Here is a 144179-nt window from a genome sequence, read left to right on the forward strand (position 1 = left end):
TTTCGATGGCAGAAGACAGCGTTGGCTCATGAACAGTTATTGTTATCTTAGATTCCTTTGTTGTGATATTTTTTATTCGACTTTGTAATTCTTCATTGATTTCTTCGATTTGATAAGACCCGATTGGTAACCCAATGACGTTCCAGTCTGGTGTGCCATCGGGTTTACTTTTATGTGCAAACACAAACGAATTATTTGCTGGTAATCCACCGAACGATTTTGATCTGATATTGGGCCAACTGTGATATACTCGTAATTGTCCTAACGCGATCTCGTTTACTGGAATCGCACTTGGAAAATTAATACTGAATTCTGGTTTAGTCGAGATTACTGTTATTGAAGAAGTTCGTTTTGGGCTTGTATTTTCGACTATCTGTTGAAGTAATTCCGACATTATTTATCTTTTGTTGCTTCAAATCGAAGTACTTTGTACTTTGGGTGTAGTCTTCATACATCTTTGCCATTTGCGCGAATTCGGAATCTGATATTGTTGTATCGTCGAGACTTGATGATATCACCGACGATAATTTCGAGGAGGCGCTCGTGGCCGCATTGTTTAACTTTTCATATTCGTGTAATTTTGTTAGCGCGCAAGAGGAATTTTTTTCGCGACAATATTAGGAACGCCTGCAATTGTCGTTGATGTTGAAACTGTAATTGTGACCGCGATTGCAGTTGTCACTGGTGTTAGCGCTGATTTAATACTCCCGTAGATGCAACTATCGCGGATACTGAATACACTATTGTGTCTAGGATAATTACACGCCGCTTGTATTTTTTTTTACTTTTATTGTGCATTCGTTAATGGTATTTTTTAACTCTGATTGCCATTCGCGTACTTCATCATATATATATTGCTGAGCATCCAGTGTTGTCATTGATGCTGACTTATTTTTTAACGCCATTTTATTATTTTACGCAGTAACCAATTGAGGCGTTTCAGCTACAAATTCCAAACACCACCAGTAAGATGTTGATAATTATTCGGTTGTCGTGGTAGCTGATCTCGCCTCTGAAATTTTTTATATTTAATTGTTTAACAGCATCAAGCAAGTCAAAATTTGACATCGGTGAAAACACTTTGTGTTTTATCAGAATCGTTTTGGGTACCATGATGGTGGAGTTCCTGGAAGTCTTAACCCGAGTCCCTTTCTTTTGTATACTTTTCCAGTCGCCTTTTTTAATGCCATTCCAGCAGCTGTTCCAACAGCTCCTAGCTCGGCGGCCTTAGCGAGTGCGGGAGCAGCAGCAGCTATCAGTGCTGGTATCGCGGCAAGAAGAGGAAAAATACCGCCGGTTTTAATCATGTTTTTGACCGCGGATGAAGAAAAATCAAGTTGAGTTCCAGTTTTTGCTTGTTTTGCTTTATTGAAATGATTAATTTGTGTTTTAGTCAACGATAGCTTATTTGGACCACCATTAGCGATTTGATCATGTTTAAAAGTTATTTTTGCCCCACATGTGCTCGCGTTCTTCGATTGTAATTTTTTCGCCTGACCAGAAGTCAGAGTGACATTAACGTGACTGTATGACATTTTTATTTAAATTGGATTGATCTAATTGTCTACACACATTGTTTTAACAATGTTACATGTTTTCGGAAAACTACATGTTTTCCACTGGTACATCAACGATTCTCATTCGACCACTAGTACCTTTAAGTAACATTGCTTTATCACTGAGAATGACTGCGATTGCTCTATAGGGACCGTGAACACCTGCCGCACCAACAGGATCGGGAACTGGTAGGGTGCCGACACGAGCTCGGAAGTGAATATCAACAACAGATTGTTTGGATAAATCAAGATGCTCCAGCAAAAATTAATAAATCGGGTACAAATTTGTGAAATCAAACTGTGATATTTGCGTCCCAGTGTCTATATTTGTGTTACGCGACAAGAATGTCAGCCAGCGATGATATGCGCGCGCCACATGATTATTTGTAAAACTTAATGATATATCTTCGGATGGTTCTTGTTGTCCGTTTATTCTCAACGAAACCTCGGTAACGTCAAGTTTATCGAATATCATTTGAGACCGTTTCTGATTACCCGTCCGATGAATACCTTGCAGCGCAATGAAAATATGTCGTGGCGCAGAAACTCCCTGTTGTGATGCTATATGCCAAGTAAACACATCTCTGACGGAACTTTGAATAGCGTCTGTAGTTACTGTAAACCACCATAGTAATGATTTACCGCCTTGATTCATAAAAGAGAGCAGTCGCGGTTCTTCTGTGACCGATGGAGTTAATACCGGCATCCACAATAAGAGTTTTTTTATTCTTACCATACCAGCAGCATCAACACCAGCCCCTCGCCAGATCGCATCATTGTCATCATCTTTTCTATGAAGCACAACGGTGTGTTTAGCTCCAAAGATAACCTTTCTAACATCCCTGCAAAATCCAAAGATGTGATTTAGTGGGATCACGCTTGAAAAATCTCTGGTATTTCCTGACAACATTGCTCGGCGTGTTGTAAATCCCAAGTTGTGAGTCGCGCTAATACTTTTTATAACTTCAAAAGCAGCAGTTGGTTTAGCTTCGCGGTCGGGGTTGTCAGCTTCTACCTCATCAACATTTCCAGTAGCTGTTGGCGTGAGTAACTTAATATACTGAATATGATCGGCGTTGTCGGTAACATCTTTAGCAAACATCATTGATGGACCAGCCGATCTTGTAAAGTCGTCAGAATATCTCGCTAGGCCAATTATTGTTGTGGCAACATCATTTTGAATCGATTCGATGTTTTTTCTATCGATCATGTATGTGGCGCTGCTAAACAATGCCATGATCCCGTTGTTGACAAAACCAACTCGGTCATTGGCACCGTAGTTAGTACCATCCGACTTTACAAGGTCACCTTCTACTTCAATAAACGCCTCAGATGGCAAGAACTATCTACTTGTATCGTGAACTTGAAGTTCAATACGCCCTAGTTGATCTCGTTTAACTGCATCGTAGGAATAAAATTGATAATCACGCACCGATTTATCTCTAGTGACCGGCGCATCTATATCAAATGCTGAGTCGGATATGTGCTTGAACATTTTATACTACTGCGTATCTTTTCAAATGGCAATTATCTTCGTCGCACACGAAGTCCACTTCCTGCTATCAAATTTGCTGTGATATTTCTTTGCGCGTCGGATTCCTGATTTATCAAGGACGCTAGTTTCTGATTTGCAGCCTGATTTATCACCTTACTAACATACGCAGGCATAATTTCGATACTTGGTAATTTCACTGGTCGCTGAGGTCTACGCATTAGTCGCGCTAGTCTTTCCCTGATCGCCGAGAGCGCCTTACCAGCAGCACCAACAATTGCACCAGGAGCTTTTTCACCAATAACATTAATGGCTTTAATCGATAATTGTTTTGCAAAAGAGCCCACTTTTGGTGCTAACCCTGCAAATAATCTTTGAGTCACATCACCAAGTCCGTCTCCGTAAGTTGCGCTATAAACTGGTAATCGTGAATTTACTGCTCTGACCTGCACGGGTGTGTAGTGTCTGTTGTACAAAACCATATTATGTTATTTGTTGTTATATATCTAATCGCTGTAATAATCAACAAGCTCATCGACAAGATCTTGGTACACGTTAGCATCCATAACACCACTTTGAAATAATCGCCGACAGATATCAGCGGCTTCATTAATTATTAGTTGTTTCCAGAGCGTTTTCCTCCGATGAGAACTTCTAACTGCGACACGTCATTGAAGATATTATCAGGGCAAGGGATTCCAAAACCGCCGCCAGTTTTATGTTTTTCCACATCCTTTTTAAATTTTTGATACTCAGGATCATCTTTATTAAATTGCGACTGTGATAAACCTTTGGAAGCAAGATATAATACTGGAACCCAGTTAGCAGAAGTTATTTTATCAATATTCTCAGGCCTTAGATATTTTTCTCTCTCGTCGTAACCATGTGCAGCTACCTTGACTAATTCATCCCTGCTTTGAAAAATATTAGAAGATGACACTTTGAATAAATACGACAAACCTTTTGGCCACACAGCCGAAATTGGAGTTGAATGTAAAACCGGAGCCGGAGGAGGCGCCGGAGGTAAAGTCGGAGACTGAGAAAGGTCTACGTGTGGCACGGTCACTTCTTCTTCCAGAGGCGAAAAAGGGTTTACGTCTACATGTGGTACTGTTATTGCTTCTAGTGTTTTTTTTTTGGTTTTCTTCCTCGTCGTTTTTTCTCTATCTGTTGCAGCAGCGGAGGAAGTGAAAGGTCTTCCTGCAACGGCAGAGAGGGTTTTTCCTGATGTTTCTTTCTTTGTTTTTGTTTATCCTTCTTTTTTGTTTTTGTTCTCGTATTATTTTTTGCTGTTCCTGTGTTTCTGCCAGTTGCTGTTGTCGTTGTGCTTTCATAGCATCACCATGTTGTCCTGCCGCCCGCAAATATATTGGATAATCAAAACCTGTTTTGTCTATAGAATCAACATTTTTATTTATCTTATACAACCAATCATTCCAAGTACTCTTATTTATTTTTTTAGAGTGTCCGGGTTTTAAAAATTGATCTTTGCTATGATAACTCTCGGCGGCAAATTCACCAAAGGCAATTGAAGCCGGGGCAGATTCCGTGTTATATTTTTCAATTTCTTCTATACCCTCTTCAGTAAATCTTTCTCTGGGTTTTATTTTTGCAAGAGGTTGTTTACCAACAGCACCTTCCGGTTGTGCGGCAGCTATTTTTCAGCGGTTTGTTTTAATACTTGAATAAGACTTTCTTCCCCTTCAGCTCCCTTAATAGCAGTTAAGACTTTTCCAGTAACCGCAGTGACCGGTCTAAATAATTGTTCCGCTTCAGCTGCGTACTCAGCTTGTGCTTGCTGTTGTGATTGCACATCTTTTTTAAACTTTTCCTTTACAGGGATATATTTTTTAAGTGCTTCTTCTCGCTCCCTAGCTAGTCTAGCTGTGTAAGATTCAGAGTGTACCATTATTTGGTACAGTAATTTTTAATTTATTTCCTCGATCGATTTTCGAAAAAGGACACAGGAGGGCAACGGCAACAAAACGCAGCAACGACGGCAACAACGAAGCGTCATCGCGGTTTTTTAAAGGGTTTATTTCGCCCTCCTTTTTGCCTAAAAACTTGTAGGATTCGCCCCCCCCCCCCCGTTGCTCATGATATTCAAGTACAATCAGTACGAGTATGAGAAAACAACTACTGGTGTTTCACAGGCGCGCCAATGACCTGAGCTCTCCAACAAAGCATCTTATCATAGACAATAACAAAAATGCATTTGTAATATGGAAACATGGTGCTTGGTTATACGGAAATGAAAGTGCATGTCGACTACGGTTTGTTTAACCAGGTCCAGGTGTCCTAAAGAAAAGTAATATATCAAGTATAACGTAGCTAGGTCTTTCATGCCATTGCATGTGTGCCCACTGCTTGTGATGTGCATTTGCAAAGTCTAGCACCATTCCTTCGTAGGGTTCCTGATGACCGTTTAACTGAAAAGAAACTTCAGACACTGGTAACCGATAGAATATCTCGGTACTAATAAGCTGTCCGCCACGCCACCTCTCTGCGGTTTGATACGTACCAAACACGTTTTGTTGAGAATAATTTGTATTAATGCGTTCGATTCTGTTTCAACACCTTGATTGATCTAGTGACTATCATCCACGCAGGTTATGAAGTTTTGCTTTGGTAAATTCGCAACTTTATTATGCGTGCTCTATTTGCGGCTCCTTTCTGCACGTCAGCGCTGTGGCAGATATTACGCTCTCTCTCATAGTGGAGCTTAAGCTCCTTCATAGATCCATCAATGAATCGCCGCGGAAAACTCTCGTATATCATCCATTGTCATAATGCATGTTTGTTGAGGAGGGGAGATGTTGTCGGATCCATTTCACGATAACTTCGAGCGATTTAATGAACACCACGGTACAATAGTCATGGCTCAGTTGCTCCATCATATCTGACAACAGTGTAGCAAATTCTGAATGGAACCTGTTCACTAACTGACCGAACATCGGTTTCCACGGGAACGTCCAAGCATTCAATGGCATATGGTATTTTCATCTTCTTTAGCACCACAGTGAATCTAAAATATTATTTCCAGTTTCTGGTGTGCAAGGCAGGCGAACAGTTCTTGAACAACATTAGTAGCAACGAGCCGCACAACACCAGAGCCGTGCATGTTTTACGTGTTGTTCCTGTGGAGATCACTGTGTATGTGGAATAATTGAGTCCGCTGAGGGCCTTTGTTCCAAACAAACACATTGAATCGTTCAAACGTTTTGATGCCGATAACCTGTATGATATGTTACCGAACTTGGGTTCACTCTGGTTGTCCCTGCTTTTATCATTCATTACTGTCCGCCGTCGAATACACAACAGCATTGGAATGAAACTCGACCCACGGAACTGGTTGTACAGGGAAATATGAAGACAAATGTCCAAACACAAGGAAAGCATCCATGCTAAACCTTTCTTAGCTTATAGTTAAGGATTACACAGGCAAAACCGGATAACTACGGCTGTCAGATTATAGATGGTGCAGACCTTCCTTTGGTTATATAACCAGGAATGGTACATTTCACATGGAAAACAATGTCCACCTTAAATCCTGAAAGCAGCGTTTTTCACCCACGTGCTATAATGTTAATATGATTCAAGGCTGCATATTAGGGAGAAGCTTCGTGTGTCTCTATCTAGTTTGTGAACGTTTGGAATTATTGTCCGGTAACCTTGATCGTCATGAAAATGCCTGTTTAACTTAAATTCTGAAACTTTGATTGGCGAACAGCAATGGCCTCTTGGCAGGTTGCCTCAGAACAAGCTGCGACTCATCTATAGGAAGTCCTAACACTGTGAATATACCTGCCTTTCATGTACCTCTTTGTATCTCGAGAGAAGCTGATTTATTATTCCAGATTTACTAAACAATTTCGATTCCTCAGTAATATTAAAAGACAAATTGGAAGTCAATCCAACTAAACTTGCTTTTTAAAAATATAATTAAGCAGATCATATGTTTGAAACTCTGAAGCTGAAATAGATTTTGAGTAAGTTTGATATTTTAAATGATTTACACTGCGGAATGTCTCTTGGGAATGAAACCATTGCTTTGATTATGGACATGACTCCAAAGTCCCTGAGTGTTTTTTTTTCAGGATTTTATTTCAACTTTCACTAAACAATTTCAGCGCTAAAGTACTCTCTCTCTCTCTCTCTCTCTCTCTCATGTTTGAATTCTCTACGATTACCGTGTCATTCCTAAGTATTGACTTTATGGGTTCTGTGTCTCTTCACTATAATAACATATCCCACACATGCCACCATTTTAATCCATAGCAAGAAAAGTTATGACAAACTTGGAGGGGTTACGGACCTGTAAACGAAACTGGTTAGATGGTCCAAACGCTCATTTAGACACTACTGAACCTATTTAACTAGTTTTCGTCTACTTTGAATCAGGTACGTATCCTCTTTGTTACCTCATAGTACTTAAATAATGCAAAAGGCACAGAGTATCATTCTGAAATTGTGATTTAGTTAGTACAATGTATGTTCATTGTAAGTTCGGAGATGCTCTTTCAGATTTTCATTCTAAATCGTTTTAAGCACACAATGAATATTACTAAAATTTTATTTAATTTTAAATTTTAATTTAATTAACTTTCTGTCTTAATTTAATTTTTAGAATATAGGCATTACAGATATAAAAATGAAGAAATATAAACTGACTTAACTGAATATAATAACCAGAGCGCGATACTGTCATTTCACTTCTGAAGCAATATGTTTTTTTTAACGAGTTATTTGTGCCTTATACCAGGAAGCTCTGAATTTGAAATTAGTTCTAGAACCTTGTTTTCATCGAATAAAAGTCTATTAGGATCCTTGTAATAAGTAAATTTGATATAAATGTTGATCTAATAAGACTCGCTAGGCTTGGCGTTAACGGTTTTTAATCTGGTTTTACACTCAAGCAACAGCAATGTGTTGTAGAAAGGGAATATTCGTATCTTTTAGTAGCTTTCCTTAAGCCATTTCGATTTTTCAAAACAAAATCAAGGCAGTACCATAGGTTAGTATACGGATTTTATTATCCCGAACAACATCAGCTTTTTCAAAAAATAATTTCACATGTTAACTGGCCCAGTTTTGTATGGTATTTATCTCCACAACCGATTTTATCTACAGCTACGCATTCGAAATCTGCCAGTAAGATTATTCCGAACTGTATTATGTTCTCTATTGGGTGGACTTCTATTGCGTGTTGATCTTTAACTGAAATTCTGAAGATGGAGAAAGTATAGCCAATTAATTTAGCCGGAAAATGACAACTACTGACTAATGAGATGTCGGCGTATAGTGGTCGCTTGTGTGTCGGAAACTTGAGAAGTCACCACTTTAGATGGATGACCACATACCTTTGCATACGTCGGAACCGGGTATCAGGAGCCGCAGAGATACAAATTCAGCGCGTCGTTACCGCTGTGCTATCAATACCAAGTTGTACGCGACTGAGTTAAAAGGTATAACTGCCAAAGAAGATTCCAGTGAGACTGAATTTATATAAATGTCTTCTACAATCCAGATCTCATAGAAAATGGCGCCTTGCTATAAACAGCTTTCCACGTGCTTTTTAGTGACAAATATAATATGAAAAACGTACAGTAATGACCTTGCATAATATAATGTAAATTAAACGGCTTACCAACATCAGAAATTTACATTTGCTTTTGTGTGAGGACTACGCTACATGGATTTCAGGGACAAAGTTATTACGTTATTACAATGGAAATTAAAGCAGCTTTATAATGCAGAACAAGCGTTCCCCAACAGTTGTTGTTAGGAATCAAATTCACATAGATATACGTACTCTGATCTGTGTAATGTATGAGGATCTTTGTGGAAGGAACAAAGAAATATAGTAATACCACATTTAGGGAACATTTTTAAACTGTGAGCCAAATGTAACCTCGCAAAGTTGTCGCTTAATATTTTTATACACGTTGAAAACCAATTTTGTAAAGTATAACAAATGATAGCATAAAGGGTTTAGACACGAACAAAATCAATATTTGTTAATGTTTCCTGATGAGTATGTTGACTTATTCGTAAATGTCGGATTTTACTAGCTCCCTGGATCACACACACACACACACACACACACACACACACACATATATATATATATATATATATATATATATATATATATATATATATATATATATATATATATATATATATATATATATATATATATATATATAATGATTTCGACCCTATGATCTTAAAATAAGTAATGGAAAAAAGTGAGGTGCAATAAGCTTTCTCAAATTCAACAAATAATTTATTTCCCTCGAATAAAAAGTAAAAATGTAAAATAAAAGGAACTTTCCGTATTGCGAATCAAATCCCAAATGATCCTATAATTAAAGACACAATTTCTAATGATTAAAGTTCTAAGTCAACTTTGGAAGTCCAAATAAAATCCAACGCTGAATATCTGGATGTGCCAGTACTGGTCGTATAATGTTAATGTGTCAACAGTCTTTTGTTGGATGACAATAATACAATCGAAGAATTAAAGCATTATTTAAAATTTCAGTATAAATTCAAGTCTCTATTTCTAAGACTTATATTTGAAGAGCACTTTGTATTGTCAGAGAAGAATCGCTAGAATTAAATCAAGTGAATAAATAAATTCCAGTCCAGAATAAGATCGGGACAAAACAATAATACAGCTTATTCTGCAAAGATCTTACAGCATGAATAATTAATTTCCAGAAAATAAAATTGTATAAACCTCTACCTGACCTCAGGTAACAATTAGCATTTTTTTAAAATAAAAAAATACTAACTAATAGAAAGTTTCTTTCTTGAAGGTTCATAACGCTTACAAAATAAAATCATAGTTATGATTATAAGTCTTGATTGTCGTTTTGTGTCTGAATTTTGAATTATGTTGTTGTCTAGAGGGAGGGATTGCTCCAAGGAGAAGACAAAATCTGCCATATAGAATACAAGCTATTAGCTAGAGTATGATCTATGAAGCACACAACGTTTGCAAAAACGTATTTTAAGATCTGATTTAATCGTACATCAATATTATTCAGCCGTAGGCACTGCTGAATAGTCATATGCCATTTGTCTTGTAAATATTAAATCGAATCGAATAAATATGAATTTATCTACCTTATTCAATTAAAAATAATATATTATTACTTAGTCATTAAAGTGATGACACGCTCAAACAATCAGATGTCAGGTCACCTCATAAAATCTTCACGAATTGAATATCCCAACAAGCACACCAAGCCAACCTCTGATACCAAGTGTAACCAAACTCTGTTCAGAAATACACCATCGATTGAAACAAGCATATATATTGAATGATATACAAACTCATTGATATATGCAGATGTTAATGATAATCAAATCATTCATCGATTATTAGCAAGTATGCATACACTGAAACAAGTTTGGTCAAAGTCTGTTGCAAAATAGAGTTTCTAATATAGAATCGAGTAAATATTGATTTATAATAGAGGACGGAAGGTTATGCACAATGGTTAAGCCACAGTCATGCCATAGGCATTAGCTTGGAATATAAATTATTATGATTCTTAGCGATTATCATGTGGATTTCTTCTTCAAAAAATATAATCGGGGATGCCGATACAGTATTTATCGTAAGCAATAGATATATATTGTTATTAAAATATATTTATCGTAAGCATCATATGTTTATCGTAAGCAATATTTATCGTAAGCAATATATATTTATCGTAACAGATTGTCATTCTAAGCAACAGATTGTAAATCTGTTAAGATTTTTAACAGTAGACAAAGAGAAAGAGGAATGTAAAGTCTTTATAGAGATCATGCAATCTGGCAATTACCTACTGATAATAGTTTTTAATAACGAGTTAAGAAAATCATGATTCAATACAAATGTTTGTTTGTATGTATGTTTTGTATATCAGCTGTGTCTTCAACGATTACTTGAGTAGGATCGTAGACTCCAAACCCAATAACATGAATATGTTGTTGTTGTTGTTCTAGGGTTTAACGCCATTTTTCAGCACAAGATAGGCTATACATGGCGGCCAGTATAACTGGTGGAGGAAGAATCCTGGAAAACCCAGGGAAGAACCACCGACCCACGAGAAGCTACTGGCAGGCTTTCCCACGTACCCACGCTAGCCGAGCCTTGGACTCGAATCCACGCAGACAGAGGCGAGATGACAGTGATCCGGAACGGTGAGCGCTTTAGACCACTCGGCAACTCGGGGCCCCACATGAATATGTACTTGAAGGCACACTAAATTAAGTCCTTGTGTTACACATACTGAGATAAGTTGACGGAATATCAATTATTAGTGCAGACCACCGCCATACTCTTCGCAGAATTCCAAAGATAGTTATACTGTATCATTATACTACTTTGAGCTCACACATGATGCGTTAGGTTTGGAAACGTTAGCCAATGCCATGAAGCGATACAATATGACATTTGAGGATTTTGTAGTCTTCCTTATTTAGAAACATTTATTAATATAGTGAGCAGTATGAATAAATTCCAGATCTTCCACACAGTGGAGATCTGATGGACACTCATAGTGTTTCATGTTGTGGTGACCTTTTTGAATTTCTGATTCACTTATTTGTAGTAACCTATCACATAAAGCGTTGCATTTCGGCATAGAGACAATTGTCGCTATTATGTTCCGAACATTTCTCACCTTCTGAAATATGAAAGCTGTGATTTGATTGGTGAATTTATTAGATCAGCTTGAAGAATGCTGGTCGGTTGAATTAATCACCGTTGGCGCTATCACAAATGCATCTGTTAAAACAAAGAATGTCCGATGTGAAATGACAGCTGTAGCTACATAAACAAGGGACACTGCTGATTATCATCGAGCGATTCCTCATTAGAACTTGTTCTTTTTCTTTTTCTAACCATTTAACTAAGGTGTGAATCAATCTACAGTGCAGAACGAGATCGATAAACAATTGGAACATTGTCGTCAAACTTGCTCACTTGCTTCTTTACATACAAACTTCCTATCTTATAACTTTTGAAAACAACCCTTTTTTATCTGACACAGCTTAATCTAAAAAACGGGAAAATTATATATGTTACCACTGCTAATGTTGCATGATCTTTATAAGTAAATACTGGGCCTAGGGTGGCCCAGTGGTTTAAAGACTTTATAAGTATATAAGGGGCCTAGCGTGGCCCAGTGGTCTAAAGCGCTCGCCTATATCAATCACTGCCATCTCACTTCTGCCTGCGTATGTTGAGTCTCGGGCCAATGTGGGTATGTGAGAAAGATGCCAATAGCTTTTCGTGGGTCGGTGGTTCTAACAATGATTTTATTTTATGTGTATGTATGTATGTATGTATGTATGTATGTATGTATGTGTGTGTGTGTGCGTGTGTGTGTATGTGCGTGTGTACACGTGTGTGTGTGTGTGTTAATGACTAAGGCATGGTTTCAGTCAGAAATATTTGAGGGGACAATATGTTCACTAGACCTATACCGCGATAGATTTTCCTAGTAGAACTCATTACCGGTTTGATTTACCTTTGAAGCGAGTAAATTGATTGCTCCGGGCTTGATGAACCCATTAGATACAGACCCGTTTAAATTGACTGTTGGTTGACAAGGACAAGAAGTTAATGACTTCATGTACATTTCTTGTGTGCTTTATTTCTATCGTAGCAAAGAACGACAACCAAACATCAATAAAAAAAAGCCAAATGAAGAAAGTTATTATAATAATGAAGAATATTCTAAAAGTACCAAACCAGAAGCCCGTGGTGACTCATGGACATAACCATCAAGTTAAGAAGCACACAATGAAGAAAGATAATATAAACAATTGTTAGTAAGTGCCATGGTTGATATGTTTAGTGTTGCATCCAAACCTATTGCGTCATCTCTTTCTTGAATGATACAGTACCATGTAGTACCAACCATCAACATACACACGAATATTCTGCGTATTGCATATACTTGGACCGTGACACAGTCCAGTAATGATGTCTTATAACGGGATAGTGCTTGAACGAGGTGCCCATTTCGGGCAGGTTTCAACGTGCCTACTTTTCGATGATTCTTACAAAGCATAACTTTAAGACGGTGTTTCTTAGTGGTAGACTTCCAAGGGATCAATATCCAGGGCTTTTCAACAAATAATTCAGGATTACTTTTAATAAAAAGTAAATGCCAAATAAACTGAGTTTTCATTTTGGTTAAATCCTTACAATTGGAATTTACAATTGGAATGATTGACATAAATATGTTTACAATTTGAATTATCGACATTATCGACATAAATAATTTTACAATTGGTATTATTGACCTAAATCAATTTACTATTGGAAATATCGACACAACTCAATTTACAATTGGAATTATTGACTTAAATCAATTTATAATTTGAATTATTGAGATAAATCAAGTTACAAATAGAATTATTGACGTAAATCAATATATGTTCAATGTACATATATTGACATGAAATATTTATGAGCATTCTTTTTTATTTCATCTATGTTTCAAAAGAACGGTTCGTTAAACAAAAATGGCGCTTTACAATCAAGTATCTAGTTTGTTAGACAGTTAATTAACACGTTACGATGATGTTAATACTTTTACGCTAACATTTTGTACTCAGGAATCTGTGGAAGTCTTGACTCATGTACCAGCGCTCACCTTTCCAGATAATTGACATCTGCGTTTCCATTGGCTAATTAAAGGTCACATAACATGACCCCTAAGCGACCGCTGTCATATTTTCACATAAGATAGCGGATATCTTATTTTAATAAGATTATACTGTAATCATAGTATAAAATAAAAGAACATCAAATTTAACACCACTTATAGCTAAACATTTCGATATCGAAGACAATTATAATATCGTTATCTTGAAGTGTATTTCTACGAGATTGGAAATTTGACGAATTTCTGCACTGGTATCTTCATGGCGAGAATAGAAATAACTTTATTATGATTACCTTTAGCGGTATCACCTTCTTTAATAATCATAGATACAAACGTAGATAAAAGAAAGAATAAATATTAGTTAGGTATACAGTAAAACGGATTTTCTTATGCTGTCAACCCTGATCTAGTAATCAAGACAATATTACTATGATAATTATATTGTTGTTATATACCCATCAATTAACAGATAATTCAATAAAATTACTATAAGCAAGTGAAAGCATTAGAAATTGCTGTATATTTCAACCTTTTTAATAAGAAATTCATCTTAAATCATAAACAGAAGAACGTTTTGATCAGCTGGTATTCGCATGAATATAGCAATTGTATGAACGACTCACTTGAAAGCAGTCACTCATTTACACAAAGATCACCGTGAATAACACGAAGTTTTCTACGTGTGGAGGCAGCCCACATTTGTGATTTACAGTTATTGCACAGTTGTTAAATTGTATATCGCGTACGTTTTCCACATCTGAACGACCATGGAAGTATCTATCCAGGATGCTGTAAGAAGTATACATGTCTCAAAGGTATCATCAAGAATATAAACGTAACAATGAAATGGATACAAGTATACGACGACAAATAAAATGTCTACCCTAATAATAATCTGCCTTATAGACTATGACACAATTCAAATCACGAAACTAGACTATCATGAGCATGTGATAAAAGGATAAAAAAATCACAAAATCTTATGATATCTCCAAACTGTAAATATTTCAAAACGAGTGCAGTTAGTTTGACCATATGTCCTGGCAATCTGATTTTCCAGTTCAACGTCTTATGGCAGAGTTCGGAATTCACATCCATGGAATGAATTCTCCATTCATTCATACTGAGGTATTGCAGATACGATTTCATTAATATAATATATACTTGGACACGTGCATACACACATACACTACATATCAGTCAATCAAGCGAGTATTTACAAAACCAAACCTAAATATCCCGTCCATGAGTATTTTAGTCCCTAGGACCTTTGAGTCACCAACGGTTCATGCAATAGGCATGTTGAGAGTAAACAATTTGGTTGATGTTTTAATCGATATGACAGCTATTTCACTCAGTATTAAAATCATTTCATGCTTGCTTTTGCACACTTACTAACCACAATTAACTGAATTAACCCAATACAGTACTTAGAATGACTTCATGCTTAATCAGTCAGATTCCAGATCACAACATCAATAACAAACACACCTCATTCGATTGAGCTTCAAGTATCTTAATTATTATAGCTTTCATACCAATTTTGATGAAACTCTGTTCAGAACTTTTTCACCTAGGTTGGTTATACGCTAGGGCAGTCGATCGCCAGATTATGTCATTTATATGTGTCGAGGTCACTTAAAATCAAATGATCAAATTTGAGATTTGTAATAAATATGGGCAAGGGCACGTCAACAAAACTTGTCAAACTCTGTTGATAAATGAATCATTGAGTGATGTAATAAGCAAACATCGGGCTCCGCATGAGCAACGATTATGTACAACGTACCACTGAGTCTAGTTTTCGCCGTCTTCCTGGATACCGTGATTGTGTCTCTTATATAGGTGATTCATATTCTCTCATAAGTAGTTGAATAACACACACACACACACACACACACACACACATATAATATATATATATATATATATATATATATATATATATATATATATATATATATATATATATATATATATATATATATATATATATATATATATATATATATATATATATATATATATATTCCCCGGGTTGTATAAAGTTAACAAATATCCTAATAAAAAACAGGTTAAACCATAAAGCTATAGGAAAGAGTATGAAAACTTTTACTTATTCAGACACTCTTATTTAGACAATTCAATTGTTGCTGGAGATTGGCAACATATTGACCGCTTGTATTGTCCAATGTAGCTGATTCCACTTGTTAAATGAAACGGTGGGTACTGCGATGCGACAGATCTATCATAACCATAAGGGAAAATATTGACATTTATTGAGTGATTCCTAATTAGTCTATTCATTCTGAAAACAGCACACAAAAACACAATGTCTGGAGTAATTATCAGTGGCGTCGATAATAATCAATCATCACTACGCCATCGCTAAAATCGTTCACTTCATTTTACCGATAATATTGCTGATTTGATCGATGACATTGTCTATAAATTGTCTTCGTCTCATATTAGGCATGGGATATGTTTCCCTCTATTTTGAATACAATCACGCTCCCGTGAATATTTATATTTTAGTTATTTTGTTTTGTAGTTATTTCTTTCTTTTTTGTTTTAGTATTGACATAGAGATATATTCTACTTGCATGTAATACATATATCTTGGTACATTATTTAAACCACAAGACAAACAAGGGGTAGATTAAAGGAAAGAGGGTAATAAAGAAGAGAAAAACTAGTGAATATAAAAAGAAACAGTTTGAATTAATGAATTCAAGGTAACATATAAATACCATATTTTCTACAAAAATAAATATCAGAGTATGCATATACAGTCATACTTTTGTACGAAAAAATTAATATACGCATAGATACACATTTATCTATACGCACAGCTATTACATATATGTGAATACATTCCCGCATTCAATACGAGAAGGAGAATGGGAGAGAAAAGTTTTTGTTCTTCCTCAGTCAGCGCTTCATTCCGTGATCCATTATTCCACTTTTATTGCCATTACTCTGTCTCCCTATTAAGTATGTTCTCAAATGATTCCATTTAGTAAATAACTTTTTTACTTTTGGATCTCTCAGGTCAGATTTATTAGCTTCAAATTTAAAATAAAATATCGAATCAAAGCAGAGCTGATAAGCGGGTGTATACCTAATTTTCAAATAAAGTACTACATTTAGCTATCTGTTATTATAATTTGGTGCATTTTTGATTATTGAACAAAATATCTCAAAAAATATCATTTTCTTTTCTTTGTTATTTTAGAATTTACCCTCCGATTTTTTCATTTCTAATATTGCCAGTATTGACGTATAATCAGTTTGGTCCTGAAAACGTGTGATGATTTGACTACAGTTATAATAATAATAATAATAATAATAATAATAACAACAACAACAAACATCATCAACAACAACAACAACAACAATAATAACAAACATCATCAACAATAATAATTATAATAATAACAAACATAATCAACAATAACAAGTACAATACTACTACTACTACTACTAATATTAATAATAATACATTTTTGACGTTAAGCGGTAAGGTTAATTGAAGTAGAGTTACATAAATATCCAGCTATCGATTCCGACCATACAATTACATTAATCAGTGTCCTTTGGGAATCATCTGGATCATTTCTTATTGTTTTGGTTTCAAGAAAGAGATATTAATAACATTAGAATATCTGTATTCTGATGGAAACACGGCCCATTTTATCATCATTAAAACCGAGAGGTCGTCGTGCAGCATGGGGCCTGAGCGATGCTTCTATATGCAGTCTATTTTCATGCTGCCTTCTTTGATCTCTGCCAAGATGGTTTCCGCCATCTGTATATCATCATCTCTTCATCTTTTAAAATTACATGATGCATGCTCGCTTGTGTCGTGGACGATAGTGAGTCATCTGGACTAGTCTCCAACGGAGGCAAGCAAGGCTGTGTGTTGGCTTCATCCAGCGGGGTGGTCAGAACAAACGTTTAAAAGATTCCCCGAAGATTTCAGCATTAAGTCTGAATATTTTGAAGATCGCACCACCTGGCACAATCTCATCCATACTGAAGCTACAGGCTTTGAACTGATGAAAATTGCAGAGGCAATCCAGTCCAGAAGCACGGGCAACCAAAATCGCAGTACCATCAAGCAGCCCCTGTCCATTGTGCCACAGACACCTAAGAGCGTAAAGTAGTCTAATCAGTCATTGGCGTACTCACATAAACCCAACTAGTTAGTGATTTAATGTCTTCTTCAATGAAATGTTTCCCTCTTTTCTTGGCCTGCCCACTCTTATCTTTCCTTGAGGGTTCCACTCTCTAATCTTATGTTACTTGTTTAGGCTCGAATAAACAATAACACAAGAACGAGTGAACACAACAAGCTTTGAAAAAATATGATCATTTTTGACGTTAAGCGGTAAAATTCTGTAAAAATAAAAAATAACTAATTTACAGTTTTAAGAATTAAATCCAAAAATAATCCACGAATAAAATTGTTGATGTCCTAATAAAAAAAATGTTCTAATGATTTCATGTTCGAGTTCCAACGAAGAATCCAAGATGGACGACGATGACGTAAGCAGTAATATGTAGTGTTGAAGCCTACAGTTTCTTGTAGAAAGAAGAAATATCACTCCGGTTTTGGAAATCTGAATAAATGTTTACAAAAGTTGCCCTAGTTTAACAATTTCATATGAGCAGACGATTTTCCAGGAAAAAATTAATCCTCTAGAATCCAGGTAATTTGAAATAACTCCAAACGGCACAACAGCCACTCTCCAGTGTAATAGCCAAACTACTGAGAATATATCTCCAGAACAAAGGTTATATTTTATTCTAAAACGCATAAAGGGGTCACATGATCATATTCCATAACCTCGTCGAAATTATTTATTTGTTAAAATACAAGTACACCCAGTGTGGCCCTGACGCTAACCAATCATTTTACTCAAAGAAATAAAATTTTAAAAAATGTTTACATCTTAAACACATATTCTAATAATGACGTCGACAACCATCAATCATTTTAAAATAAAAATAGAACTTATTTACGTGGATAATACTAATTTTGAATCAAGGTCAGGATCTAGGTCTACACTTGGTGTTTACAAAATGAACAGTTAAGGTCAAACTATTTTCTGGAAAAAATATAATCTCCAGTGAATACATTTACATTACAATAGCATGTAATGAAAAATAAATAAAATTTAGAACTGACAAACAAACAATTAACTTGAAAAAATATATATTAAATCAGATATTATCAAATCAAATATACATAACACCAAGGCTTGACGCGTGATGTTGTCTGCTGGTTTTCTCAGTGTGTATCCTATCCATCTCCACTTTCTCTGGCTGTCTCAATGGTGATAGGTTGCATCTAAGTTAGTTTCCAATGTTTTGTGTTGCTTTTTTCTGGCCATTGGATACTGAGCATATATCGGAAACGTTTGTTTACCAATTACTGCAATTTGTTTTGATGTCATCGAATCGTCTCTCCATGTCTCTGTTTGGACAGTGCTGTTGAATATCATGAAATTGTTCTTGGTAGGCAGCATGACGAATCTCCATCAAGTTTAAAGTGTGATAAATGCATAGCTGGCTTTTCAGATTCCGATTGTATATATTTTGTTCCAACATATATTTATACCATACACCCAATATTATTTCTTTAGAGCTTGTTTATCTCATGATGCTTGTTAATAGCTATCATAAGTCATAATTCATTGTTTAATGATCAGAAATCTAGGTTTACAGGTCAGACATATCGATTTGCCAATTCGAGATCTCGATTGACTATTTCGAGATTTTAGTGTCCTGGAATGAGAAATATAATAAATCGATATCTCGAATTAGCAAATCGAAATATAACATGAAAAACATGTGAAACGCATGCGTTCCTTAGTTTTTAAAACATATTGCATGGTGGGACATGAAACATAGACTGTAAAATCATTCTGCAAGCAAATCTGAGTATTATGAAAATGTTGACTGATAACATTACGAACTGAATTATCTAAAAAAAATTGTTTTCGTTTGTGATCAACTTAAATACTATGCATGCTACGACCGACGTCCCAAGTTTTGCAAATAACTAAGTATGATTAGGATTAATATGCTTGAAATGTTTTGAAAATGCAACGCTCAATGGCTGAATAAACTAATGTAAGACAAAATTGGCGAGACTCTAATGCTGGCTATTTCTCGGTTGCAATCATTTATACAGAAGAGGGAACTAAACGATATGAATAGTTTAGACTAGTCTTATGAAGAAAACCAATTCTTTCATGAAACCATACTATATTAATCTGTCTCATATTTCTAAGGAATGTAGATCATGGGCTCAGTTTGCCGAAAGAATCAAGACTTGATCTTTCAAGTCGTTAACTGATGGAATTGGTTTCGATATTTTATAACTTTAGAGCTTTCGGTAGAGCTTAGTTTGCAATTCCTGGAGTTAAATTACATCACTCAGAAATAAAACCGTGGCAAGCCTTGGAAAACAAGACGTGAGACTTAAAATAAATCAAAGAGGTCTTTAGTACAAAGGTGCAGAAAACTAATTTGTGGCAACGTGCATTTTCTCAGTTCTAATATTCTTTCTCTGTTTCGTCTCTAATCTAGATTCAGTTAAGGTCGCGTGCACACTTAAAATTTTCTCCAGTGATTCATTTCAAATATTTTCTTGTCTATGGAGCCATTCTGTGGAGAAAACAAATTTAGTCAGTAAGTCAATCATAGACCGTTTCTAGGGAAACTCAAACGTTGTTTTGGTGGCATTGTATTCTTTGACGTGAATTTAAATGACGCATTACATTGATGTGTATTTTCATTCCATAAGTCGTCGATCTTATCATATAATGTAGGGCATGCATAAATATTTATGCAACGATTTGCTGTTAGAATAAATAAATATTTTTCATTTCGTTGATAGCTCCTCAATTTTTCAGGGGGGTGTATTTATCATGTGAATATGAATACAAATGTGTGTCTCAAAAATTCATGTCATAAAGAAAGCATTACTATTTCATAACAGTTATATTTTCTAAGTAGGGAATGAACAAGGGTTAAATTTGTATGTATTTCATAATATCTATTGAGACTGACATTGCACAACATATTTGAACAAATATTTTTGGAAAGACTGTGCAGGTAGAACGTATGTTTTCATGATACCATTAATCGCATGAATAATTTAATTTGGTTTCGTGTGCAAGTTTTGAAAATGGCTAAAACCAAGAAGCACAACTGATAGAGACGATATCATTTTTGAGTTGATGTTAAAGTCTATGCAGAAAACAAGGGTTACATTCCATGTGGAGTTTATGTTTGATTGCATTGAAACGACAATGTTGGATCAAAGCGATAGGCAAGTTTGAATGCTTGTTTGTTGACAGCTTGGTGATAAGTTAGTAAGCGAAATGTTGACGTCATTGAGCAAAGTATAATTGCAAGTGTCAACGGTAACGGATAAGCCTTATTCTGCAAGCTTCAGATTACAGGTGTGCACCAATGAACACCTTGATTGTATTCTGAAACTGCAATTTTGTCATGATTGCTATTTTTTTGTTTAGACGTCGCATATGATGTAAACAAAACATTCCGCATCACGATAACTAATAGACAGATGGGCAGACGCAGACGATAATTTAGTTAGTCGAAAACAGGTTTTAGTGTAGAAAAATATCTTAAATAAATGTAACATTAGGTTATAATTTCTGAAATGGTTTGAAGAAAGCTGATGCATATGATTAATTCAGTTGAGTAGTAGTCAAATTATCCTACATAACTGGAATATTATATTTTACAGTCAATAAACTTTTGAAAAGTTTCACGGAAGATGGTCCGTAGAAATTGAGAAATAATAGCCAGATCAAAACTCTTTGGCAAAATGGATGCTCGTGTATTTTCTCGTTTTAGTCACTGCACATTTTGACGATAGTAAACAATCTTTGCATGACTTGATCGCTGATTTAATTGACTCTGTCAGTGTTAATATTTCTGAGAGAGCGGTAACTCAAAGACTGGACCGGGGATGATTTAAAACTGTATCTGTGTGTGTGTGTGTGTGTGTAAAGCATATCGACACATTTTTTGGGTATGTTCTGATAAAGAATTACAATGAAATTTGAAAACCGAGGAAATGGCCTAGTAAAATTTTCTGGATTATCATGTTGGAGAAATCTCGTCATATACTCCCCACATATCTCACGTCCGGAAAAAGTCTGTTATTGAGGTAAAAAAAAAAGTAAAACTAACTTACAGTATGGTATATGAAATTATAAACTGTTCTATCAAGTCCTAAAATAGCTATAAGTTGGTGTTTTTGCAACAGTAAAAGTCTGTTTTTGTTACGATCATTATGCCACTGCCAAATACATATCAGTAGTTCTCGCCAGAATTGTTCTACTTTAACAGAAAAATTCAGTTTTCTTCACTAAAAAGTGTGCTAATGGAGCAGTATATTTATGTTTCTTTGCTAATCTGTGTACTACTGCAACAGTGAAAATGAGAAATCTGATGCACCACGAACCCCCCCCCCATGATTTTGTTTAATGTAAATTTGTTGCACCATGAAAAAATTAATAAAGAATAACCTACCTCTCTCTCTCTCTCTCTCTCTCTCTCTCTCTCACACACACACACACAAACACACGATAACACGTGAATTATATTGCAGTCCCCATAGAGTTGTTGTCTTTTGTAGCAAACTTTAATATTTATCCTTCCATTTTCGGTCTCCTGAAGAAGACTGGTTAAACTATTTTGATTCCTTGTTAATTTTTTTTAGAGTATTAATGTTTATTTGAGCTTTACAAGTGCGGATGACGGTCAAGGCATTTCTAGAAATGAGAATGGCAATTTTGAATTTAATAAACCAATTAAAAATCAAGAAATAATCTATTGCGTTCGCTCTTTGAGAAACAGAACCTTGGGTGGCCACTAGATTTAAAGCAATTGTTGTCAGTGAATTTTTAAATATTACATTTTGAATTGTTCTTAATGATACATAGATGCCACTAACTAAAAGAATATTTAAAATTGCTGATCATGCCAAGTCAAAATATGCCTACGAATTGTCAAAAGGAATATTCCGCAGTTTGTATTTACTATGAAACGAGACTGAAAAATTGTTTTAAATGGCATAAATTTATCAAAATAGTTTGGGTGATTTACTTACTAATACAAAGCATAATGAAATTTTGAATTACTTTGTCAAATATATATCATTATTAGTTCAGAGTTAATTTAGGATTTATCGTCATGTAAAATGGAGAGCAAACCAAGACCCACTTCCAGTGCTCTGGCAGGAAGCGAAGAAAAGGTTAATTTTGTGGAATTAGGCTTTCAGGCAAGCTCACAAATGTGGGGATGAAATATCAATAAATTTGACTACTTTGGGTCGCACTGCACCACTGGAAGTTTTAAGACGTAATGTAGGGACCCTTGCGAGAAAATGTAGCAGCTCAAACCGCTCAAACCGTATCTTGAGGTTTTCTCACATTCAAACATTTTACATGCGGACAGAATGTAACTCTTCAAGGCGTCCGCTAATATTGACAAATTGTATCTAATAAATATATTTTTCAAAACTAGCAGAAAATAAACTAGTCGATGCATTTGAATCCAGTTTCGGATGGGACGCCTATAATTTTCTTCGAGAAGTTTCATAATGTCCCACGCCACAGTAAGTGTTCGTAACACGCATTGACCCTTTATATTATGTTAATCTATATTTTGTTCTAACTCTAGATTGGTCTGATTTAAGTAAACAGTTTTGAGCAGTCATTTTACGTTTTATATGTACTAGCATTTTCAAAAACGATAATTAAATTATACATGCATTGTCAATGGAAAGAGTGATAATTACTCATTTAAGTCTCATATTCTTTTCATCAAATTTAGAAAATTATGATGATTTAGTAGTGAGTTCTGTTATTTAATTGTTTTTCAGCAATTACTTATTATTATTGCTTACTACAAACGTTATTCTATTTTCCTCCTAGTATTAACCTAAAAAAGTTATATACTGTATATAGCGCATCGATTTTATCATGAGGGAAGAAAATGTATTGTTAGTTGTAAAATCGGATGGGTTTTGTTTTCTCTTAAGTTTTGTATTATTTCGGTTTCAATTGCCACTATTGTTGGATGACATTATAATTTTGGACAGTTGTTATTCCTTGAGCGGTGTTCTGTTATTTCACCAAGTCCATCAACATCGTCTCCATACATAATTGATCTAAATGTAAGATTGTCATCAATGAAATGAGTATAATAAATGTGATCGAAACAGATCGCCTCAGTCTAAACCATATTTGATGCTATGCAGATAAAAATTGATTTTGCAAAATGGATCTGACCTTACATTTTATTGTTACTACTGATATATTTGCCATCAAATGTTGTTCTTAATTAATAATCAGGGCAATTGAAACTATATATGTGAACTGACAGATTACCAGACTGTGTAAGACGAACGATTAGTTTAATTTTTCGATGAATTTATTACATTCCATACATAGTTATAGCATCATTTTGTTTTTCACTAGGCAATAAATTATATTATATCTATGGGGCAATCTTGGTGTCATTGTTTGGTGTTTAATGAATAATATTGAATTTATAAACCCTAGAAGACCGCGATTACACAATACTACAGACATATTGAACATAGTTATAATATAGGATCTTATGGCTGACATAATATGTGCATTTTCATCAATGTACAGATTTCTATCAGCATGAAAACAATGAATATGAATAAAAGAGATTTACTAGTAATTCTCTAAAAATGATGTCCCAAAGTAATTTTTTCCCCAAATCCTTCTTAATAATGCTATTTTTGGTGATATTTGTTTCCGGATTTCATCCTCCTTTGGTTACCCTATTTATGTATTTTAGGGAGGACGGGGTTTCTTTCAAGATTGGTTTGTCTTAAAGTTGTCTGTTTGCCTCAGCGATGTCGGTAGACGTATTCAGGACAACAATACAGGATCCCTTGTCTGGCTGGTTAATAACAATATTTTCCTTCTCGCACGGTATTTTCAGCGACTGTCTTTTATGAACATTTCAAATGTCCTTTCTGGTATGGCTCTCTTTGTTCGAATTAATGTCATTTTACCAAGCTTAAAATAATCTAGAGCTATAGCTTTACTAAGGGATAGAACATATTCGCTTTTTGGGCAGGCTCTCATTGTTACTGACACTGGAATCTCCATCATATTCACTAAACATTTCTTTGAGTCTCAATCTCCGTTGAAAACTGGCAAAGTCGTCTTTTAATTACAGTTTCTTGTACGTTTAAAGCCGGGCACAAAAGAAGAAGCCCTTCATTATTCGTTAATCTTTGTTATTATTAAACAAAACAATTTTTTTTAGCATTTGTGGGTGCTATCTTTTCACCTCATATTCTTTTATGCTGAACTTAACTTCAATGTACGTGTGCTTATCATCCGCTTCCATCCTCAAAATACTTTGCCATGGTTACTTCAGCCTCACCAGATAAGTCTAAACTCGATATTTATCTCTGTGCATTATCTTTTTTATTACTTATGTAGAGTAAGCATATCATTCTGTTAAGTCTTAGATTGTTCTACAAGTTCTTTTGATAATTGTTCCATGTATGTCGTACATTTGTACAGTTGTAAATTCTTTATGTAGTTTCTCAACTTTGTTTTTGCATTAAATGGGTATTAAATTTATTTCCAAGCGTTCTTTTCTGTTGTATAATTTAGAAATATTTGTAGAATAATCCTTAGTTCTACAAGAAAATATTGGGCTAATAAAATAGTGACCAAGACAACGTGTACCAGTAACATAAATATAATACAAGTTATTTCTTTATATTCAACTGTTTGATCACAAATAATATAACCTCTTTAAATTTGTTCCATTCTTTCAGGTAGAAGCGTTGCTAATGCAAAGCGTAAATCGTTCTATCCTACTTTTGTAATATGTTTTTTCCCTGTCAGAATAAGAAAATAAATCTAAACTTGCGATGAGCCAGCAAAAAAGCGAGTGCCGTGTATTCTTTCTGGATCTCACAATTATTATGCGATAGCCTTTATGCTGTTTTCGTATTTTCACAATCTTACCATATTCCTTCCTGTGTTTTGTGTATTGAAGAGGAAGAGATGTCTCCTTGTGTATATGAGTTTTTTCGATCTTTTTCCGAAAACACTGGTCAACAGTGAAATCATTACTGACTTGAAAAGGCCCTAATCTGTAGTATTTTGGTGTGCCGAACACGAATATAACCGTGAAAAATTTGTATTGGCTCTCGTTTTGAAGATATTCATATACCTCATTTTCTATGTTTCACTGTGTAAATTTCTCCAGTAGGACTGCAGCAACATCCGGAATAATGATGTAACATTGCATAATACCATCATGCTCACATCATCCACAGTTGATTGCATCATTTTCTGATGCAATGCAATACTAATGCCATGCGGCTGCTGAAGTAAGTTGACGTCAGCAGTGTACTATACATGTGTAGGCCTATTATACTAATGCCAGGCGGCTGCTGAAGCTGACGTAAGCAGTGTACTATATAAAGCCCAATCAGATAGGTTCAGCATTTAAAATATTTTAGACGTTGTGCGAGACAGTTCAAGCTACTGTTACATAAAACTTATTATTTTATCCATTTACGTACAATAAAGAACAGTAATGCCTCGAAAGTGTGTTAATACCGCGGACAATTTTTGCTATATTTGTGGGGAAGTGACATTTGCCAACCAGAAGAAAAGTATCAATTCTCAAGTGAAGAAGGCATATCATCTTTACTTCGGATGCAAGGTTGGTGACCAAGACAAGCCTTGGGCTCCGCATATATGCTGTGCTACATGTACAACACAGCTTTCACAGTGGTTGAATTGCAAAAGGTCATCAATGCCGTTTGCAGTCCCAATGGTGTGGAGAGAGCCAAGCAACCACCTAAATGACTGTTACTTCTGCTTGGTTCCTCCTCTTTCCGGCGGAATAACGAAGCGAAAGAAGTCGAGAATAGTCTACCCAAACATTCCGTCTGCATTGAGACCAGTTCCACATGGTGAGGGACTTCCTATTCCAGAACCTCCAGCAGAATATTCTCTTGATTCATCTGACGAAGACAAAGGTGAGTCGACCTGTTCTTCTCCTGGTCCATCAGCATGCAGTGATCCAGATTTTCACTGTGGTGCATCATCAACCCCACACAGAATAACACAGGAAGAACTAAATGACCTGATTCGTGATTTGGACTTATCAAAGAACAAGGCAGAATTGCTAGGATCAAGACTCCAACAATGGAATCTTCTAGAAGAAGATGTCACAATTACTGCATATCGAAAGCGCCACCAGCAATTGGAGCCTTTCTTCAGAAAGGAAAGTAATCTGATATTCTGTTCCGATATTGAGGGCCTCATGAATGCTTTAAAAATCACTCATGACCCACAAGAATGGAGACTATTTGTGGACTCTTCGAAACTGAGTCTCAAGGCTGTGCTTTTGCACAATGGAAACATTCTTCCATCTATTCCAGTAGCGTATGCTGTCCACATGAAAGAGACATACGATAACTTAAGGCAGCTACTGAATTCCATTGAGTATAACAAGTACAGCTGGCACCTCTGTGGTGATTTGAAGGTAGTTGCCCTTTTAGTGGGACTGCAGCAAGGATATACAAAATACATGTGTTTCTTATGCGAGTGGGATAGCCGAGCAAGGGAAATGCACTACATGAGGAAGGAATGGACTCGCAGGCAGAATGTAGCCATTGGAGAGAAGAATATCCAACACCCAGCTCTGGTTGAGGCTCAGAAAATCTTGCTACCACCCCTTCACATCAAACTAGGTTTGATGAAGAACTTCGTGAAAGCCATTGACCGGACTTTGCCAGGATTCCGATACCTGCATGAAAAATTCCCTCGACTCAGCGAAGCAAAGATTAAAGAGGGAGTTTTTGTGGGTCCTCAGATTCGAGAGCTTTTCAAAGATGACCGGTTCAACAACTTGCTGGAAGGTGACGCGAAACAAGCATGGAATGCTTTTCGCCTAGTTTCTACAAACTTCCTCGGAAATGTTAGGGCAGAAAACTATAAGGAACTAGTAGAAGACATGTTGATGAAGTATAAGAAACTTGGCTGCAATATGTCTCTAAAGATTCACTTCCTTCATTCCCATTTGGATTTCTTTCCTAGCAACTGTGGTATTGTTAGTGATGAACACGGCGAACGTTTTCATCAAGATATCGCAACAATGGAACAAAGATACCAGGGAAAATGGTCCACTACAATGCTGGCTGACTACTGCTGGACACTCCTCAGAGATGCTCCCGAACAGCTGTACAAGAGACAGGCGAAGAAATCTAAGATGTAGTCAATGACTTGATTTTTTATAGGTAGGCTATTACAGTTGACCTTTTACTATTGGAATGCATTTCGTTATGTAAACATTAATTTCTTGCAGATTACAAAAAAACTAGAGCCAATTTTGCAATTTGACTGTCATATTCGTGTTCAGCACATAAAAATTGATAAGAATTGACTAATTTTATTTCAGTAACATGACTTTTGTAAAAATTTGTTGTCCAGTGAAATGTTTCCGTCTGTGGTTGACATTCAAATATCAATAACTCCTTTTCTTAAGTCTGTAAGTGGTGTGTAGGAAATTGTATCTTCTTTATATCGCACACAGATACAGATGGTTCTGGAGGATGTGTGTGTGTGCGAAACATTGTGTGTGTGTACGAAAAATTGTGTGTGTGTACGAGACATTGATCTTTTAACCAAGTCTGTAAATATTACGTTATGTAGGTTAGGACAAACACTCTTGCACGTGGGATAGACATTTTCGTTTCGCATTACATGTGCTTTACCATTTTATTATGTACTAATTTGCAACATCATATATAATGCACATATTACAGTCTCGATAAGCATGGCATGTTTTATGTATTTTAAAGAGACATATAATTGCATTAGAAATATTAGAACCTTTTGAATGATCGTACCTCATGACAATTTCCTAAATGTAACACATATTTGCACATATGCTAACATACTGATGCACTTTTCTGCACATACATCTTATTAATAACTTCGTGCGTTTAGATTATTTGCTGAAGACTGCCGACTTCTTATCTAGAGATCAGACAAATTGTTTCATAAGGCCCATTTTAATGTGCAGTGGTGGCATTAGCACTTTCCGGGCGACCACTAGTTGCTCCCAATTGACGTTGTTCCTCCCCACAGAGAACTCGGTCCGCTGTGGTCAGTCCCACCTGTAGTAGCGCGCCTTGGTGTCCCTGCTGTCCCAAAGGCAAATATGGCAGGAAAACTTGGTGAAACCGCCTTGGAGGCCCATCAGGAATGCCACCATTTTGAAGTATCCGAATGTTCAATGCGGTTGATACCGGTTAGGTTAGACAGTCCATGTTAACACTAAAATATGTCAGTTGTGATACTAAGTTTTCCGTGGTTGGGATATTCACTTGAAAGGAATACCGAATACAGAAATTCCCATATTTACCGTAATGTATTTGAGGCCGGATATCTGAAGATAATGGCAACAAAAAGTACATAAGAGCTCTGGAAATCATTAGTTACTTACTACACGATGTAAAGAGGCTGCTTAGGATTTTCTGTTTTAGAAAACTGACGATAACTTACGAGCTATGTCATACTAAAACAGATTCAGTCACCATATATCACCTTTGTGTGTCTTTTTAAGAGAGCAATATGATCCACGAATTTCGCAAATATGATGAATGTGTAAAACGATTACAATATCGGCAGTGACAAGATACTTTTTCATATACTTTTATGTTTCAAATAACCTGACTTTATAATAGATGTTCAACTAAGAGTAGCGCAAGAACACGCATCCCAAATCCACACATGTAAAGTGTTTTTAGATTGCCTATTGGCTAACATTTTAAGTGTTTTAATTGTCTGTTGCCTAGCATTTTAAGTGATTTTATATTGCCTATTGGGTAACTATTTAAGTGGGATTTTTATTGCCTGTTGCCTAATATTTTCATAAACGAACCTCGTTAATAAAAAAAACTCGAAAATATTTATGGAATGATTGAATTGTTTGTTCTATAAGAAAACGCCAAATGATGTTAGATGCACGATGGATGACACAAATATGATGATTATACATGAACAATTAGCTTAAAGGCACTGTATACAACATAGCATGACTGTATGATTTATATCATACAGGTACATTTGAACTTTCATTTAATATACAAACAACCAATCCTACATCGGAAGAACAATACACTCAACCATAATTACACACATCAGAAGAACAATACACTCAGCCATAATTACACACGTAAGACATTTGCATACGTCTATAAATATAAATGAAAGACACTGTCTAAATCAGCAATCAATTTAAAAGCATGAAGATTGAAGGAAGATTAGTTCCTGTCAATGGTAAATAAAGAAAGCTAACCTAAACGATTGAACCACAACTCTGTGTGCTGAATCTTATATTGAAAATAATACACTACGACGTGCCAAAATGTAATGTTCGAACAAACGAAAACGATTCGTAAATGCACACAAATAAGCACAACATAAATATTAAAAGACGGACATAAGGTACAAAATGCACATTGTAGTTTACAAAAGTAGTTGTCATCATAAATAAATGTAATTATATAAATTAGAGTTCTGTAATCAATAGAGAAAGCAAATATCGTTATTTACGAGTGGCACATGAACTAACGCTTGACGTTTTTATCGTTTTGGAATAATGGCTAGAAATAGATGCATTTGTAATTTATTATGTGAGAGTTTCAGTGATTTGCAGTCTTGAAAACGAAGGATGATTTTCCATACCTATTAGCCCTGACACTTGAAGTATCCAAATTGTTCGTACCTGATAGAATCAGGTAAGGTATTAAGAGAAATGGGGCGAGGACGCTATCACGAATCTGATTTACTTAGTGATCTGAAATCATCGGGAGACACCATTGAAAGTATTGATTACCCTTCCACGTGGCAATTCCAAACAGAGTTCTAGTAACAAATTGGAAATTAATCTTGTTAGTTTATCATTAGAGGTCTAAATAGGATGTTGTTTGGTTAGCAAATAAATAGAATGTCCAAACTGTAATGAAAAAAGATGTCATTAATCACGACATTTAATTCTACATCGAACAGAAAGTTCAAGGTATTTCTTGAGGAATTTTTTAAATTTATTTCGACAGAATCGGCAAGTGTTAGTTTGCAATGCCAAAAAGCCCCTATCTGATTAAGTAACGAGAGGGCAAAAGAGCGATGTGATCTCAGTAGCTCTCCCATAATAAAACAAATTTAGCCACCAAAATATAACTTTTGCTTGTTTTATAAGGGGTCATAATCTCTTCGACCTTTGCAAAGTTGATGAATTTTTAAAACCCTCATTCAGCTTTACAATATCGGCATTGACAACATACTTTTTCACATACTTTTTTCTGTGCAATTAATCTGACGTTGTGATAGATATTCAGCTAAAAGAACTTCAAGAATACGAATACCAATCCACACATTTTAAGTGATACTGGTTTACTTGCTGCTTGCATTTCAAGTGATTTTGGATTACCTGCTGCCTAGCATTTTAAGTGATTTTGGATTTCCTGCTGGCTACGTGATACGCATATATTAATTTTTCAACAAGTAAGTACTCCAACATTTCACAAGCAGTCACCGTCACGGGAAATTATTTCTCTACCAACTGAGGTTATATTTTCTGAAAGAAAACAATAAATGATATCAGATGCAAAATGGATTACGTAACGTTGATAATGATAAATGAATATTATCTGGAAAACTTTGTGTCTTAAAGCAATAAATAGTTTAACTTTCTTATATCTAGTATTGATTGAGGAAATATTTTTGTGCATTTAAACTTTTAGCATGACACGAGACTTATCACGGAACGCAGCAATGTTTCCGTATATGTAAACTGTTATCTCGGGCTGAATGAAACCCAAAACATCGTCACTGACACCGCCCTGGACGCCATCCCAGACCTGTCTGTCATGGAGGAACTAGACACACCGACCACACTGGAAGAGGTCGGAAAAGCCATCGATTGCCTTGCCTGTGGTGGGAAGGCTCCTGGAAGCGACAGCTTTCCGCCTGAAGTCCTCAAGAGCGGAAACCAGCACTGCTCCAGCCCCTATATATACTTCTCTGCCTCTGCTGTGAACAGGGACACATCCCACAGAACATGCATGACGCCAACATCGTCACTTTGAAAAAGAACAAAGGAGACCGTAGCGACTGCAACAGCTACCGGGACATCTCAGTATCGTCGGAAAGGCTTTCGCCCGTTTTGCCTTGGCACGCTTGCAGACCCTAGCCTCCCGCGTCTACCCAGAGTCCCACTGTGGGTTTCAAACCGGCAGGTCAACTGTAGACATGATCTTCTCAGCTGCCGGAGAAGTGTTGCGAGCAGCAGATGTCCCTCTATATTGCCTTCATAGACCTGACGGAGGTATTTGATCTTGTCAGCCAGAGTCTACTCTTCAGACTCCTGCAGAAGATCGGCTGCGCCCTCCCACGACTGTTTGCTTTCGTCACGTCGTTCCACGAGAACATGCACAGCACAGTGTTCTTCAATGGTGCAACATCGGAGGCCTGCCCAGTAATCAGCGGTGTCATACAAGGCTATGTCCTTGCGCCGACCCTCTTCGCCATCTTCATCTCCATGCTTATCCAGTACGCCTTTAACGACTGTAGCGAGGAAATGTACATCTGTACCAAGGCTGACGGCAAGCTGTTCAATAGCGCCCATCTCCGTGCTAAGACTAAAGTCACAGAGGTACTCATCCGTGAACTGCTCTTCGCTGACGATGAAGCCTTGACATCACACACGAAAGATGGACTACAGCAGCTGGTATGCCGCCTTTCCCACACCTGTAAGGAAGTTGGACTGACCATCAGTTTGAAGAAAACGAACCTCATGGCGCAGGACTCATACTCTCCTCCCTTCGTCACCATCGATGGGTACAACTTGGAAGTTGTTGAGAACTTCAAATACCTCGGGTCCAACATTTCCAGCTCACTCTCCATTGATTCTGAGGTGAACTGCATATTGCCAAGGCAGCGACAGTGATGGCCAGACTTAACCAGAGGGTCTGGAAAAAATCCAGCCTCTCAGAGAAGACCAAACTGCGTGTCTACCAGGCCTGCGTACTCAGCTCACTCCTCTACAGCAGCGAAACATGGACCAACTAAGCGAGACACGAGACAAAAAACTCAACAGCTTTTACCTGAGATACCTGAGATCGTCCATATATATCAGTACACTACGACCTGCCAAAATCTAATGTACAAACAAATGAATGCTGCCATTAGCAACTACATAAAACTATGCACAAATGAATCAATCAAAGACAGATATAAGGTACAAAATCAACATCCAAGTCAATAAATGTAATTGGCAGGACAAATAAACGTAGCAATAAAAATTGATCTAATCTACCAAGACAAATATCGTCATTTAGGAGACACATATGGCCTACTACTCCACCTTTTCATCGTTTCAGAATAATAGCTAGAAACAGATGCATCTGTAACCTATTTTGTGAGGGTTTCAGATGGAATGGTGATTTTCCACACTTACTAGTCCTAAAGCATTGGCATACTCAGATTATGTTTGTACCTGACAGAATGAGCTTAAATTTAAGAGAAACGAGGTGAAGAAGATATCACGGTCCTGATTTCCTTACCATTATGAAATCATCCAGGGCGACCAATGAAAATATAGATACCTATTCCACGCGGTATTTCCTATCAGCATTCTAGGCTTAACAAATTGAACATTAAGCTTGTTAGTTTATCATTATATTTGTTTCATGAGCAATTAAAGGGAAAGTCACACCATGGAAATTTTCGAGAAGGAAAATTTAAAGAAAAGATAGGTCATTCTGCATCGAATATAATTGTTTACCCATATCAGCACATCATAAGTTCACATGTATTTTTTTATTTAGTTATTATATGTTTGTCACTGGGCGGTAAATGATAGCAGGCAGTGTCAGCAAATACCCAACTTATGAATTCTCGAATGGTTAACAAGGTTCGTGTCAGATTACCGTTATATACGCCCCACCTTCCTCGCCTTTTAATTTCCAAAGATCATGACCATAACTTTGCAGTGTTCCCTTATACTAATTGAAACACCATGCCCTATATATCTGCATCGAACATGCGTATTACAGTCGGATGTAAAACAGTTTTTATCTTATCCATACGGGTCAGTCAATAAACCCCGAACTCTGTACCAAACAGATGGATACAATGTGGGCAAGCCTGAAAGAGAATTAGAAAGGCAGAACTAAATCTGTCAATTTTGAATTCGAATTGGCTTTGTGACATTTCTTGTTCTTGATTTATTATTTTGCTTTAAGAAAGTTCTCCCTCCACATCAGACCTGTACTAACGTCAGTATACGAATAAAATCTGCCTTAGCTAATGTCACATGTTTATGATGTGTCATCATTATGGCATACTATATTTGGGAACAAAATGTAATTTTTGATTACAGTTTGCCTCATACAATTTCGTCTGGATGCAAGTGCCTTGTGGATCTGACATTGGCATGGGTGATCCACATATTTAATTGAAATTGGACCAGTAAAAACAATTCTTTAGAATTTTCAAATTAACTTAATGTAGATAAACTCAAATTTTTCCCCGGGATATCTAGCAACATCATATAAGCGTATGGGGTAAGATAAACATGTCTATTTTCCAATGCTTGTTCATTTGGATACTTTCAAGGTAGGTGAATTATAATAAAGAGCATGCCTGCTTAGTAAAGGCAAGTGTCCTGTAATAGTGGTACATGACTAATTCAAGTTTTTTTTAGTGAATTTATTTTGATCACATACTGGTAACTAAATTAGGTGATACAGACATATATTACCTAGAGAATAAACGTTGAATTGATGCTGAAAAATATGTTGGCTTTTTCGTTTGAACATGCTACACACGGGTCTTTAAAGGCCATTTATTTTCTGCATAAAAACCAACAAATTAATTTCTTTATGGGTTTTACCAACGACCCAGAAGAACAAGACATCTTAACATAAATCATTCCTGGAAGAATATAAATAATTCAATAGTTTGTTTTACGATGCAATATGAACCTGAATAAAAGTAAATACTAAACAGCCTGATAATGGCGATCAAAGTCTTCAAAGAGACGTTTTTAAATTATTTTGTTCGTAACTGTGCAGGTCAGTTTAACATGAAATTCCTAAGATATATCTAAATTGGAATGTGACTGTACCAACCTCAGCGGAAATAGCAAGCAAAATATATTTTGTCACATTGAATATTATTTACTCTGTCATAAGATCATGATATATATTTATCATCCCAATTTACACTCTGTAAACAGTTCCACGTATAACTGGCGATCTTAGATTCTCATGCTAAAGTTTTCTGTTCAAATAAAGATCTATGCATATGATTAGTACATTCTTAAATTAGTATCATCCAAGAGGAGACCGACCTGATTTCCTTTGTTTTTATACAGATTAACCATTTGTCGTCCTCGTTATTTATTGTCGCTTGATAAACACACTCATTGTTTGGCATTCGAATTTGTCCTGGAGCTAAGTTTTTACTTGTAAGGATGTGACATCGAAGTTATGCATTTGTCCAGGGAGATGTATGTGCTTGTTACATGGTAAATGACAGCTAAAGATCAAGTTGTAAAGTCCATCAAAACTCAAACAATTTATTTTTACAGCCCGTTTAGATCTCTTTTAATAGAGATACTACTCAAACAATTGTTTGATGAAAGAAAACGAAATAGATCCAGAAATCTTCTTGGAAGTGTATTTTCGAATGACTATAAATCTCTGAAGAGAAGTGTCATCTGTTGTGGCCTTTCCAGTTTTACAGATAGAAAGGCCATATGAGTATTTGCTAAAACAGAAGGCATTCAATGGGAGAGATAGTTGGTTGACTTAATTAAATCATACTTAAATCAACAATCATCAAGAAAAGATCACACATTTCCCAGGAGAAATAAGAAGCCAAAACGACGTCAACTTTGTATGTCTCCTCATATCATTAGAATTGTGTTAGCAGAGGTTCATCTGAGCAAGTTAGAAGAGGACATGATTACTCCTGATCCAATACCATCTACCCATTTCACTGGACATAGAAAGAATCAAGATCAGCTAAGAAAGAACGTCGTTTAGTAACCTTTGAATATTACGTTCACATTCCGGTTACCTAACAAGTGACTTACGGAAACATTAGAATGCCCCTTACATGTACATGGTTAATCTTAAAAACTGAGTTCCCAGATTTACCAGTTAAATCAGCTGTCTTCATTACGGACTTATGGGAGTCAATATTAGAGGAAATGAAACGACAGGGCCAAGCTAATGATTATGATCGGTTGAGATTGTATATAGTTTGAAATCTCATGTGTGGATCTATTTATAGTACACCTAAACAATTAGCTTCATCCAAAATCTTTGACAAAATTCAACATTTTCAAGAATTCAATGATGAGTTTGACATGACGGATAAAAACCTACTCTTCATATGAAGCACATTTCACATCCAACAGTCAGTGGACGACGTGTACTTTTATTAGAGGATCAACCCCTGATTGTCAAACGAGATATCGTCTATATGCAACGGATTACTATTTTAACAAATGTGATTTAGACCTATCCAAGTCAAAGTTGGATAAAATGTCTCAGTCGTCTTTGTTGTGACCATCATCCTTTCTCCGATGATGAGAGAATGTTGTTAAAATAATAATCGGAGCTAACATTTTCTACTCGAATAGCCAAAGAAAAATGTTAGATACTTGAGGAACAGAGGGAAGCAAAGGGACTTTTTTAAAAAAAAATTGACGCCACTTATTGTAAATGTGCCAATTTCCTTCGTAAGTCTTTCAAGTAACGGGCCTTCTAGCTCGTAAGCTCTTGAATTGTTTATGCTGCATGATTCTCCGGTCAAGAGTTAACAGTGATGGGAACACGGTCCGGGTAGGGATGGAACACCTTGAACAAATTTTTCCTGGTCAGGATCTTCCTGGTTAGATCAATCGCTAAACCGAGAATATTTTTGACCAGTGGAGTATGGCAATCAAAGCAATTATGGACTTCTATCCCTCAGTTCCTATACAATTATAAGAACTAATATTGTTGGATGGTAGGCCCAGGGCTATGACCTCCCTCAGCCACATGAGAGAGAGAGAGAGAGAGAGAGAGAGAGTTTGTGTCGCTGCAGCAAGCCTCAGGATCCAGTATTGGAGTAAAAAACGTGAACAGTTTGGAATTCCACCTGTTTGAAAAAAGTCCAATATTCGGCAGCCTTCGTAGCTGGAATATCTAATGGAAGACTGATACATGGAGGGACCGTTCTATTACTCCGTTCCAGATAATCGGCCCAAAACTGAGTATGTCGGGAATATGTGTGATCTGGATGTCGATGTTGTTTTTGCGCTCCAAGGAGCGGAATGTCCATACCAGAATGTAGAGTGGTGTGACTTGTTATGACCCAGTTTGAGTAGGTACGTTGCCGGTTCTCAGACATGATGAGCACCATATTGTTCTGAAGATAGCCACTCCTTGATTGAAATGTTTTGCTAAGAGCTGTCATCTCCAAGTGATTGATGTGGAAACTTGTGTCTTTCAGACCTCACTGATCGTTGACATTGTCAAAGTCTAGTTACAGATGGGATCCTCAATCAACCACAATAGAATGTATTTGTATAAATGGTCACTTCCGGGAGTGGCTGTTACAGAGGTATTCCTATCGTGAAGCAATATTGGTTGCGCCACTGGTACCGGAAATTTTAATATCTCACCCTTTTTCCGCTGAACTGTAATCAAACAGCATGAACGAACGAGAGTTGCTCTTTAGATATCAAGGTAATCTGAAAAGGACGGATGTAAGGCAACATAGTGGGATAATATAACTTATTCGTGCAACAATCAGAGGATTTGCAGAAATTTCCTGGTTGTGATCCATTTCCTGTTGGAAATAAATTTTGCAAGGAAGACGATTCTGACCGCCCTAAGGTGGAGAAGTTGAGGTGGTTGAGACAATCCATACCTGGCAAACATTCAGTATAAAGTGTGTACAGTAACGATTAGAAACGTGTGTACAGTAACGATAAGAAAAGTGTGCACAGTAACGATAAGACTTAATCCAGTTCTTTTGATTTAAACGTTTCTCAGATTTGGTTGGTATAATTTCAAGCCAATTATTTTATAATTTTAAAATATTGTACAACTACGCGTCCTTTACGTTATATAAAGCAATCGTGTAAACCAACTCTAATATTTAAACAGTAATCGTGATAGCTGACGTTCTTGGTAAAATAGTACTTCGTGTCTTGGGTTCAGTTTCATACAATAAGTTTCTGATGCACGTGGTCACATCGAAAATCATGTGCATTTACAGAGTAAGACTTCTTGACCTTAAGTATTAGAAGACATGTTCTCCTTGGACAAGTAAATAAATTGCTTGTTAAATTGCTTCGACATCTGCACCAATCACTCATTTTGAATTAGAATGTCAGTCAGATAATGCAATGTGTTTCATGGCAAAGCCAATATAAATGAACTTAAATCATGTAAGAAGCAAACCGCATCAGCTACAGGTAACACCAGACTGATTTCCAGATCGACAGTAGGTCAGCTCTATGTTGACATTTATCCACTTTATTGGTTCACTTTCAGCTAAACATTTTCCAGTTTTTTATACTTCAAAATCCAGTAGATCGATAAATATGAAAGAGCATTTAAAACTTTTCAAAATATGGAACTGTTTGACTGAACCTTAAGTAATGGGGTTTATTTACAAGAGAAAATATTCTGTTAATAATCTCTCAACTTTATCGTTAATTATATTTCAAAAACCAGTATTGCGTTTACCTTGCACATTTCGCGCCTTAAAGAGTGTTGTATCATTGCTTACAGTATCAGTAAACGTCATTAAACATGAAAGTGAAGCTTACACGACGTGCATTTATGAACAAAATATACATACACGTATGATAAACAAATGTCAACCAAGAACTCAGTTTTAAATAAACGAAACGTATACCTTTTAACAAGTTTGGTGTTTCCAGAATGAGTCATATTACGATATTCAAATACGATAATCAAATATTAATACAATTAAAATGAGCAGTGTTTTACTAACTTTAGTAAAATTTTGAATGATAGAGGGAATATTAAATACAGTGTATGTAAATATTAGATGGAGGCTCGCTTGCTTCATTTGCACGATATATGTACTAAATCATTTCCTTTCTAGTGAAAACATTTCCTAGATAAGTCTTTCTTCTAAATAAATCTGTTTGCTGCTTACTTTTAGTCGCCTGTGTCGGAAGCAAATAATAAAGATGACTTTGGCGTACCTTGTCCCACAATGCAAGGACTTAAAAATTGACATGCAGTCAGAATGTAGTGACTTTGGTTTAACCAGTCTTTGAATTTCAGAAATATTGTATAACCTAGACCAGAAACTTTCACATCTGCAGCCAGAACAAAAGAGTTAACTTTAACAGCTATTATGCGAATTTGTGCACTTGTGTTAACAGATGTTACAACACGAACAGATGCAATCTACCAGGACGCTGAAATTGCAGATTCTACACCTGTGAAACACATCATTACAGGACTTTCTTAATATAAAGTGATGCAGTTTGGTACGACAAATTCTCTTTCGACTTTCTAGCTCTCAATGAACATGATAACAACTGGTCTATATAACTGTAAAACAATTCTGAAATATTTTGTGTGACTAATTGATACGAATTTGACAATTAATTTAGGTAAAAGTGAATATGCAATACTTGAGTAATATTTTAGGACATATTGTCGAATGCAGTCAAGTTAAGATATTTTGATTGCAGATGCACTTTTAAGTGTGCAGAATTACTGGTTTATTTAGTATATATCATGTGTCGTTAGCAAGACGCCCTTCACATGTAACTTTTATTATGATAGTATTATATTTCTATTTGACCAATGTGTAATGAAAGCTTAACTGTATAATTGATTTTTTCTTTGTGAATGGAGACTTTATGTATATTATTACGACTCTATTGTCATAAACTAAGAAACAGAAAGAACAAAAGCAACAAGATTTGTAATACGTAAATAATAACTTATGAAACGAAAATGTACGAGGAACTTACAAAATTATATCTTGAAGCCAAAATAATCCTAAAATGTTCTATTCAAGTAGAAAATAATCGAACGTACCGAATGAATCTCAGATCATCGAAGTAAATGGCCCTCAACAGTCCTGATGTATCAAAATGTCATTGTTCAGACCACTTTTGAAAAACTCGTAATATTTTTAGAATATTATTTTAGTTCACTTAGCACTTTTATAGTGCCAATTAATATTTCAAACAAATGTTTCCTCTCAAATAATATCTAAATACAACATTAAATGCGTCTGAAAACAGATCTTAAAATAAAAACACAAGAAATAAGAATAAAAATTTCGCACTAGCTCCATTTACTTGTAAAATGCGAAAAAATCATGTTGCTACTACTTCTACGTGAGATATTGCAACTCTCCTACATCGTAAAAACGCCCACATGACCAAACTCATACAGTGGTAAATAACTTAATTCTTCTGGAACCCACCTGACCGGCCTGACCAATGAGAAACATACCCAATTTCATAAACACATTTTATTATTAATTTTAATCGCTAAACATAAGTCAACAAATATTTATAGATCCTATGCAATATACACTCTTAATATCTTAAAACTAGAAATTTCTACGCGTGTACGAAGATTAACTATCTAATAACTTGAATATTGATGATCATAACAATGTATTATCATGAACAAACACAACACATAATATAGACACAATCATGTACATAGAGTTACACAACATTTTGATATTCATTACAATATCTATACCGTGTGTTTAATTTGTATCCTTGATTGTAGATATTAGGGATCATTGGTATATAAAATTGTTGTCTGAATATTTTGGTTTGACCATTTTGGTTGCTCATGTAACCTAGTGTGTCAGTTATAATAAATGAGTTGACTATTACTATTACATCCTTTAAAAATACGAATTATGTAATGGTATCAGCCCAATTTGATGTTATTTCCTGAGATTTCTTGTTTTCGTTAGGCCTGTTTGTTTTCCATCAGCAGCCTTAAGGTGCGATATTTTTCCCTGAGATCTGTTGTCACATTTGTAAGATGGTATAATACTAACTTCTAGTGAAACGGAATATATATACTTAGTATAAGAATCAAATTTATAGAACCTTTAAATAGCCAAAAATTCTATTAGAAAAAAATGGTGCATTCTATTTATTCGAGATATTTATTTGCAGATGATCAATGAAAAAAATTAATGCACACTTTATATGACAAACATATGTTGTGCAAGGTATCAATTACTTTCATAACAATGTTAACTGAAGCAGTAATCGAGAATAACATGCCAGTGCTTCAATTGTTGTGTTACAAATTTAAACAGACCATCTAATTCAGTTACGTTTCTTATATCGATTCCTAAAGCAGGCATAGAAACACCACTCACCACTTGTAATCCGATTTAGTAATTGGGCTCTCAGATTTACTGATAGGGTTCCCTAATATACTAATTGTTCTTAAAATGTAAAGAAATTATGATCTTCAGTAATTGATTTTCTTAATGTTCACTGTTTTGTCTTAGTCTTCTTTTCAAGACTTGAATTATATGACACAATCGACGATTTAAAGGTACTGCTGCATCTGGCCAAAATTGACTTTTTTGTGTAACTTCCTGATTTTATAAATACATGCCGTATATAATAAAACTTTTTTTTTTTATATTTATACTATCCAACTGAAGAAATATATATGCGTTTTCATTGTTTATTATGATTTTCTACATGTTCTCTTGTTATTGCCACGAGCTACTGTTAAGCCTCTAACGCTTTGTACACGGAGGAATGCATGCTACTAATTCAACAACATCATGCATTGGGTGTTTTGGCTATTTTAATTTTTATTGCGGATATATTGCATAAGCCCCTAAGCAATTTATATTCCTGAAGCTATGTCCGAAAACAGTGCGGAGAGATCACTGCATTGAAAATGAAAGTCTGTATTTGTGGTGATTAGTAATTATTTTCATGGGGTTTATAACGCCACGTACGCTTGCCTTTTTAAAGCTTGTTCCCTTCCGGTGTGTCTTTCTTTGATTGACACATGTTATCATACTCAGCAATGTTTGATCATTATTTGCTCATTTCCGACTTTGCATAACTAAATGCTAACGGTTTCTTTAACCTGCACTCCACAGGTTCTAAATGATTTTGTAAATTCTTGGATGATATATATATATATATATATATATATATATATATATATATATATATATATATATATATATATATATATATATATATATATATATATGTAGGAACATATTCTATCTATTATTAGAATTGCACTAGCACAAGGTATACATTTACACATACACAATTTCTTCATTTGAGTCAACACTTTTGTCTTCAACAAAGGAACATTTTAATGTGGCTTTTGATACGAAACTGTCTGATAAAACTATTTCGCCGTTACCAGATTGAATATTGACCCTGGTGAACCCCATTAGAGCATTTTTTTTTTACAAAGGAAGAAAATATTATATTAGGATAAATTGATATTTAATATTAGCATCCAAGTTAAAAAGAAGAAATGCAAAGTGGAAATATAATATGCGATGAGAAAATGATGCCACTACTTTCCGCTAGATTGATGTACGGGAAATGTCAGTGAACGTTTTGACGTAGCATACTTCTGGAGAAAGTGAGAATGATTAATATGTTTTAAATAAAAGATTTTCTTCATTTCCTAGCAAAGTTGTAATTCAAGGCTTGGCCTTCGTATTATAGTAACCACTGGAGCTGTATGGTGGATCTGAAATTACTGTGTAATTGTACATATGATTATATCACTACGGTATGAAATTGATCTATTGATGATGGCATCACACTTACACGTGAGCTGAAGAAGACAAGTAATCGATATAATATGACAAAATAGATTCAACGATAAACGCAGAATAGCTTAAACGCAAAGAAGTACAACTGTAAAAGAAAATATGCTTTTAAATGTAACTGGCTATATATAAAAGATTGGACAAAAATCGACTATTTTTACGCTCCACTAATGCAGAATGTACTGAGTCAGAATGAACGAAAAGATCTTTTCTTCTTTCTCTCTATTTCCAATTAAATCAAAATTTTGTGATAGATAGAATTTCAAATGGGTAATTATTTAATGTTAAATTTATGAACCTCGTTGGAAAAAGTCCAGCGTTTGCTCGCCTAGGTTCACAGAGTCTCTACATTATTCAACTCATTCCACAAATTCAATATTAAATCATTTGAAATCCTCTGTATATTACTATGGTAAAGATGATGGTTTCTATTTTCTCTTCAAAAGAAATAATACTGCTTTGATAGAATGGATAGTTTCTATGTTCATATCCTAAGAAATACTACTGCTTTTATCAAATTGATGGTTTCTATTTTCATTTCGTAAGAAATAATACTGCTTTGATAGAATGGATAGTTTCCATGTTCATATCCTAAGAAATACTACTGCTTTTATCAAATTGATGGTTTCTATTTTCATTTCGTAAGAAATAATACTGCTTTGATAGAATGGATAGTTTCTATGTTCATATCCTAAGAAATACTACTGCTTTTATCAAATTGATGGTTTCTATTTTCATTTCGTAAGAAATTATACCGCTGTGAAAAAATGGATGGTTTCTAACTTTCGATCATAATTCATTATATTAAAAAGAGGACAAGAATACGCATGGAGCAAAACACAAAAGTTTAATGATTGAATGGTATACTTCACAAAACATGTTTTATCACATATATGATTTATAATCATAAACTGTTAAGGTTTTATAAACTGAATATCCATGAGTTTAATCAAATTTCGTTTTCTTTAAAACTTAAACGGTTTCATTGTAGTTTTACATCGCTACACTTTAATCAAAGGTATTGGAAGGAGGCGAAAACCTTCATTGAGAGAGAGAGAGAGAGAGAGAGAGTACAAACTAGGTTTATATCATTGTGACCTCATGCGAACAACTTTTCACTGCATAAAGCAAAGTATTATTGACAATACTTGCCACGTTTCCTAAGAAAATTTAAAAGACATATTTCAACAAAGTAAATTGCGAACCATTTGTTTTTAAGAAGCAACACTGCCTCGTTAAATCGGGTCACCATTCGCATATAGGAGGAGGGCTCAAATTAGGAAAAGAAACAAACACCAAATTATAGTGTAGGGAATGACTTTGAAATACATTCGCATTTCTCACCTATGCGACAGAGAAATATACCTGTTTTGCTAACCTTACTTTTCTTACCTCATTCTATGCATCTCAGACCAGTCGTCTCAGTCAAGATGTTCACGCACTCAGAACTATATTTAAAAAAAAACCTTGTTGCCTTCTGCTCTGCCTGACGTAGTTGTTCTAATATCAAACAACAACAACAAATATATAACACACCATGCACAAACATTTCGAGAGAGACAAAGACACACACGAACACGATGTCGAACGTTTTGGTAATATGCCTGTTCGTTCCAACAGCATGGTCAATTTTATACGATATGCAGGCCTAGCTCAAAAAATTTTCAGGTCAGCGTTATTAAATGCAGCTAAAGCTACGCAACTAGTTTTAAATTAATTACTTCGTGTGAAACAAATTATGTACTGTTAGCTACATTTAATGACTCTGACCTGAAAAATGACTGCTACAGACTGGATCAAATTCTCAATGCTGTGTGAAATGAACTATGACAGAAAACACTGATCCATGCACCTAGACATAGACCTATACATTTCATAGCCTCCCAACTCTCTTTACAACTACGGAAATCCTAGTAACAACCAGAAATGTGTATGTTAAACATGCTTTATTCTAATTTTGTTAATCATCTCCTTTGTGCTAGATGATTGATCAAAAATATACCTATAATATTTAATGACTATTAAAGCAAGAAGGAATCATGTATCCGTCAACACATTAATTTACGAGCAAATTTCACGGTAGCACTTGCCATATTTCCAAGATGGAAAAATAAATTTTCAAAGAATCCGTGAACTTGAATGTTTCGCACATGGTTAGCCGCTAGGGTCCGTATGTGGAGGGTGTTTTATACACGGGTGTAATTTTACAATCAATATTAAGGACAACACAAGTATGTCAAAAACAGTTTTACCTCCTCCAAAGAAAAGAAGAGTTATATACGATAGTGACACAGATCAGTAATTACCCGTGAATAACCCAAGCATGGACACTCATGCTACATGTAACTTTTAGTTATAATAATAGCCTATACTACTACAACAGAGTTGTGGGCCCATTATCGTTTCATTATTTACAATATAATTTTCTAATTTGGAACTGATGAGAATGAAACATTTTTTTGTAATAAATATTAGCTTTTTATTATTAATTTCATATAATAATAATAATAATAATAATGAGAACTTTGTATAGCGCCTAATCTTTAGAGGCTCTAAGCACTTTACAACATTAGACAACACCTATAAGATAAAAAAAATCATATAATGATATGATTACAAAATCAAATACAATGAAATTATAAACATTAAAAATACAATGCTGAGAATATTTAATATAACAACCATATATTAAATGTCATAATACCTCAATACTATGCAACCTTTTATGTTGTTATTATTTTGGTTCACACATAAAAACTGTGCACTTCGGATGACAGGGTCACGCCACAGTCCTCATAAACATATATGTATTAATTCACCGCATGTAAACATTTACGCATGAACTATATTGCAAAAGTGAGACGTTCTTGTTTACTTTAAAGGATATTATTGGTTAAGAAAAAGAATCTTCGTTCGGTTTTGGACCGAGACAAGGAAATCCCAGTCACGGAGTTACATTATATATATATATATATATATATATATATATATATATATATATATATATATATATATATATATATATATATATATATATATATATATATATGTCTCGGAAAGCCTCGTGGGGAGACAAATAATATAACCCTTTGAATGGGCATTCCTTGTCTCGGTCTAAACCGCAACATAGATTCTATATGTTTCGTCCTTTAGAACTTTATTTTGCATGATGTTATAACGTTATTTGTGACTTCATGAAGTGTTGTTACACGTAATATATATATATATATATATATATATATATATATATATATATATATATATATATATATATATATATATATATATATATATATATATATATATATATATAATTCCAATATATATGAATTGATTGCTTTATTTGCAATATCACTGGCTGTCAAATGTCACATGATACTACACTTGAAATCTTTAGTCATGGGCTAATTCTGGGAATAAGTTTAGTGCTTTCATCATACTTTAGTCCAAGATTCGGAGTTTAGTGCTTTCATCGTACTTTAGTCCAAGATTTGACCTTGTTCCAACACTCACCTCTGTCACCTAATAAGCATCTATCAGACTTTATGATCAACTCTACCTTATCAAGAACCTTACTTGTACTTGTACTTATGGAAATTACCAAAGAGGAAACGAGTGAATTATTACACGAAACACCTTTTGCTATGTTTTCCATTGATGAAATCGGTCCAAATTTTTAAAAAAAATCCTCTTCATTTAGATTTACACAAATTTGCAGGTAATTGCTTCAAAATAGATACATGGAGAATTATTTTGATTGATATGCTTTACCTGTACAGTAGATAATCTCAGAACAAACCATTTGGTCATTTTGCATTGTGTCTAGGAAACTGAGTTATAATATATATATATATATATATATATATATATATATATATATATATATATATATATATATATATATATATATATATATATATATATATATATATATATATATATATCAGTACAATGGGGGGGGGGAAGGAGAAATTTGTATATCATAGACTGTTGCTCTGAAAAAGAGAACCAAACCTGGTTCGTCGTTCGAGAATAAATTAATGTGCATCAAAACTATTTCGTGCCATCGGCGACAGCAGTAAATAGTCTGTGATGTCTACTAAAAGTAGGATGAAATCAACAAAATAAACATCTATTTACACCTCTTGGACTTCTTTAAACTGATTTTCAGTCTTTATACATTAAGCAACTTTAAACTGATTTTCAGTCTTTATACATTAAACACAATCCTAATTCACCGATATTGCGACATTTATATACTAAGTACAAATTGATGAAACTTACAATGGTTCTTCTTTAGGTGCTTCTTTAATTTTAGCTGCTAACATTAGGAAAAAAATATCCTCAAGTCTGTTTTTGATCCTCGCTATTAAGGTTTTGATGTTTTGCACAGACACTAATCAATCCATGGCTGACAAAAATAAAACGAACTTGGAGCACATATGATCAATCTATATGAAGTAAATTATTTAAGCTTCCATGTTAAGCATATATTTTTTAAGTGATGCATACACACTCACTTTTAAGCATGCACATGCATCTTTTAGGGGGCATGATATTATAGATAAAATGTACAATTTTAATATCTGTATTTATATCGTGATAGCTGTGTGCACCATTCTGCTAGTATACTTTGGTTTGCTTTCTGGTGAAAAAGGCAAGAACTATTTTCGGGCTTTCCATTCTGTTTACATCGTACGTGCCGGGTACACCATTTTTATATTATCATTAACCTTTCATATTCAACGTGATTTCAATCAGCTGTTATCAAATGACTATTTTATTGGGCGTCCAATTTGATTCACATAAGCATATATATACAAAATGTGGATTAGAAAGACCGAAGAGCGTTTAAAGTGATCACAATGAAGACTAAATATAAAAAACATATTTGCTCGATAAAAGATAATTGTAATCTTCATCAGTCTGAGTTGTTCATATCAAGCAATGTAGTCATGGATACATTTAATTCCACATTAAGGATGAACTAAGTGGACCTAAGACCCTTGGCTAGTATAAACATGGGTCTAGAGATCATTGCGCCATGAGAAGATGTTGATAAAAAAAAAAAAAAAAACCGAAAAGCAAACTGCGCTCTGCTTCGTTGATGGAATCCGCGAATGTGATGACGTAAATGAGGGAAACTGGAATTATTTGGATTAAATTATCATGTTTTGGTATATTTCACATGATAAAGTTTATATAAACACTCAAAAAATTAGTATTTAATCATATCGTGAATTTACGATTCATGCATATTAAGGTAAAAACACAATGTTCAGCTGATAAAATATACATATGTATTTATTTCTGTTTGATTCCGGGAAAACCAAAGTTTACATTTCTAGTATCTTAGCAATGAACATTCATAGTCTAGTCATATCATCATATTATCTGTTTACTGTAAATTACCGAATTACATTTTCCCATGTTGGTGATTGCCGTTTTTCTTTTGTATGAATAGGATAAAACCGACACATATAAATTGCTATTGTTCCTTAATTTATGGATACTATGCATGTTTTATTATGCTTAAGAAAATATTTTATATTTGTGGGCTCTGTAAAGTTCTCGTAAGTGAAGAAAACAATTAGACAAAACGTTGTTGCAAAACTAAATGCTCCGGCAAAAAACGAACACTGTAAAGAAATTGTGTAAAAGAAAGTTTACAAATCGTTTCAAATAATTAGTGTCGAACATAGTTATTGATTTATATTTTATGGTCGATGCCAAGGTTTCTAAAAGTCTCATCAAGAGCTCTGTATCTGAACTTTTAGCAGCCTAAACGTGATTTCTGTTATGAGTGTGATCAAATCTCGCCGAATGTCTATTTGGCGCAGTTTGGTTAAACAGTTCGTTTCCCGACATTAATGCATTATCTGACTGCTTCCTGTATTTTAGTCGTGTTTTAAGCCCGTTTTCTAGAAAAGGACACCAGTAACTTTCCATTACACATTATTATTATTATCACTTCCATCGCTAGCATCAAAACCATCGTCATTTGGAGCCAAAATATGAAACGCCAAAGTTTTACACCAGTATCAATTTACATTCGAAGCGAAGACAGGCGGATGACACCCTGAAATGTTTACATGGAGTTTCATTCCTCAAACAATTGTGTATACTAGATTTAAGGATAACAGGTGAATGATACCAATGACAGACTACCGTATAATACTTGCATTATAAGTATGTACTAGCAGTTCTTAAAATTAAACAAGAACAAAAATCCCAAACATCGCTTGAGTAAATATAACTTACTCTCTGCCATATTTCAAATTACCGTCATAAAAATGCATACAATCATGAATTAAAATCGGATATAACAATCTGCTTCGAATTGTTGAAATATATATATCTTTTATAAACAAGGCAACTATACGGTATGATGACACCTTGTGTAACAGCAATGTTAAAACAGATTCGTCGTAGTTGACTCAGACCATTAGAGATTAGGCAGATTAAGCAAAATTCTTCACCCATTTATTTAACATTATAGTTAGCTGCTTAAAAATGTGGATGGCTGTCAAGCGCACATTGTTGAGAAGGATATTATTGCAAATCACAAAGAAAATCTTGGTTTACAAATGATTCTTTTGATTAAATGTCTTTTGCTCTTTGTGTATTGTTTTATAATATGTTTTAAGACCAAAAGAGTTTTCCTTCATACGAGGTTCTTTCGCAGTTGAAAAAAAAATAGGTTGCGATTAGACAGCATACATTGACAATTGTCTTTTTCCCATTGGCTACTTCTTTCGTAAAGCCTCTAATACAAATGTTCAGGAGCGTTTGTCATTCACTCTTCACAGTCGTAGTTTGCCTGGTATTAAATATTTTATTTTCCCGAAGTTAATTGTAATGTGAACTTCTCTTTCTATTAATAAGGATGGACTTAAAATTGTCTTATACTTTAATGGAGTTTTCATGCCATTGTTGATGTTTTATCCCTGAAGGATTATACTAATTTCTTTGAGCATCAAAACTAATTGTGAAAATTACTGTTTCGCTGGTTTATACAACAAATATTCTGCTACAAGGAATTTAAACATTCTTAATTTCTAAAGAGAAAATTGATTGGTCCTACATGTTTAGTGTCTAAGACTTCTTTCCCAAAGTCTGAGGAATGGGCATACGATTTAATGAAATGCGCTTTTGAATTTAAATAAATACACTTCTAAAAATTCACTCTACACTATCCTTGATGACATAATCATAGTCATTTTAAATTCTCTATTATTGCCAATTTGTACATAATTTTATAATAAACACTATGAAATTGAAGAACCATTAACATAAACAACAGAAATATGACACATGTACAGAAAATGACGGACAATATTAATGTAATTTATCCAAATGAATGTATTAAGTTAAATAATCAATATTCATTCGCTTTACATTTATTATCTATAATTGAATCACAGAAAAGCTCACATGCAGTTTATCACCAAATAGTGTATGCTTAATATTGGTCCATTATTTCTGGAAACTAAAATGTGCCAGAAGAATTTCTTTTCCGCATACGACGTTCCTAGGATCGGTTTTTTTTTACAGTTAAGTTATTTCAGAATTATGAGTACCGTTCACCTAATGTTGCACGAACGAAGTACTTGCAATGGGAAAACCATTAACATTATGCTCTCTGGCCGTGAATTGCACCATAGCAAGGGCACTTATAGACTCGAGCTAGACGGTAACATCTCAGTACAACACATCACAAGTTTGTCAGGAAGCTGTCAACTTTACGAGAGAAGTCTTCCGTTGTATACGTAAGTGAAATATAAAATTGCATTCTCTTTTCGTTTTCCATTTCATGTGATATAATTGTTTGTTATATTGGATGTTACAGTATTTATTCAAGACCAATGTCATGTAACACCATGTTATTAGAATAACTATAGTCTGTTTTCAAGTTAGCCAAGTTGTATCTGAACAGATAAATTTAATTCATTTAAATGTTGCATGTTTGAAGGGCAAGATCATGTTTGAGTTTTAAAAATTCTGAAAGATTTGTTTTGTCCGGTACAGATTCATTTACGAACCTGGCTGTTATAACCATAATCTTGTACAGTTGTTCCGAAATGATTTAATGCCACAAGCAGCTCGCATCACCAACGTTAAATATAATTTACTGCGTCTTTTATATTTCACATTTGCGCATCCTAACGTATATCATTTCGTTTTCATATGGCCGTGTGCCATGTACATAACGATATTAGTCATTATTCTTTAGCTGTCTCGATGTGACCATGTATATCCATTTCTAGGTGTGATCATGTGTCTGGCTTTGGACTTATGAGATTGGATATTTTAAGCTAGAGTGAATGTTTGACAATGTGTCTAGATTTTGGAGGTGTGGTTTTGGCTGTAAAGGTATGATCTTGGATGCGGCATCAGAGCACTCTGAATGGTTTTGTATAATCTGCGTGCTGCTGTGGATGATGACATTGGGCCGGAAGTAGATCAATGTGTGGCGAGGGACAAAAGCTTGGGGGCCAACAGGTCTGCCGCATACAGGGAGGGCTCTTGAGTGATTCTTTGAGAGACTGGGAGGGGTGGGCCATGTTCCTCGATCATCGGATGGATATAAAACTTACTTGTAAGTTGTCGTCGTAGTTGTAATACAATTCCATACTTTATTTACTTTTGGTGTATAATATTAACTCGTTCATAACTATGTAAATTGATATTTTGAAACACTTGCTGGTAGATGCAACACTATTCATTTTGGATGTTATTTCCTAAAAGTTGATCATCAAGAGTGATAGATTCCTAAGTCATTCATATTTATTTATAATGTATGTTCTCTAATTCTTGTTGATTGCTCGTTTAAATTGCATCATATGATTCGTTTCATTTAGGAACTATACAATTTCCTTATATCAGTTGTTTAACACAGTGCCTATCATTTTGTTAAGTCCGTTTTAGGTGGATATTATTGGTTAGGTGTCAGATTTAACTATTTGTTCAATCATATTATTAACAAAAACATATCATTCACACAATTACGTTTAGTGTATTCGCTGTAGAATAATCCCATTTTAGTGTATTCGCTTTAACCTAATCCCATTTTAGTGTATTCGCTGTAACCTAATCCCATTCAGATCATATTGTTACACAGTAGACGTTTTTCACATATGAAACCGTACATACCAGAAAAAGAATGGCTTCAATAATACTTTTTTAAAATATATCACCACGAGAACTTTACCGATTAAAGCTAAATTTTGTCTCGAAGGAAAAAAAAAAGCCTAACATGAACTACAGGAAAAGGCAATCCCGTATCAACCGTATAACACTAAATGCAGCTGGTGAATAAACTAAAACTTTGGTGATCCTTTGCTGATAAATTAGAATGTACATGGACAATAATTAGCAGTATGACCGTCTTGAATATTTGAACATAAATGTTCTTTACACGTCGGATATACATTACGCCAGTACTTGTACAGCCAACGTGATTCTATTTATAGTCGTACTTTTATGATGAAAGGCTGCTGAAAACTAAGTTGAAAAAGGTGGAATTAAGCGAAAAGATCGGAAATAATTGGTGCATTTATGCCATGCTTCTGTAAACTTTAAACATGGACAGTTGCATTTTTTACCAACCGAAAAATGATCTGTTCCCCTGATCTTGAATTTGGCTGAGAGAAATTTCGATTTTTTTCCATCTTGTTATCATCCTGAATACACTGAGAGAAACTTCGATTCATTGCATCTTGTTATCTTGGGCACATATTCAATTCAGATAGACCTTGATCACACAATAATGATAACATTATTAATTATGCTTCAGACCCAATGGGCACAGTTTAAGTTTATTTCATTTTTTCGTACGATGACATCTGCAATATTTACCTTAAATCCTTTCTTTAATAACAAAATCTGTATCTGAAGTGTGGTCGGCATGAAATACTGCTTATTCTGAAAACAAAACAAAAAAAAAAAAACAACGAAAGTGTAGCTTGAAGCAGCCTGACACTGTCTCTGGGAAAAGGTGGCTTTAGAATGTTTCCGTTGTAAGCAAGCAGCATGTAACAAAAAAGCATTGAAACTGGCAAATTAGTGTCCTTTGTAAAGAAATTGATCGCCTATGAACAACAAATTCAAAACTCAAAAACATCTGATATAAACATCTAAAGGAAAACAGAAAAAACAAAACAACAAAAGTAACATTTCGATGCGTTGGCGCATTCAGCATTAATTTAATCATTTTTCGAATCTAGCGAAATGTAATCAGATAATCAGATGCAACCAATAATTTCTTCCTGTGAGAATATTATGTATTATGTGGCTATATGCAACATACGTTGCCTTTCTAAAATGTTTATATCAAAATTCAACAGGGCCACGATATAAAACGTTTTTCACATTAATCGTTATTCTGCACTTAGAGGAGGGAATTTATAGCCGTGCAAGAGCATGCTAGAAGTTTGCAATGTAGAACGATAATGAATCATTTTTCTCTCTTATCATCTTACTTGTCTTACATCACACGATGGAAGAGTAGCCTTTTGGCTTGTGCATAGCACTTTGACTTGCTCGCATGACATCATCGTATATATGACGTTCGGAATGCTTATTATTATATTGCTTTAATTAATTTCAGTAGTTATTTAATGCATGGAGATTGTAACATCGTTTCCAAGTTTACACATGGAAACTTTTTAATCTATATTTCGTACATTTAATGATTTATCTACAGTGACTGGAAACCATTTTGTTTTTTAAGATAAGCATTATTGCCAGTAGTCCGAGAAGATACCTCTTTATTATTCAACAGCGTTGAATTTAAAAAAAAAATCCACCTTCTGGTTAATAATTTTCCTATCATGCACCGACGAACAGGAATTTCTACAAAACTATCATCCGAGTACAAATAATCCACCTTGTCTTAAACAATATTCGCCTCGAAGATACGTGTTGAACAGCATAGAAGATAATAATATAATAATACAAACACACGTGCACATAGACACACACAAAAACACTGATTCGTTCTGTCTTGTGCTAAACACTTCACTAGTGGGCTGAAACGCACGATACTTGTATGGATTGTCTCAATACGAAACTATAAGAGTGATGGACTATTGAATAGATTTAAACTAGTCTTTCCAACTGGACGATCACCGTTGACATGGAAGAATGTGCTTCATACTATCATCATATCATAGCTGGTGTTCTTTAAAAATCTATACTGAAAACACTCTTAGTTTTAAGTGGCATTAATGATTTTCATTGATATTCTTTTCAATCCAGTATGGGACTGTTTGCTGAACATATTTCTTTATCAATTATTGTTGAGGACCCAAGCCTGACTTCTGGAGTTTTGAAAAGAAATTATGGTTATCAATGATTTTTTAAAGTCAAACAAAGACAAATCAATGACTGTACCAAGAATATCTCCAACGGATCATTACTCACACATTTTGCTAAATGAAACGGTTATGGAGACTGTCTCGTCTCATAACAATGGAGAAAACCGGTTTATCCATGGCTGGGAAATAAATAAAAATGATATACAGATTTAGATGGATAAACAATACAACGAAGTCTGAAATCAAAACGTGAAGGAAATCATTGGAGCTTCTTTGTTAAACCTTTATATGACCTCATTTTTGGAGTCGGGAACATATTAACTGCGATAATGGCACCAAAAATAAAAAGGATACAAAGAAAGAAAGATAAACAGAAGCATGAAACATCGTTTGTGCGTCACCATTCTTCATTACATTCTACATGTTTTGAGGACACACAAACGTAGAAACTTTCTTTCAACAAGACAGTACAAATACAGAAAGATGACAATATGGAATGGCTCTTGGTTACACATGAGCTTTGGTTTGCCTAAGTGTCCAGCAGGTAAGTAATTGAATGAACTAAATTCCAAACGCCTTTTGCTAGGACAAATCAATACAAAAGTTTATTTTTATTAACATCTGTTGCGGAATGAAATAGTTTCCTGTTCGAAATTCGGAACAACCATTCATTATACTATTTTAAATCCCAAATTTATAAGGATCTAGATACAGATGAATTCTCTTACTGTCAAGGTGAATGTTAATCACCAATCATACACAATGAGCTCGAGTGTAGCTTATCAAACGACGAAGGCCAGAAATCATTTATTTCTTAAATTTTGCACAATATCGTTTGCTCTAAGAAGCAACAAAATAATTCCTTTGTCCCATAATATAAACATAACTTTAATATTAACGGCTAACTACTTCAAATAGCTTGAGGTCAACGAGGAGGTTTTCAAGTCGGTCCAAAAGTACATGATAATAATTAAGAAAGTTGTTTAATCGGTACTGATATTTTCACACTTGGCTGATATATTTCTGGGTTGTATTTTTAGTTGCCACATGCATACATTCAACCTGATCTAAAGTTACAAGTCCTTTCATCATTTCTTTTTTCTAATGTGTCTGTTAGGTATACAGCAACATGCAGCTGCTAAAAATGCTACTTATGTATTAGTAACAAAAAGTGTATGTACACTTTTCATTAATTAGTTAATTACCTTTACATAATGTTTTCAATTCTCTGTAGTCATTATTTTCTTCATCCACGTTATTAATGTAAAGAATAATGGTAATTTGCAATGACATCGAAATAATCTGACTCTTGTTGCTCCGTCCACTAAGTCTTTTGTTCAGTTGTTTTAACGTTGGCAAATAAAGACGGTTTACATCAATTTGAATTATCTAAATATTTATTTAGAATGATTGAACATATTGCATAAAATTGCATTTTCAACAGTTAATATGCTTCTCTTATCTATCGATCAGCCAAGAGAGAGAGAGAGAGAGAGAGAGAGAGAGAGAGATTTGTTTTATTTTTGGTGACATCATTCATTTACAATATATATTTGCACTCGTCAAACTGTAAATAGTGACAAGCTTGGTGTGAATAATCCTGTCTTTTCGCAGAATTTCGAGTAAAACATGTAACATGGTAATGCTAAAGTAAACAATTAAAAGATATTAACTTATTAACAGAGACAAAATATGCGATATTTCATGGCTTGTTTCTAATTTGGCGATATGCGGTTTTATTGCAGTGTAAATCATATGCAAAGTTATATGTTGATAAATATAGGAGACTTGCCCCTTTCATCGGCCGACATAATACTTTTCCGGTTTTACTTGTTATTGTCAGCCTGTTTTTCTTTAGCAAATCCTATTGCTATTATTTAATTTCTTTTTGAATAATCAGGACTTTCGGTTGTCGATTTCAGTTATTTCGTAATTAATAAGTGTTCAGGGGAGAATCATTTTGTCCTAAATAGATACAACACTATTCCATTAACACAAACGTGTATCTATGTTTCTACTAGATTTCGCACTAATATTGTAGCTTCAATATATTCCTTGCAAAATATCAGTTTGAAACAATATGTTTGGGGAAAAAATTCAATCAAGTGATTTATAAACATTGCGATTCTTTGATATCTCTATTTCACGTAGGTTGTCGTCGATTTTGAATTTTGAGAAGGATCGTTCATGTCTTGTTCATTGCTTCCGTATTCTCTTTCCGACCTAGGCCGATATCAAGTCACGTAACCAACAAAAACTCGTTTTGTCTGGAAGTAACACTAATGCATACAACGAATCAAAACATGAAACCGTACAAAGGCTTATGTTAAAAAGATAAACTGTGTTTTTTATAGCTCTTGTCATATTCAGCTTCATAGGGAAAACATTTTGTTTAAGGAGTGGTGCCGCGATTTTACAGGTTTTCTAATATTCGCATACGTTTACAGCGTTACTTATTCTTTCTTGTCTTGATTTAATTATCTATACAACCATACAACTATACTTGTGAGTTCAGAAAAAGAATAAATGAAAGAAAGAGATGCATGCATATAGTGTACCTAATAACATATGACATTTCGTTTTGATTAATCAGAACGTGATTACGGATTGTCATAAACCACCTTATTGTCATAACCGTTTGATTTATTTTGTGTTAAATCTTAGACAAAGACAGCGGAAAAGGATAAAGTTTCATTCTTTGTATTTTTTCGTTTCTCGTCACCTTCTTACAATGGTTTTGGAGATCTTCATAAATATAGGTGTCAAACATTGTCCCAAATTTAATAAGAAGTTTGAAAGAAACCACAGCTTGGTGGATAGTTGCAATATTTACATCAGGATTGAACTCTGTGTTGTAATACAATAAAGACAGCGTGTCCTTCTCTATATGGAATATTAATAAATTCTGTAATCTAGATATCGTTATCCTTAAGGGAAAGGAAAATATAAGAATTAACCATGAAAACTGAGTTTCAGTTTTGGACGTAATATGTTGTGCTTTATTCCACTGCATAGACGTAATTAACAAACAACTTAAATTTATTTCTCTTCTTCCTACAGTCGCAGGACTTGCATTTTTATATTTCTTCACTTTTAACATTCGTTGCATGACTACTACTAATCTGCTACCAATTCATTTGTCTGGTCATGTTAATTTTATTTTACTGTCTTTGTGTCCCAGTGTAAAGCACCGTGAATGCAGCTAGAGAACTGAAAATACTTCTCATCGAAATGGTTTCCTTTTTGTGACTTTAAGTCATTTTGAGCATTTCCTTGTCAAGATTTGGAGACAACGTACCGTGCGGTTGTATTGATTTTTGTACGATGTGAGTGATGATTAGGAATGAACAAACCGGCTAGCTCTGCGCTTTATATTAGCGTGGAAAACTACAGAAAGACTGTACAAGCTTCTTCTTGTATCGCACACCCTTCTGATTGGTTGATGATTTGCGATACAAATACAAGACACAAATATAACAAATACAAGCCGACGCTTTACGGGGATTTTAGCAGCTTTTCTCTACGTAGCCAACTTTTCATGGAGAATATCTGCCTGGCCGTGTTTTGGAAATATAGTTTCCAGATGAAATTATGACGAAGCGCAACGTTTTTCAATGGATAATAATGATTCTTATTCTGTGTTTCGCTGATAAAGGTAAGAGGTATTTTCTGCATATCGATTTCGCTCCAGGCAAATGTTCATATAATGAAGATATTGATATTGATAATGATATTGTCGCAAATTAATATGAATAAGCGAATTGGTAATCAACATATTTATTTAGCTCGTTCATGAATCACTCAATCCATAATTGTTTATTCTTAGTATTTGCTTAAATAATTACACGATTCATCCCAACAAGCAAAAGCAAGTAAGAATAATATAAATGATGCGCCAAAAGATACACGAACATTAATGATATCATTCAAAACGAAGACGTGCTTAAAATAACGTAATGGGTACTTGATGAGGATATTAATTAGAAGATATAAATATTTGAAATTGGGCCATTTATGAGTTCATTGTATCACCGTCTTCAGAGAATTTTAATTAATCGTCGGTCTACATCTGAACTTATCAATTGGAAGAGCTTATGGCTAATTCATTTTTTATTATCAAATGTTAAATTCAATAAGTTTTCGCCTTTATGAATTATTGACCCGTTATTTGAGAGTCAACATTATTTCCAATATTCTCACTAAAATCTTTGTAACAGAAATCGGGTTTGTTTCAGTTTGCATGTTTAAGCTAGAAAAGAAAGAGTTTAATTGAAAGTGCGATTTAATACTTTTTTCCATGTATTGTACAAAAACTAAGAGCAAGTGTATTGACAGATAGTAATTGCTTGATACTGACAAAATGACGTGTTAAGTGAAAACTTTGTTCTGCAATTTAAGTTATCTTTTAAAATATGCATTAGTTTGATCTGAATCATGAATCGTTCAAAAGATCTGCTCATTGGAAATAATATTGCATATTATTTTTGATTAAAACGAATTATTGGAAGGTCAAACTGTTTATAAATATTTTTAGATACACGTTTGTTGACTGGTCATAGTTTCATGATGGTCACATTTGCTAATATATTTTCTCATAAAGAGGAATATTGATATTGCTTCTGGCATTTACTGTTGAAAATAAATTGTGCTGACCAAATAGCGTTTTCTTTCATAGAAATTCCTTTCAGATTCATTCATTTTCTAAAAAGTGTTATCGATAACTGGTTAGAAGACACATTCGTCGAGGTCTACACTTCATAGACGTGTGATGATGAAGATGGTTTTAAAAGTTAAAGATTAGAACATAATTATTATAATGCAAAATATTTACATTTTCAGTAATATCATCTAACGAGTACACACACAAACACACACACACACACACACACACACACACATAATCTCGAGGACCATCTGTTATTTGCAGGGTAACCTCAAAGACACCACAGATTCAGGCACATGCCATTGCAAAGACAAGCGTTGTCTAATCTGCAAACACATGCCCAAGACCAAATCTTTCAGAAGTTCGACAACAGAAGTTAAGTACACGATCAGTCAGAGGTTAGGATGTCGCGCCAATAATATAACATATCTTCGGACATGCAATATTTGTGCCATTCAATATGTCGACTAAACCATTAACTTCAGAAAGTGAATAAATAATCACAAAAGCCACATTCGCAACAGAACCGACGTGAAAGTCGCCAACCACTACAAATCCAAAGGACATCCAGTCGAGTTCCTCAGGATGTTGCTGATTGAATCTTACCTAGGGTAGACAGACATAAGACGCATACGTTACGAACGATACTGGCTACTACCATTTAAAATTCTTTGAGCATTTGGCATAATTTAAAATAACCTTCCTGTACCAGTCTTATAAAAAAAATCCAGCCAGTCATTACTTTTGCGCCCGAAGCAAAGTTTGCACTAATATCAACCCAAGTAACTACATTTTCTAAAAATTGTTATTATTATTATTATTATTATTATACAATTATCTTGAAATCTTTCCTTAAGAACCTCCTTGAATAACTCTAGTGCGATATAAATCTTTACCATCCTGTAGATGACGTTGATTTCTGGCCGCGCTAGTTTTCCATCCTTTGTTCTCAAATTAGATTTAGGTAAAAACATACTGGTTTGGTATGTGATAGACACTATAACCTGCTTGTCAATTTTGCATTGCTTTGTACGTTATATCTTTTCTTGTAAATTGTCCCTAGTGAATCAAACATGTAGTAGTCCACAATGTTTTGTAGATTTTGTGTAAAGTGTTTGTCTTGTATATGTTCAATAAGAGACCTGAAATTATGATACCTCGTCGTATAAAGAACGAACATAAAATATCCATGCTACGTTAAGCACAAGGAATACTCTCAAATAATGTATTCCTTCCAGTCAACGTGCACAGAAAACAAACAGCAGCTCATACCTTTGCAGCCCGAGCAAGGTGTCATCTTATGTTCAGCCCAGTCACGTGACAGTACTCGCGTTCAGCTTCGCTGAAATCCAAATATGCTTTTCCAGCAAGCCCCTTGTTAAGAAAATCGAGGCTTGGATTGGTACTTAGACTGTTGCGCAGCTTCCAGGTGTTCAAATGCCTTATCGTGGCTGATACGTTCTTCGTCAAGTGGAAAAGAGTGGTGCGTTTAGAACGCACCAATTATCACTGCTACCTAAGTAGCTGAACAGCTGACAATGTTAGCAGGAATAATGACATGTTTAGTTAGTATGTATTGTATCCAAAGAGATCTGCGCTGTAATGGTAACTGCCTCTCACATGTCCTCTAAGCCATATGGTCTCATCTTAATAAGGCGTTTGAAAAGAAAAGAAGTCAAGTACGGCACATGGTACAGTAATGTCTGAGGTCGTGGGCGTACGGTGGTATAGACATAACTCTTCGGGCGGTATCGCACACTTGAAAATCTACATAAAATGGATCAGATGTATTTAAAATAAATTGCTGCTAGTTCTTGTTAAGTTTCTCCGTCGATGGGATCGCTGATCTTTGCCGGCGTTGGACTGTGAGATGAGGAATAATGCTGGTGGCCAAAGCAAAGCCATTCCACGTAACATAAGAGCTATATCCACTCTAACGCCTTTTCAATCGACGCTGGTGCAGGGCTGGAGTAGGTCTCCCATCTAGCCCGATATTGTTTCATCATCTCAGGAAGTCTTTTACAGGCGGCAATTCTACCTGTGATTTTCACCTTGGTGACCTACATAACATGTGCAGATAATTATGATGGTTCTGTCTGCTAATGGTTCCGTCTTCGGTAACGCTGACGGTTTTGACATCGGTACCGCTGATGGTTACGTTGATTCACATATTTTTTTTTTTTTTTTTTTTTTTTTTTTTTTTTTTTTTGTAATCTACTGTTATTCAACATGTCTATAGGCTATCTTACAAGCTGAACTTGGCTCTAATCCTGAAACATTGGTGTTTGCAGATGGTCGAGAAAGAGACATGGATGCGTGGTTCATCTCTTAATGCCTTAATAAGGATATTGTTGTTTTCTTTGGATCACAACTGCAGTGTACATGTTCAAGCTTCGGTAGAGAGTAACACAGCCAGACGTTCATGATGAGTATGTATTGCAAATATAAATTGGCTGTACATAGGACCTTGCGAAACTAGCCTAACTCCAGTCAGGTTTACACGGTTATACAATCGGACTTTAAACGATTTCAACTCAAGACGAAATGACATGAATTTACAACTAGACATCAACCACCAATCAAAACTGAAGCAGATTGCCATTCCACTTATTACTAGGGGATGTGATGAGGCGACCAGTAGATATCACACAAACTATCTATCCAGTTAAAAATGTAAATGATATAAGGCACGAGGCCTTGGATGGCCTCAATCTAAAAATTAAAATACAGTCAGATATTTAGGTATTATTTTATAAATTAAGAAATGTCATACCAGTTACAATATATAAGGTGTTTTAAAAATTAGAAAATAATAGACCAGCCAGAATGTAAAATCATTTAGCTCGGCGAAAAGGTTAAAGCGACGGGGCGAACGCACAAATAACGATTTGATTTTTTTCCACATCGTAAATTAAATTGGTCGGGTCAGAAAAATCTCTTAATGTCTTGATGTTATTACCAATTACTTCCCCTGTTACTATTACACATATTGTTGACTCTGGATAGCTTTCCTAAAAACATTCTCTAAACTAAGAGCTAAACAACGTAATTAAAATTTTTCAAAAAATTATCTGTTAAAAATACGATTTTTATCTCTTAAAATCTTTGAAAAAGGTTGTATTCTTTGTAAGATTTTTGACAAAAGATATGCATTTGAATAAACTACAAACAATTGAAAAATTCGGAAGGACAAGACAAGTGTATAAAGAAATTATCATATATAATAACCGAGTGCACTTGTTTCTTCCCTTTAGATTGGACTTGGTAGTGTAAAATATTCTGAATGGTCATAGACAAGAGAGTACGACATGAAATAATGCCAAATGTTTGAATTAATATTACTTCAGATTTCATATCATGTTACCTGCAGTGCATCATATATCCCTGGAGACGAGTTCACGTGCCTAGCAATCTGAAGTGAATCAGCGATATCCAAGATTCTTTGAAATAAGACACCCATGGCATCACCTTCCCATTTCGTAGTAAGACAATAAACGAATCATCTATTTAGAAGGCTTTCAGATGTATCTATAACTTTAAAGATAGTTGCCCTGATGAAATTACATACCAGAAAGAATAGATTAGCTTGTGCTTAAATAAATGTCAATAGCTAAACGTCAAGTCACTCTTGTAGAATACTTGATTATATATGTCGAAATACGTCAAATGAAATAGAATCAAAATGACGACGTTGATCCTTAAATTAAAAACAAATAAGAAAACATGTACATTCGTTCGTTAGCTAAATATTAAAGTCGCTGAATAATAGAATTCACATATAATAATAACTAAAACAAACTTAGAGATTCATTTCGTAAATTTATAAATGTGCAAATATTGTACGGCTGTAACAACCCAGATTTTATCTGGGTTTTTTTTATACGTTTATTTAAGAAGGTCATCAGTAGCACTTGTTCTCTGATTACTTAATTAGACATAGCTATCAAATTTATAAAAGTATTTAAGTAGAGTATAGAATATTTTACTACAGAACAAAGTTTCGAAATATATTACATGGATTTGAACTGTGCAATGTCAATGATCTTTATCCGAACATTCTCCTATAGAATTTAAACAAGAAAAAGAAACCTTTAAAGTGCAAGATGAAAGTAAGACAAGGATCAATATATAACATTGCATATATTTAGTTATCAACCACTCTAAGGATTTTGATAGACTTATATATACATTTGTATAAATGAGTTCAAAGCAAACATTACATAGAGTCATCTCTTTTATGGACTCTTGTTAAATTAGAGGATATTAATAAGACAAAATGTTGAGTATGCCAGAGGCAATGTGTACTTGAGGTACAAGAACCTTGAATTCGTGATATACACGTTTCTCTGCAACATAATTAAATCTCACTGATATTATATTCCTTTTGTACTGTTTGAGACATACTCTTTTTCTCATTTATTTTGCCAGGTAGAAAACGGTTTTCTTCAATCACAAAATTCCATCATTTTTGTCCTTAATGTAAACTACAACTGAAAACGCGCATTCGCTTTGAAAACATCTATAACAGAATTGTACTTCTATACAATCACCCGTGCAGATCTTTCAAAGTGTCTTAGTTTGTTTGGATTATTTTATTTCTTCTATACATCGTGAGGAGTTCTACAATCATCACATATGAACCCAGGTTCCTTGCTAAACATCTGCCAAGAACTCTACCGGCTTATTTCATTTCTTCCTAGGATCTATCTCAACAATCTTTTCATCACCAAGAAAAAAAAAAACCAATTGTATTCCGTATGTCTCTATTGTATTCCGCTTCTCAAACCAAATCAGATTCAACTAGATTACTAATTTCTGTGATTTTTTTGTGGTCATAATATAAATACATAGTTGCTTCTGTAAATTGGTGTCTGACCTCGACACTCGAAATTATTTCATAGACTTTCCATAGTCGCTGAGATTTTTATATTGCCGACACTTTCTTCGATTATTTTCTCAACTATTTTGCATAATATTAGAGATCATTTAAACTTATTTTGGAACACTCCTGTCTAAGGACCATTAACATTATATTAGCTCTTATTTCGACGATCAAGCTTCCAATCCACCCTCCTAACAGTATTGTCGTAAATTTATGTTTTGTGTGTGTGTGATTTGGACTTTTAACGTAGCTTTAACAATATTTCAGTCATATCGCTACGATGTTGGCAGTGTGGCAGTTATAGTGGTCTAGCACTGGGGCATCACGCCGCAGACATGTAACATGATGCCCCACTCAGTCACATTATCCTGACACCAGGCCGACCAGTCCTAACACTACCCTCTTAATTATGAGCGCCATTTTTGTCTTTTATATGACTCGGCCGGGGATCGAACCCAAGACCTTCCGCATCCGAAGCGGACGCTCTAACCACTAGGCCACCGGAGCGGTTCATTTCTGTTTCGTAATTTACCGATTGTGCAATTGTTTCTATCATAAACATATTATCCCGAAGACATATTTTCAAATTCGCATTTCTTCCTTGCAACTTCTATCAATTCAGGTGCTCATGGTGTGTCATGTTAAATCTGAAATTCGTTGGAATAGCATAAAGATTAAGTCAGTGAGCTGTTATACCTTCAACACGTCTGGTTTGTGCATTGCCTGAAGATGATCGCAATTTCCTCCTTATTTAATCACATGTACCGTAACCAGGTCAAGTAGGCGCAGCTTTGATGATGTCATGTACATATTCCAATTGTAAGTTCAACAAAATGGTAGCCACTACGGTATATGTTACTCATAACATCTAAATTATTTAGCACTGCACTGTTGGCATCTCTTGTTTTCTTTGACAACAATCAACATAAAGAAACGTCCTGTTATCATCAGGACAGTACAACTTATATTCGTTTCTGCAATATATGTATTTTTCCGTTGTTGTTGTTGGGTTTTAACACCATTTTTCAGCACACGATAGGCTATACATCGCGGCCAGTATTAATGGTGTAGGAAGAACCCGGGAAAACCTCGGAAAGAACCATCGACCCACGAGAAGCTACTGGCAAGCTTTCTCACATACCCACATTGGCTGAATCTGAGACTCGAACCCACGCAGACAGAGGTGAGATGGCAGTGATCCGTAACGGACAGTGCTTTAGACCACTCGGCCAATCGGGGGCCCGCATTTTTCCGTGTGTGTGTGTGTGTGTATGTGTGTGTGTGTGTGTGCTTGGAGTGTGTGATAATAATGAACCGTTGCTCCATTGTAGTATTTTTTCTGCTTGCTAGTAATTATGTATTTGCCCTAGTGGTTTGTTACCTTGTACATAATCATGTACGGATCATACTCACACAGACCCATAAAATAAAAAACAAGGTTTTGCAATCGTGGTTTTCAAAACCTTGTAGGCTATTTGTGAATGAGAAGATGCAGAGTGATACTTAGACGCATCAGGATAAACAAATTCACCCATAAAAATCACCCTCCAAGTAATTCAAGTACTGATTCTCTATTCTTTCAAAATCCTTCATTCGTGTATTTCTGTTGTCTTAAATGTGTTTTGATCTAACTCTTCTATGCCGTTTTTTCTTATTGTTAGGGTACATTCCGATCAGTTAATTTGAACACTTATAAATCTTGAACAATTCCTCCAGTCATAACTTATGCTGATGTCTTTTAATATCTTACAAGCATAATTAAGACAATTCTCGCAGCATAGACTATTTATCTATCATTAAATATTTTGCTTACGTGCACGCGATTTTGTGTATGAGTCAAACACTCTGGTGGGCATGATTCTCTTACACTTTGCAGAACATGTTAATATTCTGGTCTGTATGCTTTTTGTGTTACGATTCTCTGGTCTAGAGGAAAATAATAGGAAGAAAGCGAATCGAACAATTTGTGCAAATTCCAAGAAATAATTTATTTTCCTGCAATACAAGGTAATAATCTGATTGAAATTAAATCCAAAATAATCAGAAACGTTCTCAATAGTCCAGATGTATCAATAGTCTTTAATGAGCGAAATAACCCATAGTCCTCATATAGTGAAATGATATAATCCAGAAAGTTGTTGAATGAAGTCACACAAATCCCACAGTAGGTTTTCAGTCCAAAATGTCAATGAGCACTTTGTAATTCCAATTAATACTTTATATAAATGATTTATCAAAATGTATAACTGAATACATAAGTACATGATTCAAAACTGATATGAAAATAGGAATTTAGACTTTGTGGACAAAACCTCTTTTGTACACAACCTCACTTGACCTATGTGGCAATAGCATTTTCTGAAAATTAATGGAAAACTACACCAAACTGCACATGATTTCGCTTCTGGTACATTCTAATGTCATATCCAAGGCTAGGTATTGAACTCGAACATAAGTATACATCTTTTTTGAAATTATATTATTCAGCTTGGAAATGTGAAGCCCAAACAGACGAAAATATGTTCTTAGACTGTATTTATAGAATAATGATCTATTATATTTAGCTGAGATTTTGACTGGATCACATTACCCCAAATAACAAACAGACAGCTTGAAGTCCTCTCATAAGTAATTCTTATATGTATTAAGAAATGAATGTCATCTACAATAATGGAAATGTCGACCAAGAAAATCTTACTACTTAGGACGACAATATACTTTCATCCTCATTCACATTCACTTGCTTTCGTCTATAACATAAGGAACTGTATTCATTCGATCAGCGTTCGTAATGATGTGAAGACAACTATCAGTATAAAGCGTGAACATTGACAGCAATCATCGCCAGAAAACAGAAGTATAGAATGAAGGTGTTTCAGGATCAATATATACTTATCAATGAATGTTGGAACGTGTAAGTATCATATTCTTGCTTTCAATAACTTAACATGTTTCAGTGTGTGTAATAAATACCTTTCAGTCTTAGCTCTGAAAGAATCAAGTGCTATTTTATCATCAATGTGAAAATAAATGCGCGGAATGCAAAGCATATTTCCAGTATAATATGGTTATTACATGCGATTTCTACATTCGAGTATTCTTACTGATTGATAAACAAACGTTGCTTCTAAATTTCAAAGAAAGTATATCTTGACCTGTCGGTCGGTGAGTATGTTTGACTCTGAAATTCATCTTTTTTTATCGTCAATCTGGGCGACGGTTCGAATGCATTATTAGTCATTTCCATCGGATACAAAATAAAAATCAAATACACAGTTCATTTCCTATCTACTGCTTCCAAGACTTCAAAGATGAACTACACATTTTAATTACAGTTAGAGAGTGACTGTCTTTGAATTTGTTTCGCTGTAAATATGTGACGTCTTGAAAAGGATTGTGAATAATTTTGATCATATCTAACCATGGTTTTGAATGTGGAAAAATTATGATGTGGTGAACTTTTTTGAAGACAAATAACAGTTCTCATTGATCGATCATAGGCAATTATTGACCGCAGAGCTACTATCGTGATTTTATCATTCAACCTTTGCAATTTCCTGCTGACTTGTCTAGTAAGAATTCTATGGCACAAACAATCTAGTATAAGTATGTATGAGGAACACTAACATACCAAGAAGCTGAGACAATTTAGGTCAGCCAATAAAGAATTATTAGATGGCAACGTGCTGTTACTACTACTACTACTACTACTACTACTACTACTAATAATAATAATAATAATAATAATAATAAGAAGAAGAAGAAGAAGAAGAAGAAAAAGAATGACTATTGTCATCGTTATAATTTATTATTAAACAACTGCAAGATCGCCGCAATTTAATCCAGAAATACTATCAATAAATCACGGGGCCCCGAGTGGCCAAGTGGTCTAAAGCGCTCTCCGTTACGGATCACTGCCATCTCACCTCTGTCTGCGTGAGTTCGAGTCTTGGATTCGGCTAATGTGGGCATGTGAAAAAGCTTGCCAGTAGCTTCTCGTGGGTCGGTGGTTCTTTCCTGGGTTTTCCCGGGTTCTTCCTCCACCATTAATACTGACCGCCATGTATAGCCTATTGTGTGCTGAAAAATGGCGTTAAACCCTACAACAACAACATCAATAAATCACAAAACAATATATGTACTACATTTTGAGTTTTATGCTTTTGCAAGCTTAGAAAGATAATAAATGTATTTTGACAAAAATGAATATGCATTGCAAAATTTAGGATTTGATTTAGTACTATGCATATCTTTTTAGTTTAGCGTCAAAACAAGTAATCATCAACACTGTAACTCTAGACTCTACTTGTATGTATTAACTTAGAATCTGCGTCATATTACCGCGAGTTAGATTAAAGAAAAGATTCATAATATGAAGCAACATGCATGGAAAAATGGAAACTTTAGTGTTTGTCTCTGTGTGATTTTATCAGACGACTCTATTCTGATGATAATATTTAGAATAAAATCGGCAAATGAAAAAGATTGTCAATATTTGTCGGAGGGAGAATATTTATAGTTAATCATATATAGAGAACCGTAAATTGGTAATGGTTTTTGAAACGAAGAGAATTTTGCACGGCACATCTATCAGTTATTCTTGTCCGGAGGGAGAAAGGTGGAAAACGGCGGTAGAAGGCGTTTCTACGTTTCAGGCGGGCTCCAAGCTGTCCACAGTTGATAAGTTTGTTTTCATAAATTACTTTTAAATTGTATACGGTTCTATTTCTGTTTTTATTTAATGTTTATTACCAATAACGATACATGCATGTCTGAAGATATATATTTTATAACATGAATGTGAACTTTTGTAAGGCACTTTTTTGCAAACAATACATGGTTGTAACCTTTCAATTAATCACAAAACTCGAAACACTCTAGCTATGAAGTATACAGTAACACGATGAACACAATATATGGTTTAAGTTATTACTTCAAGAAGTATTGCGACATCTATAATAAAATGTGAAACCTTTATTTTTAATATTTCTGGTATATATGTATGACCTTTAAAAATAAGTAACGAGTACTGAATGGTTACATCAATTCTAATTGGCACTTATAATTTGGAAATCAATGAACATGAAAAAAATGTAACAAATCCACTATGAAAAAACAATTAACAGTTGTAAAACCTACTATTGATCTGACACGACAGAAATGATGATATTTACTTTGTCACCTTGTCTCTTATACTATACGAATCTGTGCATTTTCCCAGCTGATTCTTCGTGTCCTAAGTATATGATATACTATTGTTTGGAATGTTTTATAAAAACAGTAAATAAGAGAGAGAGAGAGAGAGAGAGAGTGAGAGAGAGAGAGAGAATATTTATTACTAATCAAATAGAAAGGATATAAAATGGACAATGATTTAATATTGAATGTATGACATGAGCTGAATTATGTCGTCATTGGAAGCCTTGGCAATAAAAAAGCTGGACATTATTTAACGAGTTTCACAAATCTAATAGTTAAATATTACCCATCTGAGATTCTGTGTATCATATATTGTGTTAAAAACTTTAATGGAAATAGTTAAGAGAGAAACAAAAAAAGGATAATTTTGTTCGTTCTGACTCAGAGAATGAACATTTCATTTCTTGCGCGTAAAAAGTGCCCCATACTCTAGTTAAATTATAATTGCGCAGTTCTATAACAAGAAACATTTAAAAATGAATTATTCTTTTACAAATTAGACTTGAAAGAGCAACCTTTCTTGCAACGAAAGCATTTTACACAAAATCATCCATCGTCAACACTGGATCACACATAAAATATCTGGTAAAGTCACATCGTTAAGTCAGACGAGCCATAGACTGTTCATCAATTTGACTATTTGCAATGTTTTCACATAAAGTGTGTCAATTCTACTACAAAGCGTTCCACTGGTTGAATATTCACGTGCAACTATTTTACCGTGAAAAAGTTTGCCTTGTTTGAAGAACGTTCTAAAGTTTGAGAGATCAGCAAATATTCACTTCTTTAAACAGATGTGAGTTATTTGGTCTCATAAGATAACATTTAAATAATGTTTGTCATAGGACGGGGTCCATGTCATACTTTGTCGCTCACTGTCCATTGACGGATACCATTATTTGCGAAACGCACATGTGGGGTAAATTGGCAATATTCCGACATACATGACCTTTTTTAACCATTGGACAATCGATTCGAAATTTATATGCATGTATATAATGCCAGACTGACCTTGACATTGACTACCCAACGGAAATGACACCTGCAATAGAATAGATGAACGAATATGTAACCAGGTATGTAGAAGAAGAATGCTCTACATATAAACACTAACTAAAGGTGTTGACTCTTTGTATTGTGGCTAGATCACTGGGCACATAGTTGCAGAACATTAAATATTAGCAAATCTGTCTGTAAATTAGCTTGCACAGAGTTATATTTTACGCACACCACGTACGTTCAGTAAAATTTTATGTATCTTGTGTCTGTTTTTAAATTTTGAGGACGTACGAGCGACTTACTACTTTGCAAATTTAAGAGGAGTGCTAGCGCCACTGTACGAAAAGTTCATTTTAACATATCTCCTAAACAATGACATACTTTCAAGCAACCGTTTGATGCACATGATACACACAGCATTTACAGTTCACTTGAGAATCATTTTCAAATAATGCAGTTTCATCATGACTGTTTCGGGAATAGAATAGTTTGTCCAAGATCTCATTTTATATTATTATTGAAACTGTCAAAACACTGACAAAAAGACAATAAAGATGCACAAAAGTGTCGATAAACGTGATAAGTGTTTACACCTTTCTCGTAAGCAGCGACGGATAAATCCACTTTGAATTTAATGACTCTGAATGACGTACTCGACCACATCGGTGTATACAAACAGTAACTTTAGTTCATCTTTCAATTTGAGAAAGTAACGATGTCAGTTATAGAATCAATAGTTGTTGTAGACGTCTTCAGAGCAGTGTGTCAACCCAAACTAGAAACAAACCGGGACCAAAGCAACGGACATTATTTTATCAGCCGAAAAAAGTTGTTTTAAGACGATTAGCAACTGGATGGTACTGATCAGTGCACTTTTGTGAACTTTAGCCACGGCTTTGCTGACGGATCGTTAAAAATAGCTGCAATCGTTTCAACCAGACGTTCAGCATTAAAACTATACCCAACATTAATTCTCATGATATACGTAGTCAATTGAGGATTGACTGGTGATGGCCGTTTTATTTGTAAATTCCAACCGTTTCTGGACTGGTTCGTTCAATACACCTACGATAAAAGTACTATGACCTTCGCTGATATTCAGAGAGTATGTACAATGAATGATTTCTACCAAAGCAGCTTTCTAATGAGCTTTGTGATCCATTTATATGGCTTGATGGAATTAGCATGAGAAATAACAGAAAGATTTGTTAAATTTAAGTTAAGTAAAATTTATTTATTCAGAGTGAGATTTGTCCGGTTCCAAAGAGTCATTCGAAATCAAAGAAGAATGATTTTTCAAATGTTTCAAAAGAGGATTGCCGTTACTGTGACTAGAAGATTGGTGACTTATGGCTCATCCTATAAATGGTCCATCACTCGATCCCAGAAAAGGAGCATTCACCTATAACAAGTGTTCAATCAGCAGGGGTGAAAAAACTTAAAGTTGAAAAAAATATATTTTCTGCTTTGACTGATGGGTATTTTTTACTATTTGGTGAATAACATTCCGATATTTTTCTAAATGTAGATTATGTGCCTTGGGAAAAAATATCGTTCCTTTCAAAGCATTTAAACAACATTCACACACGATAACTGTTCTAAATGCTTTTCTGAATAACTGGTTATCGCATCCGAGGACTGCATTTATTCAGCACAAACAAAACATTCGAATGTTGAGTTAGATGAGGTGGTGTCCCTTTCGTTTCCCACTTTCTGAAGGTTTTCTTTTGGAATGCCCGTGGAGGTGTGCATTTTCTTGGTGACATCTAATTTTTCAGGAGCGAAAGCACAGAAGTGAATCGTATCTCACTTTGTTTTTATACTGGAGTTCGTCTCCGCTAACAGTCGGCACGTTGTATCAGCCTCACTGTTAGCAGCATTCGACCTATGATACATTTTGAACGGACTGAAACGTGACAGTTCTCTTTGGATAAATCCAGTAAACATTGTGCCACACCGCTCTCTCGTGTACTTTTGATTTAAGCGAAGTCACTTTTCTAGCTGCAAGCAGCATCAGTTGCTAAAGAATTCCACGGAGGAGTAGGTAATTTAGCAATGGGTTTCCATGTGCTAATCAAGTTGTGAAATTGTAGTGTTAAATCAGGTTTGGCAGGAATCATAGTGAATGGAAAATAAGAACTGTTAGGAGGAGATACAGTCATCAATCGGTGTAATTTTCTGGAGTAACTAAGCGTCATTGCAGCAGTACCAATCTTTCTGGAAAGAGATTTTTTTCTTAGTACTTTTCTTCTTTTTGCCTTTCTATAACTGGTTTTCAATTTGCGGCATCATCACTCTTCTTTTGGTTCTGCTGCTGTCCTTTGGTGAATTTGCTTTTGTTTTTGTTTAGCTTTTGCATTAGGATGCCATTTTAAAATGGATCGAATGCTGACACCTCCTAACGAGTTACATCGACCGAGTTTCAAGCCGATTTGGGGTGAGTATTGATTCTTGCATGTATTTGATGCCATGGAATGCAGGGTTCAGTTTGAATGTAATTGAAAGGAGGTCATGTTGAAGGCCGTTTGAAAGAAAACGATGTGTAGCACGTGCGAAAGTGTTTTTTCTCTTGTCTTTATAGAGACACCAAATGACAGGAACTATTTGCGAAATAAAATGTTACGAAATCTCAAAATAATCGGGAGGTGCTGGTTTGAAGTCGTGGAGAAAATACACACGAGGTTTTACGTGGCATCTTGACACGCATCATTTAACTATGGTGTTACTGATTGTTAGGCTGACACTTGCACCTGACATTTGTAGAAAATGGAGCATTTTCTAGAAACAGGGGAAGATGAAGAGCCCATTTCCATCTAGAAATTTAAGAAGGCAAGACAGTTAGAAGATAGTGAACATGAACAAACTGACTCAGTAAAGAAATTAAAAAGTAGACGGACAATTTACGAAAAACTAAAGTGTTTTCTTGCGATGCGTTATGCCTTTGTCATTGTGATTTTGATTCAAAAGACAATGTACCATAAAAATGCAGTTTTTTCTCTTTGTCTTTATTTTATTTTAGCTAAAGATGTCTGATACATTTCTTGCAGATACTTTAACTCCGCCAAATTATATTGTAGCAAACACAGCGTTTTATTTTCACTCCCTTCCTTCAGTCCAATACCGTTCACAGTTTGCTTCTTCTTTTCGTTTTGGTTTCTGTTTTCCTCTTCTTCTTATTGTTGAATAAATACTTCTTCTGCTTGTTTCTGTTCTTAAAACAAATTCTCCATTCCCCTCCCCCGTCTCTTTCTAAAAGCATCAATCAATTGTAATGATGGAGAACGAGGTGATGGTTGTACTACTGTCACTGTTAAACATTCCTGCGGAGACGGCATAAAATCAGTCAAACGAGAAATTGAAGTCATCATCATCTGGAAGAAGTATAATGATTACAGTTATATTAGTAGTCCTAGACTTGGTACTAAAACTCAAAGTATACGAGATATACCTGACTGGCAATGAATCGTCTTCATTTTTCAACTATAAGTATGTTACTTAAACTTTGCTGTAATTGTAAACATTAGGAAAGCTAGAGTGCCTATATATTGCATGCGTCGTCAAGCATCCGGTCTCCTCTGACTGGAAAAGATACCTAACCCTCTCACTGAAATTTTTAAGGCGCGTTTGGATTGGTGGCATGTTGAAATCCGTTTTGATCAGGTCTTATATTATCTATGTGGCAAACAAACCAAGGGAACTTCACGCTGGATTAAACGAAAGGGAGGGACGCAATGGAAATGCTAATCTGTTACGGGCTGAGACTAATCAATTAAGTCGGCGCACCCATGGAGAGTGTTGTGGGTCACCGCTGAAACGCTCTGAGAAAGAGGATCCCCACGTGATGATGGAATGTATTGCAGTGCATATATATATATATATATATATATATATATATATATATATATATATATATATATATATATATATATATCACAAAGTAGGCATATTTTTCTTATACAATGTGCAGTTTCATATTTTTGATATGACCACACGTTAAAATATCACTTTATGTTAAGTCATGAATAACATATAACATGAAAAATGGCTAAAACACACGACAAAAACAAGAACAACATCAAGTAAAACTATGGGTATTGCTTGATGGGGTGGGGGGTTGAGGGAGGCGGTATATACGTAGCAAGGAATCCACCTTATATACAAGCGTGGTTTAAATAATAACTTACAGAAGTAAATAAACTCACCTCTGTTCACAGAAAAATGTGAACATAAACCGGTCAAAATAAAATGTGTTTGAGTATTCTGTAGTCTGCTGTTCCAAATCAAACACTGCAAATATCCGGTCACAAATACATTACAGTACAAATGTGAATTTCTACATCCAGTAAACCTTCTTTGACATGAATATCGCAATATCAATGAAATGTTTAGCTGTGACACTATAACGTTATGTAAACATGGATCGTTAACTGTACGGATAGTGCATCAAGCAATGCGACATCGGACACATTGGACATTCTGTGTTGAAAAAGGTTTTGTCTGTGTAAAATGTTCTGCTTATTTGCAAGGACGCTTGTTCGTTGACGAATTGTTTGTAAGAAAAATGCAATCTACAGTTATAGGTCAATACAAGTTCAGGTCTGGTTGGGACTTTTTTTTACGCACAACAAATGAAAGGTGCAACGACTGTCAGAATGAACGAAATTATTCGTTCTAATTTCCATCTAAATAATTTCCACAGAAATAAACACTATTAGAAAAAAGAATCACAGATGGGCAGTGATTTAATATTAAATATTAAATTTATGAAACTCGTTGAATAATTTCAAGTTTTTGTGAGCCTTGGCGAACAACGCGTTTTATACATTCAGTATTAAATCATAACGCATTTGAGATCCTCTATTTATTTTCAATATGTCGGTAAAACTAGTACCATCGACGATCATTTCAAAAATGCTGTTTAACCTAGACTACCTAGTATATTTGAAGGCATCGAATGCCAACATCAGTATTACAGACACGACTATCTGGATTAGAATGATGTGTTTGGAAAGGCAGGGGTGTCTGAAGAGAGTATTGGTTTATAGATTAGCATAGCGACAAAGTTTAAGAAGGAGAAGAACAGTGAAATGGTGCATTATATGTTAACTCTTTTCTTTGTTTAACAACTCCAACGGTCTTTTATAGTGCCACCCAGATCGCTAGAAAAGAGATATACTGATATAATGTGCCAAACATTGTTGTATTTTACGTTTGTTGTATTAATATATTTGGTTGTGTATGTCTGTTTTGTTGACAACTAAAACTTACAATCACTTTCTACGCCTTTATCCCTTCTTTGTGGTACTGTGTAGAACAGTCTGTATATAATGACTTTCTGTCCATGTGTGTGATAGAACGTTTGCCTAACAGTATGTCTATCAACACTTTCTACCATTTTCTTTGGAGTAGAGTGTTTGGATAATACTAATAAAACCCAATACCGGATTGTGTGCATGGTGTGTTTGGATAGAAATAAACTAGTAAGTTACAATTCCCTTACTCCTCTATAAACGTTTGGCTCTATAAATTGAGCAAAACATGAACAATCTCCAAGTTGATACAGAATTTCTCAAACCCAATATACGTCTACTAATAATATTAATCAATTTTAAACACACGGCTGTGTGAATCAAGTTCCTTGCAAATATGATTAAATAATGGCAGATCAATCAAAATTATATGATGTACAAGATATTAAATGAGAGAAAGAGAGAGATACATTGTATGTGTACTCCCCTTTGCTTCAAACTGTTCATTTTCCAAACTTTATTTACACTTTCGCCGCGAATAGTTTCTCCCGGATTATTTCCTAATGTGTCCGTATAAACATAAAGAGGCTCACTTAATTGATCTATACCAACACATAAAGAGGTTAATTACCTATCAAACAGCACTACTGTCCTTTCAAAATTATGCCATGAAAGGGATTCTAATTAATTTTAGTAGTGACTATATAGTCAGTACTTACTTGTCTACTAATTATAACTTAAAAAAATGAATCGTATGCACGTGTACGTATTTTCTTAACAAGTGTACATGCACAATTTTTTTTACTTTATAGTTGTAGACCGTCACGAACACATTTTAGAAAAATGTGCACATATACAAATGATTGTTTTGTTGCATGGAAGATTTCTTTGAAACTATCGGCCATCGTACACATGGATCAATTGTACATTAAATCTCCATCGCAATTACGATAACACTTACACTGAAATACATGATTCAAGATTTAAACCTGTCCTCTGATCAAAAAGGAGGAAAGAAGAATTTGGTAAATGTCTTAATTTATCATTGCATACATGAAAGGCATATTGCATTTTGAAACAACAGTAACCGTAGAGAAACTTTGAACTAATCATATTGTTATGATTGTGTTACATCGCCATCCAATTATTGTTACTATTGTGTTGCATCGCCATCCAATTATTGTTACGATTGTGTTGCATCGCCATCCAATTATTGTTACGATTGTGTTGCATCGCCATCCAATTATTGTTACGATTGTGTTGTATCGCCATCCAGTTATGTTTAGGACTCTTGCTGTGATTATATTACAAACGTAATTAAAACATATTTCTTGTCCGAACACTAACCTATTTATGCTGAACACCAAGCAAGGCAGCTGTTAGTACCATTTTACTAAGTCTTTGGTATGACTCGGCCGGGGATCGAACCCACGATCTTCCGCATCCATCACGAAACGAAGAACGTACCAAGCAATTGAGCTTACATTGTTCATCACACACGAAGTTAACCTTTTTATAAATGGGAATATGATACACACACGATCCATGATGAAAATAGAATAATTACTGGAGCAGAAAATGTACAAAATCACATGTGAACACAAGAACTAATGGTATTTTACCTCATGTAAGACAGTTAGGACCCCCAAATTTCTCATTTCTATATATAGGTAGATACATATGATCTCATATTGTGATTCATCAAATAGACTTATATGAGTGAACTGGTGACAAAATATAATGCAATTCGTATTGTGTAAACAACGTGAAAACCATTTGACTTCAAAAACATTTTGCGGTGCTGTCCCATACCATTTTATAATGGAATACTATTTTCAGTCACTGACACTAAATATTTTATATTTGAATAACGTTTTGAAATACTATCATAAACTAATTTACTGTGGAATAACAATTTGACGTGTTGTCACATACTACTTCATTGTGGAAGAACATTTAGAGGAACTGTCACATAATATTTTATTGTGGAATAATATCTTGAGATAATGTCATACAATTGCAATTTAACAGCTCCGGTGACTTAGTGGTTGGAGCATCCACCTCGGATGCGGGAGGTTGCGGGTTCAAACCCCGGCTAAGTCATGCCAGAGACTTATAAATATGGTACTAACATGTGCCTCTCTTAGCGCTCAGCAATAAGAGGTTAGCATGGTGTCATAATAATGTGACTGGGTGGGACATCATGGTACATGTCTGCGGCATAATGCCCCAGTGCTATACATCATCACAAACAGCCACACGGCAGATATCGTATCGATATGACTGAAACATTGTTAAAGCTGCGTTAAAAATGTAAATCACACACACAGTTTCTTTTTAAATAGATCTAGTATACAGATGTTACAAGAAGGATATAGTTTTTCTGTTCTCGCCTATATGAATAAGTTGGAAAACCCTTTTCAAACTTCTTAAGCACACATGACGTACTATTACGCCCACATATTTACTAGGACGAAATTTTCTAATCGTTACTTTATGTATAATAAGTAAAAGAATTTGTGAATATTCCAATGGTATCAAGCAGCAAATATTTTTCAGTGATATTGTCATGTCCGGAAAATAAATACGAACTTTGTTTTTTTGCTCTCGCAAATTAGCAAGCGACCAAAGGGTTGGAATATTCACTTAAATCGGTCTATATTCTACGAATAGTTTTTTACTTTTTTGTACAAATCATCATCGATAATAAGCCAAATTACATGTTTTACTTAAATTCCATAATAACTATCAACAAAGAAACTCTTGGTAGAGAAAAGCTGCATCATCAAAGGTAAACAAATAACTGTATGCCAGTTACAGTGAACATACATTGAAAACTGATGGGTCAGTGCAGAGATAAAATTATATACAAAAATAAAACTAAACGACAAAAGTGTCTCACTACTTCAAGTTTTGCATGAAAAATATAGATCCTTTATTTGAACTTGCAACTCGACCATAAACTTACATGTGAAGTTGCAGATTAAAAAATTAAAGGAAAATCTAATTGCTTCAAATCAAAAGAATTCGTCTGATTGAGTATACTGATGCATGGAAATCAGTGGTCTAAAAAGGATCTTTCCTATTCGCGTTTCCTTGTCCGTGGACTGCTCTGGTGACTTATGCATTCGATAATAACATTTTTTTCATATATGTTTGTGTGCTGTCTAACGCTGTTCGTGCTGAATGGCAGAGTTATAGCTAACTTGATCAAAGAGATATGTAACATATATATACAGCTAAAAATGTTACGAAAACAGAAAGCTATAATTGACATTGTCTAGAAGAGCTCTGTGATAATACGTCTTTTAGCAGCAATTTCGTGGTTACATTAAGCAGTACAGTTCATATGCAATGCTGCCCCTTGAGGAAACATTTACCACAAATTACGTTTTCTCAGTCTATTTCATTGAATAATAAATCGTAGAATAATCTTGACACGTATCTTACGATTTAAGGTATCAGTTAAGAGGTCTTAGATTGAGAAGAAAAAAACAACAACAGAGTTTACATGCACAATCCCAAGGGCCATATCACTGTTACGAAATCATTATCAGGGTAGAAAAAGAGCTGATGCAGAGTAATATTTATTTATATCTGTTTTCCTTCCAAGAAAAAGCTAGCTGAAAGAAATTGAACTTCTTCGTCAATTGGCAATATTCAGTACAGTGCGGCGTAAAATCGTATATATTGGAAAAGCACATACAATATTTTAGAGGAACTAGATGAAAAAGCTGAATTCAGGACGACCAGCCGCGGGAACTCAAAATGTTCACGAAGACAAAAACTGATAAGAGAACTCGATTAAGAAAAAAAATAAGGAATGAAATAAGTTGAGCATGAATTTCGATTTTATAATTGCAATGGTTATATCAAATATATGAGCTTCATTGACTTCTTTGAATTCTGTTATGTAGTATGAACAAACCATCTTATTTCAATAAATACAACCATGGTTCTTGAACTAATTTAATATATGTATCAATAATTCGATGACGATAATGATTATTTGCTGTTTTAATAATTTGTATGAACTCAATGTAATGCCCACAGTCTTTTAAGAGCATTCACCGCAGGGAGTGGGAGGGTCGAAAGAAGGATAAACACTATAATTATCAAATCAAATTGTGTCTGTAAAATTATAAGACCTAGATATGTATTTCATTATTTAGAATGTTGCTTCTTTGTAAGAAGACAATAACTTCAAATTTTATTTTCCCATTATCAGACATAATGCAGTTATATAATTAGGATTTACTGAATAAAATTGTAGACTCAGTAGTATACTTGTCATCCCATACGTTTTAAAATGAATAATAACTATGAAATGTATTTACTGATATATAATGTTCCCCAGCATTAGGTTGCAATACGCTTCCGAAATAGGGAAATAACAAGCGCTTGACTCCCATTGCATTCACCATGGCAGCAAACATGATGAAATCAAGTTTAGCACACGAGGTGTATTTAAAAAGTTTTGCATATTAGTGTCGTGTTATTGTTCTTGCGAAAACAAACTACCCATGCACCTCTACACACCTATGCACACTGCTTATCCAATTATTAAATGACATTTTGTATATACATTTTGGCACTATTATGACTCAATTGTCTTAAAATAAGTAATAGTAAAGAGTGAGAAGCAAAATACTTTGTGAAATTCAACAAATAATTTATTTTACTAGATTACAAAGTGTAATTGTTAAAAAGGAACTTAGGGAATTGCGGATAAAACTAGAATTTCTAGCACGAATCCTAAGCATTAAATGTTTGAATAAACATTAGTCGTAATCCAAAATAAATACTCCAACTCTGGAAGCGTTGATATGCCTGTGGTGACTTGTGTCGTATTAATATGCCAACAGTCTTTTATTGAATCACAATAATACAATCCAAAATATATCGTTATTTGAATTTCATTATGAATCCAATTCTCTATTTCCAAGAATTTCATTTTTGAACACATTGTATTTCCAGAGAAGAATAACTTGAATAACATAATTTGAATAAATGAAATACTGGATACAACAATAACACAACTGATTCTGCTCATATCGTACAGCAGGAATAAATAAGTTCTATATAGACGTTTGGTTACAGTTTGGTTACAGGTACCAGTTCAGTAAAGTTCCACAGCTTTGAGCAACGATTTTGTTGAATAACAATATATGATAACACTAAAAGAATAAGGCACAAGTACTGCGATAATATTTTGAATAAACCTTTCTTTTTTGTCCGACTACATGGGGCGATTTGTAGTATGTGTCCCTTTCTATGATCCTGACTTTATCATTGTCTCTTATGTAGGGTCAACAAGATAAATCAATCTTTCATCATATGCAACAATATCCTTCAACGGCTGTTTTCTGGTTTGAATCTGTTTCGGTAAGCCATCAATAAATGCTGGACCACTCCTGCATATACGTTTATTAGCGTTAAACGATTCTTTAAGATATTAAACCGGCTGACGAAATAACGCTAGTACTCATATTACCATCGTTCATTGCGTATCGAGTAACCTCATCAGTACCTCCATCAAAAGCAGTCACCAATTGCAGACAACGATCTTTCAGAACAAATGGTGTTTTTTTTTCTGTGGATTTGAGGTCATCTTTAAAACTATGAAACTTCGTCAAATGTATACGATATGACAATGAATCGAATCCGTTTAACTTTTTCCAAGTAGGCCTTGATATCAATCTGAGAGTATCCTAAAAACTCAGCGAATTTACAGTATGTTGTTTCCTCGCTGGCAGAACTGCCTTGCTTCCTAAACATTTGATGTCGCAGTAATTTACCTATGTTACGTAAAATATATCCAGCACGTGTTCAGTGAGCTACACGTGTGGCTGTATATCATTTTATAGAAGTTCACTATCGATCAGCGTTGAATTTAATGAGAGATTCAAATAACCGAAAAACTGGTAATAACATATTCAGAACTGTTCAATTACCCCTCGTACATTCGTATATCGAGTGTTTAAGACTATATCTGAAGAAATATTAACTTTAAAATTGCTAAAATCCATGGAAGCACAAAATGTTAGAAATTGTTCAGACATTAAACCTATGCATACAACAGAGACAGAAATTAAAGCTAATCGTCTGAGTATCCATTGGGTCTCCAAACATTTTTGTTTTCAAATAGATGACAATTTTTAAAAATGTTTCTTCCGAACTCGAAGAATCGCTACGCCGAGCGTGTGCATTGTAGATTTTCTTTTACTTTGCAAACTTTTATAAGTGTCGTAATATATTTTAAAGAAAGTGAATAAAATCTTTTTATATCAAGATTTTCTTCTATAAATAGCCGCCATCGACAAATATTTCGACTTGATTTCGTTATGGTACGAAAATACGATGCAGTTCGACGATTCCTACTATTTTTGATAAAAGTAATTGCTACTTGAGAAGGGTGATTCCAAAGCAGAAACAAACCGTCAATTAACATGAGTAATGATGGAATGTAAACAATAATAGACCTGAATTACCACAAATGTCATCCGCATTTAAGTTCATCTAAAGGATATTTCTGTTCAAATGTGGAACTTAGAATTAGTCTGTGGGAAACTATTTGGAAGAAATTATAAGCTGCCACAAAGATTTCAACAGCTACATCTATGTCGGGAATATGATGAGACTGAGATGAGACAATCGTTCAAAAGCGTTAGTCTATTTCTTTTTCTAGACAATCCAACTACAGAATTTGCAATATGTAGATGGTGGAAAACTCGAGCTATTGTGCGGACACAAATTTCCTTTCTTCTGTCATAGTAACTTTAACCCATGAGCATTCGACCCCAAAAGGTACAGAATATTGTCTTGCCATAAATGGATGCTATTGGCAACGGCTGGCAAAATACATAGTGGAACACTTGAGTTCTTAGGCGGATTCAATTTTACTTCTTTAAGGCGCTGTGACTTTGACGTTTGAGGCTTTTGATCCCAAGAAAGCCAACCACAGTGTTCATTAATTGTAGATAGTGCACAAATGGAGTTATTATGCCGGTAGAAACGCACTAGGTAAGTGACATGTGAACCATATACGGGCAGATGGGCAGCACCATTTGTCCGTTACTTTACTGTTAATCTCCCTCCCTCAAAGCATTTTTCCAACATCACATTTTATTATATTGCATAGGGCAAATCAGGCTACAGAGGTTGTAATTAACGCTATTTGAATTGATTGTGGCCGCTCTAAGAACGCAAAAGGAGAAAAATATATTTCCTTGTTTTGTGTTTGTTTTCTTTTGCAAAGAGAAAAGGTTTCCGCCAGTTCATAATAGCTGTGTATTATTAAAGGTCCACACTTTTAAAACAATGTATCCATCTCAAAATTTATCTAGGTCTGCCATAATCAATCTCCTTTTCCATCACATTTAGACCACTATCGTTTAGGTACGTTATATACCCTGCATATAGCTGCATGTATTTGGCACGTGGAACTGGAGATGATTTTATAGAAAATTAGTTTGTCGAATGAAGGATATTACATTTATTGAGAGGTTCAAATAAAACATAACAAAATATTTCTGACTAGTCATATACCGCTTTCATCGTAATAAATTTTCAAAGGTCATCGGTCCTTTTCAACCATACGATTTTCTTATGTGTACACATATATGTATGATGCATTCAAAGTTATCGGATTAACTGTAAATGTCAATACCTCATTGAAAATAGACACAGACATATATGGGACATACATGTTATGGTCGAAACGAAAATAAACGATAAGGAGGCAGAGGCGTTGATGAACCTGGGATTGTGCCACTAGTCAAATATATTACCTGACCGTAATGTTTTACTAATGACTATGGCAAAGTAGGTCTATGGAATTCACCTGTGGAGGAATGAGTTACGAAAGTTGGTTGCTTTTGTGAGCAGCAGGGTTGAGATTGGGGTTGAGATCGGTTTGATTTATTTTTGTCCTTTTCAAGTTCAGTGTTTTATTTAATTGTTCATTTACAGGACGGCATGATAAATACAATTATTTTCAATGTCCATAGATTAAGTTTCCTTTTGCTGAAACCATTCTGAAAACAAAATCTATTATTTTTTTTTCCCGTATTGTAATCTAAATATTTCCTAGCGTTGATCTCTACTTTTGTACCGCGTTGATTCATGGTTTGTCTTTACTCAATGTTTGGTTTTCTTTCATTTATCGAATACAGGATGAGAAAAAGTAAAATATTCCTGAATTTGCATTTTATCTATTGAGTTGTTTAATATGAAAATCAATTATCTGGTCACTCTCTATCTCCTCACCACCACCCTCTGTCTATCTCTCTCTCTCTCTCTCTCTCTCTCTCTCTCTCTCTTGTAGTGTACAAGATTTGACAATACAATGGATAACTAAAGTAAGATACTGAAGTTCACAATATCATCATATTTTTTTTCAAATTGTCTGCATTACATATTCTTTCAACTTTCAATTCACAGATTATCGAATTTTCAAAATCATATTTGATCCCAAACATGTGTATATTTTATGTTAGCCCTATATTATATTTATTTTTATATCCGTCTGATCGCTTCTTCATTTCAGGAGACTCGCTAAAGTGCTACGAGTGTGACAATGGTCAAAATCCTGCCTGTGGCATTGACTTCAAATCTTATCAGTATGAAGCTCGAGTATGTACAGGCAGCCACGTGAAGTGCGGGCTCCAGCGTCAGTTACCATTGATCCACAAGTCACAAGGTATTCTCTCTCTGTCTCCCTGTCTGTCTCTTTCTCTCTTTTAAAATGTTTATGAACAACAGGTTAAAATGTGAAGAAATAAGATCGAAAATATGCAATTAAGGGGTAAACATGGGCTATTTAATACATGAAAATTCACACAATCATTGCGTTAGAAAATGTAAACGTTTGAATAAATTCAATTGGACTTAACGCTTATTTTACAACACTCATAAAGGTAAAATATAAATAAGGGAAAGGACACTAAGTGCACCTACTTTTTATATTACACTAACATCGGCAGAGCCTATCCAAGTAAACTTGACAATGGTATAATATTAAAACTAAATAATACAAATAACAAAAGTATTAATAATGAAAGTAAAATAATTTAGTTCAAGAAAGTAGCACGTCACGAGTTTTAGGTGGAAAGGGATGAACATCGTCTGGGTTATATTTTGCAGGAATAGTTATCAGTGTTTACTTGTTCCTTTGACTTTCAGTAGGTTTGGTGCAATATTAATAGGACTCGTTGCAACATCTTTAAAATGAATATTCGTGAACAACACGGATTACGAATATGATAAAATAATAATATAAGCAATCAGTAAGCTTAAAGGTATTGACGACTCGATAAGCAAAACAATACGGGACAACGAAAACAACCTCGACATGTTTCATTTAATCATCAACGTATAAAAGATATACATAAATATAGAAAAATGCAATCGGAAAGATCATAAACATGACATGTAATGATGACGGAAAGTAGTTTATGTGAAATTGAAAAGAAAAACATTTTTGGCGGTAGGAATGATATAAAGAGATTGGCGAAAATCTAGGATGAAGTTAACTTATGGAGTATATAAGAGCTCCGCTGTTTTTGCTTTGCGAGTACTCAGAACTTAAACTAAAAGCTTACACTCTTGAATCCTATACTAATCAAAACCTATATTACCATCGATCTTTCCAACACAACCTACATTTTTGACTGACTCCCTGCGAAAGAAGTCTTCCTGAACAATCAAATATACGATGATAATTTATTCAATGTATTACAGAAAATATATTTTATTGATGGATATTACAATGTTTACAACGAAATAATAACTCCTGCTATATAAAGGACCAGAACAAAATAAGGTTTGTATGAACTTACTATAGCTTTTGTAACTACCTCCGAAATGTACGTGAATAAAGTTAATGGGTGAATGACGGCTAAATTTTTAATCTTGAATATTTGAAACACAACTCAAAAGTTCTTACCACTCCAGTAACACTTACTCTATCCATGCTAGCATGTATAATTATAAAGTGTTAGAATCTGTTGAGCTTCATACAGATTGAAAGTTTTATATGTGAATTTGTATTTCTGCATTTACATTGATCGAATCAATAACATTTTCAATTGTTTCAATGGCAATTGTTAAATATTATCCGTAATCTACTATTACAGAAACGTTGATTGATACAATGGGATAAGTCGTTGCACACAATTACAGCGCGGTGCAAGAAAAGAATTAATGGCATCATAATATTTGAAGATGGGAGAAGCTAATATATTTTATTTGTGTAGATGTAACATACATTTTTCGTGTAAAATAAAATACTGCAAGAACGATCAGATAATAGCTTTAAGAGGTACCTTCGAACAATCAGAAAAAAGAGCGAGATAAATTAAAAACAGAGAAGAAAAATGGAACCATAGGGCGGTCAGTTAGCAGTGCCTTATATATCAATAATAACCATATTTAAAACATATGTCATTCCATCACATCCACTGAAGCACCCGCTAGTGTTTTAAGACGAAGACATGTTGATATGCTGAAACGGATAGAGCAATTTGGCATTAAATTAACACGTATTGAATTTAGTATTATCGAAAGAGATAAACAGAGTTCAGAGCGTCAGAACCAGATTAAAAATAAGTAAAATGCTTGCACAGGATTTGTTTGCACTTAGACACAGAATATTATAGAAAAGAGAGCAAGATGGACTCCAGGGTAGGCAGGGTAGCAAATTCTCTCTCGGTTGTTGGTGATATTACATAGTTAACAATATGAGGTAGTGATTCATTGTCAGACTAATGTCTGTGTGAACCTTTTAGACTTCAATATATAATTTCATTGTATATTTGGAATATGTGTCTTTTGGAAAATTTGTGGATTTTAGAAATCTGAAACTGTTTTTTTTTTCTTCTCGTGTGTGTATACATTGTGTCAGTTTGCACCATGTTGAGAGGACACCCATTCTGATCTAGCTACACAAACTTCATTGCTTACTCCACACAGTCACTGAGGTCCTTGTAATAAGATGTGCTGAACTCTTTTAACCAGTCCAGTGTATTGTGGCAAAATGATCAATGCAAAGAAAACTATTCAGTCTACCCTGAATATTAGTTTCCAGGGAACTAGAAACTGAAACAACAAGCCATTAGCTAGGTCAGCTACAAGCTCACAGTCTGGAACGTGGGTAGTGAATATTTCAGTAGTACTGCGACCTTCTCGAAATAATAACTGCCATAAATTCATTTGTGACCAGAGAGACGTTACGTATCATAGTATCTGACACGTCAGTTCGATAAACTTAAAGTCGATACAATGAAAGTGGTGACAACAAAAATTGTGAACTAAACAAAAGAGCTGTAAAAAATTAAATTAGTGAACGTTTTGAAAATAACAATTTGAAAAAAGAATTAGAGGACACAAGGAAAGAAAGTGAAAATCTTAAGAAAATAATAAACATTATGATGATGGCTGTAAGGAAGCCACGAAGACTGTAAACCATAATGAGCAATGCTCAAGAACATATAACGTCAGAATTTTCAACTTCCCTGAATCACAATGAAAATGATAGAGCAACGTTTGCAAAATGGTGAAAAATGTAACAGACCAAGCAGTAGATTAAAGAGTTATTCTTGCAATACATCAGATCCCTGCTGAAAGTGGTTCCCCAAAGCCAGTAATTGTGAAATGTTGGAATGTTAAATCCAAAGTCAATATCACCAGGAAGAAAAGGGGTTTAAAGAGCAAATAAAATGTAAGAATGTGGAAGATGTCACTTGTCAAAATATGGGACTCTTAAATAGATTGACCACTCATCAAAAAAATTAATCTTGCTTGTATTACAATTGCAGTGTGTATGCAAAAACAAGGGCTGGTAGAAGGTACATATTTGACCTAGTCAATGACATCGAAAAAATAATGAATTCCAGTCCAGAAGTAAAATAAATTTTCATAGTGATTCTGCTTGCAATTGGAAGTATAAAACTTTGTAAGAAAAGATGTGAAAACATTTTGTTCTGGCCTATGTATAGAATGAGTTAGAAAAAAACGCTTTAATAGCAGGACAAAGCTTATAATGGGTAAGAAATTTCACATGACCATGCAGTTTGATTTCTATAAAATTTCTTTAAAAGAATGAGTATAAGACGTTCGTGTAGGTCAATTCATTGGTCATATGTATACATATCTGTGTGCGTAGGTATATGTCCATATATGATTGCATAAATATGTCTGTCTGTCTGTCTGTATTATGTATGTATGTACGTACGCATGTATGTATATATGCATATATGTATGTGTGTGTATACCTGTCTTATGTTTAACTAACGTTTATATATGCACACACACACACGCACACATGTTATGTTTTTTAATACAGCCACACTGTATTGGTGTTAAAAGTTTATAAGTATACCAAAACCATAGTGTAGAAAGACGTCATTTGTCTTAATTTGGGCAACATCATACATATATGTACCTAGTGTAGCATGAAATTCTAATACGCTAAACACTGTTGTAAACATGTTGTGGCTGTGTCAGTATGATTGTATATCAAAGTGTATGCGAGTTTCATTATTATATAGGTTGTGTAAAGCCTAGTTAGATAAGCTCTTTCGAACTTAGCTCAAAAACAGAACTTTTAATGGATAGCCAGATTAAAGATTCATCAATGAATGTTAGGGATCTACATAGTTCCAATTTAAAAAGAAGAAGAGATATTTCCTTCTGGATGAAAGACAAGAAAGCATCCATTATATGTCTACAGGAGACACATAGTACTGCTGAGATTGAAAAATAATGGGAGGCTGAATGGCGCTTTAAGTGATTTTTAACCATAAATTTTCAAATAGTGCAGTTGTTTCCATCCTGTTTAGAAATAATTTTGATTTCATGGGAATCTATACAGTCATAATAATGATGAGAATTGTAGGAATTTGAATATAATAAATTTTCACAATTTTTCAATTATTATTTATGGTGACTGGAATGTTGTTCAAGACATGGAGCTTGACTCTTGTAATATCCTGCATGATAAAAACTCCTTGACCCGAGCAACAGTCCAGGACATCAAGAATCAAATAGACTTAGTGGATCCATAGAGAGCTGTCAATCCTGAGAGTAGAATGTTTAATTGGCAACAGGCAAGTCCTGTGAATCAAAGTAAACTGGACTAATTTTTATTCTCAGAGGATATGGTTTAAGATTGTCTTGATGCATCCATTATTTCTGGCTATAAAACACATCATGCAGCAGTAACACTATAAGTATCGATATCCACAGTACCAGAGGTCCTAGGTACTGGAAATGCAATTCAAAGCTATTTATGCAAGAAGAATATATTCAGTTTGCTAAAAGATGTATATCTCACACAGTAGAAGAATAATATTGTGAAGGCGAAAAGAAAAACCCACTTCATGTGAACTTAACTTGTAATAATCAATTGTTTATTGAAATCCTTCAAATGATTATAAGATCAGAATTAAATAGTTATTGTCAAGGTAAGGCAAAACGTGAGAAACAAAAGTTAAGGAAAATCGAAGATGGAATACAGACCACGCATACATTAGTGAATCAAAATAATAACAACACTGTTATAAAACAACTGAATAAAACAACAAGCAGATTTAGAAGAGATGAGGAAAACAGTGGTGCAAGTTGTAATGTTAAGATCAAATGCAGTGTGGTATGTCTCTGGTGAACAAATCTATATATTTCCATAACCTTGCATAGAGAAATACACAAACAAAACAATTAAAGACTTGATTAAGGAAGATGGAAATACGGTAACAGGTCAAAAAGATATATTAAATTACCTGAAAGGTTTTGATGCACAACTATACAAATACCAAAAACATCAATAATCTTCAAACTCCTTATCACTTTTTATATCATGATGGAAAACATTCAGATATTGAAAGATGCTTTTTTGACGGTAAACTAGTTTTTGAGGAATGTGGTTTAGCACTAAAAACTATGAACAATGAAACTAGCCGTGTATTTGATCGTACAAAAGACTGGAAAAATATGATGCCAAAGTGAATAACAGAACTAATGAACTTACGAAAAAGTGGACCCTTTCGTCAACATTCGGTTTCACTTAGTTTCTTTACTTTCGCATCAAAGAAACAAAGAGGCAATGTAAAAGCAACTTGGGGTTTGTGAATGAGTGGTTCTTTTGAACAATATTTTGAGAGTCTACGTCTCTATATGTGAATTTGTGTGTGCGTGTGTGTGTGTGTGTGTGTGTTGTGTCTAAGTAAAGGAACATGAGTGGTAATCAGGATGTAAAACCAATCTTAAGGTAATGTCCCGTTCACCTGGTCAGTTGGTGATGTAGGGGAACATGTAAAATCCTGACAACTTATGGTCAATAAAAGATAACATTATTTAATACTGTATATGCTTTACACACCGTAAGGGCAACAACATTTATGTCTTATCGAGCAAAGGTTAAACAATTAAATATTTGCTTTCAAAATGTATACAAAGACGTGTATGTCAATCTCTTGTGTAATATATCACAGCTGGAAATAGTTACCGAGAAACTAGAATAACGAAAGACATACAACGTCAAAAGGGATACCACAGCAAAAAAATATACTGACTTAAACGACGACTTAAGCGTCAACACCTCGCTATCTTAGCCTCCATCGAAAACATAACAGACTTATGGATGATAGACGTTCCGACATCTGAAATTATGTCCCAGATATTAGCGATAAACAACGTTTTAGCTATGTGGCATAATGTTTTGCCGAATAAATGTTATACACAATATATTTTGTATAGTAACATGTCAATAAAAGTATGATTATGTATGATTGTACATTTAACTTGCAAAATTAATTAATTTACTGCATTGGATGTAATTAACATAACGAGTTGCTTTCTCACTAAGCGGTAAAACATACTCTAATCCGAATACGGAATGAGAAGCATTTGCAGATAAGAAACAAAAACATTATATTCGGAAGAGAACAATGTTCTGAATGAAATACAAAAAACAAGACCTACCTATATAGGATGTAACGTAATCACTTTCATCAGTATCAATATGCTTTCCTCTTAAATGGGATGACATTTCATTATCGATCGCTAAAGCTATACTAAAAGTTTGAAGCAAAAGTGACTACTGAGAAGCAGTGACTTAAAGTCAAGCATTTGGAGTAATCAAACTTTTTATTTTGATTATTTTATTCAGGTGAATCAACAAAAGACAAAAAAATGAAAATGATAAATACAAATTACAGACGAAAGCTGAAGAAATAAACTAAATCAGAGCTATGCCACACATTCTTAAATGAAAGACTGAGAAAACAAATTAGTGATATAGAACCTGAACAACCTGAATGGTGTTATTGATTCTGTATCGATCAATTACTGGCACCAATTCATCCGATTATATATCAAATAAAGATCAATCATTCAGTCAACCAACCAATCAATCAATCAATCAAATAACAAATAAACAAGACAATCCAAACTTTATCATTTTAGCAACATTATGAGATTGGATAGATACAATCTGGTTACATACGTATCGCACTTGCACTGGGTTGTAGTGTGTTTATTGCTTGAACATTTGGTTTGAAAATCTCTGAGATTGTTAGGTATAGATACAGCTGCAGAGAAGTATATCACATTTTAATTGTTTACCAATAATAAACATGTTAACACATAGTAAATGCATAATTTCTAACACGCTGTAAACTATTCCACAAAGGATTATATATTGCGTTCCACAAAATAGTTGTATTGCGACTCTATGGTATGAAAATAAGTAAATGAAAAGAGCGAGAAGCAACAAGCTTTGTAAATTGCAACAAATAATTTTTTTCTTAGAATTGAATGTGAAAATTTAAGAAGAAAAATAACGTAAGGTATAGCTAATTAAATACAACAAAATTCGAGAATTACAAAAACAAACCCCAATAATTAAAGTTCTGAATAACTCAGACTGTAGAATTTCAAATTAAATCCAGCGCTGAAGGTGTTTATCTGCTTGTGGTGGCACATGTCGTAGTGATGTGATAACAGTCTTATGTTGGAACACAAAATTGCAATGCAAATATAAATCCTGTTTTGACATTTCAGTATATATTCAAATATCTGTTTCCAATATTGTTTTGTTTTAAGAGCACTTTGTATTTACAGAGAAGAATCACTTGAATTAAATAATATGAAAAATAAATTCCAGCCCAAGTGAATTTCTAGACACAAAAGCAATACAATTGACTCTGCTTAGGTCTTAAGCATTGATAACGTATTTACAAATAAACAAGATTTAAAGTTTAAACCAAGAGGTAACAAGAAACCCGAATAAGGGAAAAAAATACATTGTTCGAGAAAGATCATAGTTATTATTTATTAGAACGTTCGTCACTAAAATTATTAAAAGAAAACATAAAATGCATCACGTAGTCTAGCTATCAAAGCAACCAAATGTCCTTGACTCAGCTTCAGATAATGATTTTCATTAAAAAAGTTTTTTGGACAAGGTCAACCCAACATGCAGTGTTACCTTATCAATAGCAAATAAATTAAACAAACTAGCGTACAAACAAATCAAATTAAATATAAATAACACCTCCCCTCAAAAAGAAAAATAAGATTTATCCAATAAAGCTTTCTTGTTACTATTAGCTGAATATACATGTGATAACAAATTACAAAAGATGAAATCTTGTGAATGATACAAATTATACATGAAGCATATATCATATTTCTATTCACGTAAAGTGCGTCACCTCTTAATTTTTTTTGTTTTTTTTTACGAGACTGATGTCAATACTGTATACCTGCAAAATCAAACTAACCTTAAAATAATTGGTTTTTTGTTTTGAAATTAAGTGGTCTGTGATCGCTAAACACAGTAATCAGAGACAACGCTGAACTAATAGACTTCAAAGTGCTGCAATGCCAATATCAAAGCCAAACATACCTTCCCTGGGGCTTATTTAAGTTCTTAGAAAAATAGCACACTGGATGACCTACATATTTTGTGTCTCCATGAATCAATACTGCACTAACCCGGGCATCACTTGCATCAATATACGTTTTAAATGATTAACTGAAATTTGGAGCTATAAGAACTGGCACACTCTTAAGTATGGTATTTAACTTATCAAAAACCTCCTGACAGTTTTCAGACCAATGAAACTTTGTTTTCTTACACAATACATTTTCTCATTGTTTCAGCAATTATGGAAATATTGAATCAAAATTTCTGATAATATCCAGCCATACCAAAAATAGAATAAATTGCTCTTTACTTATAGGCTCTGGGAATTCAGAAATACCCTTTTCCATCTAAATGTTTAACGTTTAACTTGTTCAGGTCCGGTGATATGCCCTAGAAATGTAACACAAGCGCGACGCAACTCACTTTTGGATAAATTAGTTGTCAAATATTTGCATCTGTGAGTCTGTCAAAAGTATTTCCGAAAGGTGATCGTTCTAGGTGTGGTTGTAGATGGTGACCACGTCGATGTGAGTATTACAATTATCTAGACAAGATGTACTAATGTTCTTTAAACGTTGAAAAGTACAAGGCGAACCTTTCGACCCTGACGGCATCATTTTATATTGATAAACTACGTCAGGAGTCACGAATGACGAAACTACCTTTGACCTTTCCGACAGTTGAAGTTGCCAGAATCCTTTCATAAGGTCAAATCTAGTGACATATTTTGCATTTCCTTTAATATCTTTACATCCCAGGATTACTAATATTGTAATTTAACTTTCTCATTTTTCTAACATTATAAGGTCCATAATAGGTAATCTGAAGAAAATCTTGAATAATGAGTTAAAAGACAGACCTATATCACCAGACTGAAATGTTCTCTCCGGTGTAGTTCTGTTCTACCTTAATATCCCTTTTGACTTGAATCGTTGGATGTCTGATTTATGAATAACTTATTCGAAAATTCTAGATTTAAACTTTGACCCTTGATCAGATTGGGCAGATTTGGGCAGGCCAAACTGAGTAAAAAAGTCTTATCACAGCTTTTACTATTATTTTAGTTCAACTGTTCCTCAAAGAAATTGCATCGGGGGATCTTGTAGATGCACACATTATTGTGTATTGGCTGCCTGACGTCGTCTTAGGTAAGCGACCGATACAATCTACCATTATTCTGCTAAAAGGTTCATCAAATTCAGCAATAGTTGAAACTGAGCCTTATGTATCTTCTGATTGGGTTTTCATACCTTTTGACAAGTGTGACAAGATCTAAAGTAGTTACATACATCACTTTTAATTGTTGAACATACAAGTTATTCGAGATCTTGTGAAAGTCTAATTTATTCCTATGTGGCCAGGCAAAGGCATGCATTTCATTGGCTAGATTGAGAATTTCCTGTCGAAACAATAGTTGAAACTACAATTTAATAATTTACCAACTACTCGTCACCAGCAGGTACCCCAGGTAGTCTTCATGATTTCATAGGTACCCCATTTTTAAACAAAATAACAAACAGGTAATTCTATGGATTCAGTTTCGCGAATAGTCTTCTGAAACAAACAGGAAATCTCATGACATTTTTCCTGTCCAATGACAATGACAAGAGGTTGTTATTTCTCACCCTAATTAGAGTAAAGAGAATGAAAAGAGGGTCAATATGATCAATGCCTTTTGATTTATTCAAACGAAGAGCAAGTATATCCTCATTAAAACCTGACTGGTAAGAAAGTCAGCTAATGGAATAATTTACTGATCAACATCATTCTCAAGAGCTTTTGTTGCCATGGCTCTATTAACTGCACAAGCTGGCTATATATCAGGGATTTCTTTTTCAATAGAATCAACTTTCTGATCCAAGCAACGATTGTCAGTTACAAGTGGAGTAACCACAATCTCAACCTAGGTCATTACCTGTAAATAAATGAATGCCATCAATAGGTAAAGATCACACTATTCCGACTGTCACGGTCCTGAGACTAAGTCTGATGACAAATTTACGAAATGGAGAAGAACATTAGCAAAGCCTCACTCTACTCCCTGAATAAGACCACTCTCATAGGAAGATGATTTCTTTGAAGAAATGCAAAGTATCTGGTAATACAAGACCGAGAAGCTTTTGTGTCCCTGAAAATGTTAAGAGGGGTAGGATTGTCAGAATCAACAATGAGTTATGTATAACCCTTCGACATGTATGTTCATATTTCTCCATAATAAAATCAGTCTAGGTCTCTCTTGATTATATTGCTAATTGTTCAATTTGTAGGAATCAGAAATAACTTGTAATTTCTTCTTGCAATTGGATCACGTAGGAAGAGATAAACACATCTGATCAGTCATATCAGAAGCTTAATTTCTAAATGTTGTGCAATTTTGAAATTTGGTAGTGCTCGTATTAGGCTGAGATAGGTTTCAAGCAGAAGACTTCTGAGTGGATTACTTAGTGACAAAATATTTTATGAGCTTAGGAATACTCTTCTGATATACGAGCTGTATTTTATAAAGTATTGAACATAAGCTAATCAAGCTGGGTCTTAATGTAACCTTGGACGCCATTCTGGAAATCTTTAACAATTAAGAACTCTCTATGTTTCTTACTCTTGACCAAATTTATTGGATAAGCACCACCTATCAAATAATTGCTCTTTTTTCTTGCAAACGTTTTTCGTTAAGCCTCAGGTACCAACTTATAACCCTTCAAGATATATTCCTTAACCAGATCGTAATCAACATTCTGCCGTATTTACAGAGAGATATAGATGTCACGAGCTTTGCCAAAAAGTGCACTTTGTAATAACCGAGTCCATAGCACTCATACCCCTTTTAAAATTTCAGCATTTTTTTCCTTCTCAAAATGAGGACAAGATTTAAAGACTTCTTTTTCTTTAAAAGAGGCCACTAACCCATTTTCTTAGTAGCAACAAAATTTGAAATTGTATTAAAGGTGTGGGATTGCATTTCACGTGCCAGCTCTAATTACTTTAATCAAAATTGAAATTGTGTTTCTTCCTTCTGTAATTGCAATTGATCTTTTTAAGCTGGAACTTTCTTGACTCAGTTTCATTCGTGTATTTTACTTTTCATTTCAGAACTTGCAACTTAGAGCCAAATAAGGGCTCACTAATCAAACACAAATCACGTATATCCGAAACAGTCGTTTCCACCAAATATTGGACCAAACTATTGTTTTATTTTTGCTTTGTTAAAGAAACATTTGCCTTTTAAAATGATCATACTGCCTGGCAAGATGGAGCAATTCATCCTTTTTCAAGGAGTCAACCGGTTAATGATTCAGTATCATCATCAGTCCCGTAGTCTTGTATACCGTTCTGGCACCGCACAAGACCGATGAACCAGCTTCCGCAATTCCTCTCTATTTTCCGTCTTTCTCAGTGAGTCTCGCAATGTCAAGCCTGTCCACTCTCGAATGTTATCTTCCCACCTCTTTCTCTGCCTGCCTCTCTTTCTTGTTCCTTGTACAGTGCCTTGCAGGATTGTCTTGGCAAGTCGTGATGATCATGAGACATGCCCATACCACTGCATTTTACTTTTTTTCACTGTGATCAAGAGATACTCCTGAGGCCCACTGGCTTGTCTGTCCCTTCGCCGTATTTCTTCATTGGTGACATCGTCTTCGTGTGTGAAGCCGAGGATCTTTCGGAAACATCTCATATTTTTAGCATGCATCATTTTCTCTAATTCAGTTGTTATAGTCCATGATTCAAAATTGTTGAGAAATATGGAGATCATTAATGAATGCATCAGTCTGACCTTTGAACTGAGTGCGATGTTCTTGTCGTTCCAGATGGGCTTCAGTTTTGTCAGCGCTGCTGTTCTCTGTGAGTATCGTGCAAGTGTCGTGGCGATGGGCTAACAGTCTTTTGTTAGATCCCAATATTATAATCCTAGAATACATCTTTATTTGCAATTTCACTATAAATACAAAGTCTCCAATTCTGAAGAGTGTTATTCTTGAGCAGCACTTTGTATTTCAGCAGTAAATCACTTGAATTAAATAATTCAAATAAAAAATTAGAGCCCAAATTAATTTTTGACACAACAATAATACAATAGATTCTGCTAAGATCTTAAAGCAAGAATGACTAATTTTCAAATAAACAGGATTTATATTTTAAACTAAGACGTAAAAGGAATCCGCGGATAAGGGTAAAAGTTGCAATGTTCTCTGAGGATCTTAGTCATAATTAGAACAGAAAAGAACCACAATTACAATAAAACTTATGACAATCATTATATAGTCTAGCTATAAAAGTACAATGCCCTTGATTCATATTCAGATAATGATCCTCACAAAAAAAAGAAATAGTTGTTTAAACAAATTGACAATGATTTTGGATAAGGTCGGCCCATCATACAAAGTTACAATGGAAATCATAATTGATTGTCATTTTGTGAAGATTAAAGCGTCTCTACTGGTGATATATATGTTTTATTAAAACTTCCAAAGCAATCCACTTATTATCAGGGTTAAAAGCCTTTTGTAAAATGATGAGGCTTTATATGTGTAAACTGTCTGCCTACAATAGTTAGCTCTTTTTAATTAGTTTGCTCTTTCTCATGGGTCTCTTGGTTTTTTATTTTTTATTTGTTGTTTCACTGGTCTATTATTTTCTCTGTTTTCAACAAAATTTATGTTCCCGACTTCATGGTCTGTTACTGTTGAAAGCATAAATTATGAGGTTTTTTTCTGCTTTTGTTTAAAAAATTATATTGATAGATTTTCATTTGTTTATAACGAAGACAGGTTCCTACTTCAAAATTGTCTAAAACGTCTTTTGTAAGTTTTGACCCATCCCAAATAACAAGCACCAAATTCATCGACTTTTAGTATTTTTTTCTGGGGTATACTTCGAATTTAGTATCATCTTCTTTAACCTTTTGGGCCGTGACGAACTGAACTTATGTTAACATACTGGATAAGCAACGACATTCTCAAAATGTTCTATTACTATTTTTAGGAACTTTCATTGGTGTGATTAGACTTTGCTACCAACTTGGCACACTTCGAGGGATCAACGAAACAAATGGATGCCGTTATTGGACATCGCAAGAAAATTTCACTGCTTTGTATTGTTTCTGCAGCACAGATTACTGTAATGGTACTATATCGAAAACCGGATTTGCTGTCATCTTGTGTATTGGACTGCTTCTAGTGTACCTAGTTCATTTGATCGAGACGTAAATTGTGATGCCTACTATTTGCGCTTGATGCTAAAATTAGTAAATACGCTGCATATGCTATGAAAAATTGTAACATTTACAAACCAGTCTAGCATGTTGTTTTCAACCATGCATTTGTTATCGTACTGTTCATATTTAACCAGGGCATTACATATGCATGATTAGTATGTAGATATGATGAGAATAGGTATTCCAAAACCCTTCCAAATGTGAGCATTATAGTTTAATAGAAAGAATGGCATGAATATTAAATGTTTATATAACGTGAATAATGCTAAACATCAAAAATGGTTTCAATAATGAGGTTCAATTCTATATTCAGTTCCAAATATTATTTAAGAGTATCCATAGATCTAACAGTCTTACGCTCATTCATATAATCAAAACGTTTTTGAAGTTGGAATATTTACAGACTTTTTCTGTTATACGCATTTGTAAATGTCAAGCATAATTGTAATTTGTATTGGACGTGATGCAAATAGAATTGATTTATGATTATATTAAAGGCATGATTATTTATACAGCCCATGGCGCCATAAATGGAAGATTCTCCATCAGAAATTCAAGGATAAAATGTCTGACAAGAAATTACAAAGGGTTCTGCTTTTTGTATAAACGTGTCCTGTTTTATAACAAATGCGCAAGTTGTAACTTAGCGTGTGCAAATAAGAACTAACTGGTGTAATATAATTGTTCAAATAAAACTATTTAGGAATTAACTTATAGGTATAGATAATATATTAGACAATTTTAAAATGCCTTTCTACTAAGCTTGCCAATATATATATATATATATATATATATATATATATATATATATATATATATATATATATATATGTGTGTGTGTGTGTGTGTGTGTGTGTGTGTGTAGATAGATAGATTGATAGATAGAGAGATAGGCATAAAGTCTAAGTTTAGTAAACCTTTAATAATTTATTATTTTTGTGCGCTGTCTTCATTCATTATATCAATGTTTTGCGTCATGGGTACAAATTATGTGGTTCAACGATGTACTCATTTTATGGAAGATATATAGAAGGAAATATAGAGATGCCAATAAAAACGTCTGATTATTTAACCGTACTTGAATGTAGCGATTTGTCAATCAAACGGCATTAAGGAGAACCGTACATATATTACATGATGAGCAAAATATAATATTTCGCGATAAGCATGTATATGTATCAAGAACTCCAGTCGGGGATGTACGCAATTGTGAGCAAACCCAGCTGGAGCTCCGAAACAGGAAAGAAAATGAATTTTACTGTATACACCGTCGTCGAAAACTGAAACCAAGCAGTTTTTAAACCAAGAAGACTAGAAAAAGACAATCACGCGCAAATAAAATCATCTTTCCACAGCCAGCACATTTCCATTTAAATACATTTTTACCCATTTTGCTCATTAGTCACTCACTACCCTATAATTAATGCTAAAAAAATGAAATATCTGGGATATGATTGACGCGTACAACAATTTACATTACTAGAATGGCGATACGAATAGTATATGTTAAGGTCATCTGGCGTACTCACATCAACAGCCAAAATGAGGCCAGCTAGTCGAAACAACAATTTCAAGCATTTATTTCAGTAAAATAGTTATTTAAACTGTGCAAGTTTTCGTTTTTTTTTGGTTGTATTTATTGTTTGTCTAGACTCTGTTTTATATTTGCCTTTGAAAAGGACTATTTTAGAGTCGAAAGCTCTTTGGCTAGGTAGAAACTAGTTTTGCACTGTTCGTTGTAAGTTTATTGCATTCATCTTAATCAATCCCTGACACACGCGATCCCTTGCTGTTGCTGGATTTAGTGCATATGAAAGGTCTGTTATTCGCCATATCATTTGTACTCCATATATATATATATATATATATATATATATATATATATATATATATATATATATATATATATATATATATATATATATATATATAGTATGTACGCTGTATCATTGATATACCACGAGATGTATACATTTTTCATTAAAGGGAAAGAGGCTTGCCGAGTTTTCTTTTAATGAAAAATTTATGGAAGAAATGGTATATCAAAGATAAAACGTACATGCTATACTACATATATTTTATTTATATCATATACAATTACACATGCTTGCATTTCCGACGCACTTCTGACTGACTATAAACAACTGTGTATTGACGGAATGCACGTATGTATGTATGTATGTATGTATGTATGTATGTATGTGTGTATGTATGTATACATGCATGCATGTTAACCAGGGAGCATATAGAAAACCTACTGCCATAACCGCAAACGGACGTCATATTGAAGGGGATAGCACAAATTTCTTTTCTTGTCTTCCAGTACACTTATTTTCTATTTTGGCGTGAGACGGACACAACGTACAGGAAAGAATCAAACAATGATTTCAAGAGACCTGAATAACGAAACACACCCACACCCACTCACCCCCACACCCCCACACCCACAGACATTTACACACATACATACACCCCCCACACCCACACACATTCATATATAATGTTTTGTATTATTTTATTAAATAAATAAACAAGGTAGAAAAAACACTATAAAAATGTTTAAATTGCATCCAGAAAAAAGAATCTTGAACAGAAATTGATGTTGAAAAATATGAATAGTATAAATTACCTTGGCCATTCTATTTTAATTTTAATAAACTGCGTAGTGTATGGACACAAAGGATTTCAGAAAAAAACATTGCTGTTTAAAAGGCAATCAATTTATCAGTACAAGTCGTCTATCTGTGTTTTTATTAGTTTGCTTTGATTCCATCTATCTCTGTGTGTCAGTCTGTCTTTACATTAATAGGCTACTAACATACACGTTAATTTGTAAGATCAAAGACAATAACAAATTCAATACAATAAAAGTCTGATTTTAGCATACGGTTATTACTTGTATCAATGAAATGCAATTTTATGCTAATATTTATTTCATTTTAAGTGTCAAATGGGTTGAAATTGGAGGCATTTACATATGTACCAAATATTTACCATCCGCCACGTTGGCTCCTGGAATAATTAATATTTTGCTCCACGAAACACTGACGAGTGGTGTCTGGAATCGGCTTAGAACTGTGGTGTATTTCTGGGCAAGACAATGTATTCCTTTTATCCTCACAAAACCATATGGTGATATTAGTGGTGTTAGGGGATACTTTTGTGTCAATGGAAAGTACATTAAAGACCCACACCTTGGGAACGTTTAGCGTCAAGACTTTTCAGATCACCCTGGGAACGTTTAGCGTCAAGGGGAATTAAACATGGGGAATATTGGGTATGTATAGCGACAAGGGAATGTTGGGTTGTTGTATAGAAAAATAGGAATGGAACATGTGAGATGATGCACGATACTGGACATTGGCACCAATGTAGCAAGGGGCTGACCTGAATACGCTCTACCCTAGTGAGAAACAAATACAGCAGAGACATAGGCATATATAACACATAGACATAGATTGATGAACATCAATCCATCACGCAAACAACAATACAACCGGCGCAAAAAATGTTTAGGCAAGAAAGCAAATCTATTCTGGGTATATGACAGGTCCTTAAAAAGGGCCTTTGGGTTTCTTCTATTTTTATACAAACCCAAAATATGCTATCCATACAAACGTACGCGAAGGCATATAAACACAATATGTACTATCCACACAATCGTACGCGAACGCATACAAACACACAAGTACACACACTCACAGACACACACAAACACATACACAACCACAAACCACAGAGGGAAGAAAAAACAATGTCCTAAATGTCTAGGAGGACCTACCCCCGAAGAATTAGCCAGATCTGGATTTTCTACTTGGGCGAAGGGGATAAAGTCAAGTGCTTCAGTTGCAGTGTGTCCCTTTAAGAGTGGGAGCAGAAAGATTCGGCATTCCTGGAATATGCTCGATGGTCTCCGGATTATCACTACCTACCTTTAGTGGGACGATCTCAGTAATTTCTGGATGGAGACTTTGCAAGAGAACATTTATGGTTTGCATGTGGAGTGGAGAGAACACTTTAACCGAGAGTTGGTCAAAACGCAAGTGAAGCACAAACTCAAAATCATTTCTCAATTTTTAAACTATGCTCTTTTCCAACGTAAACCAAGACTGATTATGGGAGGACACTAAGAGACTTTAAAAGCATTACGCGCTGTCCCTAGGACACCTTTGTTACCAAGAACATGTTGTACAGTGACTTGTTTATATTCTACTTTGATCGTATTGATGTGTACTTTATTTCTGTACCTAATCATTTGGCTTTTATGTATTTTTGTCTTTCGTGTTGTTCCATTTTAAACATGTGTTGAAATAAACGTATCCTGAGAAAAAGTATAAAAACTCTTGTCTTGTTTGTCTTTGTGTCAAAAGCGACATTCCCTGCACTGTGGCTACCTTTGTTGTCTCTGCTCCCTCTTCCTCCACTTTCAAAGTCATCGACGAACACTTTGATTGTGCTAGTCGGGAGGCCCTGTATCTTCGCCATCCCTTTAACATGTTAATTGCCGGACCTAGCGGTTCAGGCACAACCGAATTTGTTAAACGTTTGATAGAACATAAACATCATTTGATCGATCGTCCACTTCATCGGATGGTGTGAAGTTACAAAGAGTGGCAATAGCGTACAGTCTCTTGCGAGAAAGTCAAGGCGTTTCTTTCGTGTTTGTGGAAGGCAATCCTGGCGAAGACGACGGGATCGTGTCTGACCCCAGTGAAACCCATTTGTTCATCTTCGACGACATTTTAGAAGAATATGAAGAAGAAATTAACTGTGATTTATGCGCAAAAGACATCATCGTACTGCCAGTGTCATTTACGTCACCCAAAGTTTGTTTTAACAAAGTAAAGCTCAGCGCACCATCAGTCTCAATGCTCATTACGTGGTCTTGTTTAAAAGCCCTAGAGATAAATAAATCTCAATTGCATGTCTTAGCCAAACAATTAGGAACGCCTTGGCTGACTCATGTGTACGACGATGCAACTCAAACCCCACAAACCTATTTACTCGTAAATTTAAAACCTACTACCCCCGATTTTTTGCGATTTCGAAACAATTTGTTTCACCAATGGTGCCGTGACGGAGGGCCTGTCGTGTACACGTCATCTTCGTCGACCTAACAACAACAATGATCTATAAAAACTTCGGACACTTTGGTTCTGTATCACACAGCGTCAACATGACGTCCCTTCAGTCTCATCTTCCCGTCAAATTCATTCGTTCCTTGTACGGCATCAGTCGCGAAAAATATCTACACATACGTGCTCGTGTCTTAGAAGCCAGTCTCAAAGAAGTCGTACGAACGTTTACGGTGACAGCACGTCAATTACTGTAAGGCATCATTTACATTCCACATCAAACCAAAGGTTTGTTTTAGAGAAAAAAAGTAGGCTTGACACAGCTGGTCGATCAGCATATCGACACTTAAAGCAAAAAGCAAATCATTTTAAAACATGGCGGTAGCGGTTCTCTAGGAGGTGTCATTATTCGTTCCCTATTAAAATTGAATCCCAATGCCCCATAAGTCCTCCCCAAGAAACAAGCCTCTCCCAAGAAAGCCATACTGACCCAGAGCCAAAAAAGGGCAGTTGTGTCAAGACCAGGACACAGCAATAGAAAAAAGAAAAGCCTGTAGAAAAAGAAAAAGAAAAGCCCCCAGAAAAGACCATAGAAAACAGCTTCTTCTCGCATGAGGCCACGACCTACAACGACGGTTACCGCGTCTCCAGAAGTCGCAGGTTCTTATGCTTCTCCGTTGTTAGTTATGCCAGCCAAGCCCACTTTGACACCAGTTCTTCCTCATTTGATGAAGCAATAGAAACCCGAGACTCCAAGAACTTCTCATCCAGCGGTGACACCCATCTCCCCTTTAGCTGCAGTGGTAGCTTCTCACAAATTATCTTCCCCCAAAATCAAAGTCCAAGAGAGATCGTGCATGTTACAGGGTTTATTGGATTTGTCCAAGCAAGAACTGTCCCAATTTAATCCGTTGCGAACCCCTCCACGTCGTGTGATTCCTGTCATCAAGTTGATACGACGTAAGGACTATCAGTGGCGACGCATTCCAGGATACAAAAGACCTGTGGAAAAGGATGTAATCCTGAACGCCCAAACATATCCCTTAGGAAAAGTGCACACCACTCTCTGGCTAAAAAAAAAGGAAAGGAAAGGAAAGGCCTTCCTCCTACTTTAGCCAAAGATTGGGACATGTTGGTTGTCATGTCCAAAGCTACTTCACCCAAGCGAAAACAACACATTCAAATAGCCTACAAAAAACGTTGTCGATACCGAGTGTTAATGTTGCCTGAATGCCTCGAAAGGCACGATACCTTTGTCTCCACATCGGAAAGAATACTTAGCCAAATGGTTAAAAAGAAAATACGTATCGGTCAAAAAAAGAAGATGTTGGTAGAACGCGGATGAATTTTGCCCATGTTGTTAGGATCGATGCTGAGAGGAGTATTGGGAATATAAAAAAGGACCAGGAAGATAAAAGGGACCTCTAGAGTCAAAAGGTCTCATACGTGATCATTGAAATTCAATGCATGTTAAGTAAGTACCCGACGGTGGCTGTCCCCAAGAAAGGTGGAGTGTTGGCAGCAGGAGAATGGCAAAACCAAACGCACTTTCGACAAAGGTTACTTACCCAACTGGAACACCGAATTGTTTCGTGCCACTGTCATCCTGCCGCCTATCAATTGGAAGACATGAACTGTAAAATGTTGAAAGGAACGTTTAACTTCCCCGAGTTACAACGAGTGACCAAAACACGAAGACGAAGTGTACGACATTGAAACCATTCTTGAACGAAGAACCCGTAAAGTGGGAAAACGCTGTCAAACAAGTCAAAGTACGTTGGAAAGGATATCCGTCCAGTATTGATTCTTGGATCGACGCTTCGCAAGTCGTTGACTATAAAATGAAGTGACCATCATGCCCTTCAACGCAACCTCAACCGCTACCACCGCGGTGAGCACTCCTTCACCTATTTCTTCTCTGCAAGATCTACAAAAGCTACCCTTGTGGGTGTGGTATGGAGAACGTGTGCCCAAAACGCAAATCGTCTTTTTATGCCACATTTTTGTGGTGTATTGTGTCATCGCTGCGGCCATTGCCAATCTGAGTCTTCAACAAGGAGAAAACAAATGTGGACTATCTCACTGAGCAGTTGCATCGGTCACCTTCTTCCCAATCCTTCCCTGAAATACTCATGGAACGTTAACAACAGCAATCTTGCGTCCAGCGTCAGTCACCACTCCATCAACAACATTTTGGGCGGAGACATTCCTCTGACTTCCAGTTCCCTCGGACAGTCGCAAAACTCTGGAATTATAAACAACAACAACCAGTTTTACTTAACGTTACACAGTGACAGTCTTATGGAGGTGTTTCCCAATAATAATTTGTGCTGCTACACGGCCAAATTACCTCAGGTTATCTAATTAGATCACGAAGCCCATTGGGAAGCGGCTTTGGTCGAAATAATTTACCGTTCACAAATTAAAAAGATCACTGAAACTCAAAACGCTTTCCAAGTTGAAATCCTGAACGTCTAATTGCAAGAAGAAATTAATAAAATCGGGTTTTCAGGTGACACAAAGTCAGCAAGCAATTCGTCATTCAGCATCTACACATTAAAAATGTCGGCAGGCTATTATTTTAGCAGTGAACATTTGATGGACACGATTGCTGACCGGTTTGATACAGCGTTAGGCAAAGCCCTGAATGAGTAAACAAAGGTGTTAAGATTGAGTACCATAAAGTGCCTCGTCTCCAACTGATAAAATGTCAGAATACCGAAACGTTGTCCCTGAGATTCAATGGTAGTTTGAAACTTTGGGTGGACATGCACAGATGGTATCACAGAATCTGTGTCCGAAGATCAACACTAATATGGATTTTGACAGGGCTCGTGGATCCCCTGTAGAACTGATCCAAGGACTCGATTTGATCTTTGTGTATTCCGATGTGGTTATGTACAACATAGTGGGACACATCTCCGTACCATTCCAACGTGTCATTCCTTTCAAAGTGGATTCTACCACGACCAGTGACCAAGAAGGTGAAAATACCTATCACGTTCAGCGCGAATTTATTCATCCTCACTATTTACCCGTCAGTAAGTCGTATATCGACACTGTCAACATTGCTATAAAAGGAAATCTGGGGAAAAATATTCCATTCTCCTAATGGAAAGTCACGGTGAAACTCTATTTTCGAAGACTATTCTCTAACGAGTTGTAAATCATATATCCAGTGTACCAAGGTGTCGCTCGACAGCGAGGACATGGTTTTAGCAGATATGCTGAAATCAGCCTTTCGCTCGGTAGTCCCGATTTTGAAACCGATGCACGCTTTGAAAGATGCCACATTGACGCACGGCAAAGGATTTCTCTAAAATATCATCATCGACAATCAAAACCCCAATGAAGGTTTCTTGAGAGCAGCCAAATGTCTTGCATCAAACAGGCAAAGACATTTTGGGCCGAATAGAAACTTCTATAAATGCCATGGACGCTGCGGAGTCAGTCATTCCAGCTTCCTTGATACTACAGCAAGAACAAGGCAGAAAGAGACGACGAAGATACCCTTCCAGAGGACTGCATACCCCTAGAGCTAAAAAGACCAAGAAAAGAAGAACCGTCCTAGACTTAGACTTTTCTGATTTTTTTAAAAGCAGAGATAAAAAAAGAAAGAAAGAAAATGATGCACCGAGGGTCTTACGCCTTTTGTAAGTCGGAATTGGATCTGTTTGCCATGCCACCCATCATGATGACGATGGAAGAATCCCGGTGGATCGCATTTCATCCCGTCTCTTCTGTCAAGCACTCAGGACAGGATTACATCGATCTGAATAGCAGTTATTTGAACTTGAAAGTGAAAGTGATTGACACATCGACGGACTGTCCCAATATAAAAACCTGCCGCCAGACGCGGTTGAAAGCTTAGACGATGAAAGATAGCCATAACACCCGTCCACAAAAACAGCCCTTTTCAGTACTACCCTAATACTCTAGAAAATAGATACTAGTTCAATTGGTAATTGTATATTAGTAAGTCATAAACTTAACGTGTGTCTATAAGCACTTCGTTTTCGTAGCTTGTCAAAAATAGTCTGTGTGTTTTGTTTGTAGTTAGCGTTTGTAAGTAAAAAAGTGAGTGAGTGTTTCTTTTAGGTCAGCGCTTTCCATATTCGTTTTGGTACTGATATGGGTCTTATAAGTTTTGGTGACATGTGACGCCTTCACAAAATTGTAAGACGTCAGCTACAGTCACAGCCAGCCACAATAGCCACAACGACCACTACAACTAATACCAACACCGCAGCCACTATCAGTACCACTACATCATCATCCACGGGTGTATCATAGGAGAAGGAGGGAAGTCTTCAGTATTCCACAAAGTGAAAACTGGGATGATGAGGCCACTCAACCCTCTTATGCGCTTCCAACCACTCAAATCAAATGAAACAACGATTGGAGCCGTCGATGTGTCTGTGGTGCCCGGACTGGGAGATACCAGCAATACGCGGGTGCATTTGGAGTTCAAAATGCTAACCAAATCTCTAGAAAAGATACTTCAAATTACCAGTTGGTATTAACGCAAAGTAGTGTGATTATAAACAGTCTCTCCTTTCCTAATATGTGTGCATGTGCTTGTGTGTTTGTATGCGTGCGCATACTTTTGTGTGGACAGTAGATATTTGGGTTTCGATAGTAAATATTGTGGTATGTTTGATAGTAGATACTCTTTTGTATACCCTTCTCTATTGTGTGGATAGTAGAGTGTGTGTTTATGTTCGTGCGCGTACGTTTGTGTGGATAGTAAATATTGTGTTTGTATAGTAAAACTTAGGGTATTTTTATAGTAGACATTTTTTTACCCTTCCCTTCTGTGTGGATAGTAGCGTTTGTGCTTGTATGTGTTTGTTTGGAACATATATTTGGGTTTGTTGTTTTCTTCTTGCCCTGTGTAGATAGTATATTTGGGGTTTATATGCGTTCGCGTACGTTGTGTGGATATTATGTTTGGGTTTGTTTTTTCTTCTTCCCTCTGTGATGTGTGTTTGTATGTGAGTGTTGTGTGTGTGTTTGTGTGTGCGTGTCTGTGTGTATTTGTTTGTTTGTATGAGTGCGCGTGCGTTTGTGTGGACAGCATAGTGTGTGTTTGCATGCATTCGCGTATTTTTGTGTGGATAGTAGATATTGTGGGGTTTCCCTTCCGTTCTGAGTGGATAGTAGAGTGTTTGTAAGTATGCGTTCGCGTACGTTTGTGCAGATAGTATATTTGGGGTTTGTTTCTTCTTCTTCCTATGTTTGGATAGTGGATTTTGGGGGTTGTATGCGTTCGCTTACGTTTGTGTGGATAGTATATTTTGGGTTTGTATGAAAATAGAAGAAACCCAAAGGCCCTTTTTAAGGACCACTCATATGCCTCGAAAACATTTGCTTTCTTACCTAACCATTTTTTAGTCGGTTGTATAGTTGTTTGTGTGATAAACTGATGTTCATCAATCTATGTCTATGTGTTATATATGTCTATTTCTCTACTGTATTTGTCCCTCCCTAGGGTAGCGCGTATTCAGGTCAGCCACTTGCAACATTGTTGCCAGTGTTCCGCCCAATTGAGGTCATACCCTTGCTACATTGTTATTAATGTTCAGTAACGTGATGTCACGTCCCCTGTTCCATTCCTATTTTCTCTATACAACAACCCAACTTTCCATTGTCACTATGCAGACCCAGTATTTCCCTTCTTCAATTCCCCTTCACGCTAAACGTTCCCAGGGTGATCTTAAAAGTCTTGACGCTAAACGTTCCATGGTGGCCCATTGACGCAAAAGTATCCCCTAACACTACTGACATTCCATTGTTGTTGTATTTACATTTTCCGCAACGCATTTGATCATTTCTGTCCATAGTTCATTTTCTTTTAAATCTTTTATAACTTTCTTCAAAGTCTCCATTGAACATTGCGTGCATATATGAAAAGCATTATTATCGTTTCGGATATTCCTTGATTAGATAAATTTTAACAATTGTAGAAATTTATAAATCTGATAAATGTTGGATACGAGAAACATCCCAAATATAATGATCATTGAAACAAAATTAGACACAGGTAGTTGATAATTATGAAAACCTAATGCATAATAAATTGTTAAATATTTGTAACTTAGTAAACGACTATTCCAATTAAAGAAAAATTAAAACGTATATCAAAAATAAAGGTTTTGCAGATCAAACTATCGGCTTGTTAAGCATCAGTATTGAGAAGCACCATAAAATGAATATACATTCAATTGCAAAGAAAATAAAACTTTTGTAGGGAACCTGACGAGTAAATTTCGATGTAAATTATAAAATTACAATTCACGTCTTAGTGTTTGTTCGAAAAATGATTAACCTATACAATTCTAAATAAGAATGTTAATTACATGTACCGAGAGATTTAGAATCGGATGAAAGAAGATGCAATGAAGCACGGAATGATAATAGACTTTCTTGTCAACATAGTTGCCCATCGTTATTTAATGATATGGAAAAAGGTCTACACATGTGAAGGTAATTAGTATGCACTGTCGTTTCGGTTTCGATGATAGAACATAGAAGCTTTATCAGTAGCTCGTGTTATCTGACAGCCAGATGCATGATTTTTAAAGTGGGTGAAGGTTGAGACACATCCATCAGAAGCAGACGATAATGTACTTGTTCTGGCTTTAGTGGCGATAACCATTTCCGAATGAAATGCGCTTCACTGAAATGACTTCAATCAGCTTCCGGTTTCACCGTCTCCCCAAATGCGCTCAATATACGCGCCATTAATGGCTTAATTATGATTTGGTCTATTCAGCCACACTTAATAGAGTCCACCATATGTAGGATTAGAAAGTTCCACACAAGGGACAGGATTGTGAGTTAGACACATTGTTGTGCCTATCCAACACCGATGCATAAGGAAGGATTATTTTTTTCTCAAAGTCCTGAACCAGATATGAAAGTTCGAAGATCACACCGGTGTTGTGAATACTTGTGCAACACCAAACATCAGAATAATAACTGAGTTTAAGCTTTAAATGAATTTCAATCTCATATCAACGTCTTTCATATGCATTGGATTAGGAACGGAAATGCTACCAGAGGGTCAGAAGTCTTCGTCAGGTACAAGGCTTTGCCAAGTGTCTGACACAAAATATATTTTGATCTCAAGGGTGGAATGTTCTTATCATGGACTGACGCATAAAGATAACGTACTTTTTATACTCACGAAAGAAAACCCCATACAATTGGGTTGTTGTAAATATGGCGAAGCTTAAATATACAGCGTCGGAAGTAGTGGACTGGCAGCTTTACAGCGATATAAATATGAACGAAAAAATAACGTTGAAGATTAAACGAGACAAAAAACAAAACAAATTTATTTAAAAATTCAAGTTTCGTTCATAAAAATTATGATAAGATGGCTTTTAATAAAACAAATATGGACAAATGTAACAACGGCCTTTTCGTCTCGAAATCGGACTAAAGAATATTAATATGTAGCTTAGATGACCACTGCAATACGTCCTCTTTGAAGGTAAATAGTTTCAACCGCACCGCGCGTTCGGATGTAAATGTGACACACTGTTTATCTTGATTGTTGTTACATAAAGCTTGATCGATGATACAAATAAATTAGTTTTTCGCAGTTATTGTGCAGTATGATTGCAGCAGAAGGTCATTTGATGAAATGCTGAAGTGACGCAATGAAGGAAAGACATAGTATCCCTCGTTGTTCTACGTTGGAAAACAAAAACATATCCATGTAGAAACGTGAGAACATGAGAATAAAGAAATACTCGACACTCCCTCGTGTTCTGATAATAGATTTCACAAAGAAAATTGATGACTAGTCGGATTGCAGGAAATTACAGCAGATAATTATTTGCTGATATAACGTTGGTGGCGTATATTCCACAAAACATGCGTACAAATCTATAATTAATTGGTATTGTATAAGCCATGTTTAAGCATAATGTTATTTTAGTCTAGGTAAGATGATTATTTGTCCATCCCATTCATCTGTTTCTCATTTAAGTTTAATAAGTGCCATCCTTAGTATGTATCAATATATCGATATCAGTATGTAGTTGGAAAACTACTCTAGTTAAACATTATATGGTACTACAAGTTACGTCGAACCATGTACGGTTATCATATAAAACCCGATATATTCATCTATTTTTTAATTTTCGAAAAATGTTAACAGTTACATTTTTAGGAGACAGAGTGTAATTTTCTTGGAGTATATTAGCAATGCTTTCAATCTATAGATAATTAAACATTGCCCAACTATGCAATATAGTATCTGCCATCAGCGATTACCTTTAATTTAAATAGGAAAATGTGTTTTGGTGAGTTTGATAGGAGTATCTGTTGATAACCTTTCAGAAAGGCGTTGAGTGTTTACTGTGTGGGATTAAACATATCAGGTAATAATGTCGATAACCCTTCAAAATACACTCTATTTCGATACAGCCATTATTGTGAGTCATTAGTTTGAAATCTGTCCAGCACAAAAGACGTACATTTGGAAAATTGAGAATTAATTTTATATCTACATGATACAAACCACGGGGGAGACAGAGAGGGGAAAAGAAATTAGACTACGCTTGTTGAAAAGCTAAATAATAGAGTCGAAGACATGTCAACATCTTAATTAGATTTCAGTGTGGAGATCCTATTTTGACTGCAACAATCTAAGGTGTCATTATGTTCATCATGTTTATATTTCTTTCAAAGTGGTGTAATTATACAGGTATAGGCATCACGGATATAAATATATGAAACAAATATTGGATTGATGTCAGTACACCAGAAAAAGTATCAGAATACAAAAAGCTGTTACTATGCACAATGTAGACATTTGAAAAGATATTCTGCCCGAAGAGGGTTCTGTTGTTTAATTGAAAACCTGTTAGCATCAATGTAAGGCTACTTATTTCAATTATTAAGACTTTGAAAGAAGAGTCGTGCCATAATGAAATGTAAAATCGAAACACGTACACAGATGAATAGATATTACGAGAGCAGGCTTGAAATAGTACCAGATGCAAAGAGAACCTTTGGACTGGTGCTAAGAGAATTTCTGGACGAATGTTTTCACGAAGATGATTCAGAACTCAATATATTATTGTGCTAGATAAAACGCGTGCTAGCAATTAAGAGCACCCAAATATTTAGCAAGAATTGCATGGAAAAAGAAGACGAGAAGTAACGGTCATATATAGGCTATTAAAACAGCTAACAAATACTTTTACGCTTGGAAATATTCATAAACACACAAAAATAGTTTACAAATATCGCACTGGGTGCAATGCCAGGACAGCAGATAATGCAAGGTGTACTGAATGCATAACAACACCTAAACGTTTAAGACAAGAAATTACCTCCATAAAAATATATAGCTGGCTTTGAAAGGTTTAATGAATCAGCTATGGCACCGTTCGACGACTTATACTCATAATGAAACTATTCAAGAATATCGAATGAAGATTATTAGTTACGTATATTATATCACGCAACATTTAAACATAAATGTAGTGGGTGATCTTCGTGACTCATGTGTAAAGAAAGATACATCATATGTTACGTATTTTTAGGAATCTATAAATGGCTGCATCAACATGACGAAAAAATCAAACTTTAGTTTTCCAGGTCCAGACATTTATGCCTGATTAAAGATCTTGAATGTTGAATTATAACTGTTGACATACTATGATGCGTTCATGCTGATCTAGAGTGGAATAAGATGTGGAAGAATAATGATGCCACATAAGAGGCCAAATCATATCACGAACAGTACCTATCAAAAATGCTCAAATGAAAAGTACGGTGAGTAGGGAGGCTTAATGCCAAAATCATTAACTATGTACCTTTATATTACTCATCTCAATACATGTTCCTATGTCAATATATACAGATAGAAGGCCGTAGATAGGCAACTAATTAACAAATTAGACTAAAAGAGGAATGACTTGTTCAAAATGCCAAATGAATATCATATCATTCGCTTTCTAGGAATGCATATGGAGATTCCTTGACACATCCAAACTATTTCAAGCAAAACACGTTTTCTGGCAGGAAATGAATTCAGATGAAAATGGTTTGTCTGATATATTTGATTGCTGTTTTCAAGGGTGCAAAAACAAAAGTGTCAACAGTGTCACGTACATTGAAATGCAAGGACAAATGGCTACAATTGACAACAGCAGCAATCTGGTTTGAAACTGACAAACGTACACAGCATTGTTCTTTTGATCAACAATCTGGCTAAATCCTAAATGCAAAAAATTGAAGAAAAAAGACAATACATTATTTCAATCAATATTTTATATATTTTGTTTCCAAAAGAAATCATTGAATGAGATTATATTTCGTAAACTAATAGATACTTTGAGAAATGAGTAACAAAAAACTGTATACAATCTAAAATATAATGTCTTCAAATTTTATACAGATTCGTCATTTGCCAGGAAAACAGCTTTTGACAATAAATGATTGTTTATTAACCAGTTAACTAACAAAAGCAAACGAAATTAATCAAATCAATTTAAGCTGATTTACAGTGTGTAAGTTATCCAGTTGCTTCATATAAGAATTACCAGACTTAAGACGGTAGATATTGATTCATTGTGCATTCAAGTTTACACAGAGATCATGCACGATGATGTGAAAGATATATTCGGCTTCTCTGTTATTGGAAACTATTGAAAACTGACAAAGTGTTTCGTTTACCACAAATGAGCAAGAAAGTTTGAAATGATTTATGTTTGAACTGAATGTTGTTTCAAATAGAAATTATAATGGATTAATATAAAATCATTATTTCGTGGAGGACTGAAAAAGCGAAACAAACGTACGGAGGAATTTTTAAAAAAAGAACTCAAAGCTTAATATCGCGATATGTTACTTATATATTCTAGATGAAAATTACCAAGAAATGAATTCACGAAGTACACTCTGAATATGTATGGCATCAAAATGCAAAATGCATTATCCATATATAACAAAACATGATTTTCGGCTGACAGCATAAACATGTTACTTTGCAGACATTTTGGCACCTTGTACTGACGAGGAAAAAAAACTCTTGTGAAAAGAGTGCTTCATTTGTTTGTTGTTGTTTGTGTTTCAAAGTATCAACAACTTTTCTTTTATTTCTTTAATGAAAACCAAGACTGTTTCCAAAACACATTATCATAATTATTGTTTTACTCCATAATGTTAAAATAAAACAAAACAAGTTTATTATCCCTATAATATTTAATTTTACAGGACTTTTGAACGTTTGTCAATCACTCGTAAGTAATTTTCAAAATGCCTACCACTAAAAGATTTTTTGGTTGGGTTCGTTCCTTTCTTTTTAACATCGTCAAGATTGCCACAAATATCAATCATAAATAAGGTATGGGTTTCTTTGTATAAATAAAGCATTACAAGATACCCAATATATCCTGGGGATCTGTAACAAGCACATTTTCAAACTTCAATAACCACTGCTTTTTTAGAAGTCTTGTTAATCAGAAATGCTGGAAAGAAAATAATGGTGTTGCTTAAAGATTATTTCATTCAGTCTCTAATATATTTCTTAAACATTTCCTTTTCACAATTAGTCCCTCCAGAGATTATTATGTTGCGGGGCTTTATAAACACATTTATTAATGTTGGAAGCATAATTTGCACCATGTGAGCATCTAAATTAAGGTTTATCTTAATTTTAAGCGAATCCATTGTTGAGCGGTATATAACTTAAAACTCTATCAAGCAATTTCTTATCATTTGCTCCTCTCACAACAAGCCAGATATAATAACGTGTATGAATTATCAGCACTTCATTTTCTAATTTAAGTGTGCTTTTGTTGCTCGTCACAGAAATTATTGGTTTTTTAAACTGTTGTATCAGTTTATAACCCTGATATTAAGCCATATTTTGCAGTCTATCTACAATAATATAAATTACTCCCTATTGCTGAGTTGTAAGCCTTTTTGGATCACCTTGTCTACTTGTTTTACACAGAATCAAAACACACTTTAAACTCATTCTTGGAGAATCCAGTACGAGGGTTGTCGACCTTTAAAGTTAATTCTGGGAGAAGGCAGATTAAGGTTAGTCAAACGTGTATTGGATGATACGTCAATAATTCACTTTCCCTCTACTAATGTAGTTCTAAACTAATTAACTCCATTTCGGTATTGGTATTTGTCGATTGGACAATTGATTTTGAAGTCAACGTATCGTGCTGGAGGCAAATATTTTCCTATGGTTCGTCTTGCTAAATCAAACGTCTTGTTTCTGCTTTTTATAATCCTATAACAAGGGTATTGTGAAATCAAAAGATAACTTATGCGCTTATGTGCTAGTATCTAAACATTAAGTGGTATTTATAACTTCTTTCCATGCTAAGCAAACGTTATACTTTCACTTAGTCTGTTTTTGATATCCTGATCTTAGCTTTCTGATTTTATTATTCTCGATACATATAAATTTGTAAGCAACATACACACGTAAACTGCCAATGAAACCCACATGTCCTTGTAGTCTACCCGTTCAATGAAATGTTTTGTGTAGAAAAGATTCAGCTAGGACTGACTTGGTCATTTCCAAGTTCTACATCATTTCCTCCTTGAGTAGAAGTGTATATATTACAAGCTCGTCTAGGTTGTTTAAAGTCTGTATCTCCAAACTTTGTTGTCTTATCTTTCATTCAACTAATGCACAGTTTTTGATCGCTTTTATTGAATTCACAACATTTAAGATTTGTCTCCGAGTTGTTTTCAGCGTCAAACAACTATGCATCATGTCATATGCTCCCAATAATTAGAAATACTGCTACCAAGAATTCTATAATGTTCCGTTAAACCTTTTGACAACTGTTTATTTGTCAGAGTAAGATGGAATGTATTTATCGTTTACTTTTCCAGCCTTCCTGTTGTAAAACCCGTTTTTTAGTTAACTTCATTTAAATTTACCTTTTTAATAATGAATATTGCTGTAAAGGATATTGAGAATGCTATATCCGTTTGATGTTATCCACTTTTATATATTTGTCATAGACTTGCATGCCAATAATGCCTTCCTGCTACGTCAAACAACGTCTTTTGATGGGAAATCTTTAACTCGCTTCTTTGTGTAACGATTGGACAGACTGTTTAGTTAGCCGTTTTTTCTATTGAATCAAATGTACTTTATGTTTTGTCCCGGTTCATTTGTTGCAACAGATGATTCATATTTTGTTCAAGCAACTGAACTTCAAGATAGTATGAAACACTTTAGTATGAATTTTTGCAGTAATTATTAAACATTCTGTGGATTCTCTGGGCTTGATAAGCTTTCTTTAGGTGTTATAAAAAAAGCTAAGGGACGACCGTTGAAAGTACTTATTGTGTTATTTGAAACAATTCCCAATGTTCTTTTAGTCTTTTCAAACGTATGAATATCAGATTTATGAAAAGTTTAAAATTCCAATTGTTATTTCTTCTTGTACTAAACCACGTTTGATTTGCTTTAAATTTTGCTTTTTACTATATAAATTAAATTTCTATTTCTGTCTTACGGTAAATCGAATATATGAAGGCTTTGAAACAAACGTAGTCCTCTTTCCTTAGGTATTAATCCTATGTTGATTTTATGATGAAAATGTTGCAGATCTCGGTCTTTTCGGGGATCGTTTGATCATGTAATTGTTATCAAATGAAACTGAAGGTATACATTTCCACGTAGAACCAACCTTCACCTATATTTTGCCTCCTATTAGAAGCCAGTACGGCAGAAGTCATTTTTGTTTCAAACAAAATGGTTGCCCGCGTCACAATATTGATACTCAGGGAAGTGATTTACATTCATAGATATGGCGTAGAAATGATACAGTCTGCTTCAAAATATAACCATTATATCTCCCAATTCATACTGTGTCGAAATACATGATCAAACAATAATATTCTTACCAAATCGTCCTCATATCCATTAATATTCACAAATAATATCTGCAGTAACTTCCTTTAATGCCATTTTGAAACAGACTATGAATCTTCACTTATTTCCATTTGCATTTTGCATTTATTTATTTTGTCACTCCGGAATATGACCGTAGTTATTTATATGTAGAAAAACCAGTAAACGGTTCATAACGAATTTAAAAAAGAAAGGTAAAAGTTTATATGTGTATTACTAAAATTCAGTCTAGTCTGGAGGAGACGATTTGACAATCTGAGCATTTATTGGTCAATTTGGCGTTTGCTGTCTATGGCAATATTAGGATTCGGCCTAGTTTTGCTGATTAAAGGATGCGTTTTACGCGTCTTACACAAGTGACCAGGTAAAATGCTATGGATGAAGTGATTAAAGTTCTGCACAATATATTTAGTTTATACTTCATAATTAATGTTATCATATTCATATAATCAATATTACCCATTTTACATTCATTGGTGATGGAACGTTCTACTTATTGTTTACTAATTCCTTATAATATATCTATACAAATTAAACCATGCTTTATTCTTCTTTAGAACTAGAAGCCAACTAGCACAAAAGATAACCTGGTGGCCCATGGTGTCCGATCACTGCCTGCTCACCTTTGTGACTTCGAGTCTCGGGTTTGGACAAAGTGGGTATGTGAGAAAGCCTCCCAGAAGCTTCCTATGGGTCTGTTGATCTTCCTGGGGCTTGCCCTGGTTCTTCTCTGCTAGTTATACTGGCCACCATGTATAGGCTGTTGTGTGCTGAAAGGCTGCGTTAGGCCTAAAACAACACCAAAGCAGACTAAAAGATAATGTTACAATATGCCATTAAAATGTCCTATTCTCCAGTTACGTCTTCTTTGTTCCTTCTTTGCTCTCAACTTTCGTCCCACATTTCATTTTTCTTCTAATAAATTTCCACCAAGAGGTTAACTTTACCTAAATCATTTTGCTGCAAAATAAAAACATTTAATTAATAAATTCGTCGTTGCTTCTTCTTCTTAGGCTAGTAAGTGTTCTTCCCGGAAATTTCTGAAAGTCATTTGACGAAAAGAACCTTGTCTAAAATCACCTTATAATGCATTAACTATTTACAATTATAATGGTATATTTTAGTGAATACTACTACTACTACTACTATTACTACTACTACTACTAATAATAATAATAATACTATTTTACTCAGGAATTAAGGCCACCGACCCATATGACAAAATACAATACAAGTAAATATAATGTGCGACATGGTTCAAAGTTAAATATGGTGTTCATCATGAGTATAGATACATAATTTCCATTAATCTCTGCATTATTTAAAAAAAGATATTACTATGTCTAAGTATATTATTCATCATTCGTTTGAGTTACCAAAGATTGTCTAAGATACAAAGCTAAAGTAATGTAGTAAGTATGATTTCTTATAATTAATTTATTGCTTTGACTCATTATGAATACAAATATTTATACAGACGGAAAGAGATAATAAACTCCATTGAAGTGTTTGTTTTTCATATTGTCGTAAGCTGGACAACATTTAATTCATCTTCTACAGAATAAACATTATTTTTCCGGAATAGTTCACAATCATCTATTATTTCTCCTAACCCTGCTATGCCTACCTGTTGCTACTTCAGCGTATCCGCTGAGCATCTAAATTTAGCAAGTAATTTCCTACAAAAATACAATAATCCACATGAGAGGTATTTTTCCCGTCCTAATTCGGTTTTATACATGCTATAATACCCACATTTATGTGAGTTGTTAATATCACTTTGCCAGTTTTGCAGTGTTGGATCCTTAATATTGTGCAAAATCAGTGCGAAATATTGTCTTTCGTCTCCACTATCATCATTTAGCCAACCATACCCAAAACCGAAGCGACATAACATGTATTTAACTTTGGTAGCCTAAGTGAAACGGATAGTATCATCTAATCTTCTAAACATTAAATACCATTTGTGTTGGTATGGAGTTGAACGCATTCTTACGACCTTTAACCAGTATTTAATGCAATGTACAAATACGTGGTACAAAGTGGGTATCTTCCGCACTCTCCTAACACAATCGCATTATCGATAGAATTAGGAACACCTAAATACTGTTTGCAACGATTGTAATTGCACAATTCCAATATCTCTACTAAATTCATATATCCGAATTTCTGAACCATAACAAGCAAATTGTTTTATTCCCGAATCAAACTTTAAAATGCATTCTCTACACTAAAGCAGCCGAATCATTTTTAATAATTCAAAATCTTTGAAGCTGCTTTCTTTGTATGAGCTGCTAGTATCTGCTTTGTTTCGTCCAAACCAACTTTGGGGTGAAGCATGAGCCCATGTACATAAAGCACACATTCAATACGACTTTCATTGAAAATACCTACTTTTGCTTGAGATATCCCCCATTTCTGAAAACAATGATTTTACTGACATTGGTATTGACTGTCATACCAGTTTTATCACAGACATGCTCGATAACATTTATTTGTTTCTGAAGTAGCTTTACTGTATCGGCACAATTAGCAACATGATCAGAATAAAGTATTGCAAAAATATCACCAATATCTTCTGAGATAAATACACATCGGATGCATTCGAGTTTCAGTTGTGTAATCAAATCAATAATAAAAAGGGAAAACATAATAGGGCTTAAAACACAACCTTGCCTTTATCTAATGTACATTCGAGATAAGCAGTTAAACCTTTGTATGCTCGGACACAGCATTTTAGATTTCGATACAAATCTATTAAAATGTTTACTATTTTATCATTCATAACCTTACATAATATTAACAAAATAATATTACATGCTGTACTTTATCAAAAGCTTCTTTAAAATCTACAAAAAAACCAATAAAATCTACCATTCGTTTGGATATATATTTCTGAGCTAAAGGCAGAATAATAAAGACAGAGTATTGTTTCCTTAATCCTGTCGGTGCTTCGTTTAAAACACTCCACCCACATGTATATAGGAATAATCAATAGAATCAATAAAGGCTTTGCATAATGTATCAATAAGAAAAATATCTCTGTAATTGTTTGGACCGTTCTTGTCACCGCATTTATATATAGGACAGATAATACGCTTCACCCACTGTTTTGGAAAATAACCGGATTCAAAGATTTTGTTCAATACGGCATTAAGGAATGTCAAGATCATTTTCTTCGCTCACTGATAAAAACGAGTAGGTATCATATCAAGGTCCTTGGGTTTTGTTTTTGATTTTAAGTAACATTCTCATAATTTCATCATTTGTAATTGGAGTATTTAAGTCACCAACCTCTAAGTGAGGTAGGTCCTCACTTACAATACTGTCAGAATCATCTAACACAGGCTTCTTCAATAAAGATTTAAAGATTCATGGCAAATTTGCGGGCAGATGTATTCTACTTCTTGTTGAGAAGAACGCGTTTCCCGTTTCAAAATATGCCAAAACTCTCGAGGATTTTCCTCGCTTGAGTTAATTTATTCGTCTGGAATTCTCTAGTGTATCTTTTCTTGTGTGCGATTATTTATTTAAAACCCGTTTTATACTCTCTATACAACTTAAGGTCAGCTACAGTATCTGAGAATCTAAAGCGCCTTAACTAGTAGGTATTATTATATTTCGTCTTATCGCATTATTTGTCCCACCAAAGCGGTTGCTTCATTATTATATTAGGCGCCGTACCTCTGGTCTGCGAAATTGAAAATATATTCCAATATAACTGAACCAATATTTCGAGATCAAGATCAGCTTCAAAATATCTGAATGGATCGTTCTTTATTTAAGTGAGTAATTAAAGGAAAGAACTGTTAGCATTTAATTCTTACATTTCACGCTACATTTAGAACTTTGATTTAATTCATAATAATCGTGAGGATGGAACATCTACATATTCATTTTGTTAAATTTAAATCCTATAGTTACATTTTATCAATTCTTTTCCAAACTCTATTTTAGTTACTAAATTACAATCTTAATGTACTCAAGTGTCTTCATTACCACACCAACGCCAGTCTGCGCAACGTGTGGAACAGATTTCAAACACAAATTACAAAAACAGCAATCACCTCATGTGCAATTCGCATGACATAATCTTGGTTTTGTTACCAAATAATAGATTTCAAACTGAAATGAAGGAAAATGTGTTCGACATAAAGGCCGTCTTTGCTTAACAATTAAGATCTGCTTTGTTTAAATTTAGACCTACCGGATTCCATAATTATTGGTATGCTTTTCTCGAATATAAAAGATACATATAAGATATGGCTGGCAGAAAACAACTAGAATGGCATTATGAAAGAATTCAGATTATATGTTGCAAATTATAGAAAATAAACATTGTTACTATCTAAATCTCATTTCAAAGTTTGTGTGGAAAGTGTCTCCTTATCTGCCAACCTTAACGTCAGGCTTGAAGAGGAATTGCTGAATAATAGCCATAGGTGTTTTGTGCTCTTCGCCAGGGTTCTGGTTTACGTAACAGATTTGTTCACATGTGAAGATCCATGGCCTTTGATGGCACTCTGTATTCTGTTGCTCTGTAGAAATTGTCCTTTTGAGCCATTGCATGGAAGACGAAATGAAAACAAAGGAAATCATTATTTTGAAATGTACGATATTCGGAACACTTATGAAACAACTACGTTAAGGACAATTTCATTTTCGATACACTTTCTACTTGAATATCAGTATTCTACTATAAACAGGTACAACATACGAAATGTAATCCTAGATTAACTAGAAATTCAAATGACCTATGTTTCAAATATGTATTTCATAATAAATCATAAACGAGTTTAAAAGATTAACAGCAAATAATTGTTAAACTATAAATGATTAACATCTAAACTTGAAAAACATTCTTTAAATTTTTTTAATTAACTCGGATATGTTAAATATTTTGCAATCACGTCCCACGTTACATGAAAATCACAGTCTGCTAAAGGATGAAAAGAAAATAAAGCATCCAAGCTGGAGAGTGAGGATGCAGTACATTGTTTGATAATATTAACGTAAATGAAGTGTTCCTTTCCAAAATCTGGCAGTGGTAACTGTTAAGTGTCGTACCAAAGCAAAGAGTTTCCATTATACAAATTGCTTGGGTGAAAACTGTTTATATCTTGGTCAGGCTCTCTATTTTTGGTTCGCAAATACCAATTACTCTGTATGAACCAGAATCTTCAATTACGTAGCACTCTCAATACATTGACAAAAAACACCTTTATGCCACTCTGTGGTGTGAAGTACTGAGTGGGATTCAGCTCTAATTTACACTCCAATCTCATCAATCAACATCCATTGTCCCATAATTCCAGAAATAAATTTATCGTCGAGAAAGTGCGTCCAGTTACCAGCAATCAAGGGTACGTAGACGAATCAGTGACACGTTTGACATATTAATGGGTCATAATATGCAATGTTTACAAATCGAAAAATGTCTAATGGTAGAAAGACAATCTCTTAGCTACAATGTTCTCTTCAATTGTTTCTTTTACTTTATCTTAACAATTCAAAAAGCAATAAATATCTAGAGAGTATGGTTTTTGGAAACAAGCGAATAACGGATATATTTCATCTCGTGGGTGAAAATACTTAAGCTTGTCACCAAAGAGATGAAAAGTATTTGTTGCTCACTCGTAGCAAGTGAATGTTCTTTTGATTTTATGCTCAAATGTATTGGCTAGCAAGATGTACTGCATGACAGATTGTAGTTGCATACTTCTTGCTGGATCCCGCGATGTACGAATTTTTTCGTTAATGTTCGGCTTTTGCATTTGAGTTTTACAAATTATTTGATATGACGTCATATACACGTACTCATGATGTCACATTTGGCTATACTGTATATTTTGTACTACAATTTGAGCTTTTCTTTAAAATTAAGGAATTCCACAAGTGACATCCAATTTAGCACTTTTATAGAATATACAGGCAAATGTGAATAACATTTCATCTGAATATCTTTTTAGTGTCATAATGGGAATCATACGATGAAAGAGAAAATTTCATTCCGTCGGCGTTCATTGGTACATCATATCTTTATATCGGTAACGTAACAGTTCATCTAATATGACGTTTCACTTATAATCAATGCATAAAATGATTTCGACATATACCACAATGATTACATGTCTAAAGTATGATATATACATATGGGATAGTAAAATACTGCTAAGTAATTGGGCGTATGTCTGTCAAAAACCGGAAATTTAGCAGTATTTCTGCATCTTTAAAGACGGGAAGAACTACAAAAGCCTTTGAGAACACGCTTATTTCTTGACAGAAGATACGTTTTGGAAAGCATCTAGCAAATATGAAATTTCCGACGCATTCTAGTTTGTGACACGTTTTAACGAAACGAAAAATGAAGACAAACCGAGTTCTTAGCTCACCCCTTATATTTTCTCCATATGGTCAAACAAATCAAGTACAATAATTTTCACAAACGTGCATTTTCGCCCCTTTTCTGTAAACATTTTTGTCCCTTTTTCTGATCGCATTTTAGGATTCGTCGTATGTTTGTACGCCTGTGTATTTGCCCTCGGCTGTGTTCAGGCATGAGCGATTTATATAAATTCTTCATGTATGGACTAAAAATTGATGCACACATAAAACATTTTTGAAATTGTTGACACTAGATATTTTATTGATTTTCCTGTTTTGTTGTTCATTCTAACATTAAGAAACAAAAATGGTATACGTCTTTTCAAGTTTTGGTTTTATGTATACATTATTAGAAAAAGATAAATTTTACTATGTCAGCTTGAAATTATATCTCATATGAACTTGTGTTTTTGAAGACTTGGAGCTTGGGAACATCACGTCCTAAGTGAAATTGCTATGGCATATATCTGGATATCTGTAATAGCCCACCCTTAACTTCCATAATAATTTACATACAATTGAAACACTCATGGATATAAATGCAATAATATGGCACGAGTTTCTTCAAAAGCGAAATCTAGAGTAGTTTCCTGGTTAAATAAACCACTAAATATAGAGGAGATAAAGAATAAATAGCATGTATTTAATAGAAATTAGAAACAAAATGATGAAATAATGTTGAGTTCTAATTGGTTATGTCGCAATAGTGATGTCGATAATTACTCATGGTCTTGACAACAAGATGTATCAAAACTGATATCATCGATCATTACAAATATATGTGCTATAAATGTTGAGCACGTATATCACACGCTGTACATTTGTACATAAATTGCTTAAGAGCAGGCCTGGATAAAAATTAAATACATATTTCATGAAGAGAAAGAGGCAAATTTTATCTATATATGCTTATCTGAATCAGATTACGAGTCGAAATTGTCTTATTCCGTACCTACCCCTTTCATTTTGGTTTATGGATAGGACATTATATATAGCATGAATTGAAAATTGTAAACTGGTAGTTAATGTAAATCTTGTGCAGTTTATCTTTAAGAGTATATGTAAGTATCCACGGATGAGCCGAAATGAGTCTCAACGATTACTAGGCTGAATATAATATTCAGTCAATTGTCCCGTATTCAAATTAAACTTTAATGAAGCCAGATGATGCAGCGCATAAAATCAACAACTTAAAACCGAAATAGAATTTAAAATTTTGACACAATCAGAATTAGAGACTTGGAATCTTTTATTGACGTTTTTAAGTTTGTCTGTATCCAAACAATTTTTAATCTCCGCTTTTGGAAAATAAAATCTCATTATAAAATTAAGTAAAAATAAACTATTCTCTTGTCAGCAAGTTGCATATTTATTGGAATTGATCTTCAGGAGCACATCTTATGGTCATAACCAGTGTCTTGTACGAGTACATATCCATATTATGTGTAGTAAGTATGACGGCAGTCACAATCATTATACCAACAAAAACAAAAACAAGATCGCTATTTTGTCAATTTTTGTACATATTATAACAGGGAATAATAGCAACAGCAACATTACCATACAAAATGGTGTCAACAACAGAAGCAACACGGTGTCACCAACCATCACAAATGGTAATGATTGCTGTTATAACAACAGCAGCAACAAAACTACTACTGCTACTACTAGCAATACTACTACTACCACTACTACTGCTACTACTACTACTACTACTACTAACAATAATAATAATAGTAATACAATTGAAATAATAATACTACAGTTAGGATTTTGAAAGGACGAATCACAAGACGTAATAGATCTTTTTTTTAGGTATATTATTTAGTTTGCTTACGCAACGAGGATTTTAAAGTTGGAATGGTTTTCTTACTTTTGTATTGTTATTGCCAATTCCTTTAACCGTCACAAGTACAAAAGTCTCTAAATAAACGCCAAGAATGACGGTTCTTATCTGCAATACCTTTATTAACAGCAACTGGAACAATATTTGCAATGCGTTTCCATACAAGTAATGCATACGAATTGTACGATCAGCTATAAAAGCACGTAGCACATTCTCTGTTTACTTTGTTGGGTATTTTGTTTCATCAAACTGAAGGAAAAGAACATTGATTGAAATATTTTGTATGTTAGCCTTGATTTATTTTGGTTCGTGCCTTGTGAAATAAAAACAACAACAAAATAAGTGTTGTCTCATATTCGCATAAACGTACGAGAATCAAATTCGCATGATACGCAAGCGCATATTCTTTTAAGTTATTTATTTCGCCATTAAAGATGATAACCCGTGAAGCACCAGAGGATTGCACATAAAAGCCCAGACGATACTTAAATTGTTTTACTAAAATTAAAATCACGCTGAAACCAAAATATATGCATATCCTACCTCGACTCATTAATGCTTCTCCACAAATCATGACATTTACGTCGAACAGATTCATAAAAAATATCCTGCAAAAATATACTGCATCAATTATTCATAAAATCAGAAATGTTGACTGGTTGATGATTATATTTTCCCCTCATGTTATAGATTTCTGAACTTCTACATCTCAGAATCACGAGGAACAATTTGCAACAAGAGATATGACAATACAAAGGTCCGCAAATATTAGACGAGCGGGTTCTTATATATATATATATATATATATATATATATATATATATATATATATATATATATATATATATATATATATATATATATATATATATATATATGCCTACATACATACATACATACATACCTGCATGCATAATGGCTCGATGCGTATCGTCTCGTCGTTATCCAGCATTGACGATAACTGTCAAAATAATATGCAAAGGATATTTTCCATTCCTGCTTTAATAATTACATATTTCATCGTGTGGTACACTAACGTTAATATTTGAACTTTTTATACAACAAGATGACATATATCCGGTATTTACACTGGAAAAGTAAGGTTTCTTTTCATTACATTCCTAACTTCCTCGGACCGCTCCGGTGGCCTAGTGGTTAGAGCGTCCGCCTCGGATGCCGGAGGTCGTGGGTTCGATCTCCGGCTGAGTCATACCAAAGACTTACAAAAATGGTAATATTAGCTGCCTCGCTTGGCGCTCAGCATTAGGAGGCTGGTGTTAGGACTGGTCGGCCTGCTGTCAGGATAATGTGACTGGGTGGGACATCATTCTACATGTCTGCGGCATGATACCCCTGTGCGAGACATCACTATAAACTGCCACACTGCAGATATCGCAGCAATATGACTGAACGTGTTTTAAAGCTACTTAAAAATCCAAATCACACACACACACACACACACACACACACACACATTCTTAACTTCCTCATGATTGTAGACGTAAAAGATTAAACTAACTCTTCACTACCCCTGCTCTTTGAGTAAAGTCACATCACTTTCCGATACTTAAATGAAACAGAAGGAAAAGAACAAAAGGATTCAGGAAGAAAAAAATAAAATGGCGGTATAGTGTATTTAACATGAGCATACTAAATTAATAACTCAGTTAAGAAGCTTGTAACTTTCTTCTTATTTTGGTGGTAAATTTCAACAGCTTTAGTGGTCGAGTGGAAATTTATTTCGAATGTAGATTAAAACTACTCTTTTGATCAAGTCATCAAGGCCTATGTGTACACATTTCTTAACTGATTACACCACTGGATTCGCTTTGGCAAGCACACCATAAACGGCACTGTAAATGGAACATGCTCACTCGATGTAGGAATTGTGCCATATTGATGGACAATACACTAGGAAGAAATGAACTAAACGATCAAAAGTTATATATGCATCGGTAGGTAAAATTGTTGAGCACAAGTAAGATGCAGTTAAATGGAATAAATGCATGAAAAGAGTGTGTCATGTTTTTTACAATGATCTCAATGATAGCTATTGGCTTCAGTGTTGTGATAATTGAAAATTATCTGAAAATATTCTATCGGTTCCAAACACAGACCAATATACGTCTTTATTGACAAAATAGACAAATTAATGACTCTATTCACACTTGCGTGGTTTTTCAAAACAAATGTTTTCATATTTTCCCCAAAGTCGAAAATAAACAAACCTTTCTCTCAAATTACGACGCCATTAATTCCTTTAATATCACATAATATGCTTGTAACTTTGACAGAAACTGTCGAACTAAATACATTAGAACAAATTGAATACGTGGCAATAATTAAAACTATATATGGTTATATAGTTAAGAAGAGTATTTTATACGTATATGGTACTATCCCGAACGTCTTGAAGTATATGTTACATGACAGTGCCGTTACGTACCAAAGTCGAATATGCCGAATCATCTTAATAATGCTGAATCTTGAAAAATATTGGTCCTCAATATCATTGGGTTAAATTAAACCAAGATAATCATATAATGTCTCTCTCGAACTGAGAAACCCAGCCATTTTTCATATATGTACGAATTAATCCGATGTTGCCCGGCGACATTCCTGGGTCAACCGATTTCAGTCAAAAGCTGCAGAACAAGATTTAATAACGTCACCTTTGTAAACATAATAAGCTAACACAATGCTACGCCGGATGGTCTTTAACCCAGTTCGCCCTTCAAAGCATTCCAGCGCCCCATGTGATGACCAACATCCCTAGAGTCTTATGATTATCTAATGCACGATCTTTCTTCTCTGATCCGCTTAAACAAAGCGGGCCTACGTCTCTTCATTCCCTCTCGAAACATTTGTGCGACAAGTACGAATGTTGTTGTTATTAGATTAGTCATTAAAGGAATTTGTCTAATGTACAGCATGACTACTGTTGGAGCACTTCCGAAAACGAATTGAATTAAGAGCGACTTCGTTGACTGTATTAAGGGAAGGTACCTCTTAATACCAAACTGAAAATTTTGACATCGTTTGAACCTACGATTTAGACTATATCAAATAACGATTCATGTCAGATAGCCTTTTTAAAGAAATCATTTCCTTCCTTCCAAACCTTAATTAGACTGGACAACTGGTGAAATTTATCACAAACGGCGGCATTAATGCTTTAACACGAAGCATGTATGGCAGGATCAAACAAGATAAGAAGACAGAAAAGACATATGAAATTAAAAGTTTTATTAACTCAACAATCTTCCCACACATTGCCCAAGCTAGCGAGAAAAAGGCCCGTAGAAAAGGGATTATATAATTGATGTTTATACTCAATGACCTTCAGAGAGTGTTTGTATTCATATATATATATATATATATATATATATATATATATATATATATATATATATATATATATATATATATACTGACTATGGTAGACAATTACTCGAATTGTGCATGGTCAAAACGAAGTGTAGTTTAACAGGGAGGATGATATATACGATGCATTTCAAAGTATCTTAAAGAACAAAATTAGAGCAAGACACAGATCATTGCGAGAAAAAAAGCATGGTTAATGAGTTCCAGAAGAAAAGAGCCAGTGGAATATTTCAGTGTTCGCTGGCACTAAAGCCTCTGTTATTTATAGGTTTGACCTGGTTGTGAAACATTTTCACACAAAACCAGACTAGTAATTGCGTATGTGTATTGACCAATTCGTTTGAGCACTATCATCAAAGGTAGATATATTATGTCCCTAGTCGAGGCATCCATATACGAAAACAGATCATATATCTGAATTAACTTATTCAGTAACCTACCGACTGATATCCTTGTTAAATCAACCATAGACAGCTCAGACGGATAGGATTTAATTAAATAAATTTATTAGTGCAAATGTTACCCTATATAACTTTACGGAAGACATTTTCAAAATCAGAATACTATATTATGTGACCAGGGCATATACAAAATGGTGATCTTCAAAGCAAATGTATTGAGACAATGATTTAAGCAAAATAGTTCTCGTTGTATGGCAGGATAAAATATGGTATGAACAATTTTAAAATATTGTGAAAGCTATATTAACAAATGGTCAAATGGACAAGATATGATGATTTTGTAAGAACTGGGAACTAGCTGGAAATATTACGCCCCCACCCCCAATTTTTTAAAAATAGAATATATTGAAAGACAAACACATTGTTTAGCATACTCTCATTACATCTGCATATATCAAGATGACTGCTGCATTGCACCATAATAAAACATAACATTGCAACATAACAAAACATAACATTCCAACATAACAAAACATAGCATTCCATCATAATTAGGAAAAACAATACAATTTCACACATATCCTAAATATTGGATATATTTACTCAAACGTTTGCAAGCAGATGATCAAAATTTTTACAAACATTAAAAATATTCCTAAAGAAAACATATTTGGTATCTCCTCAGTTTATTATTTTAACAAAGTCTGAAAAGACAAAATAAACTGAAGCACGGATGCTTTTAAAACTTTCAGTGGTGTGTATGTGACAATTATTTGATGAATAATAACACTCTTCATATTCAGCTGTAAACAATGCGAGTGGTAAATTCATCTATTTTATCATATGTAAACAATGCGAGTGGTAAATTCATTTATTTTATCATATGTAAACAATGCGAGTGGTAAATTCATCTACTTTATCATATGTAAACAATGCCAGTCGTAAATTCATCTACTTTATCATGTAAACAATGCCAGTGGTAAATTCATCTACTTTATCATATGTAAACAATGCCAGTGGTAAATTCATCTACTTTATCATATGTAAACAATGCCAGTCGTAAATTCATCTACTTTATCATATGTAAATAATGGCAGTCGTAAATTCATCTTTTTTATCATAAGTAAACAATGCGAGTCGTAAATTCATCTACCTTATCATATGTAAACAATGCCAGTGGTAAATTCATCTACCTTATCATATGTAAACAATGCCAGTCGTAAATTCATCTACTTTATCATATGTAAACAATGCCAGTCGTAAATTCATCTACTTTATCATATGTAAACAATGCCAGTCGTAAATTCATCTTTTTTATCATAAGTAAACAATGCGAGTCGTAAATTCATCTACTTTATCATATGTAAACAATGCCAGTCGTAAATTCATCTACTTTATCATATGTAAACAATGCCAGTGGTAAATTCATCTACTTTATCATATGTAAACAATGCCAGTCGTAAATTCATCTACTTTATCATATGTAAACAATGCCAGTCGTAAATTCATCTTTTTTATCATAAGTAAACAATGCGAGTGGTAAATTCATCTACTTTATCATATGTAAACAATGCCAGTCGTAAATTCATCTACTTTATCATATGTAAACAATGCCAGTCGTAAATTCATCTACTTTATCATATGTAAACAATGCCAGTCATAATTCATCAACTTTATCATATGTAAACAATGCCAGTCGTAAATTCATCTACTTTATCATATGTAAACAATGCCAGTCGTAAATTCATCTACTTTATCATATGTAAACAATGCCAGTGGTAAATTCATCTACTTTATCATATGTAAACAATGCCAGTCGTAAATTCATCTACTTTATCATATGTAAACAATGCCAGTCGTAAATTCATCTTTTTTATCATAAGTAAACAATGCGAGTCGTAAATGCATCTACTTTATCATATGTAAACAATGCCAGTCGTAAATTCATCTACTTTATCATATGTAAACAATGCCAGTCGTAAATTCATCTACTTTATCATATGTAAACAATGCCAGTCATAATTCATCAACTTTATCATATGTAAACAATGCCAGTCGTAAATTCATCTACTTTATCATATGTAAACAATGCCAGTCGTAAATTCATCTACTTTATCATATGTAAGCAATGCCAGTCATAATTCATCTACTTTATCATATGTAAACAATGCCAGTGGTAAATTCATCTACTTTGTCATAAGTAAACAATGCCAGTCGTAAATTCATCTACTTTATCATATGTAAACAATGCGAGTGATAAATTCATCTACTTTATCATATGTAAACAATGCCAGTGATAAATTCATCTACTTTATCATATGTAAACAATGCCAGTGGTAAATTCATCTACTTTATCATATGTAAACATTGCCAGTGGTAAATTCATCTACTTTATCATATGCAAACAATGCCAGTGGTAAATTCATCTACTTTATCATATGTAAACAATGCCAGTCGTAAATTCATCTACTTTATCATATGTAAACAATGCCAGTGGTAAATTCATCTGCTTTATCATATGTAAACAATGCCAGTGGTAAATTCATCTACTTTATCATATGTAAACAATGCCAGTGGTAAATTCATCTACTTTATCATATGTAAACAATGCCAGTGGTAAATTCATCTACTTTATCATATGTAAACAATGCCAGTCGTAAATTCATCTACTTCATCATATGTAAACAATGCCAGTCGTAACTTCATCTACTTTATCATATGTAAACAATGCCAGTGGTAAATTCATCTACTTTATCATATGTAAACAATGCCAGTCATAATTCATCTACTTTATCATATGTAAACAATGCCAGTCGTAAATTCATCTACTTTATCATATGTAAACAATGCCAGTGGTAAATTCATCTACTTTATCATATGTAAACAATGCCAGTCGTAAATTCATCTGCATTATCATATGTCAAGCAGACGGAGATACAATACGCCAATTAGATGAAATGCTAAACACGAAACATCAGCATTGTTAAAAGTGTATTTTATGTTGAAATTAACATGTATCGTACTTGAGAATATATAAAGATGGGGACAGACAATAAGAAATGAGATATTTGAAAATATTGAAAATGGTCTGAATAACTCTAATTTTGCAGAACTTAACATGCACTGATGAAAATAAGATTAGCAAACGTCAGAAACAAGTAAAATAAAATTAACGAAACACATTTATGGAAATTTACTTTCCTAAATTATAAAAAAAATGATTACTGTACGGAGTCTACTATACCAAATAAAAAAGAAAATAAAATGATGATTAAAGGAGGATATTTAGATTTATAAATCGCTAATATAATCATGCAGACAAGATACCTTTAGCATTGATATAAATGACACTTTCAAGTGAAGATACGAGGTTTGAAATAATAATCTGTTCGTTTTACACAAGTAAATACTAAAGTTTTTGGCCTTTTCGCATATCATGTATAGTATGCAAAAAACTTTGTGGTCTTAATAATAAACTATACTCCTTTAGCACTGATGAAGAATGAGAAACGTATACAATCAAGAAAGATGTGATCACCACTAGTGTCTAATTTAACATGTACAAAGATTTTATTTTAAACCCAACTGTAAATCAAGAAGAGCGAATTTAGTAAGATCTTATCTTTGACTGCATTTAGTAACATCTTATCTTTGACTGCATTTAGTAAGATCTTATATTTGACTGCATTTAGTAATATCTTATATTTGACTGCATTTAGTAAGATCTTATCTTTTACTACATTTAGTAAGATCTTATCTTTTACTGCATTTAGTAAGATCTTATCTTTGACTGCATTTGGTAATATCTTATATTTGACTGCATTTAGTAAGATCTTATCTTTTACTGCATTTAGTAAGATCTTATCTTTTACTGCATTTAGTAAGATCTTATCTTTTACTCCATTTAGTAAGATCTTATATTTGACTGCATTTAGTAATATCTTATATTTGACTGCATTTAGTAAGATCTTATCTTTCACTGCATTTAGTAAGATCTTATCTTTGACTGCATTTAGTAAGATCTTATCTTTGACTGCATTGGGTAATATCTTATATTTGACTGCATTTAGTAAGATCTTATCTTTTACTGCATTTAGTAAGATCTTATCTTTTACTGCATTTAGTAAGATCTTACATTTGACTGCATTTAGTAATATCTTATATTTTACTGCATTTAGTAAGATCTTATCTTTGCATTTGGTAATATCTTATATTTGACTGCATTTAGTAAGATCTTATCTTTTACTGCATTTAGTAAGATCTTATCTTTTACTGCATTTAGTAAGATCTTATCTTTGACTGCATTTAGTAATATCTTATATTTGACTGCATTTAGTAAGATCTTATCTTTGACTGCATTTAGTAAGATCTTATATTTGACTGCATTTAGTAATATCTTATATTTGACTGCATTTAGTAAGATCTTAGCTTTTACTACATTTAGTAAGATCTTATCTTTTACTGCATTTAGTAAGATCTTATCTTTTACTGCATTTGGTAATATCTTATATTTGACTGCATTTAGTAAGATCTTATCTTTTACTGCATTTAGTAAGATCTTATCTTTTACTGCATTTAGTAAGATCTTATCTTTTACTCCATTTAGTAAGATCTTATATTTGACTGCATTTAGTAATATCTTATATTTGACTGCATTTAGTAAGATCTTAGCTTTCACTGCATTTAGTAAGATCTTATCTTTGACTGCATTTAGTAAGATCTTATCTTTGACTGCATTTGGTAATATCTTATATTTGACTGCATTTAGTAAGATCTTATCTTTTACTGCATTTAGTAAGATCTTATCTTTGACTGCATTTAGTAAGATCTTACATTTGACTGCATTTAGTAATATCTTATATTTGACTGGATTTAGTAAGATCTTATCTTTTACTGCATTTAGTAAGATCTTATCTTTCACTGCATTTAGTAAGATCTTATCTTTGACTGCATTTAGTAAGATCTTACATTTGACTGTATTTAGTAATATCTTATATTTGACTGCATTTAGTAAGATCTTATCTTTTACTGCATTTAGTAAGATCTTATCTTTTACTGCATTTAGTAAGATCTTATCTTTTACTGCATTTAGTAAGATCTTATCTTTTACTGCATTTAGTAAGATCTTATCTTTTACTGCATTTAGTAAGATCTTATCTTTCACTGCATTTAGTAAGATCTTATCTTTGACTGCATTTAGTAAGATCTTATCTTTGACTGCATTTGGTAATATCTTATATTTGACTGCATTTAGTAAGATCTTATCTTTTACTGCATTTAGTAAGATCTTATCTTTTACTCCATTTAGTAAGATCTTATATTTGACTGCATTTAGTAATATCTTATATTTGACTGCATTTAGTAAGATCTTAGCTTTCACTGCATTTAGTAAGATCTTATCTTTGACTGCATTTAGTAAGATCTTATCTTTGACTGCATTTGGTAATATCTTATATTTGACTGCATTTAGTAAGATCTTATCTTTTACTGCATTTAGTAAGATCTTATCTTTTACTGCATTTAGTAAGATCTTACATTTGACTGCATTTAGTAATATCTTATATTTGACTGTATTTAGTAATATCTTATATTTGACTGCATTTAGTAAGATCTTATCTTTGACTGCATTTAGTAAGATCTTATCTTTGACTGCATTTAGTAAGATCTTATCTTTTACTGCATTTAGTAAGATCTTACATTTGACTGCATTTAGTAATATCTTATATTTGACTGGATTTAGTAAGATCTTATCTTTGACTGCATTTAGTAAGATCTTATCTTTCACTGCATTTAGTAAGATCTTATCTTTGACTGCATTTAGTAAGATCTTACATTTGACTGTATTTAGTAATATCTTATATTTGACTGCATTTAGTAAGATCTTATCTTTTACTGCATTTAGTAAGATCTTATCTTTTACTGCATTTAGTAAGATCTTATCTTTTACTGCATTTAGTAAGATCTTATCTTTTACTGCATTTAGTAAGATCTTATCTTTTACTGCATTTAGTAAGATCTTATCTTTCACTGCATTTAGTAAGATCTTATATTTGACTGCATTTAGTAAGATCTTATCTTTGACTGCATTTAGTAAGATCTTATCTTTGACTGCATTTAGTAATATCTTATATTTGACTGCATTTAGTAAGATCTTATCTTTGACTGCATTTAGTAAGATCTTATCTTTCACTGCATTTAGTAAGATCTTATCTTTGATTGCATTTAGTAAGATCTTACATTTGACTGCATTTAGTAATATCTTATATTTGACTGCATTTAGTAATATCTTATCTTTCACTGCATTTAGTAAGATCTTATCTTTGACTGCATTTAGTAATATCTTATATTTGACTGCATTTAGTAAGATCTTGCATTTGACTGCATTTAGTAATATCTTATATTTGACTGCATTTAGTAAGATCTTATCTTTGACTGCATTTAGTAAGATCTTATCTTTGACTGCATTTAGTAAGATCTTACATTTGACTGCATTTAGTAAGATCTTATCTTTGACTGCATTTAGTAAGATCTTATCTTTCACTGCATTTAGTAAGATCTTATATTTGACTGCATTTAGTAAGATCTTATCTTTTACTGCATTTAGTAAGATCTTATCTTTCACTGCATTTAGTAAGATCTTATCTTTGACTGCATTTAGTAATATCTTATATTTGACTGCATTTAGTAAGATCTTACATTTGACTGCATTTAGTAATATCTTATATTTGACTGCATTTAGTAAGATCTTATATTTGACTGCATTTAGTAAGATCTTATCTTTTACTGCATTTAGTAAGATCTTACATTTGACTGCATTTAGTAATATCTTATATTTTACTGCATTTAGTAAGATCTTATCTTTGCATTTGGTAATATCTTATATTTGACTGCATTTAGTAAGATCTTATCTTTTACTGCATTTAGTAAGATCTTATCTTTTACTGCATTTAGTAAGATCTTATCTTTGACTGCATTTAGTAATATCTTATATTTGACTGCATTTAGTAAGATCTTATCTTTGACTGCATTTAGTAAGATCTTATCTTTGACTGCATTTAGTAATATCTTATATTTGACTGCATTTAGTAAGATCTTATCTTTGACTGCATTTAGTAAGATCTTATCTTTCACTGCATTTAGTAAGATCTTATCTTTCACTGCATTTAGTAAGATCTTACATTTGACTGCATTTAGTAATATCTTATATTTGACTGCATTTAGTAAGATCTTATCTTTTACTGCATTTAGTAAGATCTTATCTTTTACTGCATTTAGTAAGATCTTACATTTGACTGCATTTAGTAATATCTTATATTTGACTGTATTTAGTAAGATCTTATCTTTTACTGCATTTAGTACGATCTTATCTTTGCATTTAGTAAGATCTTACATTTGACTGCATTTAGTAAGATCTTATCTTTTACTGCATTTAGTAAGATCTTATCTTTTACTGCATTTAGTAAGATCTTACATTTGACTGCATTTAGTAATATCTTATATTTGACTGTATTTAGTAAGATCTTATCTTTTACTGCATTTAGTAAGATCTTATCTTTGACTGCATTTGGTAATATCTTATATTTGACTGCATTTAGTAAGATCTTATCTTTTACTGCATTTAGTAAGATCTTATCTTTTACTGCATTTAGTAAGATCTTATCTTTGACTGCATTTAGTAATATCTTATATTTGACTGCATTTGGTAATATCTTATATTTGACTGCATTTAGTAAGATCTTATCTTTTACTGCATTTAGTAAGATCTTATATTTTACTGCATTTAGTAAGATCTTATCTTTTACTGCATTTAGTAAGATCTTATCTTTGACTGCATTTAGTAAGATCTTATCTTTGACTGCATTTAGTAATATCTTATATTTGACTGCATTTAGTAAGATCTTATCTTTGACTGCATTTAGTAAGATCTTATCTTTAACTGCATTTAGTAAGATCTTATCTTTGACTGCATTTAGTAAGATCTTATCTTTGACTGCATTTAGTAATATCTTATATTTGACTGCATTTAGTAAGATCTTATCTTTCACTGCATTTAGTAAGATCTTATCTTTCACTGCATTTAGTAAGATCTTATCTTTCACTGCATTTAGTAAGATCTTATCTTTGACTGCATTTGGTAATATCTTATATTTGACTGCATTTAGTAAGATCTTATCTTTTACTGCATTTAGTAAGATCTTATCTTTTACTGCATTTAGTAAGATCTTACATTTGACTGCATTTAGTAATATCTTATATTTGACTGTATTTAGTAAGATCTTATCTTTTACTGCATTTAGTAAGATCTTATCTTTGACTGCATTTGGTAATATCTTATATTTGACTGCATTTAGTAAGATCTTATCTTTTACTGCATTTAGTAAGATCTTATCTTTTACTGCATTTAGTAAGATCTTATCTTTGACTGCATTTAGTAATATCTTATATTTGACTGCATTTAGTAAGATCTTATCTTTTACTGCATTTAGTAAGATCCTATCTTTGACTGCATTTGGTAATATCTTATATTTGACTGCATTTAGTAAGATCTTATCTTTTACTGCATTTAGTAAGATCTTATCTTTTACTGCATTTAGTAAGATCTTATCTTTGACTGCATTTAGTAATATCTTATATTTGACCGCATTTAGTAAGATCTTATCTTTGACTGCATTTAGTAAGATCTTATCTTTGACTGCATTTGGTAATATCTTATATTTGACTGCATTTAGTAAGATCTTATCTTTTACTGCATTTAGTAAGATCTTATCTTTTACTGCATTTAGTAAGATCTTATCTTTGACTGCATTTGGTAATATCTTATCTTTGACTGCATTTAGTAAGATCTTATCTTTGACTGCATTTAGTAAGATCTTATCTTTTACTGCATTTAGTAAGATCTTATCTTTAACTGCATTTAGTAAGATCTTATATTTGACTGCATTTAGTAAGATCTTATCTTTGACTGCATTTAGTAAGATCTTATCTTTGACTGCATTTAATTAAGGACATCACTATTTATCGAATGACACCACACTCCAGGTTACTCTTCAATCTTGTACGCAAACGCAGATATAAGACAATTAAGCAGTTTGTTTCATTTGATCTGTTTTAAGCTTCTAATGATTTGACATGGTTTATTTCAGACACGATGTATAATGCTTCTGTGTCTTTCAAAAGAATGGCAACCTTAAAACCCTGTATTCTGTCAGAAACCATTTACATTTTAATGATAATTTTGCATATTTTCCTAAACAGATTTTCCGTAATGTCTACATTTGAAAGCATTTTATTGTGGATTTGTTGCCATTTTCCTTGCATCCTTAATTTAAAAAAAATAATCTATAAGAAACAGAATCTCAGTGAGTTGAAGACAAAACCTTGAATAACTCTAAAAATGTGTCTAATTTATCATCAGTAGTTATACATCACAATGACATGGCCATCTCTAACAGAGTCTAAGTCGCGTTGTACAAAATGGTTGGACAGAATGACAATATAGTGTTGGATCATACTGTAATCAGATCTCGTGCAAAGTTTTTTATTCAACGTCTTGTAACGCTTCTTTCAAGTATATCATTGCAGTGTCAAATAAAAGTTCTGACTTGATAATAAAAAAGTGTTAATTTCTTTCGTTGAATTAAATGCGGTACCATAATTTATTGTACTGTCCGCCTCATTGTAATCAAGAAATTAATTTAATGTTAATTGGTCTTTAATTACGGCCTGACAATTCTTTGTGTTGAATGGTTTAATAATGTGTCGAAAACACACGTTGAAAACATCTCCAACTCCACTCTGTTGTACGTTATTTTACATTTAGTTCAATAGTGATACGAATGTAGTCAAAATTAACATCGGATTCATTTATAGTACATTTTCTAATTGCCCATCTAAGTTCCTTCTGACACGTTATGTTTATGAGTATTTACATTGCGTCTTCCTTAAGATTTTGTATTGTTAAGCTAGATAACATCTTCGTCTATCGTACCTTTTTTCCAAACCGCACCGCTTATATTACATATCTCGCAAAAATACGTTCTACTGATAAAGCACACCATGCTTTCGTTCGTTGTATTGATCAATGGAAACTAAATAAATATATAGTTTGTGTACATCTGCATTTTTGTTTCTGTTCATCCACAGACGTATACCTTGCTGAATGATAGCTTTATTTATTGTGTACATCTGCATTTTTGTTTCTGTTCATCCACAGAAGTATACCTTGCTGAACGATAGCTTTATTTATTTCCTGTACCATACAGTTTGCTATCATGTGTACTTTGCAAGTCATGCGATGTTTTATGCTGAGCTGGACCGAAAACAACGTTTAAATTGATTTGTTGTGTGTGATTATATCGTTCTTCAAAGAAATAACGTGATACTTCTACAAAATACGGACTCACTATACACCCTTAATAATAAAATATTGTGATAAATGCTTGAACAGTAATCATTAACATTTCTAGCACTGAATAAGTGTCTAGTTCTTACAAAGAAAGACGTATTACCTCTCTCTCTCTCTCTCGTGATGTAATCATACAGGTAGGATCAATAGTCCATAATCTATCATTAACTTACTGAACCATTGAATCTGAAGTTATTCGCTCGTGCTAGAGACAAATAATTCCAAAGTCTATTCCTGATAGCCAGCGTCCATAGCGATCAATAAACCTAAAATACTGTTTGGAATTAATTTTTGCATTTGTTTGTGGGTCATAAGCAGGTGTCCTAACCTGTTCGTAGAGTTCTTACAGTTCACTTGAATATTGTGATTACGGGAGAAGGATGCTGCTTATTCATTAATCATCCGAATAATGATGATCAATGCTATCATTTGGATGAAGAAAAAAAAAACGTTTTACGCAGAGTAGATTCTTACGACTGATTGGATTTTCTCAAATGGTTTTATTGCATTTTGTGTATTTGGAAGGCTGCCAAGGACTGAATCGAATCTCCACACTACAATATAAATTAAGCTTCATTGCTACGCTTGAAAGGTACTGGTTCTACTGTATCGTGCGATCTGTTTTTTTTTTTTGATTGTTAATGATCGATATACCAATTAACTCAACCTACAATCCACAACGCAAGAAAAACTCTTAAATCAACACCTTCTGTATTAAAACTATCTTAAGCAATCATATATATATATATATATATATATATATATATATATATATATATATATATATATATATATATATATATATATATTCAATAAGAATAGAAACACACATATAATATATGAGAGTATTTACAGGTAATAATCCCAACAATGTTTTTGCTGATGTGAAGAATGTTTTCGCTCGTATAATATAGCAGTATAATGCTCTGTAGTGAGAAATTATGAAGTATTTTAAGCTTTAGAAATTACAGTATTCACAGAAAAAATATGAGAAATCGTCTCAAGGATTTCCCTAGAAAGAAGTCTTGTATGTTGGGGTTCGAAACGTTCGACCCAAGCAACCGTATTACTCATGTTTGAAAATGGTGCCAGTGGAAACAACAATAATAACATAAGGAAGCACGTCTGAATTAAAATGGCCATTGCTTTTATAATTGTACATATACAAGCTTTGTACTTTACGTTGTAGACAATATAGGTATATTGCGATTTTCTCAGGACATTAGATTTTGTTACATATTTAATTTTTTTTATAAATGTAGACGTTAAAATTTCAGTTTAAATGATTATCATATCTTAAATGCATGTGATAAGTTGTACAAAGCGGTAACTATTACTCGCGTGATCTCAATTTTCTCCACTTTGGAGTCCTCCAACAAAACTGTATATCATATTGTCGCATCTGACAAAAACAGATGTATAATGCCACACAATACCTGCCGGACGCCTTTCACACGAACCATCCACTCTCCCAAAACAGATGTATAATGCTGAAAAATACCTGCCGGACACCTCTGACACGTACCAATACACTCTCCAAAAACAGATGTATAACGCCGCACAATACCTGCCAGACACCTTTCACACGAACCATCCCAAAACAGTTTGCCGATTAACCATTCATCGTACAGTGTTGACATGTTTGAAAGATTTTAGGAATTATTTATGGATGTTCATTATACTTCTCCCTGTTTTAATAGCGACTGCACTAAATAATGTTATTGATGCACGTATTTCAGTTATTTATAACTCAGTAAATTTGGTGTTAAGCTGTGTTATTCAGATATTATCAGTACTTGACCTTATTTAATGATTAAATAATGTTTATTCAGCTCTTAAATCCAAAGCGTTCTTTTTCGAAAGACTTATAAATATTAAGTGACTGAGCGTACAAACAACACTTTTACAGAAACACACCAATGGAGTCGTGATCTAGTTTTCTGTAAAACAAAGTGGCTGTACGCATCCTCACATCTATTATTGGCTCGTGTAATTCTTTCAAATTATTTTTTGCACCTTTTTGAAGTTATTTCTAGTAAAAAAATGTTATTATCTGTGGCACTGTTTTCATTGTATCTTGCTTGTTAAGTTATGGTTTGAATCTGTTGACTTAACAAATCAAAGAGGTGGTGAGGAATTGTAAAAGTTTTACCCATTTAGATAGGTATTAGCAACGTTTATATGAATCACTTTAACTGAGAGGTATTTATAACACCCATGTGACATACTTAGACATGCCTTGAGTGTCTGTGTATATTTTTGGAGAAGCGTCCATTCTTAGGTAATTGTTATTTTTTATGCATAGCTTTAGGTATAAATTGTTCCCTTTTTTATATGAAAAAACAATGTTTATAGTTGATGAGATTTTGAACTTTTATGGACAAGAGGATCTGTATCTAATGCATATTTTTCAAACAAAATTAGAAAAATAATAAGATGATCACAGTTTCTATTTCCAGTGAAGACATCTTTTCGTGCAATTATAAAATTTGGATCATAACTTTTGATCCAATTTATAAATACATTAGGCTAATCAATTTCGTATCTTTGCTAAAACGTTATGCCAACAAAAGAGATGCTACTTTCGTCTAACTCAATCGCAAAGTTTAGTTGTTTGAACAAAATTTCATGTTTACCGTTTAGCTTTTCTATCTTGATTGATATCATTTCTTGATAAATATGTATATTCTTTTGCATTAATTATTATCAAAGAGATACATTTGGTTGAATACTACATGGGAATTATTTCCACTTTAAACAAAATCAGTTTCCCTGTCACTTGCACCTTTGAGATAAGAGCAAAGTACTGTGTAAATTTATTAGCTTATGTTTATTGTTTTATTTTACTAAGGCGTAATATAATTACGTGAGCATAAAAATGATAACCGTTCCTTCTCCATATTGTACATGATTTAAAATAAGCAATGACTAAAGTAAGGATGTCTTCAAACAAGTATTCGTCAGTAGTAGAAGGTTCATTGTTCCATTGAGATAAATCATAATAATATCACGCTAAAATATTACAGTGAGATAGTTCTATCAATTTAGTTTTTCCTAATTTAAATAACCGTGTACCTTCAAATTTTCCAAATATTTGTTCAGTAATTACAAGCCTGTCTTCATAAACCATCGTCATTTAGAAAAGATGTCATCATGACAAGTTTTATATAGCACACAATTGGGTGAAGTGAATCATATTGGATCTCCCTTCCTTGAATAAGCTATACGAGTGTTTCTTTGATGAACAGGAACTTTAATATACTTAGTTCATGTTCTATATAGATTGGACGATTTGGTAGAACTGTGAAAAGATGCATGAACTTAAGCAATAGCAAAGCTTTAATATAAATATTTTTTTCTGCATGTAATTTATTTCTTCTGCTCGACCAGGTTCTCTTCTCAACTTCCTTCATCTTCGTAAAATATTCAAGTTATGCCATATCCTCCAAATTCAAAGGTAAATCTACTCCTAGTAATCTAAATATGGACTTTGACAGCTTAATATCGATTACTGGACATAATTTGTCATTAGTACTCTTTTTAAATTCCAATCCGAATAATTTGATTTTATTCCTAAACTTTAGTCAAGCATTTAGTTGTCATGCATCATTCGATAATTATGCAGATTAATTTTAAGATATGCTTATAACTGTGCTTGAATCTTGAAAACATGGATCATCGTTTTGTCATAAATTCTTTACATGTAAAGCTAGATTCTTAGACAGAGAGGTGCCAAAGTTATTTATTATGATTCTTGTTTCTTGTTTATATATAGTGTTGTTTATACGCACCATTACTAACCATCGCCATAAAACATTTTTGTTAGCGATAACCTGTTGCAAGTCGAAGCGACTACAAGATTACTCCTTCATCTGGCGTATTGGGATCCTCCCAGTCAGTCGTTTGCACATCGTAATCGGATAGGCCAGTCATTTTTAAGTCAAAACTCCTTCAGTCGTGTTTTTCGCTGTATGCAGTAGGAACTACCTTTGCATATTGAAGAGATTGTGCGTGTACTCGAAAAGTACCGCAAGTATGTCGTCTCAATACAGAAACATCTTGACCCAATCCATTCCCTCCGCCGCATGCTTTAGTGTAATGGTGTCACTGATCTTGCGACTAACAGTCCCTGCACGTTAGACAACAAATACCAATTGTTTGTCTGATTTTCACAGACAATGAAAAACAACTCTATAGCCAATGACTTTGAATTCGAGAGCAGACGTTATCTATCATGCTCTGTTAAGGATGAGGATTCATTCAGAGATGTGCTGCACAAAACTTCAACGATCCTAAGATCCAGGCGAAGGCATAGAAGTTTCTCAAAGACAATAGTTTCTAAAACAATATTTAGATGCGAACAGATCAGCTCATCTTACAAAACTTCAGATAGTATGCCTTACCAGCCACGTTTTTATCTTGGGGCCATGGAATATCTTATACACCAGTCACATTGAAATGAGTGTGCAACCAATCATATCATCCAGAACTTTATATGATCCATGACAGTTGCTTGCACACATGTAGGTGAGATGCTATCTCAGAATGTCGAAGTGTTATTGAGATTGTATGACCAGCTTTGACCAACAGATTGTAGCTCAAGGGCATGTGTGTACGCACGTTCGGACCAAGCGGCCACAAACAGTGCGGGGCTACACCAGACGAATCTAGAGACGAGTACAAGCGGAATACTAAGCAATTCTAAATTACCACCTATCAGATCTGATTGCTCGGGAGCATCTAAAGAATATCTTTGTCGCCATCTTGCGTTTGAATACTTTACGGCAATGAGTGATGATGAAAGTGCCAAAACGCGTATCTTATATGACGTTAACTTATGATAACGTTGCTGCTGGAAACGCTTCCGCGTGGGGCATGCACGGTGGCCTCTTTCTACCGATCGTCAAAGCCTATTACGGAGCAAACGATCTCAAAAATGACCCGATCATCTAAACATTTTTAAACTTGCATATAACTTCTTGCCATCCGTGCTGAAGAGTGGTTGCTCGAAAAGGATTTTGCTTGTTCCACCATATCGTATGATGATGTAAAATGTTGTACACGAGTAGCTTGTTTACGTTGAGAATCGCCAGTCCTGTATAGATTGAGTGGTTTAACTTTTGGTTTGTCTTTGTGGAATGAATGGCAATAAGGTTGCTGCTAAATATGTTCTGCGTCTGAAAAGCATTTTCAGCATTATTGAAAATTAAAACCCATTGGCTTCACGAGATCCATTCGGATTTGCTTCTGGATGTCCTCCATGGTCTTCCTAAATACTGAGTTGCTCATCAGTTTGAAGAAATCATTTTTCCGAGTTTGGAGCTATACAATAGCCTTGGTCAAACTATAGTACCCGGTGAACATTGTTTACACGCATTCGACATTTTCTACCTGTGCGGAGGTGTCATGTTTTAACCATGTATTGCTCCTATGTTGCAGCCTTGGAGCTCATTTTGTGGACTTACCCCTTTTCACGTGCGCGTCCCTATTCCCTATACGTGAGATTTACTTTAAGAATATATCCTTTTGTGCCATATTCAGCACAATTAAGAATGGAGCAAGGTAGGCCTTCTAGCTAATTGGCTTTTCGCTGCCAATATCACATACA

The 144179-nt window shown here is 34.3% G+C and overlaps 1 protein-coding gene across 1 annotated transcript; it reads left to right on the top strand.

Moving 5' to 3' along the window:
- Positions 1-57403: 57403 nt before the first annotated feature.
- On the top strand, positions 57404-97902 carry LOC149787628 (uncharacterized). Its single transcript, XM_089975620.1, has 3 exons — positions 57404-57685; positions 83571-83723; positions 96930-97902. The coding sequence occupies exons 1-3, from the start codon at positions 57622-57624 to the stop codon at positions 97151-97153; spliced, it is 441 nt and encodes a 146-aa protein (XP_089831746.1). The 5' UTR covers positions 57404-57621; the 3' UTR covers positions 97154-97902.
- Positions 97903-144179: the final 46277 nt, after the last annotated feature.

Source organism: Sinohyriopsis cumingii, chromosome 11 (genome assembly GCF_028554795.1).
Source record: "Sinohyriopsis cumingii isolate HCF-2022 chromosome 11, ASM2855479v2, whole genome shotgun sequence".
NCBI classification, from domain to species: Eukaryota; Metazoa; Mollusca; class Bivalvia; order Unionida; family Unionidae; genus Sinohyriopsis; species Sinohyriopsis cumingii.

Coding starts and splice junctions, on each gene's coding strand:
- LOC149787628 (XM_089975620.1), top strand. CDS start 57,622: ATGACGAAGCGCAACGTTTTTCAATGGATAATAATGATTCTTATTCTG. Junction 57,686..83,570: donor TCTGTGTTTCGCTGATAAAG/GTAAGAGGTATT, acceptor TCTTCATTTCAG/GAGACTCGCTAAAGTGCTAC. Junction 83,724..96,929: donor ATTGATCCACAAGTCACAAG/GTATTCTCTCTC, acceptor TACTATTTTTAG/GAACTTTCATTGGTGTGATT.